At 45.6% G+C, this 144,179-nt stretch overlaps 2 protein-coding genes across 11 annotated transcripts in view; one reads left to right on the forward strand and one right to left on the reverse strand.

The window, feature by feature from the left end:
- The first annotated feature begins 39,206 nt into the window (after positions 1 to 39,206).
- ESR2 (estrogen receptor 2) lies at positions 39,207 to 116,945 on the forward strand. Its single transcript, XM_083615228.1, has 9 exons — positions 39,207 to 39,572; positions 72,468 to 72,941; positions 74,943 to 75,118; positions 79,993 to 80,109; positions 92,651 to 92,950; positions 98,821 to 98,959; positions 100,888 to 101,021; positions 103,188 to 103,368; positions 112,541 to 116,945. Exons 2-9 carry the CDS (start codon positions 72,517 to 72,519, stop codon positions 112,716 to 112,718), a joined length of 1,650 nt encoding a protein of 549 aa, XP_083471354.1. The 5' UTR covers positions 39,207 to 39,572; positions 72,468 to 72,516; the 3' UTR covers positions 112,719 to 116,945.
- Positions 116,946 to 122,151: 5,206 nt separating this feature from the next.
- Positions 122,152 to 144,179, reverse strand: part of SYNE2 (spectrin repeat containing nuclear envelope protein 2) — a 256,417-nt gene continuing 234,389 nt past the window's right edge. For 6 of the 10 annotated variants that reach the window (XM_083607758.1, XM_083607756.1, XM_083607752.1 and 3 more), the window contains exons 103-113: positions 141,167 to 141,446; positions 138,915 to 138,983; positions 136,552 to 136,691; positions 133,898 to 134,018; positions 132,793 to 133,004; positions 131,217 to 131,417; positions 129,534 to 129,662; positions 127,555 to 127,746; positions 127,327 to 127,416; positions 125,609 to 125,658; positions 122,152 to 124,265 (exon numbers count right to left, since the gene is read on the reverse strand). In XM_083607758.1, the coding sequence (XP_083463884.1) occupies positions 124,040 to 124,265; positions 125,609 to 125,658; positions 127,327 to 127,416; positions 127,555 to 127,746; positions 129,534 to 129,662; positions 131,217 to 131,417; positions 132,793 to 133,004; positions 133,898 to 134,018; positions 136,552 to 136,691; positions 138,915 to 138,983; positions 141,167 to 141,446 (1,710 nt within the window). In that variant the 3' untranslated portion in view covers positions 122,152 to 124,039. The remainder of the gene's footprint in view (positions 124,266 to 125,608; positions 125,659 to 127,326; positions 127,417 to 127,554; positions 127,747 to 129,533; positions 129,663 to 131,216; positions 131,418 to 132,792; positions 133,005 to 133,897; positions 134,019 to 136,551; positions 136,692 to 138,914; positions 138,984 to 141,166; positions 141,447 to 144,179) is intronic. The other 4 variants (XM_083607761.1, XM_083607760.1, XM_083607755.1 and 1 more) reach the window with 3 other exon arrangements.

Raw genomic sequence — 144,179 nt, forward strand, 5'->3', positions numbered from 1 at the left:
AAAATCCCCACGTGTATACAGTGCAACAAATAAATGGTGATCAGGTTTGCGCTTCTGTCTGGGAAATACGTGAAGAGCTATCAGTGGGGAGCTGGATTTAAATCACTGGTTTTGATGGGCCTTTTTTCTCTTGCTGATTTAAGCTGTCTTGATTTAAGTCTGGCACCTGTTGAAGTGTGCTGCATTTGTGCACACTTAACCACAATCCAACTTGACTTACAGGATGTTTGTCCAGATTGCTCAGGGGTGCTGCATCAGTGCCACCCCTCCCCCGGTGTCTTAAGATCCAGTAATATTATGCCTGTGGTTTTCATTGGTGCAGACCATAGTCAGGAATCAATCCAGCCCCATCAGGCCTTGCACAACGGTTGGCTTCTCATGCTATCTTCACCGATGTCCTAGAGAAAAGTACTGTACCTGCCTCTCCCCAAGATCCTCTCCTTAATCCTGATTTGGCTCTGCAACCCTGTTTTAGGACTATAGTGGACGCTTGGGTTGTGAACCTGATCCGTGCAGGATGCACGTTTGCAACCCGCAGCATTCGCAACCTGCAGCTGCACGTCTGCGCACGCACGGGTTGCGAGTCGGCTCTTCTGCGCATGCACAAAGTGCGATTTAGCGCTTCTGCGCATGCGCGATTGCCGAAACCTGGAAGTAACCCGTTTCAGTACTTCCGGGTTTCGGCGGTCCGTAACCCGAAAAAACGCAACCTGAAGCATCTGTAACCCAAGGTATGACTGTACTAGACTCCGCTATCTGGAATAGCCCATTGAGGCATAAAGCCAGCTCATGTTTCTTCTGTAACACTGGTGCATTTATCTGAGAGAAGTCACGCTACTTCCTTTTCCTTTCTTGATTTGGCATCCATGATTGCGAGGGGTCACAAGACAAGGGAACTCCCTAGAATCTGGGACACAGGCTGGACACAGAGTGCTCTTCAGATCATACCCAGGGTGCAGAGTGCTTGTGTGGTTTTCACCAGCTGCACAAATTTATTTCTTCCTATTTTTCTTCCCAGCACACTGCTTAGTGAGTTTAGTCAGCATGAATCTGGCTGGAGCTCCTTCATTTAAAGCACAGCAGCTAGGATGAAAACCTTCTCAGGGACTCTTTAGCAAGATGGGAACTGATGCTGCTCATGGCTGACTCCTGTTCAAATACAACCTGAAGATGTCTTCAATATCTAGTTCACCGGATTGTCTTAGCAGAGTGCTGCATTGACATCCTCTTTGACAAAAATGTTTTCATGTGTTTCAACAGCAGCACAAGGCTGCTGAATACCAAACTGGAGCTGGCCCCAAGGGATTTACCCAATGAGAATAGGTTTTAAATGACATCTTCTGATATTTCCTATTCCCTGGAAAAGCTAGTGTCGGGGCACCTAAGGAATTCTCACCCTATGGTCTTCAGTGTTGTAAAATGCAAAGCCCATCTAAGATAGCTTCTCTGTGCAGGAGGAACTGGTCGATGGTAACTTCCCATGTTCCTAATACTTAACTAGATGACAGTCTCTTTCCTGCTCAGCTAGAGCAAACCAAGAACTGCAAGATCCGGGCTTGTCAGCTAACCATTCCAGCACCTTGCCTGTATTCTCTAGTTCAAGAACTGAAACTCAGCTCCGGCAGAGCTTGAAGGCAGCCCTGTTGAGTAAACGGTCAGTAAAGAGGAGTCAAGGTTGGCATGGACCAGAGAGATTTTTATCAGCGATGCACTTGGCAAAGACGTCATAGCAGGCTATTGAGTAACTTATGTTTCTAGAAGGATGCCTAGAAGCAATTGCACCACTCTCTACCCAGAAAAACTCTGAGTTCTGCCATCATCGCTAGCATCAAGTAGACATGGAAATTCCTCTGGCCTGGATAGAGGGTTCTGACTGCAGGGCCACCCTAAAACCCTATAGCCTGTATTGCAGATGTAATGAAAAGGGGAGCCCAGAGTAGAGATGTCAGAGCATTCCAGAGGAAAGAGGAGTGGAAATTGCCAATGTTCACTTACACATCCCATGTCCAGAATGGAAATAAATCCAGAAAATATGCTTGACACTCAGGGTTGTTCTTGCTTTCAGCCTACAAACGATATGTAGTTGATTGTTTTCCCCATTTGCATTGCATTTTTTGGTGTGTTGAAATGAAGAGTGCAATGTATGTAATTAGATAAAGTACGTAAGTTACATACTTTTGCCATGGAGGCCATAGAGACAAATGTGTAGGTTCTGGCAGAAGGTGAATTGCAGCACAACAGAAACATGGCTGCATGCAACGAGTGCAGGGGAGAATGCCTTCTTATACCCCATAATCCAGAGTGTCCCACATGGGCACTAAAGGGCAATGTCATTGTTTCACAAAGTAGCACAGTTACATCTTGATGCTGGGGCTCGGTTCCAACAAAGCACAATTTTGTGTCCGTGATCAGCTTTATCAGCAGATTGCTGCAACCTCCTGGCTTGGAGGCGCAAACTTTGCAGTACAAATAAAACAACCCCCCAACTACGTACTAGCTGCAAGGGGCAGCCAAGAAAAACAGAAATTTGGCAGGCATCAGTTGGGGTAGAGCTCAATGCCCTTTCAAGCATTTCTGCAATCACTGGTTGATATTTTGCCACTTTGCCTTAAGATACAGTGGTACCTCTGGTTAAGTACTTAATTCGTTCTGGAGGTCCATTCTTAACCTGAAACTGTTCTTAACCTGAAGCACCTCTTTAGCTAATGGGGCCTCCTGCTGCCGCTGCGTTGCTGCTGCACGATTTCTGTTCTCATCCTGAAGCAAAGTTCTTAACCTGAAGCACTATTTCTGGGTTAGCAGAGTTTGTAACCTGAAGCATATGTAACCTGAAGCTTATGTAACCCAAGGTAGCACTGTACTTTTATACTTTATACTTTATTGTCACTTGTACAACTTGTATACAGTGAGATTACACAAGCACCCCCCACTCAGCTCTCTTAGTCTTAATTCCCCTCGTTTACTGACACACACACCAAAGCCAAAAGTCAGTTGCCCTGTTGTTATCTTTTCATTCAGCAGCCTAACAGCCCATAAATAGAAGCTGTTCTTTACCCTGTTGGTGCGACTAATCATGCTTCTATATCTTCTGCCCGAGGGCAGGAGATCAAGAAAGTGCCAGCCAAGGTGTGAATCATCCCTGAAAAATTTCCTCACTCTCCTGAGGCAATGTTCTTCCGCAATGTCGAGACTTCCGGGTTGGCGCCATTGTTTAATGGCGGATTCCCTCCGAGCTCCGGAGGGAATCGGCTCCGTAGCGTCTGGGTCTGGCCGCTGCGGCGAAGTGGAGACCCTTAAAATCACAGGCGCGGATGCCTGTGAACACAGAGACTCGGCGGGCACCATTTGCGCCCCCCCAATCCACGACGGAGCCTTTTTAAAGGCTTCGGAACGGAGGCAGGGTGGTGGTGCTGAGAGTACTCCCTCGCCTACGGAGTGAAGCCGCAAGCCATTGACAGAGAGCGCCAACTTCTTCCAAGACCGATTGGACTCTAAAACATAAACCCGTGAGTAATACGGAGATTGGAACCTTAAAAATTTTTTTAATTTTGGATTTGGAACGAGCGGGAAGGGGCTAAAAAGGAAGTCCACCCCCCCCCTCTTGTAAACAATTTAAAGCAAAGGACTGGGCAGCTAAGGTCGAGAGAATTTGTTTTTGTTTTTTAATGAAAGATCTTGACTTCACGGTTTTGACACGATAAGAAGATTTACTGGAGGATAAAAAGAATTTTGGGAGTTGAAATTTCACCCCCCCCGAGACCCGGGAACGTCCTATGAGAAAGCCTGTTGCATTGAAGATTTTGACAGCTGTCAAGTGAGCTGCTAGTCAGCTAGTTGTCAGCTGGAAAAAGAGAACATTGTTTCTGCTGTTCTTGCTGGTTTATTTGGTATAATTTGTTGAAAACAAGGAGGACTGTTACAAAATAACTGGACTTTTGGTTTTGAGCTGAAAGGAATACTAAGGAACTAAAATCCCCCTAGAGGGGTAATAGGGACACTACATCATAAAAATGGCTGGAGTACGTAAATTTCAAGCAGAATTGGACAGAGCACTCGTTCTCTTGGGAAACTTGCAAGATGAATACAATGCTTTGTCTACAGAGGCATCATTACTACACTGGACAGTAAACAACATTTTTGAGTCTGATAAGGACTTGAAACAGGAAGCCTATTCTACTGAACAAATAAATGAAACTGAAAGTGTAGATACGATGGAGCAATATGTGGCTTTTGAAGAAAATGAAGGAGGAGCAGGAGATTTGCAGGAGTTAAAGGAGAGTTACAACATGAGGCCTGACATGATGACAAAAAAGGACAATAAAAATTGGATGTGGAAAGCCTGGTCTGAATGGGAGTCTGGAAAATGGAGAGACCCTCTTTGGAGGAGATCTGAAGACCTGAGGATTACAAATTTGTTGAAGGGGAAAGCTGGAGCTTTGGGGACATCTGGATCTGAAAGAAATTTGAAACAAGAGTTGGAGCACCCCATAGGCTTTGCTTTTAAGGATGGAGGACCGGCTGGAAGTAACATGGATTCTGTTGGGCCGGAGCCCCTCCGAGACTTGGGGCTTAATATCAAAGACTATCAAAGAGACCGGCAGAAAGGAACTGAGAGAGATATAAGGGCCTCGGACGTGAGATCTCCAGGCTAAATAAATAACATAAAGACTGACGGATATTGGTTGGGGACTGGAACCGGGAAAAGGGTGGGTGGAGGTTGGGAATCCAAAGGGTACATAAGGATAATTTGCTTTTTATATTTTGTTAGTGGTAAGGAAATTGGGTAAATCGTGGAAGGGAAATTTTGGTCGACTTTAGGAAAAAGGTCTAAGAATAAATAATGAGGTATAAGTATTGATGTATAATTTTAAAAAGGTAAAATTGGTTTTTTCTTTTTAAATTAATTGAAAATAAGGTTGTTAAAAATAAATTGAGGAAATGGAAAAAAGAAGTAAAATAAAATAATAGTATGTTAGAATAAATGTTTAAGCTAAGGTAAAGAAATAAGTTAAGGACTTGCTGAATTGACAATTTAAATTGGAATACAAGAAGGGGAGGTGTGAGGAGGTCTGAGAAATAAGGTTAAGAATTATAAGTAACAGAAACTTTATGTGTTTTTTCTATTTTCTTTTTTTTGTGTTTAGTTTTGAATATTATGTATTTTTGTGTTTTTTGTTTTGTTTATTTTTTGGTTTTTTGTTTGTTGTGTGTTTCTTGAAAATGCTAATAAATATTTTATAAAAAAAATAAAAATGTTCTTCCGCAATGTCATCCAGTGGATTCACGGGACAGCCCATAATATATTGTGCTGTATTCACCATCCTCTGTAGACACTTCCCATCAGCTGATGTCAAACCAGCGTACCACACCGTGATGCAGTATGAAAAGACACTTTCTATTGTGAACCTGTAGAAGGAGATCATCAAATGTTGATGGACATCGTTCTTTCTCAATACTCTGAGGAGATAGAGTCTCTGTTGGGCTTTCTTAACCAGGACTAACTCCCAACTACATAATCACAACATGCACAACCTCAACACCTGATATGGTGTAATGCTCCTGGATACCAATTGCTGGAGACCACAAGAGGGGAGAATACTTGTGTGCTTGGATCCTGCTCTCAGGTTTACCACAGGCTTCTGGTTGACCATCATGAGAACAGGAGGAGAACTGAACTAGATGGGCCACTGGCCTGATCCAGAAGGCTCTTCCAATGTTCTTATGATCAGTACTGGTAGCAGACACAAACATTGCCCTCACACTCAAGGTGGGCCTGAAGGCCACCAGAATTAGATGACAACTGTTTCAAATGGGATGCACAATATGTATTGAAATGAGCTCATTTTCTCCTGCTGGGGGGGGGGAGGTAGGCCCCAAACCAATGTGTTCCATTGTACGAGTGATTGCCAAAGAAGAAGTAGTATCTGGGTGCAGCAAGATCAAACACGGGAGAAGCTTACTGATGTAGAACAGAACCTATTTTCATCTGAGAAATTTGGCTGGTATGCTGTTCAACAGGTCAGGGACGCAGGTGGCGCTGTGGTCTAAACCACAAGTTACAAGAAGCTGTTCGACAGTGGAACAGACTCCCATGAAAGGTGATGGTATCCCCTTCAGTGGAGGCTTATAAACAGAGGTCAGATGGGCTGGCCGTCTGTCATGGATGCTTTAGTTGAAATTCCTTCATTGCAGTGGGTTGGCCCAAATAACCCTTGGTGGACCTTCCGACTCTACAGTTCTATGATTCTATGACCCAAAATGTTATTGTTTGCCATCACATATCTCCTCCTTACGTAGGAGGCCCTCTCAGCAGCTTCATTGACATGTCACATGTTAATGAAGCTCCTTTAAACCAGGGTATATTGATGGATATGGGACGCGGGTGGCGCTGTGGGTTAAACCACAGAGCCTAGGACTTGCCGATCAGAAGGTTGGCGGTTTGAATCCCCATGATGGGGTGAGCTCCCCTTGCTCGGTCCCAGCTCCTGCCAGCCTAGCAGTTCGAAAGCACGTCAAAGTGCAAGTAGATAAATAGGTACCGCTCCAGCGGAAAGGTAAACGGCATTTCCGTGCGCTGCTCTGGTTCGCCAGAAGTGGCTGTCATGCTGGCCACATGACCCGGTTGCTGTACTCTGGCTCCCTTGGCCAATAAAGCGAGATGAGCGCCGCAACCCCAGAGTCGGCCATGACTGGACCTAATGTTCAGGGGTCCCTTTACCTTTACCTATATTGATGGATAGTTTGTTGTGGACTTTACCTTAGTGGAAATGCATGGTTATCACAATGCAGTAGGATTTGTAGACCTACCTGGGAGCTGGAGCTGGTTTTGACTCTCCAGTGAGCAATTACAGTGGCTTCTGTGATCTTTTAATGCAAGGAAGAAGACTCTTCTGACTCTCCAGATGTTGTAGAACACCAAACCCCATCATCCCTGAACACCGACCATGCTGGCTGGGACTGGTGGGAATTGAAGTCCATCCTTGACACCACCCCCTGCTCCTTTTGGTCAGGAGAAAGGAGATGGCAATAGAAGGAGGATAGATTTCATTTCAACTTTATTGCAGGAAATTGATCCTACATCTACCCTCTAGAACTGCTCCCGCTACAGATATCAAACACACGCTGCCTCTATTATCTTTTTGTCGCCTGCTGAAGAACTCCCCTTTCCAACAAACCTTTTAAGTGGAGATTTTTATCCCACTTCAAGTCTGTAGTGAAGCAGTTGAAATTGCTTTCGTATATGTGTTTTATTGTTAAATCACTTCAGGATGTTTTATGGGAAATGATTCACAGATGCAATCGATAATACTTCTAGGGAGGCTGTGCACATCCTGCCCTGATGAAGAAGAGCACCTCCGCACAAGACACCAACAGCGCAATCCTGCCTGCTCAGAAGTAAGTCACCTAGAGTGGGGTTTAATCCCAGGTGAATGGGTCCAGGTTTGCGGCTTTAATTCCCTAATGAATTGTTGAGAGTTCCACAGCGTTCATTTTCCTGGAAGTTGCCCAGTGTGGCTGGAGCAACCCAGTCAGATGGGCTTAATAAATAATAAAATTATTACAGTGGTACCTTGGTTCTGAAACGTAATCCGTTCCAGAAGTCTGGAACAAACTTAGGAAGGCGTGGCTTGCGATTGGCGCAGGCGCCCCTGAAACAATAGCCGACAACTGCATTGGACATTCGGCTTCCAAAAAACGTTTGAAAACTGGGACACTTAACTTCGGGTTTTCAGCGTTCGGGAGCCGAAATGTTCGAGTACCAAGGCGTTCGAGAACCAAGGTTCCATTGTATTTATTATTGTTATTTTCTGTGGTCTTCTTTGCTTCATTAGTGAAGTATACTCAGAGTCGAGAGTGGATTTCATGCACTTTATTCAGCTCATAGTGGTGAGGAGGAATGAAAGTTTCCCCAAAATATCTGCTTTATATACATTATTTACACAATGGGCTGCATGTGATTGGCTAATTCCGGGATTCTCCTATAGGCCAATCAGGTTGTGGATTCACTTCCACCTGGAGCTGGATTGGGTGGCTCCTGCGGACCAATCATACTGCTGCATTTTGGATCCTATTGTTCTAGGACCAATCAGACTGCTGCATTTTGGATCCTATTCAACTCAGTACACAACAATTAGAGATAGGCCTTTTGATCTGCCCTTCTGTCACGGGATTTCCCAGCCAAAGGAACGCATATGACAGTTGTTACTACAATTCCAAACACCCATGCACACCAGTCTAGTGTCTCTAGGCAGCTATTCCCAGGTTTACACTCTAGGGAGCAGTTGCATCAATGGGGGGGCACTTCAGTGAGAGGTGGTAGTGCTGTGGACTCCGATGACACAGCAGGCTACAAAAGTGCAAAAGCCTCTCTCAGACCGTCAGACGAGTCTGACACTGAATTGGAGGAACCACTGTTCACCATAGGCCACCATTCTCCTAAAGAGGAGAAGTCTAGCATGGAAGACTTGCGTATACTACGCAGATCTGAAAGAGCCACAAAAGATAAACCACCCAAAGCAGGGGTCAGCAACCTTTTTCAGTCATGGGCTCTCTCAGACCATGCGGTGGGCCGGACTATTTTTTTTTTTGGGGGGGGGAGGAATGAATTCCTATGCCTGTTAGGAGTGCATGCAGGAGCTGGGCCCTGTGACCAGTAGGGCTTCGCAGGACTGGGGCCTTCCTAAGTTTGTTCTGAAGAGGCAAGGTGTGGCTGCACAGGTGAGGCCACTTGGTAACTCACTGCACCTGGTGGCAAGAGCCAGGAAGGGATATAAGGTCAGCATTTCCCTTCAGCTCTTTGCCACAGCAACATGTTTCCTGCCTTGCTGTGTTTGGCTTCTTGCTTCCTGAGCCTCGACCTTGGCTCCTTGACTCCTTGTTTCTCGACCCTTGGAGCCTTGACTTCGTGACTCTCTACTTCCTGACCATCAGATCCCTGGCTTCAAGACTCTTGTTCCTGCTCTCACCCTGCCATCTTGCCCCCGGTTCCAACGTCCTCAGCCGGGACTTCGATCGCCCATAGATCGGACCGTGACAATGCCCAACAAATAACCCAGAGATGCGTTTTAAATAAAAGCACACATTCTACTCATGTAAAAACACCAGGCAGGCCCCACAAATAACCCAGAGGTGCATTCTACTCATGAAAAACATGCTGATTCCCGGACCGTCCACAGGCCGGATTGAGAAGGCAATTGGGCCGCATCCAGCCCCCGGGCCTTAGGTTGCTTACCCCTGACCCAAAAGATATGCTGAAGAGTTTGCTAAAACAACCAAAGCGGCTGTTGTTTGCAACTCAGAGAAGGTTTGGGAAACTTCAAGCTTCCAAAAGGTCCAGAGTTTAACCTCAGAGGATGCTGAGCCGTGGTTAAATGCCATGAAGGCTGAACTTGATTCCTTAGAGAGGAACAAGACAAAACCTGTCCTATTCAGGTTTACCAAGACAATAGGTCACGTTTGTCTTTGCTCACTTCCAAGGAAAGAACCAAGTACTTGCAGATAAAATTACACCGTGCAAGAGAGTGTATCCAGAAAGGACTCATTCAGGTGTCCTACATGACAGGAAAAGAAATTCCTGCAGATCTGCTGTCAAAAGTTGTTGACCGGGAACAACTTCAGGTTTATGTACAGCGGTTGCAGTTAGGCTGAAATACTGCAGCAGCGGGTTACATGAAATGGGGGAGGATGTTGAGAATTCCATTCCTCCCGTGCTGCAGATGTGTGGGATTGTTACATGTCACATGTCTGTTTACATTCCAGCACTGATTATTGGAGTCTTGTGAGAGGAAATTGAGATACGCTGTTTCCGCTCTGTATAGCTTTTGCAGCTCTCTCTCTGAGGAAGAAAGACGGAGAGAGAAGCCATGTTTTCTTTGTTTTGTTACGTTTGATTTAATTTGCCATAAATTAGGCTTAGATGTTACTCCTCAAGGCTGAGCTTCTGTTTTGAACTCTGCTAATCGTTTGCTCATGTCCCTGGATATGGGCCACATCAGCGTGACGGGAGACCGGAGTGATGAATCCCGGGCGATGCTGGATTGGGGGAGGCACCAGGCCTCGGTGTTATCACCCAACAGTTTATGTACCTTCCCCTGACAGGCTGTGCACATGTAGCCAGAGACTGTGCCTACATGGAAACGTCCTCTGCTCCTCCCTTTTCAGTCCCCTCCTGGTTCTGGATGACAGTGGTGCAGGAGAGGGTGGGGAAGCACACGGCCCTCCACTTGCCTGACCTGCCTCTTCCTTCTCTTCTTCCAACACAACCTGTGCTCCACCCTCCAGCTCTGAAGCATCCCTTGCCTCTGACTCTTGCGTCTTGGCTGGTACAGTTCCCCACAAACCACTGCCCGGAGTCAGACACCGGGTCCCATTCCCCTGGTACACTCTCACCAGCATCCTGCCAGTCCCTGACATCTGCTGGACACTCGATGATTTGATTTATTTTTTTGTTAGCATTTCCCATATCACTCTAGGCCAGGGGGAGCCAATGTGGTTCTTTCTAGATGCTACTGGACTGCAATTCGGTCTCTTTCAACCGTTGGCTGGGCTGGTGGGAGTTACAGTCCAATGACGTATGGAGGGAGGGCACCATGTTATCTACCCCTGCTTTAGACACCTCCTGCTCCTCAAATGTCCCAGCCACTGCTCAATAGGTATGAAGCAATCGGGAGAAGCAGGATTAGGTGGGAAAAGGCAGTCTGTTACACAGGCAGGCACTCAAAAGTGCCAAAGTCCATCATTTCGGTACTTACAAAACAGCCCACTCAGTAGAATACAGTGGCGTAGCGTGGGTTGTCAGCACCCGGGGCAAGGCAAGTAATTTGCGCCCCCTAACCCGTGGATTTGCGCCCCCTAACCCATGGATTTGCGCCCCCTAACCCATGGATTTGCCCTAACCCCAGATGTTGCGCCCGGTGCGGCCCGCCCCCGCTGCACCCCCCACGCTACGCCACTGGTAGAATAGTTTTCACTTTCAACTCTGTCATTGCTTTGTTTCCGATTAACTGAAGCGGAATAGGATATTCTGCGTTTAATTGCATGTTAACCTCTTAAATACGAAAATAAAATTGTGCAGCCTTGCAGCTTTGAACAGGGCAAAGGCAGGAAAGAGAGAAGAGGGAAACAGTGAAAGGAAGAATATGGGAGGTTCTAAAGGTAAAGGTAAAGGGACCCCTGACCATTAGGTCCAGTCGTGGCTCATCTCGCTTTACTGGCCAAGGGAGCTGGCATACAGCTTCCGGGTCATGTAGCCAGCATGACTAAGCCGCTTCTGGCGAACCAGAGCAGCGCACGGAAACGCCATTTACCTTCCCACCAGAGTGGTACCTATTTATCTACTTGCACTTTGACGTGCTTTCGAACTGCTAGGTTGGCAGGAGCTGGGACCGAGCAACGGGAGCTCACACCATCGCAGGGATTCGAACCGCCAACCTTCTGATCAGCAAGTCCTAGGCTCTGTGGTTTAACCCACAGCACCACCCGCGTCCCATGGGAGCCTCTAGCGGGTAGCAAATAGGAGGACTGATACACGTGTTATGGGTTTTGATGCAACTGAAGATCTTGCACAACAGTGGTTGTCACTTCTCCCTGCCCCTCCTGGTATACTAATACAACAGCATATCAGGTAACAGGGATGCAAGGAAATGTAATTTTCTCCAGGGCCCTAAACTCTTTGCATGGAAGCCCTGGCACATGCAATTTCCAGGTTCCCTCCGCAGGAACATTTCCCAGGGTCTCTGGCACTTACCATAGAATTGGAAGGGATCCCTAGGGTCATCTAGTCCAACCCCCTGCAATGCAGAAATCTCAGCTAAAGCATCCCCGACAGATGGCCATCCAACCTTTGCTTAAAAACCTCCAAGGAAGGAGAGTTCACCACCTCTCGAGGGAGCCCGTTCCACTGTCAAACAGCTCTTCCCCTCAGAAAGTTCTTCCTGATGTTTTGTCGGAATCTCCTTTCTTGTAACTTGAAGCCATTAGTTCGAGTCCTACCCTCTAGAGCAGGAGAAAACGAGCGTCGTGACACCCACACCCGGTCACATCCAAACGTCAAACCTTTTCATAAGACGGGTGTAAAGAGCCATCGGGGGCAGGGGGAACAGGGGAGCAGCCAGATACGGTTGTGTGGAACGTTCCCAAAATGTTGAGGCATTTGGGTTGCTCCAACTTGCAATTTTGCAATTTACCTGGAATGTGTGGTTATTACAGTCATGCTCCTCTCGCAATCTAACACAAGGAGGAGCTCTTGGCATGAGAAACACTTGGTGCTGGGAAATGTGCAATGGCCTCAATGTGCTTCAGTGCCAAGCGGAAGCAGACACGAAATACAAACTGGGGACTTGCTTGTGAGGTTGGGCTCTTGCCCTTGATTTGCAGAGCTCAAGGTTACACTACCTGAAGAAAGAAGGCTGTTGGATCAGGCCTTTATAAGTCCCCAATCTGCTGCGTTGGGGAAGCTCCAGAAACTGCCTTGTTCTACCTAGTTCAGTAGTGTCTACACTGATTGCCAGCTGCTCTTTGGGATTTCAGACTGGGCATGTTCTCAGCCTTCCCTGCAGATGCCAGGGATTAAACCTGCAATTCAAGCAGGTGTTCTGCCCCTTAGCTACGGCCCTTTCCCCTTGATTTGCTTATATAATGTATCCTACCCCACCTTGGGACTATAGAGATGATGCTTGTGTTATAAATGTTTATATGCATAATTAAAGTCAGCTGTCTGAGCTCTGTGTGTGTGTGTGTGTGTAGATATGTGTGTTGTAGTTGTGTGTGTGTGTAATGTGTATTGATCTATGCAAATGCCACACATACAAAAGTTTATTAACTCAGTGGGTTTTATTTCCATTTATTTCCAACAGGTGTGTTGCTGCAAATTTACTCCTCCAAGTCTCTGTTTTAAACCGATTTGTAATGTTATAAGGGTGTTTATAAAATTACAGAAATGTAGGGTTGGAAGGGACCCTGAGGGTCATCTAGTCCAACCCCCTGCAACACAGGAATCTCAGCCAAAGCATCCATGACAGATGGCCATCCAACCTCTGTTTGAAAACCTCCAAGGAAGGATTCGTTCCAGAGGTCCATTCTTAACCTGAAACTGTTCTTATCCTGAAGCACCACTTTAGCTAATGGAGCCTCCTGCTGCCGCTGCACCACCGGAGCACGATTTCTGTTCTTATCCTGAAGCAAAGTTCTTAACCTGAAGCACTATTTGTGGGTTAGCGGAGTCTGTAACCTGAAGCGTATGTAACCCGAGTTACCACTGTATAAGTTAAATACCGTATATACTCAAGTATAAGCCGACTTTTTCAGCACATTTTTTATGCTGAAAAAGCCCCCCTTGGCTTATACTCGAGTGACGGTCCTTTCAGGCTTTTTCCATTCTCCTCCTCCGCCTTTTGGGCTGCTTGTTCTTCCTCCGCTGCTGCTGCTGCTGCTGCCACTACCAGGTTTGTGGTGTGGTGAACTGGCTTATACTCGAGTCAAAAAGTTTCCCAAGTTTTTGTGGTAAAATTAGGTGCCTCGGCTTATATTCGGGTCAGCTTATACTCGAGTATATATGGTAAGCTAAATGCATATAAGTTAAATAAGTAAAATGGTCAGGGATAGGAATGAGTAAATCTGCCAGTTTTGGTTTCTCTCAGTTTCTCATTTTCCCAACATTAAGTTCAATTCTCTGCACTTCTCTGCGATGGATTTATTTTTTAAATCCTCATTAGAATTCATCTGCCTTTTAGTGTGGATTTCTCCTCACACACACATTTTTGTATACAGTTCCCCCAAATTTATTTTACTTATTTATTTCATAGAATTTATATGCTGCTTGATTGTAAAAACACTTCAAACCTCAGAAATGTTACTTGTTTTCACCTTAACAGAAAGCAAATAGTACAGAAACAAAGCGGTTCATGGCTTACAGGTTTTAGTCACAAAAAAAACAAAACAACCCCCCTCACAGGTTTGTATTAATTACATCATTTCCCCTCCACTAGCCCTCCCATCTCATCAAATTTAGTGCTAATAGAAATCAGGGCAAATAAATACTAGCCAGGAAAACATCTGTCAGTGGTGTGGTGTGTGTGTGTGTGTGTGTGTGTGTGTGTGTGTGTGTGTGTGTGTGTGTAGATACAGTACACACACACACACACACATACAAAACCCCACCCTGTCATTGGCTGAAAGTCCTGTTGCTTGAGACCTGTTTCCATGGGAACAGGAGCTGGAAACTAAATTGAAAAGTAGCTGATGCAAAGAGCTGAAATAACAGAACAAGGGAAAGCCAGAGCATATGGTCTGTGCTGAAAATGGTGCCGGCCAATTTATATCTCCAATAGAATCAAGCAGTGAGGCTTTTCCTGGGGTCGACCCTTTCAGGCTGCAGGTGTAACAAAAATGGGGCTCAATACCTCAATTTTGGTTTCTCTCAGATATTCAGTTTTCCCCGATCTTAAGTGCAGTTCTCAGCATTTCCACAACCCTTTGTGATTTTTAAAGCATTGACGAGAACTCGCCGCCATCTTTGTGCAAATTTTTTCCAACATGCACATTTTTGTATGCAATTTTGCACACTCTTTACGTAATTGCAAAGTGATTTCCCTTAATATAATGCATCCTTCTATATTGTTTGCACAAATATATGCACTTCCATGTGCTCTTTACCCTGCTGTATGCACGCGTCACTTTTTGTACGTGTCGCTTGGCACATTGTTTCAGAAAGCGAAAATTAGAAAGGTTCACCTTTAAGTGTAAACTGAATCAAATTTCTCCCTCGGTCATAGTATTAGGATGTTTACATTCTCCCTAACACACACACACACACACAGTCTCCAGATGGTCTTTATTTTGCAGGAGGGATTCATGCTTATATCAGAAATTTAGTTTTGTGCTATTAAAGTAGATTAAAGTGCTCTGTTGCTACAAATCCACTTGTTTTTGCAATAAATCCTCCTTTTTAATTAGCTACGCTTACTGTGTTATCAAGCTGGGAACCTGGATCACCTCATTTTGATGCAATACACGTTATCATCTAACGAAGGGGCCCTTGTAAGACAATTAACTCCAGGGCCTTAACTATATCACTTTCAGCAATTCTTGTTTACCTATTGTGCACCACTTTGGAACCGATGGGTATGCGAAGACCGGATTCAGTGGACTGAGCAGACGAAACCAATAACATCCAATCATTCTATCCATCTTCAAATCCTGATGTTACAAGTTTGTTTTCTCTTTCACGCAAAAAGTCCATAAGAAGTTTCCAGTCCTGAATAAATATTGATAATGATTTTTCTCTCATTAAACTTTGCCATCTCAGCTATGTCCAATAGTTTTATCAGCCATTCCTCTTTAGTGACCAGGGCTGTATCTTTCCACATTTGTGCGTATAACAATATTGCCGCTGTAATCATATATTGGAGTAATTATCCCTGGTCCTTTTCTAGTTGTGTGTCCATTGACCCTAAAAGAGTTCTGGCTTCAATTGAGTATTTAACCTTTAAAATCTGCTGTATCAGTGTATGTATGTGCATCCATTTGTTTAAAGCCTTTTTACATGTCCACGAAGCATGATAAAATGTCCCTTCGTGCTTTTGGCACTTCCAGCAAACATTTGAAACATCTTTATACATTCTGAATAGTTTCTCAGGAGTTAAACACCAATGATACATCATATTATAAAAATCCTCTTTAAGATCATAACACAATGTAAATTTTAACCCCATATGTTCCCACTGTTCTATCTGTATATTATAATCAAAATAAACTGCATCCTTTTTCTAGTGAAATGCTCCTGTTCCTGTTTTCCTTACACAGGCTGAAAACTCTCCTTCTCCGTTGCCCCCCAAAGTCCCAGGGGTAAGAAATCTGCAACTTCTGTTAAGCCCTGCGCATGCCAGGTCTTGCAGTAAAGAGAGTGGTTACAACTTGTAATAGATGCAATTTCTTGCAATCACACAATGTTCCTGACCTTTAGCTGGTCATAAAGCAAATGTACCTTTACTTATGTCAAGTAACATCAAATTTTCTTTCCTGTTGAATCAGAAGAATGAAGTTATACACTATGCAGGCTAATAGGAAATTTGAGCAAAGTATTCGATCAGAGCTTCGTCGTTAAAAGACTTTAATGGCCATCGATGCTCTGCTGCAATTTTCTTCTTCAGAGTCTCCCTCCTCTGCTTTTTCCTTGTACACATAGAAGCAGGCGAAGAGAACCAAAATAGGGAAAATATTTTGTACGCCAGCTGAGAAGCTCACATTTCGAACGATGGCTTTAAACATGCTCTGTATGAATGTTACCTACATACAAATAATTATAGCTTGTATTCTGCAATATACCCTCCTGCCGCTGGAAGGGTCTAGCCCGGGCTTCCTCAACCTCGGCCCTCCAGAGCCAGTGTGGTGTAGTGGTTAAGAGTGGTGAACTCATAATCTGGTGAACCAGGTTCACTTCCCCGCTCCTCCACATGCAGCTGCTGGGTGACCTTGGGCTAGTCACACTTCTCTCTGAAGTCTCTCAGCCCCACTCACCTCACAGAGTGTTTGTTGTGGGGGAGGAAGGGAAAGGAGATTGTTAGCCGCTTTGAGACTCCTTAGGGTAGTGATAAAGCGGGATATCAAATCCAAACTCTTCTATGGCCTACAACTCCCATGATACCTAGCTAGCAGGACCAGTGGTCAGGGATGATGGGAATTGTAGTCTCAAAAACATCTGGAGGGTCAAGGTTGAGGAAGCCTGGTCTAGCCTCTAAATCCTTGGGATATTCAACACACCTCAGAAGCTTGGGGATGGTAGTGGCATACCCTCCAACATTTCTCCGATGAAAATAGGGACATCCCATTCCATAATGCTAATCTTACTATTTATAGCCCAGTCGTCTTACAGGGTTGCTCTGGGCAGCTTTCAACATATATAGAAACACAATAAAGCATTAAACATTTTTTTAAAAACTTCCCTATACAGGATTGCCTTCAGAAGACTTTGGGGTTGGATTAATCCATACCCTCCAACATTTCTCCAATGAAAACAGAGACATCCTAAGGAAAAGCAGGACATTCCAGGATCAAACCAGAAACTGGGACAGCTTCTCTAAATCTGGGACATCCCTGGAAAATACAGACACTTGGAGGGTCTGTAGTGGCCTGGGAGAGGGCATCTCTGTGGCAGCCCCCAAGTTGTGGGACTCCCTCCAGAGGGGAACCTTGGTAATATGCTGCCCTGTGTGAGGCCATTTGATGCCTTTCCACTGGCTTTGGGAAGGAGGCTATGGGCTCTGAAAGGGTCCTAGAGCCCTCCTACCTCCTTCCAAAAGCCCAAAGTGCTTGCACAGGGCGGTGCTGAAATTTTAGAGCCCAAAATCTGCTGCTGAATACAAGTGCTCCCAGAATGCCTCACTCGGTTGCATGTCACACTTGGTTTCCAGTGCACTGCTGCCATATTAGCAGCAGTAAAACGCTGAAAGCAAGTCACGTTGGAAAAGGAGCAGAGCAGCAGTTTAGCTTGCATGGCGCCATGACTTACCAACTGGCCCTCCCAAGAGGGAAAAAGCATTTCTTTCAATTCACTTTCTCCATATTATGCAGAAGTTTATTGTCAAGTTGGCCATCCGTGTGCCAGCTTGCAGCTCTTCTAAAGAGTTCCATTTGTAGTAGAGCTTCATATAAAGTTGTTTTTCTCTTTGATGACAGTTTCTCTGGATGAGAAGGCTGAAGGGCCTCTCTTTTCCATGGTAACAGCTTCCAGAATTCTTGAAAGAAGGTCTATTGGAAATGTTGAGAAGTCAAAATTCGGGGGAAGAAGGGGAAAGGCGAGGATGAGCTACTCAAGAAAGGGAAACGTAGAACGATAAAGTTGGAAAGGGACAAGGGTACAAAACGGGTTGTTTTGCATACGTCACTGCATTGTAAGTGGCTTAGAAGTCATTTTGGCATTTAGGAAGTATATAAATTAATTTGTTGTTGTTGTTTAGTCATTTAGTCCTGTCCGACTCTTCGTGACCCCCTGGACCAGAGCACACCAGGCACTCCTGTCTTCCACTGCCTCCCGCAGTTTGGTCAGACTCATGCTGGTAGCTTCGAGAACACTGTCCAGCCATCTCGTCCTCTGTCGTCCCCTTCTCCTTGTGCCCTCCATCTTTCCCAACATCAGGGAACATTTGAAGGACAGCTGTGTTTCAGTTCTCATGTTGTTCCAGAAAGTGCAGCATTGATAGATTTGGCTTTGCACATGAACTGAGTCTAATTTCTCGCCGACCCCATCTCTTTTGGTACCTATGTGACTACCCTTTGGGGACATAAGTGCTGTCATGTCACCCCTCAGTTTTATTCAGGCTAAACATATGCAGTTCATCCAACCTTGTAGAACCATAGAAGTGGGAGGCACCCTGAGCTTCATCTCTACCACAGCCCCCTGCAGAGACATCACCTTGCCAACAAAGGTCCGTATAGTTAAAGCCATGGTTTTCCCAGTATTGATGTATGGAAGTGAGAGCTGGACCATAAAGAAGGCTGAACGCCGAAGAATTGATGCTTTTGAATTATGGTGCTGGAGGAGACTCCTGAGAGTCCCATGGACTGCAAGAAGATCAAACCTATGCATTCTTAAGGAAATCAGCCCTGAGTGCTCACTGGAAGGACAGATTGTGAAGCTGAGGCTCCAAGACTTTGGCCACCTCATGAGAAGAGAAGACTCCCTGGAAAAGACCCTGATGTTGGGAAAGATGGAGGGCACAAGGAGAAGGGGACGACAGAGGACGAGATGGTTGGACAGTGTTCTCAAAGCCACAAACATGAGTCTGACCAAACTGCAGGAGGCAGTGGAAGACAGGAGTGCCTGGCGTGCTCTGGTCCATGGGGTCACGAAGAGTCGGACACGACTAAACAACTAAACAACAACAAAACTTTCCCTCCATAGGACTTGTTTTCTATTCTTCTGACCATGTTTGCTGCCCTACCTTGAACCAGTTTGCCTGCTGAAAGTGAAGGCACCAGCTGAACCTCCCTGGGGACAACATTCCAAAAACGGGGATAACATTCTGCATTTTTTTTAAAAAAAAAATTAAATAAGACTATAGACAAACTGGATGGTGTGGGTTTTTTGTTTTTTTGTTTTTGTGTTTTGGTCAAACGACAACAAACCATTAATGCAGCAATGGCCAATAAGGTGGTGAGTTTGAAAATAGATCTTGAGAGAGCAGTATGAAGATCTATCCAATGCTGCAAATGGATACTAATAAGCTTCACACTTTGAAAGAAAAGAAAGAAAGAAAGAAAGAAAGAAAGAAAGAAAGAAAGAAAGAACACTTCAGCTACCAAAAGGAGGAGAAAATGGTTCATTTTTTCTCTCCATTTTCCTCCTCTGACAAAGTAAATCATTCTGGTCCTTTTAGCAATCCTTAAAAAAACTAATTAGTAATATTCTGATTCATAAATAGGTTGCAGCTTAGTTCACAGAGTGGCAGTTAAAAGAGAGGATGGGACACAGAAAGAGCGTGAGCCACCAAGTGCTCCACGAAAACACTTAATGTCTTGAGGACTGGCACCTTATTTAACAACCTGAATAAAAAGCTTCTGATAACTTAAAGGTATTTGAGCACTGCATAAAAAAATAAAAAAAGATGAGGAGGAGGCAAAAGCAGACACTCTTCACAAGAAATGTAACCAGCCTACATGGAGATGACCTTCTCCATATTATTTTTAAAAAACTAAAAACGATGAGAAAAGTAAAAGAGATGAATTAAAAGGTGAAAAAAAGGAATGGTTTTCTGAGCCTTTAATTAAAAAGCAATATTGAAGTAGACAGCTATTTCTCCCTAAAGCTGCTCTTCACGGCACCCTTATCACTTCCACTCCTTGATGAAAGCAAGTGATACTCTCTTCACAATTGTTGCAGGGTTGTTTTTTTGTTTTTTTAGGTTTTTTTGGTAGCTTGTTGAATTCAGAGAAGCCGCTGAGGAGATGATAGGATTTTTGCATGAGCGCCTTTGATGTTTCTGGCGAAGAGATCGGATAAGTCATTTAAACCGAGCACCAAGGAAACAGTAAGAATTCTTGAGCAACTTTTAAGGATCATTTTTTTTAAAAAATGATATTTATTCAAATTTTCATCCAACATAAACACGAAAAAAAGAAACAAGAAAAACAGAAAAATACAGCAAAAAGTAAAGCAAAAAGAGAAACCGAAAAAGAAAAAAGAAAAATACAAATCTCAAATTACAACTTTTCATTTGCTTATTTCTTGAACCTCCTCACACCTCCCCTTTTGTATTCTAGTTTAATTTGTTATTCCAGCAAATTCTTCCCATGTTTCTCAATTTTAATTTATATGATTAATCTTCACAATCTATCTTATTTGTTGGTTCAACGTAACCTTTCCATCTTTTAATATAATATGTTATTCATTTTACCTTAATCTCTTTACCCTTATCTTATCTTAAAAATCTTAAAATTTCAAAGTTTACGTCATATTCATCCATATCTCCTTAACTCATTTCTGCTAAAGCCAATTTAGTTCCTTTCCAACATATTCCCTGATATTTCATTAATATTACACTAATTCCAAAATTAACAAAAAAAAATTTCCCTTAATATCTCTAATTTTTATCCAACGTCCCTTCTTCCTGGTTTCGGGTTATGTCAGTCCTTTCTGTCCATTACATCCAGTCCATCAATCTGGTGTTCTTATGTCCGAGGCCCTTAAATCTCTTCTAGGCCCCTTCTGCAAATTTTCTTGTTCTTGTTTGTGCTTACGCACTTCTTTGTCTATTGTTGGTTTCTTGGGGAGTGGGTCTCCGGAGGGTTCCATCCGGTAATAATTTCCATTTTCCTTCGTCAGGCTGGCCCCTTCCCCCCAGTCCCACTCCCCGTCGTCATCTTTGTAATCCAAAAAATATTTTCCAAAAGATAGTTATTCACCTGTTTCATAGTCCCACTAGAGCTAAAAGCTTCCTTGACTTCAAACACTTCCCAGCACTCTCCAAGGTCAATCTTCCAACGCAGTGGCTTTTGTTCCTGCAGGACTTTGGGTCTCTGTTGTTTGAGGAGTAATCACTGCCTCTTCCTTCTTCATCTGCCCTTGGACTTGCCTTGTTAAACCAGATTCCTGAATTGATCGCTGTATAACTTCTTTATCCTTATTCTCTGTTAAATCATATTCACTGGCCACAGCACTCATCAAGTCCAATTTTTCATGCATTAAATTCATTTTCTCATGCAGCTGCTCCAGCAAAACATTTGTCATGCCAAGGGCAGACACCAAATCTTTCTTCCAACACATTTCTGTCAAGGTCAAACGGCTGGTCCCACGATCCAAATCTCGCAGCTGTAAAGTCTCCAGTAAATTGCAACAACAAACTGACAGGCTCCCTCTAGGGGATACAATTTCTATTTGTATCCATTTTTAAAATGTATCCAACAAAGGAGATTGCTTTCGATTTCAAATCCTTTCGATTTTCAAATACTTTGTTTCTTTAAATACAAAAATGCAGAAAGTAGCGCTGAAGTTAATTTGTTTCTCTTTAACTATCTGTCAAAAAATACTCCGCTTTCAATCAATGGACGTCTCAAACAATTTCTGTCCCGACATCCCATCCCCAGGTTTGGGACGATGGAAACTTAAATTTCTTTACTCTCCTCCTGCAGGATTAAACAGTCAAATTCCCCCCCCCTTTCTCCTGCTTCCAAGGGGGTTTTATTGGTTGTGGACGCAGGAAATTTCCAACTTTAAAGCAGTTTTCCAGGCTATTAGGTTGTAAGGTCTTTGCTTCAGTCTATATACAAAAAGCGGAAGGCGGACTTCCTGTTTAAACCTTCCCGCTTCGTGCCTAATTCATAAATTTTGTAGATTTCTTAATCCAATTATCCGTTTTTACTCACGGGTACTTGATTTAGAGTCCTAATGTCATCAGGAAAAAGTCAGCGCTCTCTGGCGATGGCTGCGCGGCTTCCCTCCATGGAAATAGCAATCGGTTCGCAGCACCGCGCTGCTCACCCCACTTCACTCCGGAGCCCCAAAAAGGGGTTTCCTCGTGAGTAGGGGAGGCGCTCTTGGTGCTCTGCCGAACCCCACGTTCCCAGGCTTCTCCTCCTGGGATTTCTAGCGGGCCCCCGCCTTCGCCGCGGCGGGAAGACCCAATTTCCACAGAGCCCGTTCCTCCGATCGGAGGAACTCCGCCATTTGTCGTTGGCGCTGACCCGGAAGTCAACTTTTAAGGATCAGTGGCTCCAATTGTCATATGTTGCAACCAGGACTGAGAATTGGCAGCTGGGAGAGAAGGCTACAAAAACAAGGGATTGTGATGACTTTTACTAGACAAGAGGCCTGAACGTAAGGGCACAAGAAGATCCCTGAAAGATCAGGTCAAAGGGCAATAGCCCTCTCCTGCTGTTGTTTCCCAGTGACTGATGGGTGATATATTGCAATAGGATATAGCTATCATGATGACTGGGTGGGACGCGGGTGGTGCTGTGGGTTAAACCACAGAGCCTAGGACTTGCTGATCAGAAGGTTGGCGGTTCGAATCCCCGCGATGGGGTGAGCTCCCGTTGCTCGGTCCCAGCTCCTGCCAACCTAGTAGTTCGAAAGTGTGTCAAAGTGCAAGTACATAAATAGGTACCACTCCAGCAGGAAGGTAAACAGCGTTTCCGTGCGCTGCTCTGGTTCGTCAGAAGCAGCTTAGTCATGCTGGCCACATGACCCAGAAGCTATATGCGAGCTCCCTCGGCCAATAAAGCGAGATGAGCGCCGCAACCCCAGAGTCGGTCACGAGTGGACCTAATGGTCAGGGGTCCCTTTACATTTTATCATGATGACCAATAGCTGTTGAGAGTCTCGAGTTAAGCTGTACAGCTTCTAACTGGTGGAGACTGGTAACACACACTGCTATTGTAAGAAACTAGAGATGTACCACTTGTGAAAAAACCTAAACAACTTGTTTTGCCACCCTCTGGAAGAAGAAGAAGAAGAAGAAGACAAGAAGAGTTTGGATTTTATATCCCGCTTTATAACTACCCTAAGGAGTCTCAAAGTGGTTAACAATCTCCTACACCAGTGTGGTTAAGAGCAGTGGACTCGTAATCTGGTGAACCGGGTTCGATTCCCTGCTCCTCCACATGCAGCTGCTGGGTGACCTTGGGCTAGTCACACTTCTCTGAAGTCTCTCAGCCTCACTCACCTCACAGAGTGTTTGTTGTGGGGGAGGAAGGGAAAGGAGATTGTTGGCCGCTTTGAGACTTCTTAGGGTAGTGATAAAGTGGGATATCAAATCCAAACTCTTCTTCTTATTATTATTTCCCTTCTTCCCCCGCAACAAACACTCTGTGAGGTGAGTGAGGCTGAGAGACTTCAGAGAAGTGTGACTAGCCCAAAGTCACCCAGCAGCTGCATGTGGAGGAGCGGGGACGCGAACCCGGTTCACCTGATTATGAGTCCACTGCTCTTAACCACTACACCACACTGGCTCTCTGGACCTCTTGTGGAGGAGGCACACGAAGAAGGGCTTCAGATGGTGATCTCAGAGTCCAGGAAGGTTAATAGAGAGAAAGAGACGGTCCTTGGGGCATTGCGGACCTGAGCCATTTAAGGCTTTATGGGCCAAAACCAGCACTTTGAATTGGGCCTGGAAGCTCATTGGCAGCCAGCGCAGTCAGGCCTGGATCAGTGTCATATACTGAAACTGTCTCCCCCTGGTGAGCAACCTGGCTGCCAAATTCTGCACCAGCTGAAGTTTCTGAACCATCGTTGGAGGCAGAGGTAACTCTTCTTTGAAAGAGTGCGTGCATTTCTCACAAGATGGCAAAGGCTGGCCCAAGAACTTTCATTAAAGCTCAGCATCTTTCACAGGTTGAACCTATGCAGTTAAATCAAGCACCACTGAGTTCAATGGAACTTAATCCCAAGCAACTGTTTCCTTTGAGTGGCATGTGCGATGAGCCATAAAGTATTAAATCCTGGCACATCTCAGGGTTTCCCCACAAACACTCCATCGTACAGAACTCTTTTCACACAGGTTGCACCCTAAAAGAGAGGGAGGTCTCTTCTGACTCCCAATTCAGCTGAACTCAAGATATTTCAGTCTCATATTAGACAGCTATTATAAGACTACTGTCATATTGTTGCCACTGGCAATTCATTCACACCTATTATCTTTCTATTGGCTGAAAATATGTTCTCCATAGAGGGTCCTCATTTAGGCTTCATTTCAAAGAGCCAGACAGGTTTGAAACAAAAAAGGATAATTAACCAAGACCAAAAGAAGACAAAACCACCCTTCATATAATTTACCAAAATATTCTCTCCCTTTCTCTCTCTCTCTCTCTCCCCCCTCTCTCTCCCTCCCCTCTCTCTTAGGGTTGTCATATTTCAAAAAGCAAAAACCAGGACACCCTAAAAGACCCAAAATTGTTGAGGTTTTTTTTTTAAGGAAAACCCCAAAATGCCAAATTTCACAAAAATGATACACAATTGACTTGCCTAAAACCCAGGACAAAGCGTCGCCTTTCAGAAATTCCCCCTGACATCAATTCCGCCTTTAAAACCCCAGTAATGTCTGGGAAAATCCAGACAGCCCGGACAGCCCTAATCTATTTTTCATCTATCTATCATCTGTCTATCTTTTAAACAAAGAAATCTTAGCATTTTAACAATGCCCAGCTTTTTGATTGTCCAAAGTAATATCTATCTATCTATCTATCTATCTATCTATCTATCTATCTATCTATCTCACGACATCATCTCAGCATCATTGAATGATGGTAATGTATTCCACTATACAAAGGTCAGAGTCACAACCATTGTTCTCCCCAGTTTTGCAGCTGCCCTACCCTGTACATGCCACACACACACCCCGCCCGGAGGGTTGCCCATAACAGAAAGTGTCTATCAGGCCATGCATGGCATCTCCTAGGGGCTGAGGCAGTTTCGGCCCCCCCAATGTATTTTTTTGAGAGGACTGGGCCCCCTCAATGTGCAGAGGGCGATCAGTTCCACCCACCGGCTCCTTGTGATGTTGCGCGTGTGACATCAGAACATCAGTCAACTTGAGAAGATAGTGCCTCTGTCTCAGGCTGAAAAAGACTCCCAGCAGGGATGGATTCAGAGCTGTGCAAGTTTTAAGAAGGAGGAACGAGGATCTGACAGGGCCCTAGAGTCCTCCTGCCTTCTTCCCAAAGTCTAGTTAGCACTTTCCCAACTTTGGGACTCTGCCAGAGCCTTGTGCCTCTTTGCCAAGGCCCTGCGCCTCTCTTACCCAGTTCTGGGAAGACAGAGTGAGGGCTGCTGGGTGTGGGTGTCAAATTTTGACCTCGCACAGGGCTCCATATTGTCCAAGTCCTCCTCTACTCGGAGCCCTGATTTATGTAGTTTGTTGGCCACCTTCAGGGCTCATTTTTTGGGTGCCAAGAACTGGACTAACCCCACCAATAAATGATGATGATGATGATGATGATGTTGCTTCTGAAAGAGGAGCTCCCTATAATGTTCTGTAACAGAGATGGCCATCATCAACTTTGGCCAGCATAGTGGGAGTTTTGATTCTGAACATCTGGAGGCTACTCCTGTAGACCCTGTGAAGAGCATTGGGCTTGCTCACGAGTTTGCTTTTTTGTGGCATTACAAGAAAACCCACAACGTGGCCCCTGTTTGCACTAGCTCCTTCCCAACATGGAGCTGAGAAACTGTCTATAAAAACACCCCATGTTGGGAGGGTAGCGGACGTCAAGGAAATCTGTGAAATGGTTTTGAAGATGATTCTTCTGGCATTAATAAGAGAAAAATAACAAGCCATTGTCCTTTCCTATAACTGGACTCTGCCTTATGGAGTGATAAATATGGCAGAAAATGAGACTGTCTTGATTACTCTTCAAGCATAAAATAAGGGCTCTTACTAGCAAATCCAGAGGTTTCCTAAGAAATTGGTTAGCCTTTGTGATCCTTCCATTTCTGATGTTATTGGGTAGTTTAGGGCTGCTTAAGCCTAATCATTTTTTTGACAAGGTAAAAAACCACTATTACTGTTGAACATTTTCTTGGCAGAAGAATCTATTTCACAAATTAGGTTCTTGATCATGTTGGCTGGTCAGCGATGTCACGCACCACCCTCTGTCAAGAGAACGTGTGTGTGCATGCAATATCGAAAAAGGAGAAATGCAACCCCCCCAAAAAAACCCCCAAAACCCAACAACTCTGTTTAATTGTTTTAGTGCTATGCTTTTCTCTTAACCCCACGTCATTTTAGTTAATGCTTTGAGGTTTGAGTGAACATCTAAAGATTTTCTGCCTTCTTTCTAATATACCCCCCTTGGAGCAATTACCATTAGAGGCAAAAACTCACACTGATATCAATGGCAGTTTCCCTTCCCAATGCTAATTGTTGTGTGTGTGTTCTGAGGAGGGCTTTTAATGCCTCAGAAAGGATTATTGTAGACTTGGAAAAGGTTCAGAAAAAAGGCTAGCAAGATGATCAAGCGGATGGAGCCTTATGAGGAATGGTTGCAGCGTTTGGGACTTTTTAGTTTAGGGAAAAGGCGAGCAAGAGGTTTTTTAGAATTATGCACCACATGGAGAATGTGGATAGAAAAATGTTCTTCTCCCTCTCACATAACATGGACACGCCATGATGCTGAATGTTGGAAGATTCAGCACAGATAAAGCAAAGGACATGGTTAAACTATGGAACTCACTCTCACAGGTGGCAAAAAACAAAACAAAAAAGGGTTTTGCCCACTTTTTGAACCTGGCCTGTGAGGGTTGAGGAGATTCCAGTCTGCCTCACCAGGCTAGAAAGGTTCCCTACCTCTATTCTACAGCTTGTTTCATGAGGGATAAACAACCTGTCTAGAATCAATTGCATGGTTTTTCCAAGCAGGTCCAGCCCTACCACTGGCAGAGTGAAATGGCAGCCTCAGGAAGCACATAGTTGTTTATGATTATTTTTACTCCTAGGGGGATTTTCTACCTCAGATACCAAAATACATTGTTTCTTGGGATTTTCTACCTCAGATACCAAAATACATTGACCAGTCTTGAGTACTAAGCAATCTGCCTGTGGGAAGGCACCAACTGGCGAAGCCTGGGAAGTTTCCTGAAGCATCGGATAACTCAAGAGAATACTAGGCGGATCTTTCTCTCTCCTGAGAGGAATTCTGACACAGAGGGTTTTTTATTTTATTTTTTGGATGGAATATTTCAACTCCCTCCTTTTTTTCTGACTATGATTAAATATTGAAGGGGTATGGGAAATTCAACCATTAAAGAAGCTGATGGACGTGCAAAAATAATAATCTATAATCTGACATTTTGCCAACATTTTAAATGTTGCGTCTAAAATTCTGTCTCTGTGCTTGCCATATGAGGTCAGGCACTGTAAACTGACATCAGTGTGGGACCTCGAGAAATATAAATAGGCATAGACTATTCTTATTATTAACAGCTCCATCAGAGCTGGCCCAACCACAGGGCAAAGTGAGGTCAGCTCCCCTGGCCCCAGGACAGAGCTGTTAGGGAGTCATTCTGCAAAGAAACAATTATAAAGTTTCTAGAAGGTTCCAGAGTTTTTCCTTCAAGTTTGGGAGTGGCACTCTGAGTTTAATTAGTGTCAGCTGGAATTGCTAATAAAAAGAAGACCACTCGGCTTCGTTTTTGCAGATGCCGGATAGCAAACGTCTGACTGAAGAGTGCTGCCCTTCATCATTGTTCACCACTTCCGCGAGAGAGGAAGAAAGAAAAGCTCTGCTAAACAGTTTAGAAAGAGGTTTACCCTAACCACCAGTATTAACGCAGCGAAAGTGTGTGGATGGTAACCTCTAATAAGAGCAACAAGATCTCTCTCCTGGGCCCCCAATCTGTTTGCAGTGGAGGGTGCTATCCTGTCGCAACTCCCACTTCAGTCAGCTTCTGTACATGGCAGCCATCTTGTCTTTCACCTTAGGGCACAAAATGTCTTGGGCAGGCCCTGAGCTCCATCAACGTACATGGTGGTCAAAAAGGATTGGGAGTGAGGTCGGCCGATGCCTGAATCCACCGAAGGAGAGATGTTCCTGCCTGGGCCTCTCCTGCATTAAACTCTCTTCCCCCAAATATGCCCGCATGTGGTTGGATGCCACGATTGGACACATCCACGCCCTTCTGTTCTAAACAGGAGAGATGCAAAGTACTTCTTTCTGTGAGCGATTGCGGTGGTGGCTAATGTAGGTGCCTACCCCCCCCCATTGATAGGAATGGCTTATGGGGAGGAGGCATGCCCACAGCATTTTGTTTTTCTGTCTCTTTTTCAGCTCTTTTAGGTATGGTGGCCATTTTGTCACACCCCATGGCAGCCATTTTGTGACAGGCACTCACAACACTTTCTCAAAATGTGCCCACTGGCTCAAAAAGCTTGGGAACCGCTGATATATAGCTTCAGTGACAACTGCAACAAGTCGAGGAGAGATGCATAGTTCGAAACATGGTAAACATCGGTCCGGTAGCTACAATTGGTCACAACCCTTCTGCGAATAATTACAATGTGCTTTCAGATATGCGTTTCCTTTTCTACAGGTTGTGGAGTTCACCACAGAGACACATGATGAGTAAACAAGAACTTGTTTTTCCCTGTAATGTCAGAAGAGGCCCTGAGCCAAATAGTTTTTTGGGGGGTGTGATAGATGAAATCTCACAGGCCTTACGGAAAGCAATGAAGTGGGCAAGCGTTTTTTCTCTCTTCTTCTTGTTCCGTGCAACTCACCTTCTTGACAATAACAACAAAGAAAACACTTGTCCGTCTCTCTCCAGCCCCAAATTTTCTAAAAAGCAAAGCACTCCAGAGCTAAGTCATTGCAAGTGTTTGCATTGAGCAACGAACAAAGCCCGGCTCCTTCAAGAGATGTGGATGATTCGTAAACAACTTGGCCACTCTATGCGTGACTTTGCCGCTCATCTTTCCTTCTCCTTGTTCCCATCAGGGAAGTAGCATCTCCACCCTGAACTTTTATTTTCTAGTCTGAATGACATTAAACTTACTTTACTTGAAGAATTTTCTCTCCGTAACATGACTCTACTTTCTAGGAAGACCTTTCAGCCAGAAAGCACAGGAGAAGAGCTACGGGGTCCGGGGCTTTTACAAATGTCACCAATAGAAGATGGCCGAGTAAAATATACAGTGGTACCTCGGGATGCGAACGGGATCCGTTCAGAGCCCCGTTCGCATCCAGAAGCAAAAGTAACTAGCGATGGCATGTCTGCGCACGCACACTTCGCTTTTTGCCGCTTCTGCGCATGCGCGCGACGCCATTTTGAGCGTCTGTGCATGCGCGATCGGCAAAACCTGGAAGTAATGTGCTTCGTTACTTCCAGGTTGCCATGGAGTGCAACTTGAATGCACTCAACATGAAGCATATTCAACCCAAGGTATGACTGTATGGTCTTTCAATGTTTGCTGTGCTATTTCGCTTACTAGGCATTAGCATGGATAGGCAAACGTTCTTCTAAATGGAATTGGGGGTGATGGCAGGCACTTTTGGGCAGTGCCAGCCTTGAAATGAAGGGAGGGTGACTGTGGTCACACCATGCATGAAGAGCACTGTTATACCACTTTAACAACCTTGGCTTCCCCCAGCGAATCCTGGCAACGGTTATTTTTAAAGGGTGTTGGGACCTGTGGCTCTAACAACAGTTTTCTTCTGAGAAATTTCATCCCTGCTATTAATGCTGGATGAAATTGTATTGGTTAGTTCAAACTGATAGCTGCAGGAAGCAATTGGGTAAGAGAGGAAGGCTGGAAGATGTCCACTGTTTCTTTGCAAAGGAGGAAAATAGGGAGAGACCTAGGACACAGAACCAGAACCACACAGTATTTCTCTCAGCAGAGAAACAATTGTGGCAGCAGAGACCCCCCCCCTTCTGATCCAAAGTAAGACACTGTTCAGTTCAGTTAGATGTTAAGCATGCATGGTATATTTGCAAGGAAAGAGGGAGGACAGAAAAGGAGAACAACTTGGCCACTCCCACTATGACCTCTCATTGGCCACACTCCTGTGACCTCAGTGCAGCCCCACCAAGTTACCATAGTTTTCCGTGTATAAGCCGATGCTTTTTTATTATAAAATAATATTTAAATTTTTGGGTCGTCTTAGGCACGGATAGTGCAGGGGGGGGGGGACGGGTGATTGATTGCAGTCGCGAACATTAGATTGTCAGCGGCGATTGGGCGGGTGATTGGTTGCTGCGGCAAAGGCTGTTGTTGATTGGCTGTCGCTGTGGCAATTGTGCAGACAATTTTCAGCAACCCCCCCCCCCCAAAAAAAGCTCAAAGCTCAACAACTCTGGGCAATCTCCTCCCATTTTCTAAATTTTTAGTCCCCCAAAATAGGGGTCGTCTTATACACGGTAAATGTCGAGAACATTTATAAATAAAAGGGCAGCAAAGAAACAGTAAGGTGAAAGTAGGATAAAAAGAAAATGTTCCAATTTCTGATAGCTCAGTTGGTTAGAGCATGGTGCTGATTACACCAGGGTTGCAGGTTTGATCACCCTACCGGACAGCTGCATATTCGGAAACTCGGAAACTACAACTAATCCAGAATGCGGCAGCTAGACTGGTGACTGGGGGCGGCCGCCGAGACCATATAACACCGGTCTTGAAAGACCTACATTGGCTCCCAGTACGTTTCCGAGCACAATTCAAAGTGTTGGTGCTGATCTTTAAAGCCCTAAACGGCCTCGGTCCAGTATACCTGAAGGAGCGTCTCCACCCCCATCATTCTGCCCAGATACTGAGGTCCAGCGCCAAGGGCCTTCTGGCGGTTCCCTCATTGCGAGAAGCAAAGCTACAGGGAACCAGGCAGAGGGCCTTCTCGGTAGTGGCGCCCGCCCTGTGGAACGCCCTCCCATCAGATGTCAAAGCGATAAACAACTACCTGACATTCAGAAGACATCTGAAGGCAGCCCTGTTTAGGGAAGCTTTTAATGTTTAATAGGTTATTGTATTTTAGTGTTCTGTTGGAAGCCGCCCAGAGTGGCTGGGGAGGCCCAGCCAGATGGGCGGGGTATAAATAATAAATTATTATTATTATTATTATTATTATTATTATTATTATTATATTCCTGCATTGTAGGGGGTTGGACTAGATGATCCTCAGGGTCCTTTCCAGTTCTACAATTCTGTGATTCTAATCTGCCTCCCTGTTTCTTTCCTCTTCATAACGTAAGAGACTGGCTGCTGGATCAGAGCAACGGCACACATAGTCCAGCATCCAGTTAGCGTATTGGCCAACCGGATGCCTAAGGGAACCTGCAAGCAAGATCTGAGAACAACAGCACTCTCCCCATTATGAATACCAAGGTGGTATTCAGAAGCATTTCTTCCTCCGGTGTTGGAGAGAGAATGCAGCCGTCTTGGCTAGTAACACTGATAGTCTTCTCTTCCACAAACTGGCCTAATCTTCCCACATGCACCCCAGATTGGCTCAAAGGCACCAGGAAACCCCCAAGCAGCCTGTAGGGGGAAGAGTGAGGATATTGTGCTGTCAGCATATTTTCCAAAGCACCTTCTTGCCCTGTGATAGCAGGAGACACAAAAGCTGGTGGGCAATATACTGTCGCATGCCCCCCATTTCTGACTGGTGCAAAATTCCAGGGTTTTGTGTTTCCTTTGGAATGAGGTACAGCTGTGGGGGTCTTTGTGATATATGGTTTATGTACATGTATATACAACCTGAGTCTATGATGGAGGGGTTCATAGCCATAGCCTTGGATGTGAGCAGAAATCAGGCATGTCTACCCCTCACAGGCTTCAGCTTGCTTCTTCCTCTGGCTTCTAGCTTACACACACACACACACACACACACACACACACACACACACACACCTCTCAACTCTAGCCTTTGTCTTTTCTAACTATCTACCAGCAAGTTGAGGGAGGAGGGCGCACCCATTTGCCATCTGGCACAGAGGTCCACTCCACTTCCTTGTGGAGAGGAGTTGCGGTGGACCACGTGGCCACCCACTCTCCCCCAGGGCCGGGGGACCAAGTCCCGCGTTGCCCTGGGTATCCCGGCCGCGTCATCACTCTGCCAGCCAATCCGCTGGCTGGTGGGGGTGTGGCCAGGACCATTTAAACCTCCCTCCCTCCCTCCCTCCCTCCCTCCTTTTTTTGCAGGTTTTCACTGGCCTTGCTATGGACCTTGGTTGGTCGCCGTTGAGGGTCCTGGTAGGAATTTTTCCACTTGGCAAAATTGGCACGGGCCATTTGGTTTTCACCTACCTCGTAGCAACTGTCACAACTTTGTAAGGTTTTGCGGTTAGGCATTGTTTGACCTTATGATGGGGGAGGTGAGGTGGGGCCATCACCTGCCCCTCCAAGCTTAAGGGTATTCCGTTAAAGGAATCCGGGAGTGTGGATCTTGTCCGAAGCCCGGGTCGGGGGCTAGGGCCATGACATGACCCCGACAGGAACACCTGGGGGAGCTCGAGTTGGTTTGCATCGACGGGGCTTCCCCTTCTGGTGGTTTACCCTTACCGGACTCACTGCACAGTGGGCAGGAGTCAGATATAGTCCATTCAATGCCTAAGCCAATACCGCTCACATTCTGTAATCAATAAAGTTGTGGCCAAAATTTGCCCAATAACATTAATATCTGTGTCCTGGTGTGTTTTATTCATCAACGAGGGGTGGTTGTGGGCTCCAGACACACAGCTACTTCCTTTGCTACCCTGGCCATTCCAATACTTTGAACCCTTCCTTAGATTTTAACATTTGCTGGATGCAGGAATTAGAAGCCTACTCCCCACCCCCCAAATAACCCTCATAACAATATATTAAAAGGTTGACCTTCCACGAGAAGCCCATTTTTCCAATACTTTGAAATGGAAACATAAATCATATTTATTCCAAGCCCATTAATTTTATTGAGTCCTTTCAAAAAGGGGGGGGGGAATTGATGGTATGGACTGGACACAGGGTGGGGTTTAGTTATTCTAGCTTAAACGATTAATATGGAGGACAGAGGATCAACCACCAGAGGGCTACATAAAGTAAGGAAAGAGGAAGAACTGTCTGATTTGGTTTCTCTCAGGTTCTCAGTTTTCCAGTCTACAGTTCTACTCATTCCCACATTAGTTTGAGATTTATTTATTAGGAGTCTACATTATAATGTATATGTATATTAAAATGTACATGTATATTTTTACCTAAAATGTACAATTTTGCAAGCATTCCCTCCCCCAGAATATAATGCTCTCTCTCTCTCTCTCTTTTTTTGCATTGCTTTCACTATCAATTTTTGTGTGCACTTTCCCCTAATATTAGGTACACATTTCTTCATTTCTTTTGTTGGAGAGCTGCATTGTAAAGAAATCTGAGAAGTGTGAAGGGTACCTGTGTTTTAGTTGGTTTGAGAAGTGCAAATGGTGTAGATTCACATCAATACGTGAACCAAACAAATTCATTCCCCATTACTAATCAGGGGCTATTACAATTAATTACAAACTTAGTTACGTTAGTTTCGGTCATAGCAGATAGCAAGACAAATAAAGTAGGTTTTAGCAGAAGCCGAACTGCAGCAGAACCCAAACAGCGCTGATTGCGGCGAACACAGGACGGGATGCCTTCTCCTTACATCCTTAACTGCCATCTTGGGGAGCAAGGTGAGTTCTAACAAGCTAAGAAGAGCCTGCTGGATCAGTCGATGGCCCTTGTGGTCTCTTCCAACTCTATGATTCTATGATTCTATGATTCTATGATCCTGTTCTCACAGTGGCTGAGCAGATACCTGTGGGAAATCATTGATAGCTCTCTCCTCCTCCACGATAGGCCTTCTCTCCCATAGGAGGTGGTGTCGTCACCCAAGTCTGTTCTGGCAAATAGGCATTGGTAATCCTTGATGCTACCCTGAATGAGACAGAGGAGGACAAAGTACAAAATATGAGGTCTGATCTGTTCAATCACAGACCACCATGATACGGGGGGGGGGGGGAGTGCAAGTCCTCAAAAAACCGTGACCAGTACTCGTTTTCTCCTTCCCGTCTGCCTCTTTTGCTGAATGTATATTGCTTTGTTCCATTTTGTGTGTGGCTTATAATTTTTATGAGTTTATTTGTTCTCATTATTGTATGTCCTGCAAAGATCACCAGTGCTGAAGCAATGATTCTTCAACATCAACTTCGTTGGACTGGTCATGTTGTGTGGATGCCTGATTATCGTCTTCCAAAGCAACTATTCTATTCCAAACATAAAAATGGAAAGCATAATACTGGTGGTCAACAAAAGAGGTTTAAAGACTCTCTCAAGGCAAATCTTAAAAAATGTAGTATAAACACCAACAATTGGGAAACACTGGTCTGCGAGCACTCCAGCTGGAGAACAGCCTTTACCAAAGGTGTCATGGGCTTTGAAGACACTCAAACTCAGGACGCAAGGGAGAAACATGTTAAGAGGAAGGCATGCTTGGCAAATCCACACCGTGATCAACTCCCACCCGGAAACCAATGTCCCCACTGTGGAAGGACGTGTGGATCCAAAATTGGCCTCCACAGTCACTTACGGACTCACTGTTAAAACCGTGTTTATGGAAGACAATCTTACTCGGCTACGAGTGATCGCCAAAGAAGAAGAAGACCTCCCCCTGGACCCTCATGACGAAGAATGGGGCAAGAAATATTATTCAACAAATAAACAAATCATTTTGAAATATTGGTGGGATGGTTGCTCTGAAGGAGATTCTCCCAAGCCCCTTTGACAAAGTGACAGGTGAAAAACCCCTCAGGAGGAATCTAGAGCAATATAGAGGAAGAGTTTCCTTATATAAAGAGGCTTTAATTGTGAGAATATAACTGCTTCTTACCAGAACCTTACAAGGTGGGGAATGTCTCTCATCTCCCCCTCACCAGCAAATTGTTTCTCATCTATAAGCAGTCCTTGCAATATCAGCACTGTGGGGATCAGTTGGTTATAAGCTAGAAGCAACTCCCAGCTTTAAAAACCTGCATGATTTAGAAAAGGATTTATTATTATTTTTTTGGAAGGAACAGTGTGGTGCTAGACTTGCATTATCACCCTTGCAAAGCCACTCATTATAAATATTTGGTTGTACTCGGTAACAGTACATACGGCTTTCCTTTCAAATACTCCACCATCCCCATATTTGCAAAGTAGCAACATGGCATTAAATTTATATAGTTTTAAGTAATTCCACCCTCCTGTCTTGGAGCCTTTGGTTTAATATTGATTTTGGAAAGAGCAGTGATTCACTCTGTTTTAATTGATCTCACCCGCTGTAGATGTCTGCTGCTGGTTAATGCCCTTCACTGGGAAAGTAGAGCAAGATGATATATATTGCCTGTAACTGGTATTCTCCAGATATATTGCATTGTAGAGCTACCAGATTCTGATGTGGGGAAACTTTAAACCCTTCCAGGCTCAGGAGTTTCCCCAAATCTGGTAGCTCTACAATACTAGTGGGTTCTGGTGCAATCTTGCATGACCTTGCCAAAATCTCGTGAGATCTCGCACGCTCTGCAAGATCTGGCAAGATTTTGTCGGAAGGTGGCACTAATGTCAGCACTGCTTCTCTGCCACTGGCAAAGGTGGCAGGATACCAACAGGGGCACCGCCTTGGGGTCTTCCGCTGCTTGAGGCAGCTGCTTCACCCTGCCTCATGGGAGGGCTGGTCCTGCCTGAGACTACAGATGGATGAATCTGTCAATTTTAGTTTCTCTTATCTTCTCATTTTTCCAGTATCCAGTTTAGTTGATTTGCACATCAGCAGTCTGATTTTTTTATTATAAGGCCTTCTGGAAATTCATCAGGGTTTTAGTGCAAAATTCTACTTATATATCTAGTTCTGTATGGAATTTTGCCTAATATTCACATAATTTTGCAAAGCAATGGCTCCTTAACATAATGTATTTTTGCTTGTTATTTTCCTGAAATACAGTGGTACCTTGGGTTAATTCGTTCCGGAGGTGCGTTCTTAACCTGAAACTGTACTTAACCTGAAGCACCACTTTAGATAATGGGGCCTCCTGCTGCCGCCGCACCGCCAGAGCACGATTTCTGTTCTCATCCTGAAGCAAAGTTCTTAACCTGAAGCACTATTTCTGGGTTAGCGGAGTCTGTAACCTGAAGTGTATGCAACCTGAAGCGTATGTAACCTGAGGTATGTACATTACCCTGCTATATGCATTTTTGTACACTTAATTTTGCTGGAGAATTGCACTGGAGTGGTGCGTGAATTTCAAAGAGCGGCTGTGTTTGGGTGCACGTACTTTATCTGGAAAGCGCAAATTATGTAGCTTCATCTTTAATGTGAAATGGATCAGATTTCTCCCCTATCCCTATCCAGAAAACAAGTATCTGTCAGATTTCCTCTTCCCCAATCTAACCTGGGATTATGGGGCAGTAGATCATAGAATCATAGAATCATAGAGTTGGAAGAGACCACAAGGGCCATCGAGTCCAACCCCCTGCCAAGCAGGAAACACCATCAGAGCACTCCTGACATATGGTTGTCAAGCCTCTGCTTAAAGACCTCCAAAGAAGGAGACTCCACCACACTCCTTGGCAGCAAATTCCACTGTCAAACAGCTCTTACTGTCAGGAAGTTCTTCCTAATGTTTAGGTGGAATCTTCTTTCTTGTAGTTTGGATCCATTGCTCCGTGTCCGCTTCTCTGGAGCAGCAGAAAACAACCTTTCTCCCTCCTCTATGTGACATCCTTTTATATATTTGAACATGGCTATCATATCACCCCTTAACCTCCTCTTCCCCAGGCTAAACATGCCCAGCTCCCTTAGCCGTTCCTCATAAGGCATCGTTTCCAGGCCTTTGACCATTTTGGTTGCCCTCCTCTGGACACGTTCCAGTTTGTCAGTGTCCTTCTTGAACTGTGGTGCCCAGAACTGGACACAGTACTCCAGGTGAGGTCTGACCAGAGCAGAATACAGTGGCACTATTACTTCCCTTGATCTAGATGCTATACTCCTATTGATGCAGCCCAGAATTGCATTGGCTTTTTTAGCTGCCGCGTCACACTGTTGGCTCATGTCAAGTTTGTGGTCAACCAAGACTCCTAGATCCTTTTCACATGTACTGCTCTCAAGCCAGGTGTCACCCATCTTGTATTTGTGCCTCTCATTTTTTTTGCCCAAGTGCAATACTTTACATTTCTCCCTGTTAAAATTCATCTTGTTTGTTTTGGCCCAGTTCTCTAATCTGTCAAGGTCGTTTTGAAGTGTGATCCTGTCCTCTGGGGTGTTAGCCACCCCTCCCAGTTTGGTGTCATCTGCAAATTTGATCAGGATGCCCTTGAGTCCATCATCCAAGTCGTTGATAAAGATGTTGAATAAGACCGGGCCCAAGACAGAACCCTGTGGCACCCCACTAGTCACTCTTCTCCAGGATGAAGAGGAACCATTGATGAGCACCCTTTGGGTTCGGTCAGTCAGCCAGTTACAAATCCACTGAGTGGTAGCATGTATGGGATTGCTGCAGGGCACCTCCTGTAGTGGTGCCCTGGCTGTGGAAGGCCTGTTTATTGATCATTTGGCCTGATTTGCTTGCACAGAGCTTATGGGGAGTTTATATTAGGCCTCTTCCTTAGTGAGGCTACTGCTCATTGTCAAAGCACCTCACTGAAGTTTTGTGAATAAAAAATTACATATTATAATAATGAACATGCAACAACCTATTAAAAAAACCCCAGCAGCCTAAACAACAATAATGCCAGACCTTTGGGCACAGATGAAAATATGGACATCCTTGTGTACTTCTAACTTTCACTGCCCCCGTGCATTCTCCAAATAAAGTGTGCTCTCCTTTTGCACATTGCTGATGGCATTTATTTGCTGGCTCTGCATGAAATGGACTAGGACACACACACACACACACACACACACACTCTTCGAAGAAACATAAGACTGTCCAGTCTGTAGGGATGAATGAATCTGTCAATCTAGGTCTACTCTTCCAATCATAAGTCCTGTTCTCCACATTTCCACATCAATCTGCATTTTAAAAATAATCTTCATGACTTTTAGTGTGACGTTCTCCTGATATATAATTTTTAAACGCAATTTTCCCCAGGAGGTGCATTTTTGCAAGCACTTTCCCACTTTTGTAGGATGCTGTCCACCAACATGTGCATTTTTATGTACGTTTCCCGCAGCAAACACGTTTTTGTCTACATTACCATGGCTGGAGATACTGCACTGCAAAATTCAGAGAGGTGCAAATTTCAAAAGAGAGACATGTTTCAGACCACACATTGCTCCAGGACGTGCGAATTAAATAAAGGCCGCCTTCAAATGTGATCTGAACTGCGTTTCTTTCCCATCCTTACCACCCAGTCTCATAGTGAGGATCTGGTTGCAATGAATATCTAGAATGGCCTCTGCCACTCAAGCACATCCAGCGACATTTATCACATTGAGGGGCAGTTATGGGCGAGGGTGAAAGTTCGGAAGCAGCCCGCTGGTGTTATGTTCATGCATTCATGTGCAATCCCATGCATGCCTGCTCAGAAGTAAGTCCCACTGAGTTTAAGGAGACTTAAGGTAAAGGTAAAGGGACCCCTGACCATTAGGTCCAGTCGTGACCGACTTTGGGGTTGTGGCGCTCATCTTGCTTTATTGGCCGAGGGAGCCGGCGTACAGCTTCCGGGTCATGTGGCCAGCATGCCTAAGCTGCTTCTGACGAACCAGAGCAGCGCACGGAAACGCCGTTTACCTTCCCGCCGGAGCAGTACCTATTTATCTACTTGCACTTTGACGTGTTTTCAAACTGCTAGGTTGGCAGGAGCAGGGACCGAGCAACCCCGTCGCAGGGATTCGAACTGCTGACCTTCTGATCAGCAAGCCCTAGGCTCTGTGGTTTAACCCATAGCGCCACCCGCGTCCCTAAGGAGACTTACTCCAAGGTTAATGCAGCCTGCGTGTGGAATCAAGACGCAACCGGCTCTCCTTTTGCCAGATTTAACCAAACGGAAGACTTCTATTGCATTCTGTCAGGGCACAGTCGCAAACTTACTAAATAAATAAAAAAAATCCCTCCCCAACTCCCCCTCTCCCGAGGAATAGAAGGGAGAGTTTTTTTTACCAGCAGCACACCCTTAATAAACAAATAAATAAAATACACAGGGACCTGTCCCCGGTTAAGGACACTTGGAAAGCGTGATTCAAATGTTTCCTTTGGTAATTAGGCCTGTGTTGTCAGATAATAGATTATCCTCGCAGTGTCTACAAGGATAGACTAGTTTGGAACGAGCACAGACAAGGCTGGGCACTAGAGCAGGCAGTGACTAAGAAGCTTCTGAAATTTGTCATGTCAGGGAAGGAGGAGGGGAACTTCAACTAAGCTGTTGCTTTTGCCGGGGAAAGAAAACACCGGGCGTCTGCATGTGTGCGTGTGTGCGCGCTCACTAGCTGACAAGATACCGCTCCGTAGCGGCTGGTATTTGAGCTCACGGAGGCTGAGCGGTGTGCTGCCGGAGCCGGTCTTGGATACAGCTGTTGCTCTGGTGAGGCAAAAGGAAGCAAAAAAAGCAAACTCGGAAATGCCGGCTCGGGTTTAATGCGTTCCCAGTAATTGCAGAGTCAAGAACGATCCATTCAAAAGCACTCAGGTAGGTGCTTGTATTGAGCTGTGTGAATTTTAATACATATAGAGAGAGATTGTGTATGAGTGAGTGAATGAGAGAGAGAGAGAGAGAGAGAGAGAATATAAATGATTGCTAGGTAATGGAAAGGGGTATGGGAGAGCAATAAATGATGCTATTGTTGATTTGATTGATAATAAGAGGACAGTTAGATTTAGAAAGCTCAAAATGGCCTTTCTCAGGACCATTTCAGAATTATCCCTTTCAGATTTTTTATCTCCTAAAGTTGTCTAGAAAAAATTGCAAAAGTTTGTTACTTAAGTGATTTGTGGTTTGCTTCCATGTATGTGTGTGTGTGTGTGTGTGTCTGTTTAAATGACATTTGAAGACGAAAGACTGAGGATGGCACAAGTGTTCAAAAACTCACTTGAATACTTTAACCAAAATGATGAGGAAACTGGATATGAATGACTTAGAAGCCAAATAATTTATTTTTTCATATGCTTGGAGCGTCCTGTTTCACTGGAGTTTATTTGGGCAAAAAGAACTCAAATCCATTATAAAGATGTGGAGCAATGGTTTTTGGCTTGAGCCCAGTCTGAGCAGTGGGGGAAATTAAATATGTAATCCTATATACAAATAACTCTGGAGTACTCCTCATTGAGTTCAATGGAGATTACTTCTGAGTCAGAAGACATAGGATCACCATTGGGATGAGTTTTTTCAGCCTTTGCGTCTATGCTCCACGCTTTTTTTAAAGGAATGTTATGAAAGGTGTTAATGCAATGGCATTCCCAAATAATTAATTTCATCAATTCCTCATCCATTCTACTAATGCCTCATTAATTCCTAATTCCACCGTATGGAAGTAGCAGTAGACTGTAAACCGGTCTCTTAACTGCTGAGTAGAAAAATACTTCCCAGATCTGAGGGAAAATCACACACTGGGCACAATTTGCTCACCGTAAAATGCCTCCAAGTCCCATTGATGTCAGTAGGAAACTTAAGCTGTTGCTTAATTCACTTCCATTGAAACCAATGGGACTCCAAATCATTTAGCTCTGGCTGGATCTTGCCCAGTGTGTATGCTTCCTAAAACAGAGAGGCACAGACTTGGAAGGTCACATCCTTGAAGCCCTCACATCCCTGTTAAGAAAGTCGAAGGGTGGGGGGGCTTGTTGTGGCTACTCTGTACATGCTCAGAACAAGCCTCCTTTTAACTGTATCACATGGTTCCTCTGAGAGTCCTCCTTGCACTGGAAACCTGTCTCCAAGGCATAGTCTTATATGCATCAAATACACATCTTCTGTGGCTATTTCTTGGAGTTGTAGCCCACTCTGTGCCACAGTGATGTCAGGACAGGTGACGATTCCCTCTTACGCCACGCCAGGGGCTTTGTGCAATTGCTAGCGATGCCTCGAAAGGTTGTGTCTTTGCAGCCTGAAGTGGGGCATTGAAAGGTGAGGGTTCGAATCCTGCCCTCTTAGGGCTGGGCTTCATTACTGTTATTCATAGCCTTTCCACGAGGAGTGGGTCACAGCTCAGAGGTAAAGCCCATGCACTGTCTGCTGCAGATCTCTGGTTCAATCCCACACATCTTTACCCAAGTCCCTGGGAAGCCATATCAAACCAAAGGTTGCAGCAATATACCAAGTTAGCACAACCAATAGTTTGGCGCAGACAAAGGTGGCGCAGTCAAAGGTGTGTCCTTGAACCTCACAATTTCCTGCTTGTTTAAAGCGGTAGAGGGATTGATCCAGGTAAAGCCCTCCTCCCCCACAAAATGCACACCATCTGTACTCATTTGTTCCTCCCTGACAAAGGCTACTCAGACGATTACTCAGTCCACTTCTTTGGAGAAGCCCAGTGTGGCTAAAGGTCGAGATGCAATTTCTATGCGACGCAGAGCATTTCTATGCGACACAGAGAAGTAGAGATTGTAGGATTAAACCTCAAGGTAGCGTTTTGGGCTGACTGATCACATCAGTTAAAAGGGTCCGTGGTTCCGGATCCATGCAGCGCAGCCTATGTTTATTATATAATTTTGCAGCCGTCTCTTTTATTTTTAATACTCTGCTGAATCACAATGTGTGTGCGTTCACATTTTTGGAATGCCAATGATAAAAATGGCAAATAGTTGGGCAGAGATCCAGTCCCTGGAAAAAAGAAGAAGTTTGGATGAGCCCGAGAAATTGTGTCTCCTTGGAATATGCAGAAATGCGGGGATCCTGTTCTGGTTTGCAAGACAACCTGAGCAATGCTATGCATCTACCTAATGGCAAACCAGCTTGTTGGGACCCCTTCCTGCTTGCAGCCTTCTCGATTCGAGGAGAACAAAGCAAAAACCAGACAAGCTAGCAGTGCAGGGAGAGCAGAAACCTAGGTGGGCTTTCACAGCATGTGTTGTTGTTGTTTAGTCGTTTAGTCGTGTCCGACTCTTCGTGACCCCATGGACCAGAGCACGCCAGGCACTCCTGTCTTCCACTGCCTCCCGCAGTTTGGTCAGACTCATGCTGGTAGCTTCGAGAACACTGTCCAACCATCTCGTCCTCTGTTGTCCCCTTCTCCTTGTGCCCTCCATCTTTCCCAGCATCAGGGTCTTTTCCAGGGAGTCTTCTCTTCTCATGAGGTGGCCAAAGGATTGGAGCCTCAGCTTCAGGATCTGTCCTTCCAGTGAGCACTCAGGGCTGATTTTCTTAAGAATGGATAGGTTTGATCTTCTCACAGCATGCATCTATGCATTATTTGTTTATTTATTCAAAAAATTTCCATGCCGCCCAGAAAGTCAAAATTCCTGGGGCGTTTTGCCACGACAATACAAATAGCAAGATAAAAACAAGGAAAGGCAAGTGCCAAAATAAGGAGGAAGAGCCGTAGCTAAGTGGGAAACACCTGCCTTGGATGCAAAAGGCTCCTGTTTCCATCCCATCTCCACTTACAGCTGCCTGAGTCATTGGAGAGCTGCTGCCTGTCCGTGTTGACAGTACTGGGCTGGATGGACCAATGGTGTGGCTCAGTATGAGGCTGCTTCCTATGATCTTAATAAATCACCTCAGGTGGGAAATGGCTTAAAGAGGTTTTTTTTAAATAATATTTTGAAAATGAATTTATCTCCAGTGCCTTTTGGAAGGATCAGATTTTATCCCAACAAGACAGTATAATTCTTTTATCCTCCAGAGGCTGCTATTTTATCCACATGTATCTTTAATATTTTTAAATGTACCAAATTTTCTTAATGTTCTGTTGAAAGCCACCCAGAGTGGCTAGGGAAACCCAGCCAAATGGACGGGGTAGAAATAATAATAATAATAATAATAATAATAATAATAATAATAATAATAATAATACCTGGGAGAGAGTTAAGCTCCGTGAAAAACATGGACTTATTCCTGAGGAGGCACACGAACACAAATGCACAGTTAAGGATTGTAATTAAGACGTTTTCGAGACCTCGGGTCAATATTTTGCTCTTTCTTTTTTCAGAAAAGGAGAGAGATGCTAGACTTGGCTCTAGATGCAGTAGACTATGGACTGGCACATGCTAAAATCCGCCAGCCTCTTCAAAGTAGATTACAAGGACTCTTACCTCTCATTAGTTCTTGGCCATCAGTTAAACACATAGACGCACACACCACCACCAACAAAAACAAACAAACAAACCAACAAACCCTGCTATACATTTTGAAATGATTTGAATTTCAAATTTGAGCTTAAAGCTTGAAACAGGAATTGAGGGGATGCTCATCAAATCTGCAGATAACACCAAACCTTAACAGATTGGAAAACTGGACGCAAGCTAACAAAACGAATTTCAGTAGGGACAAATGTAAGGTTCTGCACTTAGGCAGGAAGAACCGGATGCACAAATATAGGATGGGGGACACCTGGCTTACTAGCAGTACATGTGAAAAAAGGATCTAGGGGTCTTGGAGAACCATAAGCTTAACATGAGTCAACCGTGTGATGCAGCAGCAAAACAAGCTAACGCTGTTCCAGGCTGCATTAACAGAAGTCTAGTGTCTGATCAAGAGAGGTAATAGTACTGCTCTATTCTGCCTTGGTCAGAACACACCTGAAATACTGTGTCTAGTTCTGGGTGCTTCAGTTTAAGAAGGATATGTTGACAAGCTGGAAGGTGTGCAGAGGAAGGCGACCAAGATGATCAAGGGTCTGGAAACCAAGCCTGATGAGGAACGGTTGTGGGAATTGGGTATGATTAGCCTGGAAAAGAGGAGACTGAGAGGAGATATGGTAGCCATCTTTAAATATCTAAACGGCTGTCGCAAAGAAGGTGAAGCAAGCTTGTACCTGAATTAGTGCATTTAAGTTACAAGAAAAGAGATTATGACTAAACATCAGGAAGAGCTTTCTGGCAGTCAGAACTGTTTGACAGTGGAACAGAGTCCCACAGGAGGCGATGGGCTCTCCTTCCTTGGAGGTTTCTAAGCAGAGGTTGGATGGCCATCTGCCATGGATGCTTTAGCTGAGATTCCTGCATTGCAGGGGGTTGGACTAGATGACCCCTGGGGTCTCTTCCAGCTCTAAGATTCTATGAAGGCAAAATTATGCACGATGCTTCAAAGATTTGTGTCCCATCAATGCTGGAATGGAGTGGGGTAGGTGTTTGAGGCAGCGTTGGGTTTGAATGAAGCTCCATATCCCTGCTCAGTCACAAATCTCCCACTATGGCCTTGGGCAAGTCTGAACTTACTAGGGCTCTTGCCAGGGTTCTGCTTTGCTGCTTTAAGCCAAGCAGGGAGCTATTGCGTTGCCAGCGGCGTGCAGTGAAATTTTTTCGCAGGGGAATAGTTAAGGCCAGAGGTGCCAGCATGCAAGGGCAATTGGAGGGGGGAGTGATGTGTGCGTGACATCACACATGTTAAAGATTTTCTTGTTTTACAGAAGTATGTGTAATGTCTCTCGTATTTTTTCCATGTAACATTTTTACAAATCCGTTTCATTTGTTGAGACATTAGGGGGAGAAAAAAAGGGGTGGGGGGGAAGATGGGTGGGGGTTGGGTCGGGTGGCGATGTTTCTATTTTGCTTAATGTATGTAGGGTTTGGTGTCAACGTTGCTTGTGCTGTTCACTTGTGTTCCTTTGGTGGTGAGAGAGGTTGGGGTTGGCCTAGGGTGTAGTTGTTTGTGATTGGCTGTGGTGATCTTTGTTTTTTTGTGTGAGTGGGGTGGATGAGTGTTTTGGATCAGGTTAGCCATATTGATTTGTATGCTGTTGGTGGATTATTGTCACTGTCTTGTTGGGCTGTGTATGTGATAAAGGGGAGCCATACCGGGGTAAAGGCGTCTTCTTCTGCTTGTCCCCGTTCAGTTTCAGTTTATTGGTTAATTTTTTCTAGTAGGGCTGTTTCCCATACTATTTGGTACCACTGGTCCATGCTTACTCCTGACAGGTCTCTCCAGTGTCTGATTATGGTGTTTCTGGCTGCTGAAAGTAGGTGGGTTATGAGTTCTTTGTGGTGTAAATGGGCATTGTTGTCTTGGAAGATGTTTAGTAGGGCCAATTCTGGGGTGTCTAATACTTATTTTACATATTTCTCATGTGGCTGTTGTCCAGAATAGTTGGATTTTGGGGCACTCCCACCACATGTGGAGGTATGTCCCTGTGGAGGTGCACCCTCTCCAGCATTTTGGTGAGGTTCCTGGGCGTATTTATCGCTAGTTTTCTTGGTGTTAGGTACCACCAGTAGGTGAGTTTCAGAGAGAGTTCTTTTCTTTTTGTTGATATGGATTTAAAGGGGAGTTTAGACCACATTCTGGTCCATTGAGTGGGGTTAATCTCATAGCCTATGTCATTCTCCCATTGTTTTTTGATTGCGTCTAGGGGGTTTGTGGGATTTTGGAGTAGTATTTTGTATATTGTGAATACCATCCCTTTACTGTTTCCCTTTGTTGTTAGGAGGAGGTTTTCGAAGGTTGTCAGGGGCCTAGTTGCTACTGATTTTACTGTTGGGTTTTTTAAGAGGGCAGAAGCCTCCTGAGCTTTGGGATGGATGCACCAGGCCTCTGACAGGATGCTGCGTCATACAGTCACGGAGTGAATGGGATCTCATGAGATTTCTGAACCTGGCAGGATTTGCATTTACAGTGGTACCTCGGGTTACAGATGCTTCAGGTTACATACGCTTGAGGTTACAGACTCCGCTAACCCAGAAATAGTACCTCGGGTAAAGAACTTTGCTTCAGGATGAGAACAGAAATTGTGCGGTGGCAGCAGTGGGAGGCCCCATTAGCTAAAGTGGTACCTCAGGTTAAGAACAGTTTCAGGTTAAGAACAGACCTCCAGAACGAATTAAGTTCTTACCCTTAGGTACCACTGTATCTCTTTTGGACAGAAATGCCAAGTCTTATTTTTCTCTAGCAGGTTTTTCCCCCATTTGGGTTCCTGTCAAGATTTTGAACACTTGGCCACCTATTTTCGATAAATTTTGTTTTCTTATTAAAAGACTTTAGTGCTCAGCACCCAGCATGTAAACAGCATTCTAGACCAGGGTTTCCCCAAACAATAATTTTAAAAATGCAATATTACAAGCAGTTACAAACAGGCTTCTCAGTTGTGGCTCTGTTCCTGTTTGCATGGCAGCACAGAGTTCACTGTTGGAGGGAGTGATATCAGGACACAGCTGCCCCACGGAGCTCTCCAAAGTATTGATTCTTACTGAATTCCTGAAACTAACTCTCTATTCTCAGAGAGCCTAATCCTACTGCTTTCTGCTGTTCACTCCTGACTCTCTCCCTTCCAGATCTAGAGGTTTTAGTGAAACATAAGCTTAACATGAGTCAACCGTGTGATGCGGCAGCAAAAGTAGCTAACACTGTTCCAGGCTGCATCAACAGAAGTCTAGTGTCTGATCAAGAGAGGTAATAGTACAGGTCTATTCTGCCTTGGTCAGAACACACCTGAAATATTGTGTCTAGTTCTGGGTGCCACAATTTAGGAAGGATGTTGACAAGCTGGAACATGGGCAGAGGAGGGCAACCAAAATGATCAAGGGTCTATAATTGGAAGTAAAGATAAGAAGTTTGTAATGAAAGAGGATATTGATATTACAAATATGAAATTGGGAACTGCTAAATATGTGTTATGATGAAATTCAGATTGGAAGGTGTCGAGGAAGTCTTCTAGCAATGTAAATATACCAGGGAATAAGAAGAAGAAGAAAAATCTTCTTTTATCTTTTGCATTTTTATTGTTGTTAAGTTTTTATGTTGTGTTAAATGTAATGTTTTTTTCTGTGTTTATGTTTGTGTATTATAAGAGAAAACCAATAAAAAAATTGTTTTTTGGGGGTGGAAATGATCAAGGGTCTGGAAACAAAGGCTGATGAGGGATGGTTGAGGGAATTGGGTATGTTTATCCTGGAAAAGAGGAGACTGAGAGGAGATATGGTAGCCATCTTCAAATATCTTAAGGGCTGTCACATGGAAGATGGAGCAAGTTTATTTACCCCTACTCTGGCAGGTTTGACCCGAACTAGTGGATTTAAGTCACAAGAAAGGACATTCTGGCTACACATCCGGAAGACTTTTCTGGTGGTAAGAGCTGTTCGGCAGTGGAACAGATTCCCAAGGGAGGTGGTGGACTCTCCTTCCTTGGAGATTTTCAAGCGGAGGTTGGGTGGCCATCTATCATGGATGCTGTAAGCTGAGATTCCTGCATTGCAGGGGGTTGGGCTAGATGACCCTCAGGGTCCCTTCCAACTCTACAATTCTACGATACTATGATTCCTTATAATAATAATAATAATAATAATAATAATAATAATAATAATAATATATTGGTACCCCGCCCATCTGGCTGGGTTTCCCCAGCCACTCTGGGCGGCTTCCAACAAAGACCAAAAAAACACTATAAAGTCACACATTAAAAACTTCCCTGAACAGGGCTGCCTTCAGATGTCTTCTGAATGTCAGGTAGTTGTTATCTCTTTGACATCTGATGGGAGGGCGTTCCACAGGGCAGGTGCCACTACCAAGAAGGCCCTCTGCCTGGTTCCCTGTAACTTGGCTTCTCGCAGCGAGGGAACTGCCAGAAGGCCCTCGTCGCTAGACCTCAGTGTCTGGGCAGAACAATGGGGATGGAGACACTCCTTCAGGTATACTGGACTGAGGCCGTTTAGGGCTTTAAAGGTCAACACCAACACTTTGAATTGTGCTCGTAAATAGGCAAGTTTTCCGAGGAAGCACCAGAGCTTCAAAATCAACTTCAGTTGCACCACCTGACCCTGCTGTCATGCCATTGAATCCCACGTGTACATAGTGGCAGTCTGGACTCCACCTAGAGGCAAGAAGAAAGACCAAATATAAAAATAGCAGGCACTTTGGCCCCATGTGCACATAATGGTAGAAGCCAGGGTTATTGTGATATATTGTGAAAGACAGATGTGCTGGTATGTGCCGCCTGATCATTCCCTCACTGCTCCTTCCCCAGAGGAAGTGGAAAAAACAAACCAGAAAACTATGGTTTCCTGTTATGGCTGAAAGAGGCCATGGCTTGTTGCTCCCTATTGCTAGCCAACCTTAAGCCATGGTTGTTGTTGGCTAGGGAATGTGAAGTCACTTAGAAAGTGAAAGAAAAGGCACACGCGGTGTTTATTTTTTAAATTGAAAGGATGGCTAACATCAACAAGAACCCCATGTAATACATAGTTCTTCAACTCCCTACCAGTATGGCCAATGGTCAAGGAAGATGGGAGTTATAGTCCAACAGCATCTGGAGGGCCACGAATTCCAAATCCCTGTATTAAACAAGGAATACATGAGAACTCGGGGTGCGGGTGGCGCTGTGGGCCTAGGACTTGCTGATCAGAAGGTCGGCGGTTCGAATCCCCGCGACGGGGTGAGCTCCTGTTGCTCGAACCCTGCTCCTGCCAACCTAGGGGTTTGAAAGCACGTCAAAGTGCAAGTAGATAAATAGGTACCGCTCTGGTGGGAAGGTAAACGGCGTTTCCGTGCGCTGCTCTGGTTCACCAGAATACGGCTTGGTCATGCTGGCCACATCACCCAGAAGCTGTAAGGCGGCTCCCTTGGCCAATAAAGCGAGATAAGCGCCCCAACCTCAGAGTCGGCCACGACTGGACCTAGTGGTCAGGGGTCCCTTTACCTTTACCTTTACATGAGAACTGCTAGAGCATTCAGGTAGCTCAGACTGTTCCCAGTCCACCACTGAAACATGGTTATTTTTCTGGATTTATATCTAAGTCAATTTCCATTTTTTTGCATATGACCTACCAAGAGAACTGCATTGCAAAATTCAGAGAGATGAGAAGTTTGAAAGATGTTTCAGTTCATTTATTGCATTGGAAAATGTGGATTAGGTAGGTTCAGCTTTATATATGAACTGAATCCAATTCTACCCCATCCTCATTTACATCCAGTGGGTTTCAGGCACTGCTTGTATGTTTATTCTAAAGATTTGCACTCCACCTTTCTAGGCACAAGCCAGCTCAAGGCGGCTTAGGTAAAGGTAAAGGTACCCCTGACCATTAGGTCCAGTCGCGGATGACTCTGGGGTTGTGTGCTCATCTCACTCTATAGGTCAAGGGAGCTGGCGTACAGCTTCCGGGTCATGTGGCCAGCTTGACTAAGCCGCTTCTGGCAAACCAGAGCAGCTCACAGAAATGCTGTTTACCTTCCTGCCAGAGCGGTACCTATTTATCTACTTGCACTGGTGTGCTTTCGAACTGCTAGGTTGGCAGGAGCAGGGACCTCACCCCGTCGCGGGGATTCGAATCGCCGACCTTCCGAAAGGCAAGCCCTAGGCTCTGTGTTTTAGACCACAGTTCCACCCGCGTCCCACCCAAGGCAGTTTACAACAATCTAAATATAGTGAAGGTTCGTAGGATTTCCAGCTAGTCTTCCATCTAGGCACTCAGCAGGTTAAGATCATCTGAGCTTCACCAAGCTTGCTGCATTGTCCTGGGATAGCTCAGTCAGCAGAGCACGAGACTCTTAATCTCAGGGTCAGGAGTTCGAGTTCCACATTGGGCAAAAGATTCCTGCCTTGCAGGGGGTTGGACTAGATGACCCTCGGGGTCCCTTCCAGCTCTAACAATTCTATGATTCTATGTGCCTTCCAGCCAGCCTAAGTTGGATATCTCCTCCTATGACACATCTTAAAAAAAGGAAGAAGTCAGAAATAGTATTTTAATTTATCTTCCATAGTGGAGCACTCCTAAACGTCTAGCCACTTTGTGGCTACAGCATAAAAAATGTTTTGCTCCACCCGCCAGCAGCATCCTAACTTTGCTTAAAATCCAGCCTGATTAAGAGTTCTGGGGGCTTTAGAAGCTTTCTCTCTGTTCTCTGACATTGCAGTTGGTCCTAATAAAAATATTGTGGATTGTGGGTCCCCCTGTACCTTGGAATATAAGAGGTGAGTGGGGGGGAAAGAGGGGAAAGAATAAATTATAAAGCATTTCTGATTAAAGGAGACTGTGGGAACAAATATCAGTAGCAGGAAATATTTTGTCTCCTGATGCTTAGAAGCGGCTTATCGTGGCTGATATCTTCCTGCTGGCAAGGTCTCATGCAGAGACTGCTGGCCTTGAAACCTCCAAAGCTTTGAAGATTTCCTAGCTACCCAGCATCTATGGGACATTACTGCAGCTCCTGAGAAAGGCCAATATTATAACTGATTGAAATAAACCCCTGCATAAAGATGTGCTTTTCTGAAACAAATGGCTAAATTTGTTCTTAAGCAAGGTAACACCATCCCCACAAAAAAAACCACACAATAAAACTGGTAATGTCGCGCATGGATTCCTTTATATTGACACAACTCTCGGGTTTAAAGTTGTGCAAATATGACTCACAGGCTGGATTTAATAGATTTGTCTCTTTGGAAGGAATTGAAGCCCAAAATTTGGACATCAAATATACGATAAGGATATACTTGCGCAGAAAACTGTTGGGTGTGGTTCAAATAAGCACACTGTGCAGGTCGCAGTGACCATCGCTGTTTGCAAAAGCAGGGGGCTAAAGTCTAAAACCAATTTCTCTGCAACACAGGCCAAGTTTTGAATTTTTTACCTGCATATTCTTTTTTTAGTCAGTTTAACTGACTAGGCCTTGAAAATTTACCATCTACTGTAATTAAGCAATGTCAGTATATGAAGCAACTGGGGGGTGGGGGCACAGCCCAGAAAGGCTAATAGGAATTAATTGGCTGGTAAAAGTATAACAGTGAGTGTATCATGCGAAGTGATGTTTTATCGTTTTGTGACACGGTTTGGATTCCTGGATTATTGCATGTGGGGTTTGGGTTGGTGTGCACACTGTCTGTGGTGGACATACAGATAGATTTTTGTTCTTGTATCAAGGGCTTTTGAATCAAGAAGAGATGAAGGAGGCCGAGTTCTGCTCCTTGCAACAACAACAAAACCTAGGAGATTGCTTTAGTTCCTTTGAGAGCTGAGATGTATCGCTTTGCCTTCAAGAATGAGGCTGGCGATCCTGCCAGGAAGCTGGCTTTCTTGCTTTTGTTGTTGTTTAGTCGTTTAGTCGTTTCCGACACTTTGTGACCCCACGGACCAGAGAGCACGCCAGGCACTCCTGTCTTTCACTGCTTCCCGCAGTTTGGTCAAACTCATGCTGGTAGCTTCAAGAACACTGTCCAACCATCTCGTCCTCTGTCGGCCCCTTCTCCTTGTGCCCGCCATCTTTCCTAACATCAGGGCTTTTCCAGGGGGTCTTCTCTTCTCATGAGGTGGCCAAAGTATTGGAGCCTCAGCTTCAGGATCTGTCCTTCCAGTGAGCACTCAGGGCTGATTTCCTTCAGAATGGATAGGTTTGATCTTCTTGCAGTCCATGGGACTCTCAAGAGTCTCCTCCAGCACCATAATTCAAAAGCATCAATTCTTCTGTGATCAGCCTTCTTTATGGTCCAGCTCTCACATCCATACATCACTACTGGGAAAACCATAGCTTTAACTATACGGACCTTTGTTGGCAAGGTGATGTCTCTTCTTTTTAAGATGCTGTCTAGGTTTGTCATTGCTTTTCTCCCAAGAAGCAGGCGTCTTTTAATTTCGTGGCTGCTGTCACCATCTGCAGTGATCATGGAGCCCAAGAAAGTAAAATCTCTCACTGCCTCCATTTCTTCCACTTCTATTTGCCATGAGATGATGGGACCAGTGGCCATGATCTTAGTTTTTTTTTTATGTTGAGCTTCAGACCATATTTTGCGCCCTCCTCTTTCACCCTCATTAAAAGGTTCTTTAATTCCTCCTCACTTTCTGCCATCAAGGTGGTTGTTATGTACTGAAGTTCTCACCCTGGGCCAGCAGGGGGATACTGTAGATATTTCAGGTCCACATATGCAAATCATAGAATCATAGAATCATAGAGTTGGAAGAGACCACAAGGGCCATCGAGTCCAACCCCCTGCCAAGCAGGAAACACCATCAGAGCACTCCTGACATATGGTTGTCAAGCCTCTGCTTAAAGACCTCCAAAGAAGGAGACTCCACCACACTCCTTGGCAGCAAATTCCACTGTCGAACAGCTCTTACTGTCAGGAAGTTTTTCCTAATGTTTAGGTGGAATCTTCTTTCTTGTAGTTTGGATCTATTGCTCCGTGTCCGCTTCTCTGGAGCAGCAGAAAACAACCTTTCTCCCTCCTCTATGTGACATCCTTTTATATATTTGAACATGGCTATCATATCACCCCTTAACCTCCTCTTCTCCAGGCTAAACATTCCCAGCTCCCTTAGCCGTTCCTCATAAGGCATCGTTTCCAGGCCTTTGACCATTTTGGTTGCCCTCCTCTGGACACGTTCCAGTTTGTCAGTGTCCTTCTTGAACTGTGGTGCCCAGAACTGGACACAGTACTCCAGGTGAGGTCTGACCAGAGCAGAATACAGTGGCACTATTACTTCCCTTGATCTAGATGCTATACTCCTATTGATGCAGCCCAGAATTGCATTGGCTTTTTTAGCTGCCGCGTCACACTGTTGGCTCATGTCAAGTTTGTGGTCAACCAAGACTCCTAGATCCTTTTCACATGTACTGCTCTCAAGCCAGGTGTCACCCATCTTGTATTTGTGCCTCTCATTTTTTTTGCCCAAGTGCAATACTTTACATTTCTCCCTGTTAAAATTCATCTTGTTTGTTTTGGCCCAGTTCTCTAACCTGTCAAGGTCGTTTTGAAGTGTGATCCTGTCCTCTGGGGTGTTAGCCACCCCTCCCAGTTTGGTGTCATCTGCAAATTTGATCAGGATGCCCTTGAGTCCATCATTTGGGTTCGGTCAGTCAGCCAGTTACAAATCCACTGAGTGGTAGCATAGTCAAGACCGCATTTTACCAGCTTCTTTACAAGAATATCATGGGGCACCTTGTCAAATGCCTTGCTGAAATCAAGGTAGGCTACATCCACTGCGTTCCCTTCATCTACCAGGCTTGTAATTCTGTCAAAAAGCGAGATCAGGTTAGTCTGACATGACTTATTTTTCAGAAATCCATGCTGACTATTGGTGATCACAGCATTCCTTTCTAGGTGCTCACAGACTGTTTGCTTAATGATCTGCTCCAGAATCTTCCCTGGTATCGATGTCAGACTGACTGGGCGGTAATTATTTGGGTCCTCTCTTTTCCCCTTTTTGAAAATAGGGACAACATTTGCCCTCCTCCAGTCTGCCGGGACTTCGCCTGTTCTCCAGGAATTCTCAAAGATGACTGCCAGTGGTTCTGAGATCACATCTGCCAGTTCTTTTAATACTCTTGGATGCAGTTCATCTGGCCCTGGAGACTTGAATACATCTAGAGTAGCCAAGTATTCTTGTACTATCTCCTTAGTTATTCTGGGCTGTGTTTCCTCTGCTGAATCATTTGCTCCAAATTCTTCAGGTCGGGCATTGTTTTCTTTATCAGAGAAGACTGAGGCAAAGAAGGCATTGAGGAGTTCAGCCCTTTCTGTGTCCCCTGTTTGCATTTCACCATCTTCTCCTCTGAGTGACCCCACTGTTTCTTTGTTCTTCCTTTTGCTACGAACATACCCATAAAAGCCTTTTTTGTTGCTTTTAACCTCTCTAGCAAGCCTGAGTTCATTCTGTGCTTTTGCTTTTCTGACTTTGTGTCTACACGTGCTGGCTATTTGTTTGAATTCCTCTTTGGTGGTTTCCCCCCTTTTCCATTTTTTGTACACATCCTTTTTTAATCTTAACTCAGTTAAAAGTTCTTTAGATAGCCACCCTGGCTTCTTTAGGCACCTTCCATGTTTCCGTCTCATTGGTATTGCCTGAAGTTGTGCTTTTACTATCTCCCTCTTAACAAACTCCCAGCCATCATGAACTCCCTTTCCTTTTAGTATTACTGTCCATGGGATCTCACCCAGCACTTCCCTAAGTTTTATGAAGTCGGCTTTCTTAAAGTCGAGAAATTGAGTCCTAGTATGCTTGGCTGCTCCTTTCCGCTGTATAGTAAACTTCAGAAGAGCATGATCACTCGCGCCTAATGATCCTTCCACTTCTACCCCACTAACCAGGTCATCCACATTGGTTAGGACCAGATCTAAAATGGCTGTTCCTCTTGTTGCTTCTCCCACTTTCTGGACAATGAAGTTGTCTGCAAGGCCAGTGAGGAATCTGTTTGACCTTATGCTCTTGGCTGAGTTTGACATCCAACAAATATCCGGTGTGATGGGATGTTGAGCTGCTTGTGCGTAAAGTTCCTAATCCCTCCGTGTTTGGCTAAGTCCACAAACCACTGTCTGTAACGGAGCGCCATAAGCATGGCTCCGTCAGTCGCTGGCAGAATCCGACAGTGGGCGTTTACGGAATTTCTTCCAGCATAACAGCTCCTTAACGGAAACACGTCTTCTGGACTCTCTACGTGACAATTTCCGGCGAGGAGTGGGTGTCCCTAATGGAGGTCCTGAAACCTCCTCGCTGTTCTCGCTGGAATTGTCTCTGAGCCAATCTTCTGACTCGCCTTCCCTTGGAGCTCTTTCTCGCCCCCTGCTGGTTCCCTCCTCCGCTGATAAGTCTCTCTCAACCTCTGGGAGCCCCTCCACCACCTGTTCTTCCGATGACAGTTCCCTGACATCCACCTCCCCTCCAGGGCCCCCTCCACCCCCTCCCCTCCCTTCCTCTGCTGGAGGCGAGGGAGCAAAACCCCTGAAAGAACTTCCCTCATCTTCCGAAGTCTCGAACATTTTCCTCCACCGGTTGCTGTTTTGGGTTTCTAAGTACTCATCCTCCTCGGAATCTATTCCTTCTTCCCACTCTGACCCCGTGAATCCTTCCAATTCCTCCTCCTCGTCGGTGGTGCCAAAGTACTCTCTCCGGAACCTTGCTACTGACTGAGGTTTCCTGGGGAACCTTTGATGGAACGCTTCGAGCAAGACCTCGTCATTGACTTCCTCTGCCGTCACCCAGGTGTTTTCTGACTCCGGTTCCCCTTCCCACGCTACCAAATACTCCACCCGATTACCCTTCCACCTGGAGTCGAGGATTTCCGCCACATGGTTGCTGCTTTCCCTCTCTTCTACGACAGGTCCCTGTGGGAAAACCCCTTCTTTCCCCCCCCCTATACGGTGACAGTAATGACCTGTGGAACACTGGATGCAGTTTCATGTGGTTCGGTAACCGGAGTCTGAAAGCTACGGGGTTAACCTGTTGAATGACCTCAAATGGTCCCAATCTTTTGGGTCTTAATTTCTTGCAACCCCCCTTGAACGGCAGTCCTTGGGTGGACAGCCACACCTGATCCCCCACCCTTATGGTTTCACCTTCCCTTCTGTTCTTGTCTGCCTGCTTCTTATATTGTTCTTTGGCCCTTTCTAGGTTGAGTTGGAGTTGACGATGGATCGCTTCCATTTCTTCTACAAAAAGTTCTGCGGCTGGGACGCTCCATCTCTCCCCTCCTCCCCCTGGAAATGCCCTGGGGTGGCACCCATAATTAGCCAAAAAGGGGCTCATCCCGGTGGACACATTCTCCGCATTATTGTAGGCAAATTCCGCCAGCGCCAACTTTTCCACCCAATCGTTCTCTCTGTCATTGACATAACACCTCAGATATTGTTGGAGGATACCGTTTGCTCTTTCCGCCTGCCCGTTGGTTTCTGGGTGCCGGGCAGTCGAAAAATTGACCTCCACGTGCAGTAAGCTCATGAGCTTCCTCCAGAACCTGGACGTGAATTGTTTGCCCCGGTCTGAGACCACCCTCAAGGGGGCGCCATGCAGTCTAAAAATATGTTCTACAAACAATTTAGCTGTCTCTTCCGCCGTGACTGCATGTGAGCAAGCTACAAAGTGGCCCATCTTAGTTAACAGGTCTACTACTACCAGTATGGCGGTTTTCCCCTTGGATTTCGGCAGATCAGTCATAAAATCTATCGATACCGCCTCCCATGGCCTCTCTGGTGTGGGCAACGGTTCCAACAACCCCGCCGGTGCCCGCCTTTCTCCCTTGGCTCGCTGGCATTGGTCACACCCTCTTACATACTCCCTTACATCTTCCCTCACTCTGGGCCACCAAAATTCCCTGGTAACCAACCACATGGTTTTGTGTTGCCCAAAATGCCCTGCTGTAGGGCTGTCGTGCATCTGTTTGAGTACTCTCCCTCTCAATTCCCCTTCGGGTATATATAGTGCCCCTTTGTAATACAATGCCCCGTTTCTTTCTTCAAAACCTCCGGAGTTTTCTCCCTCCCTCCTTAGACCTTGGAGCTTATTCTGGGCGTATTCATCATTCTGCGTCTCCTCTACCAGTTCCCTTTGCCCCACCAACGCCGCCCCACACACCCAGTGGTCCTCTGGGATGATATGTCTCTCTTCGGGTGCTCCCTCCCCCTCCAAATACTCTGGTTTGCGTGAGAGAGCGTCCGCCCTGACGTTTTCCGGGCCTGGCACATAGCAAATTTCAAAATAAAATTTGGAGAACTCCTGTGCCCATCTCACTTGCCGTTGGTTGAGCACTCGTGCCGTTCTCCAGTACTCTAAATTCTTGTGGTCCGTGCATACTTGCACCTTGTGTTGTGCACCAATTAGTAAGTGTCTCCATTTCCGGAACGCTTCGTGAATGGCGAGTAGTTCTCGGTCATATACCGTGTAGTTCTTCTCGGATTTGTTTAACTTCCGCGAGAAGAAGGCACACGGTCTCCACTCCGACTTATCCTTCCCCGGCTGAAGAAGCACCGCCCCCACCGCCCGGTCTGAGGCGTCAGTTTCCACTCTCATGGGTTTTTGTAAATCCACATGCAGGAGCTGTTCTTCCGAAGCGAAGGCCTTTTTCAATTCTTCGAATGCTTGCTCCGCTTCTGCCGTCCAAACAAATTTCTTCTTGCTGCTGAGACAGTCCGTGATGGGAGCCGTTAAATGGGCAAAGTTCTTGATGAACTTCCGATAAAAGTTCCCAAACCCTAAGAATCTTTGCACATCCTTTTTCGTTTTCGGTCTCTTCCATTCCAGTACTGCCTGGACCTTGCCTGGATCCATGGCTAACCCCTTGTCTGACAAGCGGTACCCCAGGAATTCCACCTCCTTGGTGTGAAACTGACACTTCTCTAATTTCACCCACAGTTGGTTTGCTTGCAGTCGGCTCAACACTTCTCTGATGTCCTTTACATGCTGCTCCTCATTCTCTGAATAGACTAATACGTCATCTAGGAAGGCCACACAATTCTTGTAGAGCAGAGGCCCCAGCACGTGGTTCATGAACGATTGAAAACATGCTGAGCCTGCTTGTAATCCAAAGGGCATAACGAGATATTCGAAAGCCCCTAGGGGGGTGAACATCGTTGTCTTCCATTCATCCCCCTCCCTTATCCGTATCAGGTTGTATGCCCCCCTTAAGTCCAGTTTAGTGAAAATTTTTCCCTTCCTCACCCGGGTCAAAATGTCATCAATCCTGGGCATGGGAAAGGCCACTGGTTCCGACACTGCATTTATGCTCCGGAAGTCCACTACAAGTCTAGGTTTATTCGTGTGTTTTTTGTCCACAAAAAACACTGGGCTGCCCCCCACCGCTCTGGACTTTCTGATGAAACCTCTCTTCAGGTTTTTGTCAATAAACTCCCTCAACTCCTGCATTTCCCTGTCTGACATGGCATACAGCTTGCCCACAGGGAGCTGGGCTCCAGGGACTAGATTGATCTGGCAGTCAAAGGGTCTATGCGGTGGTAGTTTGTCTGCTTCCCTTTCGCTGAAGACATTGCTCAGGTCAGCGTATTGTTTGGGCACCTTTCCTTTGTCCGTTACTTCTGTTCCTGCTAGAAAGGCCTTTGCCCCTTCTGCAGCCTTGCCCTCTTTGCAATGTTCTAGGCAATGTGCTGACCCAAAGGAGACCACTCTCTGATGCCAACCCACTAGCGGATCATGCAACGCTAGCCAGCTCATCCCCAAAATAATGGGAGCCCCTCCCAAGGTGGCCACATGGAACGCTATTCTTTCGGTGTGCCTGGCTACCCTCATTACCATTGGGACAGTCTGTAAGCTGACTCCTCCTCCCAACAGCTCTCTCCCATCGATCGTGGTCACTTGCAAGGGGTTGCTTAAAGGGATAGTCTGTATCTGGTGTTCTGCTGCAAACTCCTTGCTCATAAAATTACAGGAGCTGCCTGAGTCCAATAGCGCCCTTATCTTTAAGGGATGTCCGTTTGGCAGCTCTAGCAACACCTCTATCACTAGGGCTGGTCTCGGAGGTTCTGGCGTGGGCACTTTTACTGCTCCTTGGCCTGACTGCTGTGCCCTGATGGTGGCAGTCAGGCGCTGGCTTTTACTTGGTCCTGTCCTTCCTCCTCCTTCCCCCCAACAGCTCCTGCCATCCCTTGCCATTCCTTTCTTTGTGGACAGACTCTGGCAAAATGACCTGGCTGCTGGCAGAGATAACATTTCTTGGGGCTCTTCCCCTCCTTCTTCCGCCCTTCACTGGGATTTGAAACTGCCCCCGCGCGCGCTGTTCCAACTTCCATCGGCTCTGCGGGCGGGAAAGCTGGCTCCGGAATCTCTGGAATGCGGAAATCTCTCCAACGCTCCCCTTTCCCTTCCCACTTCTCCAAGGCTCTGGCCTCCTGGCGTGCTCCAATGGTCAGCGCTGATTTGGTCAGCTGGTCCATAGACTCCGCCCTGGGCGCCCGGGAAAGTTCATCTTTCACAGCCGAGGAAAGTCCCTCTTCGAAAAGCATTTGAATGGGTTCCGCTGACAGATCCCACCCCAATTTGTGTATCAACATAGTAAACTCAGTCCAGTACTCACGGACAGATCGGCTCCCCTGTTTACAAGCCATCAACTGTCTGCGCACCACTCCCTGTTCAATGTCGCTGGAAAACATCAGGTCCATGGCGCGAAAAAACTTCCGTGCGTCTTTCAAGACTTCATTATGCCCTGCCATCAGGGGTCTAACCCAGTCTTTCGCCCCTCCTTCGAGATGGCTAATCACAAACGCCACTCGCGATTCCTCATCGGGAAAGTCATCAAACTGCAGATTAAGAGCATACTGCATCTCTGTCCTAAAGGCTTGATAGTTCCTGGGATCCCCCCCAAACTTCTGCACCAATCCTGGCATCTTTCTTGCTTGTGGGGGGGCCTTTGCCTTTTCTGCATCCTGAGCCCTCCTCTCATCGAGCCTCGCCGTTTGCAGCGCTAGCTGGACCTCCAACACCCGGTACCTTTCTTCGAGGCTTGGACCGGCTCCAGCTCCTCCTGCTTCTCCGGTTCCGGCTGGGTTGCTCATGATGCCTTCTCTGCACAAGCTGCTTTCAGGGACTGTCGGATTGCTGTGATGGGATGTTGAGCTGCTTGTGCGTAAAGTTCCTAATCCCTCCGTGTTTGGCTAAGTCCACAAACCACTGTCTGTAACGGAGCGCCATAAGCATGGCTCCGTCAGTCGCTGGCAGAATCCGACAGTGGGCGTTTACGGAATTTCTTCCAGCATAACAGCTCCTTAACGGAAACACGTCTTCTGGACTCTCTACGTGACAATTTCCGGCGAGGAGTGGGTGTCCCTAATGGAGGTCCTGAAACCTCCTCGCTGTTCTCGCTGGAATTGTCTCTGAGCCAATCTTCTGACTCGCCTTCCCTTGGAGCTCTTTCTCGCCCCCTGCTGGTTCCCTCCTCCGCTGATAAGTCTCTCTCAACCTCTGGGAGCCCCTCCACCACCTGTTCTTCTGATGACAGTTCCCTGACATCCGGGTAATTGAAGTCCCCCATTACTACTATCTCCCTTCCTTTTGCATGCTTGGCCATCTGTTCCAGGAAGGCATCATCTATGTCCTCCGTTTGGCTTGGGGATCTATAGTAAACTCCCACAATGAGGTCACTGTTATTCTTCTCTCCCTTAATTTTGACCGAAATACTCTCACTTTGGCTTTGAGGTTCTAAATCTTGGATCTCTTCACAGGTATACACATCCCTGACATATAACGCCACTCCTCCTCCTTTCTTGTCTGGTCTGTTTCTCTGAAATAGATTGTATCCCTCCATTATTACATTCCAATCGTGGGACTTATCCCACCAGGTTTCAGTGATGCCTATTATGTCATATTTAGTTTGCTGTACCAAGAGCTCAAGCTCATCTTGTTTATTTCCCATGCTTTGCGCATTAGTGTACAGACATTGAAGTCCATTAATCATTCCCCCGTGTCTCTTATTTAATGATTTTTTCCTCCCACCACTAGGTTTGCGTGCTGTTTGCTCCATTTGGTCTATGACATTTGGATGATCATCTTCATCAATTGATAGACTCCTACCTTCAGGAGCACTGTCTCCCTCCCCCACATTAGTCAGTTTAAAGCCCTCCTGATGAGGTTTCTGAGATTTTTTGCAAAAACATTCCTCCCAACCGTTGTAAGGTGCAGCCCATCGCTTGCCAGAAGTCCATCTTCAAGAAACTGCAGTCCGTGATCTAAGAATCCAAACCGTTCCTGTTTACACCATTTGCGAAGCCAGTTGTTCACTTCCACTATTTTTCCCTCTCTCCCTGGGCCACGTCGTTCAACTGGGAGGACAGATGAGATGACAATTTGTGCATTTAATTGCTTTAATTTCCTGCCCAGAGCCTCGTAATCTCTTTTGATCTTCTGGAGGCTATTGCTTGCAGTGTCATTGGTTCCCACATGAACCAAGAGGAAGGGGTATTTGTCAGTGGGTTTTATGATTCCTTGCAGTCGTTCAGTTACATCTTGGATCTTAGCCCCGGGGAGACAGCAAACTTCCCGAGACATCTTGTCAGGCCCACAGATCACTGCTTCTGTTCCCCTCAGTAGGGAATCCCCTATCACCACTACACGCCTCCTCTTAGGTCTGGTCGGGGTTCTTCCGTGAGCTGTCCGTTCCAAGGTCGCCTGCACATTCCCTGAGGACTGACTTTGCTGCTCGTCTTCATATACCTGATCGACTGTAATGAGGGAGAGATCCTCAAATGGAGTCTGCTCTTCGTCTTCCATGCTAGGGGAGAGGACCTCAAAGCGATTGTGTATTTCTAAACAATCAGAGTGAACCCTGGGCCTCCTACTTCTTTGAGTCACGTTTCTCCATATATCTGGCTCCTGTGTTGGTGTACTAGCCTCCTTCTCAGGGGAGTCCCCTGTCTCCTCCTTGGTGGAGACGGTGTGCTCTGTTGCTTCCAAGAAGAGCTCCAGCTCTCTAATTCTTTGGAGCGTAGCTACATGTTCCTCCAGTTGCTGGACTTTGTCTTTTAAGAGGGCAATCAACATGCAATTGCTGCAGGTAAAGCTGCCTGCAACCTTTGGCAAGATGGCAAACATTGCGCAGGAACCGCAGGCGACTGCAGCTGTTCCCTCACCCTCCATCTTGAGAACGTGTCGTTGGGGGTGACTACAGCGGTCCTCCATCATAAAAAGCGTGAAGACAGGACAAATAAATCCCCCCCAAAAAAACCTAGGTCTCCCCCAACAAACGTTTGAGACTAGCTCCCCTAAATCTAAAAGATGGATCAAACTGCGTGTGCCGCTAGAAACACACACAAGAAAACCCTTTGTGCTCCTTCTTCAGCTGCTGCCCTGCAAGCTCTGATGAACTTCAACCTCTCTAAAGAACTTTCACAGTTCTGTGGGATCTAAAGAACGTGGCAAGTGTGAGATATACCGTATTTTTCGCTCTATAGGACGCACTTTTTCCCCTCCAAAAATGAAGGGGAAATATGTGTGCGTCCTATGGAGCGAATGCAGGCTCCCTGGCTTCAGTGATAGCAACGCCAAGCCTCAGAAGCCTGCGCTCCGGAGGCTTCGCGTTGCTTCCGCTGAAGCCAGGAGAGTCTGCTCTTTGAGGCTGGCGGTGGGGAAAGCAGCGCTTCCCCCATCGCCCGCCCCAGAGGATGGGGGGCAGCAGGAAGGCGTGCAACGCCTTCCCGCTACTCTCCAACCCGGCTTCGAGGCTGGCGGTGGGGAAAGCAGCGCTTCCCCCATCGCCAGCCCCAGAGGATGGGGGGCAGCAGGAAGGTGCGCAACGCCTTCCCGCTACTCTCCAACCCGGCTTCGAGGCTGGCGGTGGGGAAAGCAGCGCTTCCCCCATCGCCTGCCCCAGAGATTGGGGGGCAGCAGGAAGGCGCGCGACGCCTTCCCGCTACTCTCCAACCCGGGTTGGAGGCTGGCGGTGGGGAAAGCAGCGCTTCCCCCATCGCCAGCCCCAGAGGATGGGGGGGGCAGCGGGGAGGCGCGCGACGCCTTCCCGCTACTCTCCAACCCTCCTGTGGGCTTTTGCGGGAGATGGGGGAATTCCCCCACCTCCCGCAAAAGCAGGCAAAAGCCGCACGCTCTTTAAAGGGGCTCCGTGGCTTCTGCTGGCTTTTCTAGGAGGTGGGGGAATTCCCCCACCTCGCAGAAAAGCCTGCAAGAGCCGCGCAGCCTTTAAAGACGGCGCAGCTCTTGGGGGCTTTTCCCCAAGGAGGGAGAAGGGATTGACTGGCAGAGTCAGTCCCTTCTCCCTCCTGCGGGCTTTTGCGGGAGATGGGGGAATTCCCCCACCTCCCACAAAAGCAGGCAAAAGCCGTGCGCTCTTTAAAGGCTGCGCGGCTCTTCCAGGCTTTTCTGCGAGGTTGGGGAATTCCCCCACCTCCAGAAAAGCCTGCAAGAGCTGCGCAGCCTTTAAAAAGTGCGCAGCTCTTGGGGGCTTTTCCCCAAGGAGGGAGAAGGGACTGACTTGCCGAGTCAGTCCCTTCTCCCTCCTGCGGGCTTTTGCAGGAGATGGGGGAATTCCCCCACCTCCCGCAAAAGCAGGCAAAAGCTGTGCGCTCTTTAAATGGGCTGCGCGGCTTTGCTGGCTTTTCTAGGAGGTGGGGGAATTCCCCCACCTCGCAAGAAAGCCCGCAGGAGCCGCGCAGCCTTTAAAGAGTGAGCGGCTCTTGGGGGCTTTTCCCCAAGGAGGGAGAAGGGACTGACTGGCCGTTTCAGTCCCTTCTCCCTCCTGGTCGAAAAGCCCGCAGGAGTCACGCGGGGCTCCTGTGGGCTTTTGCGAGAGGTGGGGGAATTCCGCCACCTCCCGCAAAAGCAGGGAGAAGGTCTTGGAGTAGCGCACAGGCTGCGTGCAGCCTGTCCACTGCTCCCAGAGCTGCGGGGGGGGGGGAATCATATTTTTTCCTTGATTTCCCCCCCTGAAAACTAGGTGCGTCCTATGGTCCGGTGCGTCCAATCGTGCGAAAAATACGGTATATTGCTCACGTGGAAGTAATGGAAAACAATGAGTGCTGTAAGTTGTCTCAAATAACTTTAGTTACAGGTAGGTAGCCGTGTTGGTCTGCTGTAGTTGAAACAAAATAAAAAAATTCCTTCCAGTAGCACCTTAGAGACCAACCAAGTTTGTTATTGATATGAGCTTTTGTGTGCATGCACACTTCTTCAGATAAGGGATCGAAAGTGATGTTCAGTGATTGGATAGTTACAGAAAATGGTTACTGTTGTGTTGTAGTGGAGCTCTATATAAGCAGGCTGGCTGAACCCTTCAGTTCTGTTCTGGCCTGTGAATAAACAAGAGCTGTTTGAAGAATCGCTGTGTCGTCTGATATGTTCACCCATAACTTAACAGTTGTGTCATCTGCATATCTGAGGTTGTTGATATTTCTTCTGGCAATCTTAACTCCGCCTTGGGATTCATCCAGCCCAGCCTTGCTTAGGGAGTCAAATAGATGTGAATCATAGAATTGTAGAGCTGGAAGGGTCCGTGAACAGGAGTGCCAACTTGGCCCCGCAACCGTGTCTGCCCGGGGCCATGGGTGCCATGCAGCATGCATGTCCCTGACACCGAAATTTGTGGGTGCCCGGCCCCTTCGTGGGGAATTTTGTGGGTGCTCGGGCACCCAGGGCCCCAGGGAGTTGGCACCTGTGTCCATGAGAGTCATCTAGTCGAACCTCCTTCAATGCAGGAATCTTTTGCCCAAAATGGGATTTGAACCCATGACCCCGAGATTAAGAGCCTTGAAAGGGCTACAATTTCACAGACTGGAAATGGGTGTCTTCTGCAGATCAATCAGTCCCCAAATGCCTGGGAGAACAAAAAATGTATTTGCCTGGCACTGAAAAGCTATCTATATTGGTGAGCTTCCGTTAGGAGAGCATTCCACAAGCCAGGGTAAGGTTGCCATATTTCAAAAAGTGAAAATCTGGAGACAAAACTTGTTGAGTTTTTTTTTTGGGGGGGGGGGCGCACGTGAAGATTTGAAATCTGCCAGAACCTACACTTCCGACATGGGTTGCCATATGTCCAGATTTTCTGGACATTTCAGCAATTTCTGCACGGACACTGTTAATAATAATAATAATAATAGTAATAATTTTTATTTATACCCCGCCCTCCCCAGCCAAGGCTGGGTTCAGGGCGGCTAACAACCAATAATAAAAACGAGTTAAATGAATACAACTTAAAAACAAGATTAAAGTACAACATTAAAATATTAGAACAATTAAAATGCAGCCTCATCACAGGAGGAGAAAGGAAAAAGATAGAGGGGGAGGGAATCAAATTGACTCCAAGCCAAAGGCCAGGTGGAACAACTCTGTCTTACAGGCCCTGCGGAAAGAAATCAGATCCCGCAGGGCCCTGGTCTCGTGAGGCAGAGCGTTCCACCAGGCCGGGGCCAGTGTTGAAAAGGTCCTGGCTCTGGTTGAGGCTAATCTGACTTCCTTAAGGCCTGGGACCTCTAGAGTGTTGCTATTTATGGACCTTAAGGTCCTCCGTGGGGCATACCAGGAGAGGCAGTCCTGTAGGTACGAGGGTCCTAGGCCGTGAAGGGCTTTAAAGGTCAAAACCAGCACCTTAAACCTGACCCTGTACTCCACTGGGAGCCAGTGCAGCTGGAAAAGCACTGGGTGAATATGCTCCCATGGCAGAGACCCCGTGAAGGCCAAATCCTGGTTATGTCTGGGAAATTCCGGACATATGGCAGCCCTAATAGGGCTACCTCTGAAAAGGCCCGTTCTCTGCAAATCCACCCTCTGGACTTCTCTAGCAGCAGGTGCATGGAGGAAGGCCTCCGATGATGATCTCGGGGTGCAGGCAGTCTCACTGTCTGGATGCAGGATTGTGCCACTGCAGCCTGGAGGTGGTATGTGTCTGTGTGCATGTTTCTATAGGTTTGTGCTGTCCTTTTTTCCTGGGGGGGGGACACAGGGGTACGCATACCCCTAAACATTTGGTGAATCTTTGTACTTTTGTCCATTTACAGTGGTACCTCTGGTTGCAGACGGGATCTGTTCCAGAGCTCCGGTCAGATCCTGAGGTTTTCGCAACCTGTTCTGCGCATGCGCGTGGCACGGTAGAGCACTTCTGCGCATGCGTGTGGCGAAACCCGGAGAAATACTTCTGGGTTTGCCGCATGTGTATCCTGAAGGATACGTAACCAGAGGTGCGCGTAAGTAGAGGTACCACTGTACTATATTTATTTTTCCAGATTTGAACTATAAAATTGTGATTTTCTTGAGTCAAAACGGCAGTACCACTAAACATTTTTTTTAAAGAAAAAAAAAGCACTGGGTTTGTGTATTATAAAGTTATAAAGACTCCCTGTGTATATCAAAGTAGCAGAACAGGAAGAGAGATAAACAAAGCCTCTATTTTGGATGTGCAAGTTATTACATCCTGGTGTTTTTTGCTTTTTGTATGGGAGACATCAAAAAATATGGCATCTCCACACATGAATGATATGACCTTATTCTGCGTATTATGTCATACCCTGCAACATTTCTTTGTTGAAAATAGGGACATTTTTACTATTAGGGATAATTTTACTGTTTAAACTCCACACCTCTTACTGGGTTGCTCCAGCCACTCTGGGCAGCTTCCGACATACATAAAAATATATTTTTATGGACCGGCCTCGGTCCAGTATATCTGAAGGAGCGTCTCCACCCCCATTGTTCTGCCCGGACACTGAAGTCCAGCACCGAGGGCCTTCTGGCGGTTCCCTCACTGCGAGAAGCCAAGTTACAGGGAACCATGCAGAGGGCCTTCTCGGTAGTGGCACCCGCCCTGTGGAACGCCCTCCCACCAGATGTCAAAGAGAAGAACAGCTACCGGACTTTTAGAAAACATCTGAAGGCAGCCCTGTTTAGGGAAGCTTTTCATGTTTGGTGCATTACTGTATTTTAATTTTTTGTTGGAAGCTGCCCAGAGTGGCTGGAGAAGCCCAGCCAGATGGGCGGGGTATAAATAATAAATTGTTGTTGTCGTTGTTATAACATTAAACATTAAAGAAACGCTCCCCTATACAGGATTGCCTTCAGATGGCTCGGGGGTCGGATAACGCCATACCCTCCAACATTTATCCAATGAAAATAGGGACATCCTAAGGAAAAGCGGGACATTTCAGGATCAAATCAGAAACTGGGACAGCTTTTCTCAGGGCCGTCCCTGGAAAATAGGGACACTTGGAGGGACTGCTATATAGATCTGAGCTAGACTGACCCGGAGTGATCTCTCTTGCTCTCTTTCTCTTTCTCTCTCTCCAGACAGTCCTCCTGCAGTCTCAGAGCTTCAGACTGCACAGCATATTCTGTGTTTGCTCTTTGGTTTATTAACGCTAATTGAGGCTTCACAAATTTGCATGCTGAAATTATCTTGGCTTCGCTAGGTATTTGTTGAATGGATTTCAATGCAACAATCAGAGGTTTCCTTGAATAGATGTTGTTACAAGGCTCTAGCACCTATGATTGCTATGATTAAAGGAGAGTTAAGAAGAAAAAAGAGCTCATTTCTCGCTTCAGTGCTGTTGCAGTTTGTTTACTTTCTCAAGGTTTTCTGCAGCTGCTTTCTGAGCAGCTATATCTGAAGATGTATGAAATATACTCAGAGTCGCAAAGTGATTTCATGCTCTTTATTCAGCTCATAGTGGTGAGGAGGAATGAATGCAAGTCCCCTCAAAGTATCTGCTTTATATACATTATTTACACAATGGGCTGCACATGATTGGCTAATTCCGGAATTCTACTGTAAGCCAATCAGGTTGTGGATTCACTTTTATCTGGAGCATGATTGGGTGGTTCCTGCCAACCAATCATACTGCTGCATTGTTCTAGGACCAATCAGACTGCTGCATTCTGAATCCTATTGTTCTAGGACCAATCAGACTGCTGCCTTTTGGATCCTATTGTTCTAGGACCAATCAGACTGCTGCAGTTTGGATCCTATTCAACTCAGTACATAACAATGTACAATGATAAAAGTAAGCAACTATCTTCATGTATGGAGCGCCTGCACAAGCTGTTGCTGAAATATTGCCACTATAAAAGCTTTAAAATAAATAAATAAATAAATAAATAAATAAATAAATAAATAAATAGTTTATGAAAAGGGAAATGATGCTGGATCTCAGGCCTACATAGGACCCAGCATCATTTCCCATTTCGGAAGCTAAATATTGCCCCATTGTAGCGTTTCAAATAAATAACTATTTATCATTGATAGTTTGGGCATAACAGAAGGAGAACCCAGCTGGATCAAAGCTAATGGCCCATCTAGTCCAGCACCCCTTTCTTACAGTGGATATCCAGGTGCATGTGGGAAGTCTGAAAGGGGTGTTTTATTTGATTCCTTTAGACTTTTGAAGCCTTCACATATTGAGTGGGGGGCAGAATCTGCATACAGTGGTACCTTGGCTTACAGACGCTTCAGGTTACAGACTCCACTAACCCAGAAATAGTACCTCGGGTTAAGAACTTTACCTCAGGATGAGAACAGAAATTGCATGGTGGCAGCAGCGGGAGGCCCCATTAGCTAAAGTGGTACCTCAGGTTAAGAACAGTTTCAGGTTAAGAACAGACCTCCGGAACGAATTAACTTCTTAACCCGCAGTACCATTGTAGTTTTAAAGTCTTTGATCCAGGGCTGGCCCACTCAGGTGGCAAGGGAAGGAACCTGCCTCAGGCGGCAGGATGCACAGGGGCAGAAGATGCAGCCTCCAAGCAGGGCTGGATTTAGGTTTGATGAGGCCCTAAGCTATTGAAGGTAATGGGGCCCTTTATATGTTCAGCTGTCCTTTGTCAACAACAAATTGTCGCTTTTTTGTGTTGAATATATGCTATATGGTAATTTATGGACCTAATAGGTATCTAAAGCCATTTGCACATAATAAATAGGAGCCTACATAACACAAAATACTGTTGCTGTACAGTGGTACCTCAGGTTAAGTACTAATTCGTTCCGGAGGTCTGTTCTTAACCTGAAACTGTTCTTAACCTGAAGCACCACTTTAGCTAATGGGGCCTCCTGCTGCCGCCGCGCCGCCGGAGCCCAATTTCTATTCTTATCCTGAAGCAAAGTTCTTAACCTGAAGCACTATTTCTGGGTTAGCGGAGTGTGTAACCTGAAGCGTATGTAACCTGAGGTATCACTGTATGTAGGTTTTATTTTAGTTGTTTTATCTTCTATTTTGGTAATGTACATCCATTTTTTCCCCTTTTAATTATTTTGGGGGCCCCCAAGAGAGTGGGGCCCCAAGCTATAGCTTGTTTAGCTTAAATGTAAATCTGGCAATGCCTCCAAGGAATGTATCGCCTGCTGCAGCTGCAACTGCAACAGCTATGGCGTCTCCTCAGCTGCACTCCCCATTGCTTCCTCTACATCAGTCTCTTGGCAAATAGGAGGCATCGCTAATTTCCTCCCACCCTGGTTCCTGATGTATATCTTTATTCCCTCCTTGTTCCTGACGTAGATCTTCACACACCCCTTCTTCCCTGGTGGCGAGGGACGCCATTTTGACGTTTGCCTCAGGCGCCAAAATATCCTGCTTTCACCAGTCTCCTAATAAGAAACACATTTTCTGTTCCCTTGTGTTTTTGTTTTGTTTTCTCGTCGAGGCAGCTGTGGTATGTGGGCTGCTTGAGTGCGCTGCTGTACTCGGTGCACCTCCTCCCTGTTGGATCCTGAGTCGTCGGTGAGGTCTTCGTGGTGGACCCTCGGTTGGGACGGCTGGCTCAGCTGTGCCTCTTGCGTCGACCTCTCGGCAGCTTCCATTGCCAGGGCCTCCTCCAGAGCGACCTGGAACGTTAGGTTCTTCTTAGCGTAGAGGCGTCGTTGCAGCTTCTCATGCTTCAGGCCACCGACGAGGCAGTCACGAAGCATGTTCTCCAGCTCTGAGAAGTTGCAGAACCGGGCAGCTTGGCGGAGAGAGGTCACAAACCCAGTTATGGTTTCCCCAGGGGCTTGCCGCTTTGCATAGAAGGCATTTCGACGAGCCACCACTGAGGGCTGTGGCGAAAAGTGCCCCTTCAGCTGTTCCATTATTGTTTTGTATGGAACAGTAGCAACGTCTTCAGGCGCAAGGAGAGCCCGGGCGATTTCAAACGTCTCCTCTCCGCAGACGCTGAAGAATATTGCCCTCTTCTTGGCGTCTTCTTCATCGGTGACCCCTTTGGCTTCTAGGAGGAAGGTGAAACGGGAGGCGTACGCTTCCCAGTCTCCAGATGCTGGGTTGAACGGCGAGAAGCTGCTGTTGGTTGCCATTCTGAGTTCCTTGTGTCCCGGAGCTGAAGCCTGGATACACGGTGCGAGGCAGCGGTGCGGCAGGTGGTGGTACTGCGGTGCTGTGTGTGGCAGTCAGCTCAGCGGGATCCCATCCTCGTCGCCAGTGAAATATACTCAGAGTCGCAAAGTGATTTCATGCCCTTTATTCAGCTCATAGTGGTGAGGAGGAATGAATGAAAGTCCCCTCAAGGTATCTGCTTTATATACATTATTTACACAATGGGCTGCACATGAGTGGCTAATTCCGGAATTCTACTGTAAGCCAATCAGGTTGTGGATTCACTTCTATCTGGAGCATGATTGGGTGGTTCCTGCCAACCAATCATACTGCTGCATTGTTCTAGGACCAATCAGACTGCTGCATTCTGAATCCTATTGTTCTAGGACCAATCAGACTGCTGCAGTTTGGATCCTATTCAACTCAGTATATAACACTACTGATATGAAAAGCCTTAATACATCTTTTCTCCAGGATTTCCCCATAACCATCAATTTACTGTTTGTTTGTTTGTTCGTGCATTTCTCCTTCGGCTTGGTTAGTTTAATCTTTTATCTGTGTACCTATTTGACCATACATCTGAATCAGTCGTTGTACCTGATTGGAGAAATAATTGGCAAATTGTTCAGTGGGAGCGGGAACAAAATAAAGATCGTTCAAACACAGAGCAGCTCAGCAAAAGCAGCTAGAAGACTAAATTTGGACATACTGGTGGTGGGGTCATTTTTATAACTTCAGACATCCAAGCTGTACTTCGGTTGTTTTTGATTTGTGAAAGCAGAAAGGTACTCACTGAATTTTGTTATTGTTGTTGTTTAGTCGTTTAGTCGTGTCCAACTCTTTGTGACTGAATAACAGTAGTAAATAGTAAATAAATAAATAGTAGTAAACAGTAGTAAGTAGTGTGAAATATAGTTTACACTACATCACTACATTCCTACAAACGCCTGCTTTTAAGAGTTGTGTTTCCTAAGGACAAATTATTTCTAACGATGATTGGAAATATTCCTCGTCTTCTTTTAAATACACACATACACACTCCTTTAATTGTGCTGAGGGCTGCAAATATAAATTAGTTACATGTATCAGGTCAAACCTTTTGGTGGACTGAAAAGGTGTTCAGAATAATTTTTATTATTATTCCATGCAAATATTTAGAATACCTGCAGGTAGCAAGCACCTGGTACCATCATTACACGTCGTTAGGTGGTGGGCGAAAATCTTCCTTTTTACCCAGGCCTTCAGTCATTAATCTATGGCCTTTTCAAAATGGGGAAATGTTATTCTGACCAACCCCCCCCCATGGTTGCTTTAATAAATCAGCACTGGTGAAATGTTTGGTAGTTCAGATGATGAACCACCACTCTAAATCTCAGGGGCTCCCAAATAAGTTGACAGGAGCAAGTGAGAATCTGAGTAGTCACATTGCTGTCAGCCTTGCAAGATGGCTCAGTACACAACCTTGTGTTTTCAGGGACTGCTTGTGCCTTTGACAATGGTACATTCTTCGAAATCGGAACAAAATGCTCCGTGCAGGCTCTACAGGGGGGAATGCAACCTTGCCATCTCTGGCAGATGAGTGCCTAGATTAAGCTAAAACGCTTCTTAGGATAAAGTTTATCCTAATGTTTTGCCAAAATCTGCTCACCTGATATTTCCACCTGCAGGTCTGAGTCCAGCCCTCTAGAGCAGCAGAGATTATTTCCTTAGAATTCAGAAACTGGTAATCTAAGGATTTGTCTTTTGTCAAAGTCATTTGACCCAGGCAGGTCCTAAAGACTCAGGGATTGTTGATGGAGCTGGGTATGTTCTGCCAGGGGAGGAGAAGATTTAGAGGTGGTAATATAGCCAGAGGTAATACAATAGGGTCACATTATTTCAAGAAGTAAAAATCAAAATAATGGATTAAAATTTCAAGAATGGAGATTCTGACTAAATGTTAGGAAGAACGTTCTGACAGTGAGAGCTGTTCGGCAGTGGAGCAGACTTCCTTGGGAGGTTGTGGAGTCTCCTTCCTTGGAGGTTTTTAAGCAGAGGTTGGATGTTTACATGTCATGCATGCTTTAGCTGTGATTCCTGCAATGCAGGGGGTTGGACTAGATGACCCCTGGATTTCCTTCCAACTCTATAAAAATCTGTTATTCTAAATTTATCTTAGATGTTCTGGTGCATAACGTTGTTTCAAGTTGTTCCTCAATATTCTATTCTATCTGTGGACCAAGAATCATAATAGTAAAGGTTGCCGGGTCCTCTTGTACAACAAAGCTCTGGTTCTTCCTCTGGCTTAAGGACTGCGATGACTAATTTTTCTGTAATCAGTGTTTTTGAGATTCTGTGCCTGCAAAGCAATTCCTCTGGCAGTGAGGGTCAAAGTTATTATGAGAGCATTGTGAGTGCTTTCATTGGGTCAAAGAGAACAAAGTCTAAATTTAGCCCTGTGTATTTGTTGTGGGTCAGTTGAATGTGCTGTTTTGGTCTTTCCCCTAGAAATTAATGGAAAATACATGTAGGAAGAAGATAAACAGCCAAAGATATATGCAGGCTTAAAGACATTTTGTGATGTTGTATCCCCAGCAATTAAGTTTTAAAAATAAATCAAGCAAGCAGAGAACAACCCAAGGTTCAGAGCACAAGATGGGCAGTCTGTAACCCTCCAAGTTGTCATTGAACTCAAACTCCCATCATCCCCAGTCAACATGGCTAATGGTCAAGCAAAAACATCTGAAGGGTGACAGGTTCCCCATCCCTGATCTAGATAGTGGTGAATCCATCCAAGGAAAGTGGAATAATCTGTTGTTATCACACATGATCAGGTCATGTGTCTCTGTAGACATCTTGGACAGGATTCAACCAATGAGTTCCATCAGCAGAAGTTGATGCAAGGACTTCTGCTTGCACAATGGAGGTTGCCCTCCTTTCCACCTGTTTCAGCCCCACAGTCATGCAGCAAGAGAGAAGACCAAATACACATAATTCTTAATGTTTCTGTTTTCCAGATTGAATATTTGAGGATGACTGCTTGAAGAGGAGGCACTTGGCTCCAGCATGTCCCTCTGTGCATCATCTCACAAGGAGTTGCCACCAATCCAAGATCTCGTATGTACCAAAGCAGAAGTGAAAAGCTCGCTCTCCGAGCTGGTCTCTCCTGCCCCTTTCAGCTGCAGCCAGTCTGCTTTGAGCGTTGAGCACAGCCCAATTTACATCCCATCCTCTTATATGGAAAACAGGCATGAGTATCCGGCCATGACATTCTACACCCCCGCTATGATGAACTACAGCATTCCAAGCACTTTCGGCGACTCGGAAAGTGCCTCTCTCAGACAGTCAGCCAGCCCGAGCATGTTATGGTCTGGTTCTGACCACATCTCTCCTTTGACTTTACACTGCCAGTCGTCCGTTTTATTTGCAGAGCAACCAAAAAGCCCATGGTGCGAAGCAAGATCTGGGGATCATGCCCTTCCTATGCACAGGTAACAAATGCTTATCTATCTGTCTTTCATCAGTTCCAACACTGTTGTTTCTCCAAAGCATAGGCTTGGGTGGGGGGGGAGATTGCTGTAGTGTGAACAACTTTGGAACTCCCTGCTGATTGACACCAGACAGGTATTTTTCACGGTACTCTTTTTGGAGCCTGCCAAAAATGTTTTTCTTTAGGCAAGTCTACCCAGATAATTATTCATATTTGAATATTTTACACAGTTGTTTTTAACTGTTTCATTTTCTGATAATTCCATTATTTTCTTCTTTTTGTAAAGCACTGTTTGTTTGCTTTTTCTCTCCCAAAAACAGTAACAACAAACAAAGGGTATATACATTATATGTGGCTTTCTTGCTATCATGGCAAGTTGGGCTCATGACAAGAGCAGAGATTTTGGCCGAACTCCTTCCTCCCTTCTTTTCTGAGAATCGGTTTTAAAGAGTCATTCCTTGTTCTCAGATTGATCTGCCTTTGCAGACACCCCCTCTTTTGCAGTTGTGCTTCTCCTCCCGTTCGTTTTTTTGTGGCGGTGTCTTAATGGTGTGTTCATGCCATTAATTTATTGCCATGGAAACAATGATTGTGGTATTGAGCAATCGTGAATTATAACTTAAATGAAAGTTCAAAGATGGGAAGAGTATGAACTCCACAGAACCAATCCCTCCCTCTTTCCTTGATTAAATGAGCATAGGCCATTATTATTATTATTTTAATGAAAGGGTTTTGTTTTTAAATACGATGTACCAAACTTTGCTTGAGTTAGAAGGGAACCTCTTTGAAACCCAGAGGCAGTTGACACAATTCAGAGCCCCACACGTGCGGTGAAGCATGCGTGGAGCATCTATGCTTGCAGAGGCTCCCTCGTTCATTTCAGTGGAGGAGGTTCTTTCAGACAGACCTGTCTCTTTGGATTTGTTGAGCAACGCCAGCTATTGTAGGGTTGCCATATTTCAAAAAGTAAAAACCAGGACACCCTGAAAGTTGTTGAGCTTCCAGCATAACCCCTCCAATTTAATTTTTTTACAAAAACACCAAAAAAACCAACCCCCGCGATTTTTCGATTGACTTGACTAACATCCAGCACAAAGCGCCACCTTTCGGAAATTCATCCCAGATGTCAATTCCGCCTTTGAAATCCCAGTAATGTCCGGGAAAATCAGTACCCTAAGCTATTGAAGAAATGTTAGCAAGCCCCCCGCTCTTCTTCCTTCCCCTCCCCAACACAAAAATCAAACGTAAAAGTTTTTCATTGAAAACTGTCAGTCTGGCTCAGCTGAGGTAAAAAAAAGTCATTATTTTTACACATCCTCAGGTAAGCAGAAAGGGAAGTGACTAGGGCATGGGTAGGCAAATTAAGGCCCAGGGGCCGGATCTGGCCCAAAATCCGGCCCGCGGACGGTCCAGGAATCAGCATGTTTTTTACGTGAGTAGAATGTGTTCTTTTATTTAAAATGCATCTCTGGGTTATTTGCGGGGCATAGGAATTCGTTCATCCCCCCCCCCCCAAAAAAAAAATAGTCCGGCCCCCCACAAGGTCTGAGGGACAGTGGACCGGCCCCCTGCTGAAAAAGTTTGCTGACCCCTGGACTAGGGCCTTGGAATAAGGAGCAAACGGTGGGAAGTAATAGGCTATGGACTCCCCAATAGGCTATGGACTTCAAACATATTTTTTGTATGCGGTAATTTAATATAATTTTTAGGAACAACGACAATTTTATTATTTGTACCCCATCCATCTGACTCTGGGCAGCTTCCAGCATATGCCAAAATGTAACAAAACATTAAACGTTAAAAAACTTCCCTATACAAGGGGTCATTCCTGCATCATTGTAAAAAGAGCCAGATTTATGGAGGCACAAAACAAAAAACTGCCAGAGGTTTTGAGGTAAAATAAAATAAAATCACCCAGAAGTTTTGAGGACTGCCAAGTTACGAGGTAAATATGCACATGCCACTTCACTGTTTCCTAACGGCTCTTCTCCTGTTCCCCCAGAGAAACGCTGAAGAGAAAAGCCAACAGCAACGACTGTACCAGCCCCTCCACAAACAGCCCCGTCTCGAAAAGGGATGCCCATTTCTGTGCTGTGTGCAGCGATTATGCCTCAGGATATCACTATGGCGTTTGGTCATGTGAGGGCTGCAAAGCATTCTTCAAAAGAAGCATTCAAGGTAAGGGGAATGGCAGGCTTTCCTGGGAAAGGAAATTCTTCGGGGATGCAAATCTTTCTGCAAAAACGTGTGAGTGTGTTACTGCTTTCACAGATAAAAATTGCCCTGCAGATAAAAATGCTTGAATACATGGAACTTGCATATATGAAGGAAAAGATCGGAGATTGTTCAACCCAAAAGTTCAAGAGGGAATGGGGAATTTATAGACAATATTTTTAAAAGAACAGTGCCCTCATATAAAAACCTTAGAATGCTTCGAATAACTCTCGGAATTGATTAAGGTGTAAAGAATACAAACAAGATTTAATAAGGATAAGGTTTATTGGAAAATAGAGGCAAGTAATTAAGAAAACAAAGAACCCATATCAAGGAAGTCGGAAGCTGATGGAATATTCTTGTGAATGGATTGTTCTTGTGATGGATTGTTCTATTGTTTTTTTGTTTGTAAGAGATGTATTTTCTTTTTTTGTTTCGCTTTCTTTTCTTTTTTCTTTTTTCAAGCTTTTGTTGTTTGTGTATGTGTTGATTTTAAACCAATAAAGATTTTTTTTTAAAAAAATGCCCCTCTCTCCAGCTACTTTCCTACCATTGGTGGGAGTGGGGAAGATCCATAGTCCCCAGTTTGGAGGGAGGGAGAGATGGAAAGCTGAACACCACCCACAACGAACAAATATTAATTTCTTGGGAGAGAGAATGACTTTTGAACTCCAGTTCACACTGAATGCTGCTGGTCAGGCTCCGAGTGGTTTACAACAGCCCTGCAGGGTTGTCCAGCATCATTAAGCGCCTGTTGCAGGTTGAAGAGTCTGAAGAAAAGAGAGTTCAGTGACCACCCTCCCAGTGGTGTGATCCATTGCTTTTCTCTCGACCCTGGAACTTGGGCCTTGTCAGAGGAATCTATGCATAGGATTGCATCCTGTGCCCCATTCCTGCTCTTGAATTAGCTTGAAATCCATGTTTGCTCAGAAGAAAATCTCATTCTCTTTGAATGGTTAAAAGGTAAAGGTAAAGGTATCCCTGCCCGTATGGGCCAGTCGTGTCCGACTCTGGGGTTGCGCGCCCATCTCGCTTAAGAGGCCGGAGACACTTCCGGGTCACGTGGCCAGCGTGACGAAGCTGCTCTGGCGAGCCAGCACCAGTGCAGCACATGGAAATGCCGTTTACCTTCCCGCTATAAAGCGGTACCTATTTATCTACTTGCACTTAAGAGTGCTTTCGAACTGCTAGGTGGGCAGGAGCTGGGACCGAACGACGGGAGCTCACCCCGCCGCGGGGATTCGAACCGCCGACCATATGATCGGCAAGTCCTAGGCATTGAGGTTTTACCCACAGCGCCACCCACGTCCCTCTTTGAATGGTTACTCCCCAATAACTGGTCAGTTTTAGTGCAGGTCTGGTTAAAGGAGCTTAATGTTATTCAGGGAAAGCAAAACATGTGCATGTCATATGTTCTGTTCACTTCTGCTTTATAGAACAGGACAAACTAACCTTTTGAAGGCCGTGACATATGCTGAGAAAGTTGGTGGCCCAACATTTTAATCTTGCTTCCAGCGGACCTTTGACTGCAAACAACCTTCGCTGCCAACCACAGACTTCACATCTGCTCTCTGAAGGCTTATCAAAAACCACCCAGCAATCCTGCAGAACTGATTTTTCAGGTCACGTTAAACTAAATTTTCTTAGTATCTGTGACAAAGAGCAAACAAGCTCATTCACCCTGAAATATCTAAGCTGAAAAAATCATAAAGCTTTTGTGAAGGCTTATAGAAATTCAGCACAAAATGTTTGCAATAATTTTATGATCCAGGACAGCTTCCCACTTGAGGCTTATATATTTGCAAGGGACGGAGGAGAATGAAACAGAATTTGCCTTTTCTTTCCCTGAAAGCTAGCCTTGCTGATAACCCACAGACATTACTAGCCTGCAGATATTTTTATTAGCTGGGAGCAGAGATGGGGGAGCTGGCAGAGGAGTGAGTGAGATTTCTGCCCTTTCTGAAACATGCCAAAAAAACACACCAAAGTGCTGCACTAGAGAGCACAAAACAACCCCTCTGCTACACCACAAATCCAACTCAATGGTGTAACGTTGGAAAGTGTCAATCACTTCTCCTACCTGGGCAGTTACCTTTCCACAAGGGCCAACATTGATACCGAAATCCAGCATTGCCTGAGCTTGGCAAGTGCAGCTTTCTCCCGACTGAAGTGCAGAGTATTTGAGGACCAGGACATTCGCAGGGAAACCAAAATGCTTGTTTACAAAGCTATTGTAGAACCAACCTTACTGTATGCTTGTGAAACATGGACCACTTATAAACGCCATCTCCAACTCCCCGAAAGATTCCATCAATGGCGTCTCCGAAAATTTTTACATATTACTTAGGAAGACAGGCGAACAAATGCCAGTGTACTGGAAGAAGCAAAGATCACCAGTGTTAAAGCAATGATTCTTCAACATCAACTTTGTTGGACTGATCATGTTGTTCGGATGCCTGATTTTCGTCTTCCAAACAACTACTCTATTCCGAAGTTAAAAATGGAAAGCATAATGCTGGTGGTCAACAAAAGAGGTTGAAAAACTCACTCAAGGCAAATCTTTAAAAATGTAGTATAAACACTGACAATTGGAAAATACTGGCCTGCGAGCCCTCCAACTGGAGAACAGCCTTTTCCAAAGGTGTCATTGACTTTGAAGACACTCGAACTCAGGATGAAAGGGAGAAACGTGCTAAGAGGGAGGCACGCTTGGCAAATGCACACCGTGATCAACTCCTGCCCAGAAACCTTTGTCCCCACAGTAGAAGGACATGTTGATCCAGAATTGGCCTCCAAAGTCACCTGTGGATTCACTGTTAAGACTGTGTTCATGGAAGACAATCTTACTCAGCTACGATTGATCGCCAAAGAAGAGAAGAATTGCATTTCTGTGCTGGACACGGAAGAGGAGACAACCCACCTGGTTTCTATGCTGGGTGCAGTGGAAGGACTTGACTGCATGCAATTCCTTCTCACTTCTGGCTACCAGGTGCATGTTTCATGAAAGCCGACTATAAACCTACATGCATACAGCCTCTCTAAAGGTGAAGGTGAAATAAAAGGAAAGGGAGAAGCTTAGCCAGGCAGCTGGTAGGCCTTCCAAGGCTTGTGCGTGTTCCCTGTTGCTATGATGCTGTTTGTCAAATCAAGGATGCCTGACTGCTCAGGGCCACATACCAAGTGCTTAGTGCAGTGAGATCAGCATGCAGAAGCCGAGGCTTTGTTTGGCAGCCTTCCACGCGGCAGCTGTGTTGAAAGACAATCCTGGGGTCCTCCGAGGGCAAGCCAAGCTCACCACTGTCGCCCCACGATACAGGGAAACTTAGGAATTGCCAGTTCACTGTGTGAAATGCCTTGTGTCCCAAATAGGGATGGGAGGATCTGCCAGTTTTGATTCTCACATTTTCCTATCCTAAATTCAGTTCTTCACCGTCTGCATCAATTTGAGAATTTCCTTTAAAAAAGGGGAAAAAATCCTCCTCCCCCAAACCAGCATTTTAGTGCAAAGTTCTCACGATAAGCACATTTTTATACGCAATTTTGACCAATGTGCACATATCAGATACATTGCCTTTTTGTATGTTGCTATCCCTATTCTATTCATTTTGCCTGCCTCTTAGCGCAGGCATTTCGATAATAGTTGGAGAACCATATTACAAAATGTGGATAAGGGTGGATTTTGAATGATAGCCATGTTCCGGTTTGCATATTGTTTCAAAAAATGTGAATTTGATAGATTTGCTTTCATGGACTGGCTGGATGCAGAGGGAGTGGTGGAAGGCACCAGCTGGGGAACCCGCAAGAGAACCCCCAGGGGAAGAAGGCTCAGAGCCAGGGGGTTGCGGGCAGGGCAACAATAAGGTGGTCAAAGGAAGAAGAGGGAGCAGACTGGGAGGAGGAAGAAGTGTCAGAAGCTGAAGAGGCAACAAGGCTTAGTGAGCAGAGAGAGGCTGAGACAGAGGGCAGTCCAGAATCAGAGGCAGAATCAGAGGCTGGAGAGGAGGGAGGTCAGGAGACAGAGGCGAGGCAGGCTGCTGAAGAATCTGAATCCGAATTATTTTTCCTTAGCTCTAATTATTTACCTCAGATAGAGGAAGGGGGAGAGAAGCACTAATTACAGAGGAGCCTCTGCCTGGAGATGCTACTCCATTGCCATCTTAGAATCCTGATAGTTATTAAATTAGCCCCATCCTTTTCCGCTGAAGAATCCAGAGATTCTTCTCCTGCAGCTGCTGCGACCAGCTCACTTCCTCCTTGGTCGCCCAGAACCCAGAGAGGCATGAAGAGGCCAGAGCGTATCAGGCAAGACGAAGGAGCCTCAAGTTACTTGGGAAGGACCCAGGAGTGGAGGAAGCTTAGGCAACTATAGGAAGACAAAGAGCTTCTGTCTCTGCTCATAGGGGCAAGACCTACTGAAGAAGCTGCTGTGCTCACTAGGCATGAGCTGCCTTGTTTCTTTGTATAAAGGGTTAACTTCACTGACACCTTGTGAGTTATTGTTGACCTGCTCCTGACACCCGCCCTGACAATTTGGCTCTAAATGTGAACTGAATCAAATTTCTTCCCTATCCTTAGTCGCAAATCACAGAAACCTAGGAGCCTGCCTTATCCTAAGTCAGTCCATCTAGCTCAGTATATTCTACACAGACTGGCAGCAGCTCTTCACAGTTTCAGGCATGAGTTCAGTACTACTTGGAGATGTCGGGGATTTGAACCTGGAACCTATTGCATGCCAGGCAAATGCTTAACCTCTGGACCAATCGCCACAGGTGTAATCACAGTCCTCAGCAGTCCTCACCTTCTTCTTCAGATGTTCCCCCTTTTATCTCTCCTTGCAGGACACAACGATTATATTTGCCCAGCGACAAATCAGTGCACAATAGATAAAAACAGACGCAAAAGCTGCCAAGCCTGCCGACTTCGGAAATGCTACGAAGTCGGGATGATGAAATGTGGTGAGTTCTGCATTCCCTTGGGTCTGTCCTGTCGCGTTTCTCAGTTACAGATCTTTGCTCGCATTCTAGAGGAGTCGCGGGCTCTCATCCTGACCACAGCTATGCATGTGCGAATTCTATTACAGTGGTACCTTGGTTTGCAACCGTTTTGGATTACAGCCATGTCAAACCTGGAAGTGCGTGTCCCTTTTTTTGGATTACAAACCCCCCCCCCTTTTTGGGAAGGCCCCATTCGCGAAAGCACGCCTTGGGTTACAACCTGTTTTGGTTTACAACCGGATCTCCAGAACGGATTATGGTTGTAAACCAAGGTACCATGTAATGCCAAGGGTAGGTGGATCCAGAACTCCAGTTAGTCATTCGGTCTTAGCTTAATCATCCAATATTTTTGGGAACCCTTTGGAGGGAAAGGTACCAGTACTGCATACTGGTCAGTACTACCAGAAAAAAATACTACTGGTTTAAAGAACAACAAGAACAACAACAAAAATAATTCTGGAAGGTTATATGCAACTGGGATAGAACTGGTCTTTCCCATGGGGCTGATCCCTCTGTCTTAAGGCGTCTCCAAAATGCTGATGAAACTTTAAGGGTGCCATCGTTGATATTTTTCATTCTCATCGTTCAGGCAGACTGTACTGGCTTGACTTCAGTGAGTCACCACTGAACCTGTTGTACTAAAAATCCATTTTGGGAAAAGCTGACAATACCTGCTGCCTGCCTGAAGTCACATGTCCTCAGTTTGCTCCTCCCCTTCCCATTGCATTCTGCTGGATGCTCTTGACTGTGTTAGGCTGCAGGCACAGAGCCAACACGAAGCTACAGTGATGTTGCTCTGCCTTGCCTGCTGCCCTTACTAAGTCTCTGCGATGCCTGCTGTTTCATCGACTGCCTTGGTAACGCTGAACTAATACAAACTAAAGGGGAAACACGATCTGGTTGAATGTGGACTTAATAACTGTTGATAGATTACATTGCTTTTCATGTCTGGGTTATGCCCAGGTCAGGTAATCCCTTTTGCTGCACCCTAGATGCCCTATTATTTGAGATTCCTATCCAGGAGAAACATTCTAGGGGAAAACTTACAATTCATAAGGAACTGCAGTGGACACAGCAATCTAGATACACTGCCCATCTTGTATTGTGTGTTGTCCTTTGCAGGGACAAGACACTTCCAGATTGCTATTTTTGGGTGAGCTTCAGGTTATGCAATTAAAGCACACCTTCCAACATGGTGCAAAAGAAAATTGGGATGTGCATCTTTTGAGACCATGCTCCTGTGCAAGTTGCATGATTTGTGTGAGAATGCAGCTCCCCCCCAAAACACAGCCTTTTGGGACCGAGCTCTTGTGGGAGCCAAAACAAGACACCCCAGGGTCTAATCCAGTGCTATTTTTCCAGAAAAGGGGTGTCAGAGCCCACCTTGTTTTCTTAGAATGGCAATGGCACCTGAGAGGTGCGCTCTGGTGCGCTCTGGCTGAAAAAAAAGTCCTGGTCCATTCCAGAATGTTCTGCTCAAAGCAGGACATGGGGTGGGGGCATGTTAAAGTGGATTTGGAGTTATTGTGCAACAAACCCACTTCCCCCTAAAATGGACTTTTGCAAGTGATGGGGCTATGCACTGAAAAATAAGGGACACGAATGTCATGTAACCACCCCACAAGCAAATGAGAACAAGTGCTCAATACAGAGGTAGTGTGTAAGTCACCTCCCTCCCTCCCTCCTCCCCCCTTCTTCTCTCTTTCTCTTTCTTCCAAGGCCCTCAAGGCAGTTTACACTCTCCAGACACTGAAATGCAATTACAAACGAACAGGCCGCAGAAGACTTAGCACTAAAGCAGCAGACTTGTCTCTGATTTCTGATGGTCTCCATCAGAATCTGAGGGCCAGAACTTCCTAGCTAGGGTTTCTCCCTTTCCACCAGGGTGCAGAGGGTCTTTAAGTGAGGTATTTTTCGCTCCCTAAGACACACTTTTTTTCTCCTAAAAAGTAAGGGGAAATGTCTGTGCGTCTTATGAAGTGAATACTGCACGGAGGAGGGACGTGTAAGAGGCTTCTGTCCGCTTTGCTGCTTTAAAGTGAGCCACAGAGGAGGGAAGGAAGGGGAGCCACGAGGCTCCGTTTTAAAACAGCAAAGCAGAGAGGAGCTGTCCGCTTTGCTGCTTTACAGCGAGCAGCAGAGGAGGCACTGAATATTTTTTTCCGTGTTTTCCTCCTCTAAAAACTAGGTGCGTCTTATGGAGCGAAAAATACAGTAGTACGTTTTTAGCAGGCGTGGACCAGGCTTCCCCAGCTGTGCTGGCTGGGGTCATGGTGGTCTCTTCAGGAGCTGACCACATGACTTCATTGGCCTGGACTCTGCTTTTCCTTCAGCTGTCACCTGACACCGTCACAGATGGCCAGGCTCTTTAATAAAGTTGTCATCATTACCTAGCTAGAAGGATCACCAGTGCAGAGTGTACACGCCCAGGAGACATGAGGCCATTGATTGGGAATGGAGGAATGACAGCACAGTTTTGAACGATCCCCTCATGAGGTAGAATGAAAGCTGCCTTTCATCTTTCCAGAAGGCAAGTGACACTGTGGCACATTTAAATGTAAGGGACACAGGTCCCTTAGGCAGCTGCAGGAGTTGCCCCTGGGCCCCAATACAGCCTGCTAGAGCTGCCTTAGCACAATGTCCTACATTCAAGTCAGTCCCTGAAATCAACAATGCGCCTGGATAAATATTCTAAGATCCTGGGTTTGGTACTGCTGTGAAGTGGTGAGCAGGCCAGGTTGTGAACCAGGAGATCCCCTGTCCAGATCTTGCCTCTGCCATGAACCCAATTTACTACCTCTCAGCCTTAGTTCCAGATTGGCAGTAAACATCTAGGGACTGCCCCAGCCCCTGCAATAATCATCTGAGGCTTTTCTTTATGTGCCTTCCCCGCATCAGGTCTGGAGGGTGGCAACACAAGAATGGGCCTTTTCTGTGGTGGCTCCCCACTTGTGGAATGTTCTCTCCAGGTAGGCGTGCCTGGCGCCTTCACTACCTATCTTTAGGCCTCAGGCAAAAACATTCCTCTTTTCCCAAGCCTATGGCTAATTAAAAAATCTATGGCTGTGTGTTGGGGGGATATTGTTTTTGTTTGTTACTATGGTATATATATATTTTGCGATTTTATATTGCAAACTGCCCTGTGATCCTTGGAGGAAGGGAGGCATGGAAATTTAATAACAACAATAATAATTCGCAACTTATAAATGAAGGACTGTTGTAAGGATCACCAAGGGCCTAATTACATGTTAACAACAGGGTTAGCAATCACATTATAGGATTTAAAAACTGAACGCCAAGTGCAGGCTACTGTGTTTGTCAGCAGAAGTTTAGTACGTAGGTTTGTGAAGTTTAAACCTCCGCTCATTGGCTGTGATTTTGGTAAAAAGCATCCCCAATGGCAACAATTAACATTGGGGGGAGGAATTCACATTGACAGCAATTCCAGTGCTAGTTGCTTTTGTGTGTGTGTGTGTGTGTGTGTGTGTGTGAGAGAGAGAGAGAGAGAGAGAGAGAGAGAGAGAGAGAGAGAGAGAGAGAGTGCCTTACCTCAAAAAGGATATTGTAAAGTTGGGAAGGGTTCAGGGCAGCCAAAATGATTGAGGGGATGGAGCAACTTTGCTCATGAGGGAAAGCTGCAGCATTTGGGGCTTTTTCATTTAGAGAAAAGGCAAATAAGATGCAGTATGACAGAAGCTTAGAAACTTAGGCACAGTGCAGAGAAAGTGGACAGAGAAATTTTTATAGTACTGGAACTCATGGACATCCTGTGGTGCTGAATGTTTCGGGAAGTTTTTAATGTCTGATGCTGTATTGTTTTTAATATTTGGTTGGAAGCTGCCCAGAGTGGCTGGGGAAACCCAGCCAGATGGGCAGGGTATAAATAATAAACTATTGTTATTATTATTATTATTCAGGACAGATAAGAGTGTAGCTGAACTATGGAACTCACTCCAAGAGGAAGCAGTAATGGCCACCAACTTAGGTAGCTTTAAAAGGGGATTGGACAAATTCATGTTGTTGTTGTTTAGTTGTTTAGTCATGTCCGACTGTGACCCCATGGACCAGAGCACGCCAGGCACTCCTGTCTTCCACTGCCTCCCGCAGTTTGGTCAAACTCATGCTGGTAGCTTCCAGAACACTGTCCAACCATCTCGTCCTCTGTCGTCCCCTTCTCCTCGTGCCCTCCATCTTTCCCAACATCAGGGTCTTTTGTTCCTGGTACCAGCATATATCCCACTCAGGAAACGGGCTCCCACAATATTAAAATCTGTTAAAATCTGGCCTGAAGGTGCTATTCACCAGCTGCAGGACTGTTTTGAGAGAACTAATTGGGATATTTTCGATCGTTCAGACCTGGAGGAGCACACGGCGGCAGTTCTGTGCTATATCAATCACTGCACAGACACTGTCACAGTAAACAAATCCATCCGGTTTTATCCCAATCAGAAACCCTGGATGAATAGAGAGGTCCAGGGCCTGTTGCGGGAAAGGAACAGGGCTTTCAGGTCAGGCGAGGTGCAGCTTTACAGTGTGGCAAGAGCAAACTTGAAGAGGGGTATTCGACAGGCAAAACGGGATTATAGGCTGAGGATTGAGGATAATTTAAGGAGCAACAACACAAGACAGATGTGGCAGGGGATTCAGCACATTACCAACTACAAACCTAACCTTGGTGCTGTCGACGGTGACCCTTTGCTGGCGGAGGAGCTTAACCTCTTCTTTGCTCGCTTCGAGAAGGAGCCACCTGAGACGCCGGTATTACAGCCACCAGCCCTTAGGGGCCCCTCATTCACGGTAGAGGAGCATGAGGTGAGAAAGGTATTGAGGATGGTGAATCCGAGGAAGGCGGCTGGACCTGATGGCATCACTGGAAAGGTGTTGAAGGGCTGTGCGGATCAGCTGGCGAGGGTCTTTACTAAGATCTTCAACAAGTCCTTACACCAGTCTATTGTCCCACCCTGCCTGAAGTCGTCAACTATTGTCCCTCTGCCCAAAAAATCCACAATCAGTAGTTTGAATGACTACAGACCAGTTGCACTGACTCCAATCATCATGAAGTGTTTTGAGAAACTGGTGCGCCGTCATATTATTTCCTGTCTTCCATCAACTTTTGACAACTACCAGTTTGCATACAGGGCAAATAGATCCACAGAGGACGCTATCACCACCACTCTCCATGCTGCTCTGTCCCATCTGGAGCAGCCGGGGAGTTATGTGAGGCTGCTGTTTGTGGATTTTAGCTCAGCTTTTAACACTATTCTCCCCCATAGACTGGTGTCCAAGCTAGAGGCGATTGGACTCTCCAACTCCACCTGTCTCTGGGTTTTGGATTTTTTGTCAGAACGTTCTCAGAGGGTTAGAGTAGGGTCACATATGTCCACAGCCCTTAGCCTTAACACCGGCTCACCACAGGGTTGTGTGTTGAGTCCCCTGCTCTATGCTCTCTATACGTATGACTGTACAGCCATCTATTCCAGCAACAAAATCATCAAGTTTGCTGATGACACTACGGTGGTAGGGCTCATTTCAGGAGGGGATGAGTCCGCCTATCGGGACGAGGTGGAGCGGCTCTGTGTTTGGTGTGGAGAGAACAATCTGGCTCTTAATACGGCTAAGACCAAGGAATTAGTGGTGGATTACAGGAAAAAAAAAGGCGGACATTCAGCCCTTGCATATCAATGGGGAACGGGTGGAGAGGGTGGCGGAATTCAGGTTTTTGGGAGTAACTATCGATCAGGGCATGACTTGGAGCGCAAATACCACTGCTCTGGTGAAGAAGGCCCAGCAGAGAATTTATTTCCTCAGACTTTTAAAGAAGAACAATCTGAGTGAGAGACTGCTGGTGTCCTTCTACCGAGGCTCCATAGAGAGCATTCTTACATACTGTATTTGTGCTTGGTTCTCCAGTTGTACAGCTAGGGAGAGGAAGGTGCTCCAGAAGGTCATAACCACAGCACAAAGGATTATTGGTCAACCTCTCCCATCCTTGGAAGAATTGTACGGTTCCCGTTGTCTTAGGAAAGCAAACAACATCCTGCAGGATTCATCTCACCCGGGATACAGTCTGTTTGCACTACTGCCGTCTGGCAGGAGATATAGAAACATCAAGTCAAGGACAAATAGACTGAAAAACAGTTTCTACCCGAGAGCTGTGGCCCTTTTGAATGCTGTAACTCGATAGTGTGACTTGGGAGATTGATGGGTGTGGGTGTGGGTGTGGCTGGAATGTGGTTTGTGGGTTGTTGTTGTTGTTTTGCTTTTGTTGTTTTTAAGGGATGGCATCCAATTTCGTTGCACTTGTGCAATGTTGCACGTGTGTAATGACAATAAAGAATCTATCTATCTATCTATCTTTTCCAGGGAGTCTTCTCTTCTCATGAGGTGGCCAAAGTATTGGAGCCTCAGCTTCATGATCTGTCCTTCCAGTGAGCACTCAGGGCTGATTTCCTTCAAAATAGATAGATTTAATCTTCTTGCAGTCCATGGGACTCTCAAGAGTCTCCTCCAGCACCATAATTCAAAAGCATCAATTCTTTTGTGATCAGCCTTCTTTATGGTCCACCTCTCACTTCCATACATCACTACTGGGAAAACCATAGCTTTAACCATACAGACCTTTGTTGGCAAGGTGATGTCTCTGCTTTTTAAGATGCTGTCTAGGTTTGTCATTGCTTTTCTCCCAAGAAGCAAGCGCCTTAAGAGGCCATTAGCCACAATGGCGATACCATTCCTCCATGGTTGTGGGCAGCAACACTTCTGAATGCGAGTTTCTGCAAATGGTCCTGCTTGCAGGTTTCCCGTTGTGAGAACAGGATGCTGGACAGCTATTGGCCTGATCCTGCAGACTCCTCGTATGTTCTAATAATGTCTTGATTGGGTATGGGTGATTCTTGTGAAACCCTCTATCTGGAAGCAGCACTGAATTGTAAGGGCTAGATTGCTATAGATCTTGGATCAGAAAGTGTTCAGAGAAATCATTTTGTAATCTTCTAAGAATCCATGTATCCGGATTCTGCTTACATTTTTTCCCCTTTGCCATATATTATACCATTTCATTTTATTTGTATGCAATGGGGAATTATTATTTTTTTTCAAGGTGCAGGAATGCTTTCCTAAACTTCGGCGTCACTCGAGTTGAATTGCAGAGTGGATTTCAAGGAGAAAGAATATTATTGACACTTACGACTTCACGCTGAAAATGAAAAGCAGTTTTCAATCATGTGTCTCATTTCATTTGGGGACCCTGCCCAGCTCAATCATTGGCCTTTTATTCTAGGAGAGGGAAACAGATATTATATATATATACTGCAATCAAAGCCGAATTCTCTCAGGCTACCCAATCAGTTCATTTATACAACAACTGTGATAAAAGGGTGTTGTTGTCTGTCAGCCTTGGATTTTAGGCTGTTGGAATCAACAGAAGCAGAACTCGGCAGAAGAGACTGGTTACTTACTCATTCTGATCATTTAGAAGCGAAATCTCCTACCGACTTTTATATGCAAATTTTAAATAAATAGGCGTGTACTGAAGGTGCAATGAGGTAGGGGTATGGCAAATAAGTACTCCGTTCTGTCTTTGGAGCAATCATAGAAACTGCAAAAAGCACAACCCCCTGCCCCCCCCCCAAAAGCACCAGGGTTTGGGTTATTCATGGTATGATAAAAACGGCAATTTGTTTTCTGCTAGAATTGTAGAGTTGGAAGGGACCCTAGGGGCCATCTTGTCCATGCTCCAGTGAAGGAGAGTCCACCACTTCTCAAAGGAGTCCATTCCACTGTCAAACAGCTCTTGCTGCCAGAAAGTTCGTGGCTCGATTTTCTCAAACAAAGCCACGGTTTGTAAGCCAAGAAGAAACCTCCGCTACAAATTGTGGTTTGTTTGGAGTGAAATGAATGACAATTCCCAGTTCGGACATAAATCTAAGCCAGGGGTTGGGTGGCACGTTTTGTCTGCATGCTAGAGGGGAGGAACAAAGCAGCCCAAATCTAGGTATTAGTTACAAATCATTTACTATGGCCTTACAGTGAGTGTGAACTGGTGCATTCCCTGTTCAGGCATAGCAGTACGTCAGAGACCATGTCAGTGTGATGAGTGCTGGCTGATTCCTTGCGGCTAGTCAGAGATGATAGGTTGATCTTCAGCAAGGAACGAATGACGGGAAGTTTCTCTCCCCTACCTTTGGAATGGGACACCTTCAGCAAATGCCAAGGGTAGAGAAACAGTGTTGAATTAAGAGGACAAAGAATTACGGTAGACAGGGAGCTGGATTGCATGCAGCCCAGCAGGTTGCAGGGCCACCTGGATAATGACCAGCAACTTTAATGCTTGCATTAGAATCTGATGTATATTTGTAAATAAAACAAACAATTCAAAGACAAGTCTTCAGCGCAGTCTCATCCAAAGCAAAATATACCCTGTAAGGATACCTCTGGAACTTCTAATCACTTAGGGAAGTGGAGAGTGCTTAGTAAGAAAAAGCAATGGAAAATGTTGTAATAATCCGGGACCCAGCAATCAGATATCAAAACTGGGACGTGATATTTATAATTTCAGGGTGGGTGAATCAGGGCTGGTGATTGCCTCCATTGAATCTGTAAATAGACCTAACAGGCAGTGTTCTTTCCAGTGCTCAACAGTGGTGAATCTCTGACATGTGGTGTTCTGGCTAGGATGATCTCTTTGCTGTTTACAAAAGGGTAATTGGCAGTGAGGAGCTAGCTGTGGCATTAACATATGAGAGTGCTGGGGGTGAAATAGTTAAACAGGTTACCCAATCAGAACACAGGGGGGTGGAGTCAGAGGGACTATAAAACCAGCTCTGGGAGGGGCGAAGGGAGGAGTTCATTGGGTGGTTGGTTGGAGTGGGAGTGAATTGGGATAGAGTCTGTGGGCAGGTTGAGTCAGTGTAGCGAAATAAGCTGAGTCAGGAACAGTTAGGGCTAGGAAGACAAGTAAATATCTGAGAGGTGGTTTAGTGAGTGAGAGCAGGTAGCGGAAGTTATAGGTCTGGATAGGCACCCCATGATTGTAATTGACCGATACCGTTTATGAAACCACACGCTTCTTAAACTGCAATAAATAAAGAGAAGTATACGTTCCAATTTAACCCTGACTGGACTCAGTATTGTACCAGGTAGGGCCTGGGTGGTGGCAGCGTGAAATTAAGTGGTGGCACAGGGATCAATAGACGGTGTAACGTCCGGGGACCCTGTGTGATCGCCACACTAGCGTGCCCAAGCAGGGCAATGGCGATGCCAACGGAGGGTGTTTGGACTCCATATAAAAGATGACAAATAGGGGTTGGTATTTTCAAAAGGAAGATGAGAAGTTCAGGTGCTTTTCTTCAGCAAGCTTCTCTTCAGGAAATTTCCAGGAGGGTTGTGTGGCGCACTTTCTGCACCTCTTCCTCCCCGTTCTCTGAGACTCTGGCTTTTCCCTTGTAGTGTGTAGGGAGAGGAGGGAAAGCACAATGCAGAATGAAAACAAAGGAGAGGGCAGGCTCATATGATGAAGAGCGCACCAGGCTGGCATCGCTGGGATAAGATGAGCCACTTGTTTGACCACGAATATACCGTATTTTTCGCCCTATAGGACGCACTTTTCCCCCTCCAAAAATGAAGGGGAAATGTGTGTGCGTCCTATGGGGCGAATGCAGGCTTTCGCTGAAGCCTGGAGAGCGAGAGGGGTTGATGCGCACCGACCCTTCTCGCTCTCCAGGCTTCAGGAAGCTCTGCACAACCCTCGGGAGACCGGCGCGACTTCCCGCCGGGCTCCCTAGGCTTGCGGAGAGCTGCCTGTTCTGGGGGCTGGGGTTGGGGGAAGCTCGGGCTTCCCCCGCCCCAGCCCCGCGCTTGTGGGGGAAATAATTATTTTTTCTTTATTCCCCCCCCCAAAAAAAACTAGGTGCACCCTATGGGCCGTTGCGCCCTATGGGGCGAAAAATACGGTATGTGCTGCTGGTTCCACTTCCTTTTTTTGTGTGTGTGTCTTTTACAGGCTTTATTCTTGGTGCAAACTATTTACAGTGAAGAGCGTTGTAAGTCCATGTCTGTCTCTTTTTTTATATATAAATAATTTTTATTGTTTTCCAATACAAATATACAGTTCTGTCAATTTTTCACAAATTTTCACAAATTTGATTTTTTTTTAGACTTCCTTCGACTTCTCTGACAATCATCCATAATTACTTCTCAGTTTACGCATTCCTCTGTTTATATTGCCATTAAACTTCCCTCCCACTCCTATTTGTTTTTAACAATATATCTCTGCTTTCACAGTGCTTCTTGAAATCCCACCAGTGTTGTTTGCACATCACATGTTTTTTTCAGATATTCAACAAATTTCCCCCAGTCCTCGATGAACTTTTGGTCTTGAAAATACCTAATTTTCCCTGTTAATCTGTCCAATTCTGCATAGTCAGTCAGCTTCAGTCTCCATTCTTCTATTGTCGGTATTTCCTCTTGTTTCCATTTCTGGGCCAGTAGAATTCTTGCTGCTGTGGTTGCATATTGAAAAAGTTTACAGTCTTTTCTTCTAATTTCATTCCCTGTAATTCCTAAAAGAAAGGTCTCTGGTTTCTTTACAAATGTATATTTTAACATCTTTTTCATTTCGTTATAAATCATCTCCCAGAAGCCCTTCACTTTCTTACATTCCCACCACATATGATAAAACGTACCTTCTTTTTCTTTACATTTCCAACATTTGTTACACGTCTTATACATTTTTGATAATTTTACCGGTGTAATGTACCAGCTGCTGGTTCCACTTCCACTTTTCTGACTTTATTAATGGTGGTAGTAATTACAGCGAGTCAGCATGGCATTGATTTTTGGCAAAATAATGGCAAGGTTGACGCAGGGTCTCTAAGGGGTGCAAGAACAGGTGCAACATAGATACTCCTGGACAGCAGTGGCTTTTGGAAAATTCTTCTCATAATGATCAGTTTCATAAAGAAAAAAAATTATGACCAATAATGGCTGGTGCCATTTATGTGTAGACTTCTTGACTTGCAAACTTGTTACAGTCATACCTCGGAAGTCTAATGGAATCTGTTCTGGAAGTCCATTAGACTTCCAAAATATTGGGAAACCAAAGCGTGGCTTCTGATTGGCTAAAGGAAGCTCCCGGAAGCTGCCGAAGCCCCGTCGAACGTTTGGCTTCCAAATGAACGTTCAAAAACTGGAACACTCACTTCCGGTTTTCGATTGTTCGGGAGCTGGAACATTCAACTCCCAAGGCGTTTGGGAGCCGGGGTACGACTGTATATTCCAAGGAAAAATAGAAATATTTCACATTTATAAATGAGTTACCAACTTACCAAGTGATATGTCTTAAAAGGCCTGTTGTTGTTTTCAGTTATGTTGATGTTTCCAATAGAGTTTGGAAGTGATTGATGTTTGACCTGACATAAAAGAGAAAATTGAGTTGCTGACTTAATCATGGATTATTTACTTCTCATTATTGCTACTTCAAACCTTTTCTCACCACATGGAGAGGAATCGCAGTAAAATAAACATGCTACACTTAGGAATTATTATTTTTCATATAAAAAGGCTCCCTATTTAGTGCTTTAAAACAAATTCGTTCATTACATTCTTAAAGCCATAACATTATGTTAAATTAAGAAGAAAACAAAAGGGTTAACACCTACAGTATTTGAAATGGGCTGCGGGGGGGGGGGGGAGAACAGTAATTTGGAGCAGGGCTTTTAGTGTACCTGTCCCTGTTCTGTGGAATAGCATTCTTGCTGAGGTACGACAATTGAAGACATTTTTGTTCTCTCAGGCTTTAGTCTTGCTTTAAACGTATATGCTTGTTTTCCTGTTTTTAACCACTTTTAATTATCTTGTGAGTAAACAGACAGTGGTTTAGAAAGTGACTAAATTAACTGCATGCAACACTATGGCTGTGTGCTCATTATACTAAATACAGTAGTTGGGAATGAGCCCATTTCTCAGTGGCAGCAACATTGCAAACCAAACATATATATAAAATCCAGCATATTCCTTCATCACAGGGGTTTTTCCCTTCCAACTTTAGGATTATGTGAGGGTCCTGCTGCCTCATTCATTGAGTAGCAAAGCACTTCACAAAAGGTCAGATTTGCAGAAATAAAGTAATAGAACATTCCAACAGAACATTCAATGAACATTGATATCAGCTATAAACTGAAGGTCCTGGAGAACTGACATTCGTGTCTGGGGAATGCCTGAGCAAAAAGTTAAGCTTTTAATTGATGGAGAAAGCATGCAACCATCGGTGCCCACCTAATTTCCGGGTCTACAACTTGAATGCCGGATGCACTGGGGAATTTGGCAATCGGTACATTGTTCTCGTATTGGCCAGTTTTGTGTTTTAAAATATTGTTATTAGAATATTATTATTATTATTATTATTATTATTATTATTACTTCTTTATTATACCCTGCACAAGGGAAATGTGGTGACTGGGTTAATGAAAAACTTCCTTTAGTTCTGAAATATTGTGAATTTCAGGTTCAAGAAGAGAGCGCTGTGGCTATCGCATAATTCGCCGCCACCGTAACTCAGACGATCCAGTGCACTGCGTAGGCAAAGTTAAGAAGAACAATGAAGCCATAATTCAAGTAAAAGAATTGCTGGTCAATGCACTGACCCCAGAACAGTTCGTTTCCATATTACTTGAAGCCGAGCCGCCAAATGTGTTGGTGAGCCGCCCCAGCAAACCGTTTACAGAAGCCTCCATGATGATGTCGCTGACGAAGCTTGCAGACAAAGAACTGGTCCACATGATTGCCTGGGCCAAAAAGATTCCTGGTAAGAATTTTGAACATTCCAGTTTTCCCAGTGGACTTTTGTGCCATGTAACATACATTGCAGACATAGGCACTAGTGTAATTTAGATCCCAGAACAGATCCCGTATCATGATTTGGTTCTGCAACCTGGTTTGTGCCATCACTAGTAACAAGACACATGTTGAAATAGCAGTAGCAAAATCACAGCTAAGAAGCTCAAATCATATATATCACTGGCACCCTTCTTTGGAATTGGAAACCAATTCCAGACTCCAACATTCCTAAACTTTACTTGCAGAAACTTATAGATTAATTAAAACATAACATTTACAACCCCGTGCTTCTCCAAGCATGGGCTTACAGTCTCTTCTTCTAACTTCCAAACAACTGTATTTTCCTCTCTTTCCAGAGCTCAGCACTTTCAGCCTTCTGTATCTCAATTAGGCCATGCCTTGTAGCTCCTATGGGAGACCTCCACTTTCACCTTCTCCTGCAGCTTTGCTCTCTTTCTTCCAAGCAAAGAAGAAGCGCTCCCACACTCATTCAACTTAGTAGTGTTCACAGTGGATTCTAAAACACAGTCATCTTGCCGCACATAAAATTGGAGTCTTTCCTTCACTAGATACCTCCCATGCGACCAACGTTAGCCAGTCGCATGAGAATTACTAGACTCTCTAGAATTCAGTTACCAACCAATCGAATTTAAGCAACCTGGTAATGCATACAAGGGATGCGGGTGGCGCTGTGGGTTAAACCACAGAGCCTAGGACTTGCCAATCAGAAGGTCGGCGGTTCGAATCCCCGTGACGAGGTGAGCTCCCGTTGCTTGGTCCCTGCTCCTGCCAACCTAGCAGTTCAAAAGCACGTCAAAGTGCAATTAGATAAATAGGTACCGCTCTGGCGGGAAGGTAAACGGCGTTTCTGTGTGCTGCTCTGGTTCGCCAGAAGCGGCTTAGTCATGCTGGCCACATGACCTGGAAGCTGTACGCCGGCTCCCTCGGCCAATAAAGCGAGATGAGCGCCGCAACCCCAGAGTCGGTCACGACTGGACCTAATGGTCAGGGGTCCCTTTATCTTTACCTTTAATGCATACAAGCATTTTCAGTTTCAGTGAATTAAATTGCTATACTTAACAACACATGCTTTGAATGTAGAATGTTTCAGGTTCAATCCCTGATCGTTTCCCAGGAACCGCAGGAAGCTGCAACTCTCCAGACGTTGCAGGACCCAGCAAGCGTAGCCAATGATCAGGTAGCAGGTGATGGAAAAGACTTTGACCTTGGAAAGCCACTGCTACTTAGAGTAGGCAATACAGATGTTGTTGGACAGTAGGGTAGCTAGGAATAAGGAAGCACCTTATGCAATTGGTGGAATGTCTTTGCAATTCCAGGCATAACTTTGTAATCAGAACGCCCACCCAACAGCTGCAATTTCTTATCTATATGGCTACTTTTCTTTTTTCCTCGTGAGTGATTTGGGCAGAGTGAATGGAATCAATCCAAAGCCCTTTAAAAAATGAAAATAAAATAAAAAGATCAACTTACTTTTTCCCCCCCTAAAGTGCTGGAGAATCAGTCCTTCAGCCGTTTTAACAGTCTTGGCAATTTCTAATTTTTCTAAGGCGTCTAAAATGTGCACACAGCAGGGCGACTGAGAGCTGCCTGTTGCAAGTGGAAGGGAGGATCATAAATACAAGAAGAGCATTATATCTGAAAAGTCTCAAATGAAATTTAAAGTCACTGGGGTCTTGAGTGGGCGCTCCGGCGACGAGTAATTTTACTTTGATCATTGGAAAATAGCAGGCATTTGCACTCAGCTGGGGAATGAATCCATTTTCACATTTGAGTGGCTGCTTATTTTGTTACTTAAAGTGTTGGTGGTAGGAGATAGAGATAGAGAGAGATAGAGATAGAGATAGAGAGATAGAGAGATAGAGAGAAAGAGAGAAAGAGAGAGAGGGAGAGAGAGAGAGAGAGAGAGAGAGAGAGAGAGAGAGAGAGAGAGAGAGTTAGTTTGGTAGGAGTGTCTGATTTCCCAACCCCAAGGTAGTAAATGCTGCTTTTAGAGATTCTATATTCCTTTCATATAGGGTGGGGGAAACGATCTCTCTTTTCACAAGTTGATGATCCTCGGAATTATTGACCTCTTCAATTTCAGGCTGATCTGCCTTTTCTCTTTTCATTTTCATTCTTTTCATTTTTCTCTTTTCATTTTCATTCTCTTTTCATGTGAACTAAATTCAAAGCATTATTTTTCAAAAATCAAAAATCAAGTTGGCATGCTGTATTTGTGTAGCAGGGTGCATCTGTGGTGCGAACGATGGCGGGGCGGGACGGGGAGAATGAATAACAGTGCGATCATACTGTAAATTTAGTACCACAGATATTTGCACAGTTCCCTCCCCCCCCCCATTGTGCATCAGCATTCACACAGGCCAACAGAGCAGTGTTGTAACTCCCATGTTGACTCTGGAAGTAGGATACTGAGGGGAGTATCAGTGTAGTGGAGAGAAGGAGTTGGAGAACAGCACAGGGACTTTTTTCCTTTTTTCCCCCAGAGGATGGGTAATGATGTCAACTGCAAGAGCACCGGGGTAACTGATTCCCCCTCCTTGCATTGGCAAATACAAGAGGTGACAATGAGGCAGGGCTGCCTTAACCATAGGCGTTAGGGGTGTGGGGCACCCGGGCCCTGGGCTCTCAGGGGCGCCAGGCTGAGAGTCCGGGGCCCGAGTGTTGGAGTCCGGGGAAGAGTCCGCCCGTTGGCGGGGCCTTGCAGAGCCAGGCAGAGGCCCGGGCCAGGTAGATAATGTGCCCCCCCTTTTTTACCCTGGGGATAACTGAAGTCTTATGAATAAGCAAGTATATAAATAATTTTCACAAAAGTTATGCTGACAAATAATTTTATTTCAAGGCTTGAACCGTATCTGCATATAGAGACAAAATGGATATACGATTGTGAATATGCTGACCAAGGCCCCCTTTGGAATTGAAGGCCCGGGCCAAGTGGCCCATATGCCCCCCCGTCTGGGCCTGCCCGTTGGTCAGAGCACTGTGGCGGGCTCTGCTGCTACGGGTGGCTCTGCACTATGAATTTGGGGGCAACCGAGCCAGTGAGATGCTGAGGTGGCCAATTGGCTCTGCCCTCCTGCACGCCTGGGATCAGCATAGGGCCGCAGAGAGGCCTTCCCACCTGACGAGGCGTCCGGCCTCGCACTCCTCTGTGCCCTGCTCTGCCCTGCCTGCACGCCTCAACAGCCAGCCCAGAGGCCCCGCTCCAAAAGGTTGACAACTTTGGGCAACCTGCGGGGGGTTGTGTGTGCTGGTTGGATTTTTGCACCGTGGTGTCACATATGCTTAAGACAGCCCTGCAACGAGTCTTTTGAGTTTGCCATGGATTATCACAGCAGTAGTCAAAGGATGGGGGGCATCCGTAAGCAGAGGGTGGGTCCTTATTCTTTCCCTTTGATGGAGTTCCTTCTTCATTCATGACAGCAGTTTAAATGGAAGATGGTTTGCCGCCCTAAACAAAGTTTAAAAGTTTCTCTTCACCTGGCTGAAGATATTTTGTTAAAGCTCAGTGCAGTTCAGGAGTAAGCACCATTCAGTTCAAAGGAGCTTTACTCCCAGAAAACAATGCAGAGAGCTGCAGTCATAGAATCACAGAGTCGCAGTGGGGTTGGAAGGGACCCCAGGGTCATGTAGTCCAACCCCCTGTGCAGAAATCACAATGACAGACAAAGAAGCTTTGTGCCAGGCAAGCACGATTTGGACAAACTTGGGAGTGGCAAGGAACTTGATAGGACATTGAAAAGCAAAAATGACCTATTCCTAGGCCGGTGCCTCTTTATTCTCTTTACTAACCATTGGTAATGAGGTGGGAGAGAGGGGTGTTTGACCCTCTATTTCCTCTGTTCAGAACCTCTCCCTTCTGGAGTTGCTTTTTTCCAAAGAAGGGGTGGAGAACCTCACGCCCAGGAGTCGGATGTGGCCCTCCAGGCCTCTTCACTTGGCTTCTGGGACTCTCTCCAGCCATACACCCCCAATGACCCTCTTTGAGTGATTTTGCCTAGCTGGAAAAATGCCCTTGAACTCTTATGCCATTTGCTTGCCTGGTTAGATAACAGAGAGCCGTGTGTGTGTGTGAAAGTAGGTGAAATTAATATTAATTGCCCCTGCCTACTTTTTCTCTGGCCCTGCACAACACTGGCATGTGGCCCCTAGAATGTTGCCCGGAATGAAATGTGGCCCCTGAACTGAAAAAAACAACAACTGAAAACTGAACTGGAAAAAGTTCCTTTTTCAAGCAGGATGGGGGGCAGAAGCAGCAGGGCTTTGTTACATTTATATGTGAGCAAAGTGTTGGTGCCTCGGCGCTTCTCCTGCACGTATCTGTATCCTTATTCCCCCCTCCTCTTCCTCCTCCTTTGCCTTTTCTTTTTCAGTTTGCCACTTTCCCCCTCTCTACGAAGATGACACTTTCCCTTCCCATAAGGCTTTGCTTCTGGTGCCAGAGAGAACAGCAGGTTGCTACTGACTCATTCCCAAGTGGTTTCACGCTGTTCTTGCTCTTGGGATGCAGCGTGTAGGAGGGGTTGTGAGAGATCCTGCGGGGTGGATCGCCATCCGTTAATTTCCCAGCAGCCCTCATTTTAGTGAGGATACCCTCCGCGCCCTTTCTTTAGCATCCCAAATGATGGAGCAGGACATTTGAGAGAGCGCAGCACCGCGGCACTAAAACCGGGTCCATATGGCAGCTTTTTGCATTGCGTTGCCACTGCAAAGTTCTGGAAGAAGATCTCTTTCATTTCCCAACTTGTATTTGTGTGGTCTGTAATTTGCTCGCTTCTCCTGCTGCTGTTTCAGCCTGCTTTTCTTCGCTGCCTTGGGGTGGGGGTGAAATATACCGCAGTTCAAAAAGAAAAGGGAAAGGGAGGCTTTTGTTGACATTCCTGTCTAGAGACAGGCTTCATCCTGTGTGCCAACAGCACAAGTACGGGGATGAGTTTTGTTAAAAGAAGTAATCCAGAAAAGATAAGGAGTTGGTTTATGAGCAGATCAGGAACAAGCAGAAACTAGCCAAGCTTGTTGATCCTCTTGCGTTGGGGTTGTCATATTTCAGAGAGTGAAAATCCGGACACAAAAGTTGTGGAACTTTTTTTTAGTTTTGCCCAAAGTTGTTGAGCTTGCAAGATCTCAAAAAAAGAGAGAGGAAGCTATTTTACAGGGAATTCGCCAAAATCTAGACTTGCGACATGGCTTGCCATACGTCTGGATTAGACATTAGAAAGCTCCATCCCTTGCATTATACAAGGCTATTTCAGAAGGAAGGAAAGGGAAAGGAAAACTGTTTTTCCGTTTCTGACTCTCCAGAACCCCTCACAAGTATAAAATGTTCCAGTTCAGGGCTATTCCTTATACTGACTCAGCCAGTTTGTCTTAGCTCAGTATTGTTGACATCAACTGCTACCAGCTCTATCCAAGGTCTCAGGTAGAAGGTCTCTTCCATCACCTGCTACCTGATATGTTTAACACAACAGCGGAAGGCTGCAAGTGAAAATGAAGGTCTCCTTTCCCCCTTTGCTCAGATCCTTGTCAGCCTCTCCAGTACCTGCCGCCCTGGGTTTCCCGTGTGCATATCTCCTCTTCGGAAGGATGACTCACGATTCCCAAAGCCCTGTGAGATCAAGAGATTAAGTGCTGCCAGCCTGGAAAAGTTCATGGTTTCTCTGGTTTTAAAAATGACATTCAAAGATGCGAGGCATTCAAAGTTCTGATTCTGAAATGATTTGATGCTTTCGAAAGTCACACTTTTCCGTTCTAGAAAAAGTTGGGTGGTTAAGCGGATGTTTATGATGTAATGACACGCCCCCCCCTTTCCTCCCCTTAAAGGCTTTATAGAACTCAGTCTGTTTGATCAAGTAAGGCTTTTGGAAAGCTGTTGGCTCGAAGTGCTGATGGTGGGTCTGATGTGGAGATCCATCGATCACCCTGGCAAGCTCATCTTCGCACCAGATCTCGTACTCGACAGGTGAGAAAATGAAGAGTCTTTTGGGGTTAAGGGGCTCCTTTTTATTTTTGCTTGTTAGTTTGATTTGCATTTCAACCTTGTGGCACAGAAACATCGTGGGGGCTGCCAACGTGGACACTTTAATGGGAGATAAGACATTTGTGTAGGATGAAGCTATCCATGGTAGCTACCAAGCATGATGACTGTATTCCACCATCAGTATTGGGGATGACATGCCTCTGAAAACTGGCGAATATAAGTTCTGTTGTGCTCATACCTTGCTTGTGACCTTCTCAGAGCATCTTTTGGGCTGTTGTGGGAAGAGGACTAGTTGGGCCTTTGTCGTAATAATGAAAATATTTGAAGTCCTTAAAGCCATAGAATCATAGAGTTAGAAGGGACCACAAGGGTCATCTAGTCCAGGGGTTAGCAAACTTTTTCAGCAGGGGGCCTCTCCACTGTCCCTCAGACCTTGTGGGAGGCTGGACTGTCTTTTTTGGGGGGGGGGAGAACGAATTCCTATGCTCCACAAATAACCCAGAGATGCATTTTAAATAAAAGCACACATTCTAGTCATGTAAAAACACCAGGCAGGCCCCACAAATAACACAGAGATGCATTTTAAATAAAATGACACATTCTACTCATGTAAAAACGCGCTGATTCCCAGACCGTCCGGGGGCCGGATTTAGAAGGAGATTGGGCTGGATCCAGCCCCCAGGCCTTAGTTTGCCTATCCACGATCTAGTCCAACCCCCTACAATGCAGGAGTCTTACACCCAACATCGGGCTCAAATCCACGACCCTGAGATTAAAAATCTCATGTTCTACCGACCAAGCTAAAGAAACCTTTCAAGTTACAGTTCCTAACATTAGAATAACTACACTCACCACTAGAAACCTCCAGATGATTGCCAAGCAGAGCATATGGTGATAGGCTAATAATAATAATAATAATAATAATAATAATAATAATAATAGGAATAATTTTCTGGGGTGAATTTCAAGCCAGGATTGGGAATCTGTGGCCCTCCAGATGTTGCTGGATAGGAATGGATGAATCTTCAATTTCAGGTCTCTAAGTTTATTTTACCGGTCTTAAATTCAGTTAACCACAATTGGTGCAGCAACTTACGATTTTTGCAAATAAACCATTCTCATGAATATTTGCCAGCATTTTCATGTGAATTTCTCTGCAACCATTTCCTCTAATATACTGCATTTCGTATGTTATTTTCACTAATATATTATGCACATTTCCCCCTAATATATGCACTGTTGTACATATTGTTTGGTTGGAGACCAAAATTCAGTGAAGTGTGAATGTCAAAGGATAACTGTGTTTTAGTTTGTGTATGGGTGGAACAAGTACAAATTACATCGTTTCTAATTAAAATGCAAATAAAATCAAATTTCTCCCTCCTCTCAAACTCCCACCAGCTCCAGCCAGCAGAGATAGAGAGGGATGATTGGTGTTGTAGCTTAACAACTTCTGAGGGGCTGTAGTTTCTTCATTTGCATTGTAAAGGCAAGGACAAGGATTTTGTGGAAGACACTTAGAATTTCAAGGTGCTCTTTTCAAAGACAAAACAAAAACTGTGGATGTCAACAAAAAAGGCAAATACAGTGGTACCTCTGGTTAAGAACTTAATTTGTTCCGGAGGTCCGTTCTTAACCTGAAACTGTTCTTCACCTGAGGTACCACTTTAGCTAATGGGGCCTCCCGCTGTCGCCACATCGCCGGCACGCGATTTCTGTTCTCATCCTGAAGTAAAGTTATTAACCCGAGGTGCTACTTCTGGGTTAGCGGAGTCTGCAACCTGAAGCGTTTGTAACCTGAGGTACCACTGTACACACTAGAGCATACTGGAGCGTTTTGTGGTTTGTTTGTTTTTTAAAGGAAATACTGTTTTGCGTCCGCAGTAATTCTTTTATGTCTCCAAAATTAGGGATGAAGGGAAATGTGTGGAAGGAATTTTGGAAATCTTTGACATGCTCTTGGCGACGACTTCAAGGCTCCGGGAGCTGAAATTGCAGCACAAGGAATATATTTGTGTCAAGGCCATGATCCTCCTCAATTCCAGTGAGTAGACGCTTCAGTCATGTCAAGCTGTGCTTATTACCGGGGACAAAAAGTTGGGTGGTAGCAGAAGAAATACCAAAGGGCACAAGAGCCTTTAAGGCAAAGTAATAAATGCCCTAAGTGCTTTTTCCGATCTTATGCTCTAATGGTTTTATGACTGGTACACAGAAATAATACTGAGGTCACCACGTGCCGTTTCATTCTAGACACTGTGTTTTTATACTCGCCAAAGGCAAAACTTAAGGACCCTTAATGAAGCTGCATGCAACCTGGGACTTGAGCAGTTGTTCCTCAGTGTTCTTTCTCTTTCGCAAGTAAATTATCTTGACTCAGGAGAACTTTGCCAGCATCTCTGCTTAAAAGCCACCTTTTCAAACACCTTTGGCTTCATCCCTTTATCTTCATTCTTCACCCCAACCCAAATTAAATATGTGTAATTGCATTTGCTCATATTCTCTCTCTAACAATCTCACCCCTTCCATTCACTGTTCTTTCTTTTCTTGCCTCTTCTCCTGCTAACCCAGTTGTTCCGCCATCACTGCTGAAATGTCATTTGTACATTCCTCGGGGCAGGGACTTAAAAAAAAAATCCTACAAAGCCTCATACGCATTGATGGCAAGGATATTTAGTTTAACTAGCTAAGTGGCAATTAAGAACATGCTTCCCCCCTTTGAAATATTGATATTTCATATTATTTCATTGAAGATTCGCAGACAAATAGCAGCTGGATGTATCTGCCCCATTCAGAGTTGGGCAGCAGCCTGTGGTCTGATAAGAGCAGACCTAAGGGAACACAAGGGACACGGGTGGCGCTGTGGGTTAAACCACAGAAACTAGGACTTGCCGATCAGAAGGTCGGCAGTTCGAATCCCCACGACAGGGTGAGCTCCCGTTGCTCTGTCCCTGCTCCTGCCAACCTAGCAGTTTGAAAGCATGTCAAAGTGCAAGTAGATAAATAGGTACCCCTCCAGTGGGAAGGTAAACGGCATTTCCGTGCGCTGCTCTGGTTCGGCAGAAGCGGCTTTGTCATGCTGGCCACATGACCCGGAAGCTGTCTGCGGACAAATGCCGGCTCCCTCGGCCTATAGAGTGAGATGAGCGCACAACTCCAGAGTCAGTCACGACTGGACCTAATGGTCAGGGGTACCTTTACCTTTACCTTTTTAAAGGAACACAACAGCCACTTCCCAGAAAAAATGAAAGCAAGATGAGTTCTTGCTCCTGTCTCCTGCGGTATGCATGGGAAAAGCATAGGTATTTGCAAAAGGTCTCAAGTTTAAGGCAGTATCCAAATAGGGTGTTCGGCTGGCACAAGTTTTTTGCTTGCACAGTCTGCTAACCCAGGCATACATCCTAAATCTGTTCTAGGGTGATGGGAAATTAAGGTTGGATACCAGCCCTTAATCTCTACATCTCACTTAAAAGGAGCAGGGTCTGGGAATGACCTCCACCTGTCAGCCACTGCCAATCAGTGTAGACATTACTGGGCTTGATGGGTGAATAGTCTGACCTGTTTCAAGGCAGTTCCTATATGTAATTAATGGAAGCGTATTACATATGTCACCCCCATTTTCTTTCTTAAATCATAATCTCGGTGGCAAAAATGCTCTAGAGTCAACCAATTTATGGAGTTGACTTCAATTTTTCCATATAGAGGTGATGGAAAATGTAGTATTTCCAGGCACACGCATTTTGTATGGAATTGGAACCAAGTTGTTGCCTGATCCTAAACCTATTTCCTTGGGAAGTATAGCTGCAGCTCAGTGCATTGCATGCGGAAGGTTCAATCCTTGCCATTATCAGGTAGGACTAGATAAAACTCGCACCCACAACCCTGGGGAGCTGCTGCCAGTCTGTGCTGCCAGTACTGAATGAGATGGAGCAATGGTTCAATTTGGAATGGAGCAGCTTCCTGAATACCACATGTTCAACACATGTGGGTGGGTGTCTCTACAAAGTTTCAAGTAACTATGTTCTACCTCCACAGTCAGTTGCCACTGAATACCAGTTTCTGGGAACTGGAAGTAAGTGGCCACAGTTGCACTCAAGCACACTTTGGGAAGCTTCCCAGGCTGAGCTACTGTAGATGAGCCACACACACACAGCCCGACGCAGTACAGCTCTTATTTCTTAAACTCTGCTCATTTGGCATCTTTCTTGCGTAGATATGTATCCACTCTCCTCAGCTGCAGGAGAGTCCGAGAGCAACAAGAAACTGAGTCACCTGCTGAACTCTGTGACGGACGCCTTGGTGTGGGTCATTTCAAAGAGCGGGGTCCCTTTGGCCCAACAGACGACACGCTTGGCGAACTTGCTGATGCTGCTCTCACATGTCCGGCACGCAAGGTAAGGCCATTCTAGGGGGTGATCCAGATTCCCATCCTAGAGACCGTCAGCCATTTTTAAAAAATCTGTGGCAAAAATCAACAACAGGGCAGATGATTGGCCTGCTCAAGTTTTAAGTGTCCATTTCTCTTTTCCTCTTATTTTTGTTGACTCCCCACCCTTTTTTCCATGGAGTTGTAGTTTTCCCCCTTCTGCTGCATCCTATTTTCTATCTGTCAAATCATAACCACAATAATCTAATTCCTTCTGTTGCTCATAGCTCAAATCCTGCTTGCAAGTTCACCGTACTATAATATTTCTTTAAATAGTCCGAAAAAGGCATCCATTCTTCCAGGATGTTAGCTTATCCCGAATCAGTCCTCTGGTCCATGTATCACAATCTTTCTCAATGTTGCGTTTCCAGCTGTTGCTGGACTACAACTCCCATCATCCCTGGCCACTCTTACTGCTAGCTAGGGGAGGATGGGAGTTGTTGTCCAACAACAGCTGGGGACTCAAGGTTGAGAAAGGCTTCTGTAGCACATTATCCAGATTTCAGGCTTGCCAGATCTAGTTTGGTTTTTATTAGAGTCCCAAGAGCTCTTAACTAGAAGCAAGGGGGAAAGACAGTTGGAATGCAAGAACAAAGTGTCTCTGAGTGTGTTCTGAGTCAAGGAATTTGTTTTCAGTACAAGACTAAAGAGAGCTCACTGTCCTTTCCCACAAGAATCCAACCCTGGTTAGCGTTCTTCATTTTGACAACTGAATTTAGGTGGGGAAAAAGATCGCCGTTGTAAATAAGCAAGAGTCGGTATTTGAGGAGGCAGCAATTTCCATCCTGTACCGTGTTCATCACAAACAGCCTTGCTTCCATTCCTCCACACTTCAGCTTCCCCTAAAACCTACATTGTTCTCACTATCTGTTGTGGCTGAAACTAACATACATTGGCTTGCTGGTGTAGTAAGACCATGGGGTGTTGTTGTCTTGGAACAGACAAATTGGTGGTTCGCTTTGTGCTTTGTGACCAGTGTTACGAATATGGTGGTTCCGCATTTTGAGCTAATGCTTTCTTAAGTTTAGCTTGCTTTGCATTGGGATTCCCAAAACTGTGCCCTTCACTGAAAGACGTTGGCTGATGGTTTTGACTACAAAAGGGCTCCTTGTTCTCAGCGGGCAGTTGGATAGTTTAAACTGAGAAGCAAATCTTAATTGCAATGGAGCACTTGTGTTTTCCCAAGGCTTCTGATCGCAAACCATGGACGATAAGGCTATCGGTATCTACTAGACACAACGGCCATGTGTAATCTGCAGGTTCAGAGGCACAATGCTGTTGTGAATATCAGCTGCTGGTGAGCCACAACAAGAGAGAGAGCTGTTGTCCTGATGTCCTGCTTGCTAGCTAGCTTCCCAGAGGCATCTGATTAGCTGCTTGTGGGAACAGAATGCTGAATGAGATGGTCCCCTTTGTCTTATCCTGCTGGGCTCTCCTTATGTTCTCTTGCTTGGTCTCACGGTACTCACTAATCAGGCAAGACTAGGTGGCCTTGTGCTCTGATCCAGGAGGGCTGTTGGTATGATTTTGCTGGCATCGTGCTTAGTCCACTAAGCAGATCGAGGCTCTATTCAGGAGACTAGATTTACCCTCAACAGTTAACCCAAGTGCTATGAAAATACTCCATTGAGTATAACATTCAGTTGGTTAGAGCATGATGCTGAGAACGCCAAGGTTGCAGGTTCGATCCCTGCATGGGGCAGCTGCATATTCCTGCAATGCGGGGCTTTGGATTGGATGATCCTCAGGGTCCCTTCCAACTCTACAATTCCATGATGGTTCTGGTTCAGACTGCGTGGGCCATCGCATGAGGATGGTCTCATGTTACTATTTATGCCTTGGATTTGTTCCAAAGAAACAACTCACCCTAGGGTCAGACTTTCCCCAGACTGCATCATTTCAGCTGGGAGATGGCATATTCAAATGCTCCACACAAACCAAATGATGTTGGAGAAAAGGCTTGCCGAAGTCTCTTCTTCCTGGCAGCTGGTTTTCTATGTGCAACAAATTCTGTATACGGGACAGCATTCAGCCACGATAGCTATGTACATTCAATTGCAATCAGGTCCTGCTTGGAGACTTCCCATAGGCATCTGTTTGGCTGATGTGGGAACAGGATGCTAGCCTAGATGGGCCATTGGCTTGATCCAGTAGGCTCTGCTGATGTTCTTAATTTTCCACCCATAGCCTGCAGCCATAAAGCCCAGGCACAGTTTTGCTGCTTGGTGAGTGCTGGGTATAGACTGGACCCTCCCTGTGGGCATATCTAATAAGAATGGTAACTTCTTTACATTTTCCTCGCAGAACTAAGACACGTTATATTTTTTCCACAAGGCAAAAAAGGCTATTCAGCAGCTGCATTGCTCACAAAATTATATCATAGGGTGGTAGAGTTGGAAGGGATCCTTAGGGTCATCTAGTCCAACCCCTTGCAATACAGGAATCTTCACTAAAGCATTCATGACAGGTGGCCATGCAACCTCTGATCAAAAACCTCCAAGGAAGGAGAGTCCACAACCTTCCATGGTCAAATAGCTCTTACCGTCAGGAAGTTCTTCCTGATGTTCAGTCAGAATCTCCTTTCTTGTAACTTGGAGCCATTGGTTCGTGTCCTACCCTCCAGAGCAGGAGAAAACAAGCTTTCACCCTCTTCCAAGAGGGATATTAGAAGATGGCTGTCATATCTCCTCTCAGCCTCCTCTTTTCCAGTTTCATTCATTCTGAAAATTTCCACTGCTGTTATAAATGCGTTCTGGGTCTTCATTTCAAAGGAATTCTGTGACTCACAAAAGGCAACAGCCTCTGTGGTTTTTCTGATGAGATAGCTGCTATCTCTGTCTGACGCATTCAGAACTTTAGGTTAGAGAAGTCAAGGCCTAAGTTTAAGTTGCTCTCATGTCATCAAACCCCGGAGTCAGCAACTAACTGTGTTCAACACTCACGTCAGGAAAATAATATCTAGCTGTTCTCATACAAATATCCTATTGTTTTTTGTTTTTAAAATAAGATCTTTGTACACTGCCTTGAACAGAAAGATTTTGGATTTCAACTGGTATGTTATTTTGCAAGTACATGCAGTATTGCAGTGGCTGTGTTTGGGTGGTAAAGGTAAAGGGACCCCTGACCATTAGGTCCAGTCGTGACCGACTCTGGGGTTGCGATGTTCATCTCGCTTTATTGGCCGAGGGAGCCGGCGTACAGCTTCCGGGTCATGTGGCCAGCATGACTAAGCCGCTTCTGGTAAACCAGAGCAGCGCACGGAAATGCCGTTTACCTTCCCGCCGGAGTGGTACCTATTTATCTACTTGCACTTTGATGTGCTAGGTTGGCAGGAGCAGGGAGCGAGCAATGGGAGCTCACCCCGTCATGGGGAATCGAACCGCCGACCTTCTGATTGGCAACTCCTAGGCTCTGTGGTTTAACCCACAGCACCACCCGCCTCCCTTGTGTTTGGATGATGTAATGCTAAACTTTTTTTGGTGTACATGAACAAGACTAGCTTCCCTCCAGAGTCACATGCTGCAGCTACAACTGGGAGATTTGAAGCTTCTGTTTCCATTTTAGATTCATCACAATTTAGCATGTTGTCCAGATTCTAAACTGTGGTTAATCTTAACTATGGTTAGTGGGAAACAAAGCAGTTTCATAAACCATGGGTCGAAGCTGGCTTGTTCCCATGATTGTACTTAAGGTTAAGCAAAGTTTGTCCAGGTTTGGATGACATGGTATCAGCTGCCCTCCAAGATCCCTTAGGGGGGATCCCCTGTGGACTGGAGCAGGGTGTTCCTGCCCCTCCCATCTAATGATCCAGCCCAACGCCTCTTCTGCTGAAGGAAAGTTGTGACAATAGCAATGAAGTAACCTGAAAAGAAATGCCAGAATTTCAGTAGTTAACATTATAGGGTGGGAGGATGGGAAGCTCACTTGAAGGCTGAGGTGGAGGCATCAAGCATGTAGCCCCTTTTATGCTCCTGGGGGGCACCAGTCCTCCACAGTCTCTCTCTGGTCCACCCACCCCAGAAGCCTCAGCACCTGGGAGACCAGCAACAAAGCTGATTGGCTTGCAGTCCATACCCTCTGCCCAGTTGTGAGGCATGCACGATTCATTCTTCACACTCCCCCAATCTCTTTCTGTCTCTGTTTTAAATGGAGGCCGGCTCTAAATATCTGTTCATTTCATCACCTTTCTTTCAAGAAGAACAGAAATTGGACAAGAGTTTCCATTAATATTGCTGGATTGTATTTCTTCCCAGCAGAAGAGTAGATGAGTTTTGGCTGAATAAATGATTAGCATGGATTCTTTTCTCTTTTTTTGCTCTGCCCACCCCTGGCAATTATTTATTCTTTGATAGTGTTAGAAGTCCACTCAGTAATTATGTTAAAATGTTCGTTCATCACAGGAAAACGTATCTGTTCCTTTTCTCCCCCTTTTTTAAAAAATGACACATTAAAATGATTTGAATCAAATTATTTTAGTTGTATGTAGGAATGACCTCAGGAATATTGGGCTGCTGTTTTTCCAGCAGTGAAGATAAGGAGTGGAGCAACTTGGTTTATGGCTTATTTTTGCATTTATGTGTGTGTGCATGCATTTCCATTAACCCAATTATTGACTGCATGAATGCAAAGCAAAACAGTATGTTAAACAATGGACTGAATAGCAGTATTGCAAAAATACTGTGGCACGAATGGGGAACCAGTAGCCATCTGGTTGTTGTCGGACTACAACTCTCATCATCCATGTCCATTGGGCACAATGGCTAGGAATGATGGGAGTTGGAGTCCAGCAACATTTGCTGAGCCACAGGTTACCCAGCCCTGTGCTGGGCAGCCAGTGTGATATCTTCCAACTGTTGTTGGACTACAGCTCCCATCAGCCCCAGCCAGCATGGCCAACAGTTAAGGATAATGGGAGTTGTAGTCCTAACAGCACATGTAGGGCACCACATGTAGGGCACATGATCTTACTCAAGTCACATTTTTCTTGCGAATGTAAACAGTCCAAAACAATCCACTGTGGAGCAGAGCGCTCATTGGCATCACAAAGTTTCCTCTTCTACTTTCTTTCCTGTTTGGCTAACATAAGTAGCTTGTAAGGTAAAGGGACCCCTGACCATTAGGTCCAGTCGTGGCCGACTCTGGGGTTGCGGTGCTCATCTCGCTTTATTGGCTGAGGGAGCCGGTGTACAGCTTCTGGGTCATGTGGCCAGCATGACTAAGCCGCTTCTGGCAAACCAGAGCAGCGCATGGAAATGCCGTTTACCTTCCCGCCGGAGTGGTACCTATTTATTTACTTGCACTTTGACATGCTTTCGAACTGCTCGGTTGGCAGGAGCAGGGACCGAGCAATGGGAGCTCACCCCGTCACGGGGATTCGAACCGCCGACCTTCTGATCAGCAAGTCCTAGGCTCTGTAGTTTAACCCACAGCGCCACCCGTGTCCCTAAGTAGCTTGAGAAAGGCTCAAAAGCAATTTTTAAGCCTCCTGTGTGAAAATGCACTTAGGTACTCAGCTGGTTTGCCATGGCAGAGACTACATTCGCAACCTCCAATGAGGTGGCCAAGTTCGGAGAAGATGGAACAGACTGTACCACTTCAGCTGTGTGTGAATGGGAGGGGAGGCAAGATACGAGAAAATAATTCTTGTAGGCAGAAAATTACTCCATCAGGGAGAGCAAGTCTAGGTCAGGACTCTCATTCTGTGCTAATGTTCTGCCTCCAGGGTGTTTAGAAGCATTTAGAAATGTCATACACAAACATCTTCGCCTGAAGTGGTACAGACCAGTTTACCACCTCATTCTGAATTACGTCTGCTGCAGATATCTGCTATCTGGCTCTAATGCTTAATAGCAAGAACCATGCACACAACTCTTATTTGCCCCCAGTTCATAGAATTTTAGAGATGGAAGGGACCCCAAGGGTCATCTAGTCCAACCCCCTTGCAAAGCAGGAATCTCAACTAAAGCATCCATGACAGATGACCATCCAACCTCTGCTTAGAAACCTCCAGTGAAGGAGAGTCCCACTGTTGAGCAGCTCTTACCCCAATAAAGTTTTTCCTGGTGTTTAGTTTGGAATCTCCTTTCTTGTAATTTGAATCCATTGCTTTGGGTCCAGAGCAGGAGAAAACAAAATTGCTCCACCCTCCATGCGACAGTCCTTGAGATACCTGAAGATGGCTAGCGTATCTCCTCTCAGCCTCCTCTTTTCCAGGCTAAACATACCCAGCTCTTTCAACCGTTCCTTATAAGGCTTGGTTTCCAGACCCTGGATCATCTTGGTTGCCCTCCTCTGCACATGTTGACAACTTCATGGCATGGAGGAAATTAAACGTTCATTGAGAGGGATGGATTGACCGTTAGTTTAAATAGAGCAGGGGTCCCCAAACCAAGGCCCGCGGGCCAGATAAGGCCCGAGGGACTCGTTTATCCGGCCTGCAGCAACCCTGCTGCCCGCTGCCACTGCCCACTCTTTTTTTTTTTAAAGATATTTATTGGAGTTTTACAAAAACATAAATTTAGATTTAAAAGATCATATAAAAAGAAAGAAATACAATAAAAGAAACATAGAAAAATACATAAAATAAGAAAAAGAAGAGTAAAAACAAATCCATTTTTGTAACCCTAACTCATTATCTTATTTCCTTGGCCTCCTCACACCTCCCCTTTTTGTATCCCCATTTAAATAATCAAATCAGCAAATCCTTACCCTCTTTCGTTTATCTTAACTCTATATCTTAACATATTATAACTCTATATTTTCATCCATTTTCAGTTCAATTTGCATACTCTTGTTAACTTTGTTGCTAATGCCACTTATTTTCAATCCAACATCATTTTTAACATTCATTAATTTTACAGTGTTTCTGAAGATAATCTTTAAATTTCTTCCAGTCTTCTTCCACCAACTCTTCTCCCAGGTCTCGGATTCTGCCAGTCATTTCCGCTAATTCCATATAGTCCAAACCACTGCCCACTCTTACCGGTGCGGCGCTGCGCTGCACGGCTGCCCACTTCCAGGTCGGAGGAGCACCGGAAATAGCTTGTGCACATGCCCAAGCAATATTTGCGCATGCGCAAGCATTATTTCCTGTGCACATCCTTGTCGGAGGAGACCCGTGCACATGCGCACAAGCTATTTCCGGTGCTTCTCCGACCTGGAAGTGAACCGGAAATAGCGTGTGTGCACGCGTATGGGCACGCGCTCCCCTGCCCTCCGGCCCGCCGTGTGATCGGTGCTGGAGACACCGGCCCGAGGCGCGGTAAGTTTGCGGACCCCTGAACTAGAGCATCAGATGCATAGCAGGGGAGAGGAGGATGTCCAGAGGTTGACAATGCTTTTATTGCTTTGAGACAGAAATTCCACAGGTGCATCTCTTCTCAATAAAAAATTAATGGCAAGTCACAATGCATAAAATGCCACAAAACATACAAAACCATGTTGTTGTTTTTTAATTGATACACCAAAAAAGGAGAAAACAAGACGAAAATACAAACAAAACAGTGATAAAGACAATATTAATTACAAATCAATAAAGCAAAAAGCGGTCCTTGGACTATAGACCTGACCTCCCGTCCATTCCTTGTTTCAATTATCTGTTATTTGTTGCCAATATCTTAAATTAACTAGTTATTGATTTATCCTAGGTTTCATATCTTTCTTAAATCTACTACTAAAGTTATTCAAATGCTGTGACAGAGTTTAAACTACTGTAATTGTTTTTCAAGTAAACTTTGAAGACTTCCCATTTCGAGATGAATTCCTGTTTTGGTTTGTTCTTTGTTTTTTCTGATAAACTATCTAACTCCACATAATCTCTTAGCTTTTGGATCCATTCATGGTTAGAGGGGATTTCATCAATCTTCCACTTTGTAGCGATAAGAACTCTTGGAAGCTGCCCAGAGTGACTGGGGAAACCCAGCCAGGTGGGCGGGGTATAACTAAATTATTATTATTATCATCATCATCATCATCATCATCATCATCTTGCTGCCACTGTGGCGTATAAAAATATACTCTTCATTTTTTGCGGGATATCCAAATCTGTGATTCCCCAGGAGATAAGCTTCTGGTTTTCTCTTAAAGGAAATCTTTATTATTTTTTGTATTTCTAAGTAGATACTCTCCCAAAATGCCTGGATTTTTTTTTGCATAGCCACCACATATGATAGAAAGTGCCTGCTTTATCGCCACACCTCCAGCAATTACTTGGGACACTTTTGTACATCTTTGACAGTTTCCAAGGTGTTAGATACCATCAGTGTTGCATTTTTAGGAAATTTTCTCTTAAGACGTAACAGTTTGTGAATTTCCAATTATTCTTCCACAAATTTTCCCACTGTGGCATAGTTACTGAATACCCAAAGTCTTGTGACCACTTTACCATGTCCGCTGTGACCTCCTCCTCCTTGACTTCCCAGTCAAAAAATTAATGGCAAGTCACAATGCATAAAATGCCACAAAACATACAAAACCATGTAAAAGGGTCAAACTGAGAAACAAGGACACACAACCTATAAAATTATTGACGAATGGACTATTAAAACGTGTGGGGCAAATGGTGGAAGTCTTTTAAAAAACATTTTATTTAAGGTAGATAAGGGCAAGATGAAACTACATAATCAAATATAAATATAGATGGGAAATGTCTGTGTATAGTGAATACTTATCTACTTTTAAAATTTTCACTTTTGATCTTTTTTTCTACTCCTTTATTTTCTCTTTGTTCTTTTTTTGTGATATCTTACCTTTCGTTTCTCCTCTTTGTTGTGAATAGCATTTTATAGAGGTATAAATAACTGTAAATATGAAAAGAGACAAAATGTTTTCTAATTTTTTCCTTGGTTACATGTATTTCCTTTTTCCTTTGTATTTTCTTTTTTTGTATATATGTATGTTTTGCTGATTTGTACTCAATAAAATAAAATTTAATTAAAAAAAATATTATTTTAAAAATATCCCCGACCTCTTCCCTCTTCCCAGCTACGGTACTTCTGCTGTCATGGTCTGGGAAAGGCTTCTAGAGGGTGGGGCAAGGCAGGTGGGAAAAGCTGTTGCCTGACAGACAGCAGAAAGTCTCTCTCCCCACAGTGCATTTTAAACCTCAGTGCCTTGCTGTGACTTCTTTGCTTTCTTCACAGTAACAAAGGGATGGAGCACCTTCTCAGCATGAAATGCAAGAATGTCGTTCCCGTCTATGACCTACTTTTGGAGATGCTAAATGCTCACACCCTCCGAAACAAAGGGAAAACCTCTGCCTCTAATATCCAGGTCACCCCATCGGAACAAACTAAGAGCGCAGATGGACCTCAGCAGTGATTTTGTACCGGAACGGGAGCCCAGGGAAGCACCAAGAAAACAGTCCCAAGATTCAAAATGTGGGTGTTTGCTTTAAAAGAAAGAAGGCACAAATTTTGATCTCTCTCTCGCCTGGAGTTTTTTAATGGGATTGTACTCTAACCTTTTTACACTGGATGCAGTATGTCTTGGAAAAGCCTCGTGGGGTTGGAATGGAAGAATCTGCCGGTGAATGTAGCTTTATCATCAACTCTGCACTTCTGGAGTGCCTTTTAGAGGAGACTGTTGAAGTGCCATATGCGCCTTAAGCTTCATGGTTATCCTAGTTGGGTGGCAGAGCATATTTTTTTTTGTAGAAAGAAGGAGGTTGGGTGATGCACAGACCAAGGGTTCCACTGCAAAAAAATAGGAGCAGCCTCTTCTAACCGAAGTAACCTATGAAATGCGCTGTACATTACAGCAGACAGGAGGGATCCTATCCACCTTAAGAAATATGTGCTGTTCCAACGCGCAAAAGACATGGATAAGTTTGCCTTTGCGCAAATGCGCCTTTGATCAGTAGTGGGAGAAGGAGGTCCAACTATTTAAAGGAAAGCACTTGGAGAGTTTGTATCCTGACCCACTTTGACAATGTGGACCAGAAGCTTATTTTTTATTATTACAAAGCTCCCGTTTGTATTGACTGTTATCTAAGCATTTGCCGTGTTTGATTTCTGTGCTCAAGCACTTGAGCGGGTGCAAGGCTTGGCCTTTTCGTTTCCTGCTGCAGACTCGTTCAACGTATTGCCATGTGTGGAGGAATTATTGCTATGAATAGTCAGAATTCGTGAGTAATTATTTCATGCTTAGCTACACAGGATCGATATGATTGTGGCTATAATTGTAGAAGCAGGTTTTGGTGTCCATAAATGTATTCATCCTATGGGGGGGGGGGGAGCCCAGAATAAGGTGCCTTCTGGTGGACCAATTAGAGTATGTCCCAACAGGAGCAAATGAAACTGCTATGTGCCATATCAGTGCAAGAATTCCAATGCACATGCACAAACAGTTCTCCCAGTAGCAAGCGCTTTCCCAGTTACTTCAGTGGAGGAGGCATCTCTGCACACAAAAGAGAACATGCACAGGTTAATGTGAAAGTGTGATTACTCCCCATGCAAATGTGCCAGCATTTCCTGTGTGCATTAGCTAATGCACCTTGGATAGAAAAGGGAGCCTGGAGCATGTCTGTCTTCAGGCTTCATTGGAAAGCCATGGGAAAACTCTTGGATAGCTCAGTTGGTTAGAGCATAGTGCTGATAATTCCAAGGTTGCAGGTTTGATCCCCAAATGGGACAGCTGCATAGTCCTGCATTGCAGGCAGTTGGACTAGACCAGGCATAGGCAAACTCAGCCCTCCAGATGTTTTGAGACTACACTTCCCATCATCCCCGACCACTGGTCCTGTTAGCTAGGGATCATGGGAGTTCTAGTCCCAAAACATCTGGAGGGCTGAGTTTGCCTATGCCTGGACTAGAAAATCCTCAGGGATCCTTCCAACTCTATAATTCTATGATTCTTACCTGGTCCTATTATTCTTACCTGATACTTAACGTGGGAAATGTCCAGTGGGAGGCAGCTTACCCTAGACACCCTCCCATGAACTAGGAGAATCCAGTGACAACCACAGTTGCCTCTTTAGACCAGCACTGGCTGACACACACACACTCTCCCAAATTCCCCCAAGGGAATACGAAGCCCTGAAACTATATTAGTTTCCATGAAGTTAGAGCAATCCGGCAGTGTGCTTCCCTGCCCCATGGGCTGCTGAGCCATTATTTGTATCTCGACTGCCAACTTATGCACTCTCAATTTATGGCACGAAAGCTAGAACAAGGGCAGAACACTTGTGACTGCCCAGTTGGCAGCATTTCCAATGGACATGGATGGTGGAAGTTGGCATCCAAAAACATCTGCAGAGCCACAGAACACGTCCCCCCAGCCCTGAGCCAGTGGCATGGTTTATTTTGGGCTGCAACTCCCAAACTTATGATCTTTGTGACACCCCTTTTTTCTGAATTAAAACTGAATTTTTCTGAATTAAAACTGGAGGCACCTTTCGCTCCTCTGGCACACAAACAGTTTGCAATGTAAAAGCTGATGCCAAAATAATCTGTTGTAATGAAAACAACGTTAGAGTCTTGCAGCCCCTCAAAGACTCCCATGGCTACCCCTCTGCACATAGAAACAGCTCAGTCCTTCACAAGTGTGACACTTTTTGTCCTGGCTCACCTGTCTCCCCATCTCTGCCTATCACTCCCCCTTCAAATCTCACCTGGAAACCCTAACCTTGTGCACTTTTTAACTGTGGTTGCTCAGTGCTTGCTCCTATTCCAGTGCTCATAGCTTCTGCCTGTTTGCTGTGGAAGCATTGTCAGATTATGTGTCATGTTGCCAGCATGCAGCCTCCTGACCAACCCTAGTAGGGCCTCAGCAGGAGATGTGCCACCAACATGGCACCTAATTGTGCAGTCAGTGGAATGGGCGCAATCCCAGAGACGGCGACAGCCACACGTTCAACATCACCCAGGCCTTTTGCAACTTATCCCTCACTTTCACTGTGCCTTCATCTCCTTGATGATTATATTTCACTGTTGCTTGTTTTGCCTCTTCTCTTTTGCTTTGTTCATTCTATGTCAGTTGTAATCAGGGGTCGTTTTACATCAGTGTGATGCCAGGAACGCAGCCCATAGGCACCAAATAAACATTGTGCAAACAAGCACTGTGAGACTTTTCTCCGTAATTGGACAATGTTGCAGGTGCATGGCCCTGTTTCGTATGTGCATGATGTACATAAATTGATGTCTCTGTATACATGATGAATTACGGCTAATTGTTAGAACTGACTCGTTTTAGGAGATTGTGTCTGAAGGGAAGATGGGGGGGTATATGAAAGGGCCGTTGGCTCTTCCATACACACAGCTGGCCAGCTGATTTTGCAAACACCCCCTGATGAATCTCTGTGTGAACCAGCCCAATGAAAGTTTGACACGATGCTGTGAAGAAATGCTGGAGATTTATTCTGTTTGCTGAGCTAAAATGGACTTTGGATGCAAATATCAAATATCAAAAGGCATCACATTTTAACAAGAGGTAGGAATAAATATCCACTGGAAAAATGCAGAGATGCTGCCAGGCATTTTTGTCTCTCTCTTACCAGTGGGCCTTCTGACTCTTTATAAAGCACAGAGTTGGGGGGGACGGGACAAGACAGGTTACTTGTTATCTGGGCTATGAATAAATGGTGACTCTGGGGGGTGGGGTACAGAAACAGTATGGAATTCATCTTCCTCAGAATTTTAGCTTTCATTTAACCCCCCCCCCCAAAGTTTCTAGTTTTTAGGGGTGTAAAGTTTTCCTTGAAACGCCTCCAGGGTGCATCTGAATGGTTCAGTGCCCTGAGTAGCCCATTGCCCAGGCTCACATAGAGCAAAACCTGAGCAAATTATGCAAAACAAGAGAACACATGCAAATTTACTTAATTTAAATTAGTTGCGGTTGTTTTAAATTATCTGAATTCGATCCACCCCGTACACAACCCTGGCAAGAATGTTAGAAGAGATGGAAATGCAGTTGGAAAGCTCACTATCGATGTGTGTGGAGACACAGATTTCCTAGTGTCATGAAGGGGATGGTCTAATCCAGAGGAAGAATAGGAGGAGCTCAAGGAGATGGATCTGGGCAATCCTGGAGAGTGTCCTAGTAGATGAGGGAGGTGGAACCAGGAACCGGAGAAGTGTCTGAGTCTGGGGAGGAGGCCAGTAGTCTGGGGATGAAGAGAGGAGGAGGTGGACCAAGGAGGCTGGCAGAGGCGTGTTCTGCCCCTTGACACTGGGCATTCCTCATCAGATACCTCCTGCTGGGGAGCTGCCACCCCACCTCAGTATCTTCACCTACCAAATGAGACTAAATTGGATGCTGAGGTGGCGCTGACCCCCATCTCCATCTGCAAGGGCACAAGAGATGCCAATGCGAACCTCACAAACCCAGCCCACTCAAAGGAGTGCCAGTTCTGCAGAGTCCTGGGGCTCTGACTGCTTGCTGCGCTGTGTGCTCTGCCCAAAAGAAAGGTGCAGGGGGCACATCGCTTATTGGGTGAACGTCTTGCGCTTAGCTATGTATTTATACCTCCGATGTACCTGCTGTACCTGCTGTACCTTGTGCCTTGCTTATGTACCAATCTGACTTATGCATTAAAGCCTTTGCCAGAAACTGAGCTGGGAGTTCCAAGTTCTTCCTCTGACCGGCAGCGAAGGCCAGGGTCTAACGGTCTGCAATTTCAGTGAAAAGCAATTTCTGCAAATTATTACTATTATTATCATGCTGTGGGGGTTTTTTTGCAGGGTGTATGCTGCATGCCCGAGTTCCTTCTAATTCCTGGATCCAGAGGGCACTCAACAGGTTCTGGATAAAGCCTTTTATTAATCTGCATTGGCATTGTTTGCAAAGTCATACTCAGGGGCCTTTTCAGATTGAGTTTCAAAATATGGCTCCTGGCTACAGGGCCGGATTTAGGTTTGATGAGGCCCTAAGCTACTGAAGGTAATAAGGCCCTTAATATGTCCAGCTGTCCTTTGTCAACAACAAATTGTCGCTGTTTTTGGTGTTGAATATATGCTATATGGTAATTTATGGACCTAAAGCCTCTAGTGCAATCTTCTGCAATACAGGAATCTCAGTTGCATGGCCATCCAACCTCTGCTTGAAAACCTCCAAGGAAGGAGAGTCCACAACCTCTCATGGGAGTCTGTTCCACTGCCGAATGGCTCTGTCAGAAAGTTTTCCCGAATGTTAGTCGGAATCTCCTTTCTTGCAACTTGAAGCCATCGGTTCGAGTCCTCCAGAGCAGGAGAAAACAAGCAGCAACTAGGGTGAATTGCAAAAGGGAACTCAGTGCATGGCAGCCAAACTTGGACTTTGTTGTTACTGGGTGACAAGGATGCATAACTTTGGAGACAATTGCAACAAAAGATGGAGTGCAACTCTTTCCAACGCACAAATGTGTGTGACATGCTGGGTTCAAACAACTCCCCCGCCCCCTGCACTTTCTGCTTCCACCATTTGGTGGGGCATATTCTTTTCTCTACAGCTTTACACCAGCTGTTGCAGAAAATTTTGGGGTTGACTTTTGCAGCCCAACTCCTCAAAGGACTCTGAGTCCCTTAAGTCCATGATCAGTCAGAGAAGAATGGTTGAAGGCAGGAACCAGTAGAAGGAAAGCAAGGAAGATCTTTATTTTCCTGTTGCAACAGAGTCCTCCCATTTGCAAGGGACCCAGAACAAAGATGTGCAGGAACTTAAAAAAAACTTTATGAACCCCTAGGTTTGCCAGAGACCACCCAAAAGCATCATACATGTGTCACAGAAAGACAACAGACATTTGAGACTCCTGTCTGTTGAGATAATGCTTGCTGAAGGAACCTGGCCAGTTCCTTGGAGTCAGTGAATTTCTTAATTCTTGAATCCAGGTCACACACCTGCCCTATTCATATACAAAATATGCCCTTAAGACAGGATTTGAAGGATTTGTAAATGAAAGAACTACAGAGAAAGGTTTCTCTAAGATATTCCTTCTGCAGAGGAAATATTTTGAGTCATTAGGAGAGCCAAGGTGGTATTTGGGATTCAGTTAAGTATAACTTTCTCAGGGAATGTTTCCTTAATTCTGAAGGATTGGGTTGTTTTTTTTTTGTGGTGTGTGTGTGTCTGCTGTATGGGTGCACCATAACATTTTATAACACAGTACCTAAAAAATGGAATGAGAAGCAGAGATTATCACATACACAGGGGCCAGCAACCTTTTTCAGCCGTGGGTTGGTCCACTGTCCCTCAGACCATGTGGTGGGCCAGACTATATTTTTGGGGGGGAAATGAACGAATTCCTATGCCCCACAAATAACCCAGAGATGCATTTTAAATAAAAGCACACATTCTACTCCTGTAAAAGCACCAGGCAGGCCCCACAAATAACCCAGAGATGCATTTTAAATAAAAGGACACATTCTACTCATGTAAAAACACACTGATTCCCGGACCCTCTGAGGGCTGGCTTTAGAAGGCAATTGGGCCACATCCGGCTCCCGGGCCTTAGGTTGCCTACCCCTGGCATACAGGGAACACCTTCTTGTTTTGTTGGCTTAGCTGCCCTGGATGCTTGAAACTCCCTGCCAGTTCCTTTCATGACAAGCAATTTAGCACCTCCATTCATGATGACTGCTTTGGCTGTATATCTTTACTTAGAGCCTGCATTGTTTTCCTGAATTGCTAAGTGCAAGTATTTGGAAATAAGTGCCTCTGAAATTAGCAGGGCTTGTTTCCACAGAAGGGAGTTTGTTGAGGCTAGAACATTCTCTAGCTCCTGCCACACATACTGACTTCATTCCTTGCCTGCAGTGTTTTGCAAAACACAAGATAATTATGAATGTGCACCTTTGCTGTTATCACCTTTGAACTCAAAGCGTTCTTGGGATTGTGTTTTGGTGCCTTTCAAAGTATGGTGTGAGCAGGAGCCAAGTTGGGTAAGGGAACTCTAACCCATTCCGAGCTCTTTCTACTAATGTAGAGTTTGTTTTTAGTTACAGGTAGGTAGCCATGTTGGTCTGCCATAGTCGAAACAAAATAAAGAAATTCCTTCCAGTAGCACCTTAGAGACCAACAAAGTTTGTTACTGGTATGAGCTTTCGTGTGCATGCACACTTCTTCAGATACACTGAAACAGAAGTCACCAGACCCCTATGTATAGTGAGAGGGTGGGGGGGGGTATTACTCAGAAGGGTGGTGGGAGATGGGTGACTGGCTGATAGGTGTGGTAAACCTGTTGACGACTGTTAACGACTGCAATAGGTCTCACAGGAAAAAGCAAGGGGTGAGATGGCTAAAAATAGCTTTATCATGTATAATGAGATAAGAATCCAATGTCTCTATTCAGACCAGGTCTCTCCATGGTTTTAAGTTAAGTAATAAGTTGCAATTCAGCAACTTCTCTTTCCAGTCTATTTCTGAAATTCTTTTGTAATAAGACTTTGAGATCTTGTACAGAATGTCCTGGGAGACTGAAGTGTTCTCCTACTAGTTTCTCTGTCTTGTGATTCCTGAGATCAGATTTATGCCCATTTATCCTTTGTCGTAGGGTTTGGCCTGTTTGTCCAATATAGAGAACTGAAGGGCACTGTTGCCATTTGATGGCATACACAATGTTAGAAGATGAGAAATTAAATAGTCCTGAGATGGTATGTTTGATGTTGTTGGGGTCAGTAATGGTGTTGTCCAGGTGTATGTGGCAGCAAAGTGGCTGGGGAAACTCAGCCAGATGGGCAGGGTATAAATAAATTATTATTATTATTATTATTATTATATTTGTTTTTCATTTTTACGATTGTAGGCTGCAGCTGATGGATAGCATGCAAACGGTGGCTTAAATCTTGCCTCTCAATTTCATCCCTAGCATCAAGAGACACTGGGTGCTTGGTGAGGGATCTCTGAAGTGGAGCAGCTAAGAGGTGTTGACAGCCAGGAACCAGACACATGAAAGCCACATCCACAACATACATGCAAAGAGATCTGCCCTCTTGCCCTCTGTAAAGCAACAGACATAGCTTCAACTCTGTGGATTCAAGTTGGGTTGCCAAGCAGATCTACCCAGAACTGTGAAATTTTCTGAGCTTACTGTTCTTTCCACTTGGGCCAATACTAAAATAGTACGCTAATTTAATGTCACTCCTCTGCACACAAACCCACAATTGTAAGAACTGTTAGCTATCCTGATGTTGTTAGTCTCAGCAGCTGGTACTGTTGACTCACGTTTGTAGCAGAGATTGTGTTGGCAGAAAATATAAAAGGGGATGAGCAAGATGTTTCTACTAATAAGCTGTCATGGAATGGCTGGATACAGAGGAGGGCGGGGGAGGCACCAGGTAAGGAACCCCCCCTTGGGAAAGAACCGGGGGGGGGGGTTGATCTCTTTGAAGAAAGCATTAACTTCACTGACACCAAGATTTTTTATTGCTGACCTATTCCTGATTCTGGCTGGTGACATGAGCCAAAATTGACATGGATCTGCTGCTAGGTTCTGTCCGTCTATTGAAAACCTGGGATGCTGAGTTGGCTCTTAGCCAGATGGGAGAGAGCTTAGCTCTGGCCAAGGACAATGGTCCACAAGTGAGCTTCTTTTCTTCTTAAAGCTATGGGTGATCAGCATTTATGTGCCATGTCTTTCTCTAGCTGGGATGGGGGACTTGTGGCCCTACAGGTGCACCAGTGAAACTCCCATAATCCTTAATAATAATAATAATAATAATAATAATAATAATAATCATTTATTTATCCCCGCCCATCTGGCTGAGTTTCCCCAGCCACTCTGGGCGGCTCCCAATCGAGTGTTAAAAACAATACAGCATTAAATATTCAAAACTTCCCTAAACAGGGCTGCCTTCAGATGTCTTTTAAAAATAGGATAGCTGTTTTTCCGTTGACATCTGATCGGAGGGCGTTCCACAGGGCAGGCACCACTACCGAGAAGGCCCTCTGTCTGGTTCCCTGTAACCTCACTTCTTGCAATGAGGGAACCGCCAGAAAGCCCTCAGCATTGGACTGCAGTGTCCGGGCAGAATGATGGGGGTGGAGATGCTCCTTCAGGTATACAGGACCGAGGCTGTTTAGGGCTTTAAAGGTCAGCACCAACACTTTGAATTGTGCTCGGAAACGTACTAGGAGTCAGTGTAGGTCTTTCAGGACCAGTGTTATATGGTCTCAGCGGCCGCTCCCAGTCACCAATCTAGCGGCCACATTCTGGACTAATTGCAGTTTCCAGGCCACCTTCAAAGGTAGCCCCACATAGAGCGCATTGCAGTAGTCCAAGCGAGAGATAACCAGAGCATGCACCACTCTGGCAAGACAGTCCGCGGGCAGGTAGGGTCTCAGCCTGCATATCAGATGGTGCTGGTAGAGAGCCGCCCTGGACACAGAATTGTCCTGCGCCTCCATGGACAGCTGTGAGTTCATTCTTAATGGATAGGGGTGTTTTCCTTCTCCTCTTCTCATTCTGCTGAGTGTGCTCATCTTTTCTGGTGGGCGCTGCCTGATCTTTTGTGAATGAACCCAAGGTGGCAGCTACCCAAGGAACCCAAGGTGGCAGCTACCCAAGGAACTACCCGATCTTCCCCCATATGGACTGGCCATTGGATCATCTTAGGCAGGAAGGAGCATCAATGGGCTGCCTCTTCCAGTTTAGCTTCTAGTGTGTCCCTATGGCCTTTGGCTATTCTTGCATCCTGCCTTGCTCCTCAGTCCCGACTAATGGCTTGCCCCAATGGCTCTTGGGTTCTGCCTTGAACCAGACGGCTGTCTACCATGCCCCGCCATCTCCCAATCCTAGCAGGAAACTAGATTTATAAAACATCAAGACAAACAAACTCAGGACTGCTGCACACAGCCGCAGAATTTTAATGAGGGGGTTGGGGAAAAAGAAAGATGGACTTTGTATACACAGCCAATATATTTTGGATCCAGGTAAAACCGTTTCTGATCTCTCACCACCAACTTCACCTTAAATGTGACAAATCTTGTGAAGTTAGGGCATGAGCTCAATGGGCGCAAGATGAGCCCTGGATTCATCAGGCATAGCAACCAGTTTGTAAGCAATGGCTTAATCAAATGGCCCCAGGAAACATGAAGGAAACAGTCCATTCCTCACCACCACAGCAACTGTTATCCAGTGATATACTGCCGTGGAATATGGAGGCTCAATGTATCGATGATGGCTTATGTACCATTAAAGCTGTGCATGCACAGAGGGTTCACCATAATGGCCAATGCTTGGTTCCCCTTTCCCTCTCTAGTTCTCCCTCTCCTATCCAGAAACCAGCATGGAATTTGCATCACCTTCAAGTGAATTTAATTCCCAGCTGAAGCAGCTTTGCAATGCAGTGTGCACGCTCTGGCAACCAGCATGGCCCTATGGTGTTGTCTCTGCGCATGCATTTTGCTGCACAGGAATAGGGATTGATTGTGCCCTTCGATTATTAAAAATTGTTTTTTTAAAACATCCACGTATCTTTCTTTTGGCTTACTGTAAATTATTCAAAAAAGATTAACACATAAACATCTTTTGATTAAAAAGCCGCAAGTTTACACCATTGATTCATATACAAGTGAGATAATCAACACTAATTATGGTCAGCACTTTTTAAATATAAAACTATGAACAATATAAGCCACCTACATGCAGCATTTTCATTTCTTTTTATTTAAAATAAAAGTACAAAAGAAGACATGAGACAAATCTGCAGTTCTAAGTACACACAGTGGTACCTCGGTTTAAGAACAGTCCTGTTTAAGAACAACTTGATTTACGAACTCCGCAAAACTGGAAATAGTGTCCCGGTTTGTGAACGGACTTCCGGAATTGATTAATTTCATAAACCGAGGTACCACTGTACTAAAATCTTTGTCATGGAAACTTATATACAGTGGTACCTCGGTTTACAAACTTAATCCGTTCCGGAAGTCTGTTCTTAAACCGAAACCGTTCTTAAACCGAGGTGTGCTTTCCCTAATGAGGCCTCCCGCCGCCAGTGCCCTTCCGCCTTTCAGATTCCATTCTTAGACCGAGGTAAAGTATGCAATCCAAGACACTATTTCCGGTTTTGCGGAGTTTGTAAACCAAATTGTTCTTAAACCAGACTGTTCTTAAACCGAAGTACCACTGTATCTATCAATCTGTCTATGTATCTATATGTATTTGTTGACTGGAGAGAGAGGGTTGCTAAAATACTAAGTATAACAAGTATTTTGTATATATTTATATAAAATCAAATTTCTTTTCACTACAATATCGAAGTACGGAAATAGATTTCTTTGCATGCAAAGCACCAGCTGAAAAATGGGTTCTCTCCGCCACACTAAAAGCTATTCTCTACAGCATTCGTCGTTAGCTAAAAATCACATTATTTCAATGCAAACATGAGATCATCTTGAAAATTCGTCTTCGGAAGTCATTCTGGCATGGAGGCCATCAGCCGATTGATTGATCACACATTATGCAAAAGTATACAGTATGTTGCTTACAGTTCAAAAATATATAGAAAAAAGTATTTTCCTGTACAAAACCGGGTTAACACCTGTCTCTCCCCCCCCCCCGCTTCCCAACCTATCGCAAATATTGAAATTGCTCGAGGATCTACTTCTTCAGTTGTGAAATCTGACGCATTCACTGTGTGAAGTCCTCAGAATGGCAATAGCAGCATGAGAAGAAGAGCCTGCTGAGGAGGTTCATTTTGGTTGAGGTGCAAAAAAGCCCTTGGGATGCTTCAGAAGGGAGGAGGCCCATTGACAAATCGCAGCATGGGGTGGAAAGACCGGGCAAAGTTGTTGCGGTGTGCACAGCTGTAATCTTCCTCCGAGAAAGGGGGCAGGGTAGCCAAAAGCAGGAGGAGAAGGAAGAGCAGCTGAAGAGGGAACGCCATTCGCAGCACACGGGACAGGAAGCCACGGGTCTTGGGAGCAGCTGGGCTGGCACTCTCCTCGTCATCCCCTCTGCAAATATGGAAGAGAATTTATACATGAAGCTGCATTCAGACTTCATCTCCCATCATCCACGAAGACTGGTCCTGCTAGCTATGCACGATGGGAGTTGTAGTCCAACAACAGCCAGTTTGGGAAACGCTAATCTAGGGCGTCACGATCAGCAGCTACTCAGGACGGCTTGCAACATATATAAAGTCACGACACATTGAAAGGCTTCCCTATATTCTCTACTCAGACTGGCAGCAGCTTTCTGTAGAGCTGGTTTGAGGGCCACAAACCTTGTCCCTCCGTTTTGTGCCCTCCACCCGGAGACACCAGGAGGAATTTGATGTTGTGCTATTCCAATCATTCTGTCATTGCAAGCATTTCACCTTGGCAGATGGAATGATTCCATGCTCTCTTCTCTCTGTGTGTCGTTCTGGGGGTTCTCCTGACGCCCCATATGGCTTTTCTTTGGGGGGGGGGGCGAATCCATTGCACAAGTGAAAGTTGTTGTGCAGAGTTTCTGCTGATGGGTCTCAGCTGAATCCCAGCCACTGTTGTGCACCTAGCTGTATCTGGCAGACCCCTGGGTTCTAACAGATCTCACAAGCCAAATGTTTGCCCACCTCTGAGTTAGGTAAAGGTAAAGGGACCCCTGACCATTAATCCAGTTGTGACCAACTCTGGGTTTGTGGCGCTCATCTCGCTTTATTGGCCGAGGGAGCCGGCGTACAGCTTCCAGGTCATGTGGCCAGCATGACTAAGCCGCTTCTAGCGAACCAGAGCAGTGCACGGAAACGCCGTTTACCTTCCCGCCGGAGCGGTACCTATTTATCTACTTGCACTTTGAGGTGCTTTCAAACTGCTAGGTGGGCAGGAGCAGGGACCAAGCAACGGGAGCTCACCCCGTCACAGGGATTCGAACCGCCAACCTTCTGATCGGCAAGTCCTAGGCTCTGTGGTTTAACCCACAGCGCCACAAATTATGGACCTTCAAGTGCTGGTTGTGTGAATGCAATTAATGCACCTGTTTTTGTTTTCAAAAAGTGTGGGCAAAAATCTCCCATTCAGAGGTGTTTGCATTTCCAGGAGAGTTGTCGGTAGTGGCAATGCATACAGCACCTTTGATGAACCGTTTTTGTGTGTCTCTGCTCGGACTTTGGCAAAGAGGAAAAAGCGCTAAACTCCCCCTTCCTCCTTTCCATGGCCTTGATCCTGCTCAGATTTCCCTGTGGCTGCTATTTACATAATAAACAATGTGTGTGTTAATTAACATGTGATTATGAGCGCATCTAGCTTGGACCTGCGACAGCCTTCAAAATGCAACCTCCATTTTTAAATTAAAGAAAACGTTTTCCAAAACATCCTACCTAATATCAGCGCTGCTCTCAGTCTCCAAGGTGTTCCTTCCACCAGCCTGCTGAAAATGGAGATATTACTGTGTTATTTAGTCATACTTTCCCCAAGAAACGCAAGCGCAAAGAAGCAAATCCCAAGTGACCCGGTTACAGAGCTCAAAATGCTTCTGTGCCGCGGGAACGTCACAGGAAACGTGGGTTTGACGAGTGGACGCTGCTCCATTAGGATGAATGGGGTAGCACCCCACTAAATGCAGTCTTCTCTCAGACATCCCCCCTCTAGCTGCCTACTTAACAACCAGTCCAGGGGGTGGCAGTGCCTGTTATCTTCCTCCTCCTTAGGGTTAGCGCCCCTCTTGTAGAACTCAGTCTGGAGAAGGATGGGGACAAAACCAAACAGGACCGCAGCCACTGTAAAGCTGTGCCCCAAAGCTCATTTGCCAAGAGTCCGTTCAGGAGGATCACATGGTCAATGCTATCAAAACCTTCAAGTCAGCACTGCAGGGTCATACACCTTTGCATCCCTCCAGTAGTCAGGGTGACGAGGGCGGATTCAGTCCCATAGCTATGCCTGAACCCCCACTGGAATGGGTTAAGGCACAGTTGTACCTTGGCTTTCGAACAGCGTAGTTCTCGAACATTTTGGCTTCCGAACGACGCAAACCCAGAAGTGACTGTTCCGGTTTGTGAACTATTTTTGGAAGCCGAATGTCCGACGGGGCTTCCGCAGCTTCCGATTGGCTACAGGAGCTTCCTGCAGCCAATCGGAAACCGCGCTTTGGTTTCCAAACGTTTTGGAAGTCGAACCGACTTCCGGAATGGATTCCGTTCGACTTCCAAGCATAGCTGTCAACTTACAGATTTGAAAATAAGGGACCAGCAGCCTCAAAAATAAGGGACCAGCAGCCTCAAAAATAAGGGATCAGAGGCCAAAGTAAGGGATTTTCCAAGCACAGGTATGTTCAACTTCTGAGCCCCTCCGAGCCAAAGGCAGAAAGCCCAGCCAGCAGCCAAACAAAGCCTCAAGCCTCAAGGAAAACCACCGCCACCTTTCCGCCGGGAAGCGCTGAGCAAAGGCGAGTCCCCAGATCAGAACAAGGCATGCAAGCTCCACCCCCAGTCGTTCTTAGACTCCTTATTGGGTGAGCAACGCAGCCAAGCAACACAGTTGGAGCCTCCCTCCTCCCTGGCCGGCAGGGAGGGAGGGAGAGGAGCTGCTTCCTTTGAAACCCGGGAAATTTAAGGGACATCATCAATAAGGGACAGCAGGGGGACACGGCGCTGGGATAAGGGACTTTCCCACCAAATAAGGGACGCTTGACAGCTATGCTTCCAAGTTACGACTGTATAGGCATGTGACAAGGGAAGAGCTTGTAGCCTGGCCTTAAAGAACCATTCCAAACCAGGCTTCCACAACCTAGTGTCCTCTTGACCTACTGGACTACAACTCCCATCACCCCCAGCCGGCATGGTCAGGGAGGAGGGGAACTGCAGTCCAAAATGTTCTGGAGGGAATCAGGTTGGGGAAAGGTACTGAACAGAAACCATGTATCCTTTAACATGGCCACGAATTACAGTTGAGTTGCTGGACTATCCTGACCAAACCGGGCAAGTCAGCTATTCGTGTTAACTTGCAATAAAGCATTTCCGGATGGAAACAAGGCGAGGAGAAGGTACTAACAGATTGGAGAAAAACCAGAGGTTTGGAAAAGAATTGCCAAGCAGCTTGCCTTGTTTTTATATGTGCAAGGTTTCTCCGGTCGCTGAGGACAGCCTCCCGAGTCCAGTTCATCCACATCCTGCAGAAATGCACTTGTGTCCTAGAAGGAAGAAAACGGAAGATAACTTTACGTTCTGCAGAGTAAGGAAAGCTTTATCTCCCAGGAGTTATGCACCCCCCCCTTGGGAGATACAGAACTGCATCACCCTGGATTCAAGCGCATGCATCTCAGCCTCACCGGCTTTCCATGCGAGACCTTTAAATCACTTGAGACTCTTTCCAGAAGCTGCTTCAGTTTCTTCCCAATAACGTGGACCTTCTCGTGAGCTTCAACATAATCTCCTCCACCAGATTTGACGAGCAAGTGAGTGGAAATCTCCTGCAGAGTGTTGACTTGCGGCTGCCGTTCCAGAAGCTCTTTCTCCAGTTGCTTCGACAGGGAAATGGAAGGAAATATTGACGCATGTATGACTCTGCTCTACACAGAATCAAGCTGACCACTTGACCTGTCCAGCTCAGTGTTGCCTACTCTGATTGGGCAGCGGAGCTCCAAAATCACTGTCTGATAGCCCTGAGATCCTTCAAAATGGAAATGGCAGCAACTTTCCCTGGGAGCTTCTGTATATCAAGTGCATGCTCTGCTACTGAATTGTTGGGCAACAGCTAATATGTAAGTTTGTTTCCAGGCGCAATTCACTGGGCTCATATCAGTGCCTAAAGCCCCAAAACAACTTAGGTCCCCAAATATTTGAAAGACTGCCTCCCTCCCTCAAGACCCTCTAGGGCAGCCTTTCTCAACCTGTGGGTCCCCAGATGTTGTTGGACTACAACTCCCATCACCCCTAGCTAGCAAGGCCAGAGCTCAGGGATCATGGGAGTTGTAGTCCAACAACATCTGGGGACCCACAGGTTGAGAACTGCTGCTCTAGGGTGTTAAGAGAGGGTCAACACTCTCAAAAGTTTGATCCCTGGGGCCCCAGGAGAGGGCATTCTCTATGGCAGCCCTTAAGTTATAGAATCAAACAATCACAGAGTTCCCTCCACACATGTGCATTTCACACCCTCACTACACAGTTTCCTTAGCGTGCTGAAAACATATGAGTGCCAGATATTTTAGGACCCAACCTATTCTCTTCCTGACTTTTGTCATATTTTAAATTGATTCTAGTACTGTCTCCACCCCCATCATTCTGCCTGGACACTGAGGTCCAGCTCCGAGGTCCTTCTGGCGGTTCCCTCATTGCGAGAAGTGAGGTTACAGGGAACCAGACAGAGGGCCTTCTCGGTAGTGGCGCCCGCCCTGTGGAACACCCTCCCTTCAGATGTCAAGGAAATAAACAACTATCTGATTTTTAGAAGACATCTGAAGGCAGCCCTGATTGGGGGGGAAGTTTTTAATGTCTGATGTTTTATTGTCCCTTTAGGTCCCGGGGCAGGGATTCGGAAAAAGGGGTTCCCGGAAGGAGGAAGACGACTGCTGTATGCGCTGCCGCGCACCGCAAAAGGCGGCTTTATGCTCCGAGAAAGAAAATGGGGGGGGGGGGAGCAAAGAAAACCCAAAATTGAACAAATAAGCAAAATCGGAAGCAGTAAAACGCAGCAACGGACAAGCAGAGATAAACCGCAAACCGCAGCTGCTGAAAGAAAAGAAAGGGGCGAGCATGGGCTGCCCCGACCTTAAATGCCCCTTACAAGTCCCGCCCCCGCTGCCAGCCGATTGGCTGGCACGGTGAATGATGAATACTAATGACCCCGGGATTCCCTAGGTCCCGTGGGGCTGCAGCCAGCCCCGCGAGGGTGTGAATGGGGCGTGATCCCGCAACCCCCCCCTCCGGATGTCGGGAATGGCATTGTCCCTTTAATTCAGTTGGGAGCCATCCAGATGGGTGGGCTATGTATGTATGTACGTATAATTAATTAAATAATAATAATAATAATAATAATAATAATAATAATAATAATAATAATAATTGCTGTAAGCTGCCCTGGAATCTTATGTTGGAGGGTGAGTAATAAATCAAAATACCACTCCTACAACGACTATCACTAACCACGACAAGACGGGGCACAGGAAGGATCTGAAAAGCAGATTATTGGCATCCCACCATCAAACCAAGCGCAGCGAAGTAAGATTGTACCTAATGGGAGCAAGTCAACTGGCGGGTCAATCATTTCTGTATGGATGCACCAAAAAGTGTTGTTGTTTTTTAAACCTACCATTAATTCTCTTCGGCTCTCCTGAATTGCGTGAGGGTCAGCATTCAGATCCTTGATCTGTGCTTGATGCCTCCGAACCTCAGCAACTGCCAACCACAGCAGCAGGTTATGGTTTTGCTTATGGAAATCCTGCAGAGAAAAAACATCCATTATTAGGAGAGGCAGCCTCGTCAGATCACGTCTGCTGACAAAGGCCGGTTTCAGACTATTTTGCAGGCAGGATTCGACTGCATGCCAGCAAACTCAGGTTGCGTACTTTGAGAGGGTTTGATGATCTTGTGAAACAGCAATCTTTTGCGATAAGGAAAGGAAATGGACCAGAAAGCATAGGATAAGAATTGCTTGAATGAACGCTCCACAGCCCAGGTCTATCTCTTTGGAAACTTTGCACAAACAAATCAGGCTGAATGCTCAGTAAGTAGGCGGTGCAGAAGGGACCCAAATAATACAGGGCCTTTCCAACTTGGGTGTTGAAAGGTAGCAATAATATGCAGCACTTACATTGTGCTTTCTTGAATGCTCAGCGTTCCCTGCATACAGTCTCTCATGAATACTTAAAGGCAGGGCAGTATTATCAGTTCCATATTGACTAACCATAGGTGGAGGGCTGAGGTAGACAGATCGTGGCTTGGCTAAGGCCACCTGTTCATGGCAGAAGAATATTTCCTGGTTTGCAATTTAGACTATTAGCCACAATGCTTCACAATCTGTTCCAGGCAAAGGAGGCCAGAAGTGCAGGGAGGTGGGCTCGCATCCTTCAGCTATGTTCCGAAAGGAAAATCACAAAACTCGAAGATCTTGCCATGCTTACGTAAGAATGCTGTGCAACTACGGAGTGTTCTGCAAATGGCATTTTAAATCTGCCCAGGTTGGCTTAAAAACATAAAAACATCCTGTATACCTGAAGTAGCATCTCCACCCCCATCATTCAGCCTGGACACTGAGATCCAGTGCCAAGGGTCTTCTGGCGGTTCCCTCATTGTGAGAAGTGAGGTTACAGGGAACCAGGCAGAGGGCCTTCTTGGTAGTGGCACCCGCCCTGTGGAACGTCCTCCCTTCAGATGTGAAGGAAATAAGCACCTATCCTATTTTTAAAAGACATCTGAAGGCAGCCCTGTTTAGGGAAGTTTTTAATATTTAACGCTGTATTGTTTTTAATACTTGATTGGGAGCCGCCCAGAGTGGCTGGGGAAATTCAGCTAGATGGGCGGGGTATAAATAATAAATTATTATTATTATTATTATTATTATTATTATTATTATTATTATTATTATTATTATTATTATTATATTATTATTATTATTATTATTATTATTATTATTATTATTATTATTATAAAAAAGGCTGCTGGATCAGGTCAGCGTCTAGCCCAGATTCCTGTTCTCACAGTGGCCAAGCAAATACCTATAGGAAGCCACCAAACAGAAACTGAGAGCAACGCCAACCTCCCTGCCTGGGATTCCCAGAAACTGGGACTCAGAGATGTACAGCCTCACAACAGTGGCAGCAGAACAGGGACACCAAGATTAGTAGCCATGGATGAAGTACCTTCCATTGCCCATCCAGAATCTTCTAACGTTCATTTTCATTGGTTATCCCTGAGTTCCAGTGTTTTGAGAGATGGAGGAAAACCTTCTCCCTATCCATTTCTTATAAATAAGAAAGCAATGGGCTTCACTGACCTGGCAGCCCACCAGGGCTTCCTGCAAACTCTTCCTCCACTCTCCCATCAAATGAATGGCCTCCTCCCAGCGCATATTGACTTGCCGAAGCCTGTTCTGGAGCTCTTTGGATCCAGCGCTGTCTCCTTGCCTGAAGTCCTTGCTGGTCAGGTTGGCAGAAAGCACAAGTGCCTTGTAGTTATCAAAGGCTTTGAGCATATCCTGGCGGGCAAGAAGCAGGTTAGGATTCTGCGTTTCAAAATAACTACACTTTGGAACTCCCTGCCTGTTGACAAAATTTTTTTGTTTAGGCAAGCCAATCCAGACATGTGAAAACGCTGACTTTTTCCCACCTGCTCTTTAGCTTATTGTTGACTGCAATTATTTTGGAAGGCTTGTTTTTAACTGTTGCCTACTGACAATTTTTCATAGCTTTATTTTTTTGTGTAAACCTCTTTGAGCCCCCGCCCCCAAGGGTTTCAGTCTGTGCTTTTCCATTTTTATCTGTAAGCTGCCTTGAGTCCTGGTCCGGGGTGGAATAGAAATAAATATAAATATAAAAAATTACAAAACAAACAAACAAACAAACAAACAAACAAACAAACAAGGCTGTTCAAAACCTTCACTTGGGGGATAATCCTATGAAGGCTCTATGAGTGCATTCCAACAATTAGTTCATGACCACAAGTCCATGGCTGATGTGAATTACAACCTCCTGAACTTTGTAACTAAGAAGTAGTAGTAGCTGATTGTGCTGTGTTTTATACTTAATGGTAAAGGTAAAGGTAAAGGGACTCCTGACCATTCAGTCCAGTCGTGACTGACTCTGGGGTTGCGGCGCTCATCTCGCTTTATTGGCCAAGGGAGCCGGCGTACAACTTCCGGGTCATGTGGCCAGCATGACTAAGCCGCTTCTGGCGAACCAGAGCAGCACACGGAAACGCCCTTTACCTTCCCGCCAGAGCGGTACCTATTTATCTACTTGCACTTTGATGTGCTTTTGAACTGCTAGGTTAGCAGGAGCAGGGACCAAGCAACGGGAGCTCACCCCGTCATGGGGATTCGAACCGCCGACCTTCTGATCGGCAAGCCCAAGGCTCTGTGGTTTAACCCACAGCGCCACCCACGTCCCATGTGTTTTATACTTAGTGTTGTGTATATATATATATATATATATATATATATATATATATATATATATATCTCACATTTGGGGGGGGATGTTCTATTGAGACTCAGGTGTAAGAAGGCAACAAATAAATTGAATTAAGAGTAGAAGTAGCAGTTATCATGATGATGGGCCGAGGCTAGCAGGCCTGGCCCCACTTATCTTGGCAAAGAACACCTGCATAGAACTAGAATTAAGCAAACTTCAAGGTCTATCACCGGCCATTAGACACGGGAGCCAAATGGCAGAAGCTCTAGGTGTAACTGCCTTCTGCAGATCAGATTCTGGCTGCTTTACCTGTGTGGTCTTTGTAAGAGATTGTCCCTTGCCATAAAGAGAGTCCAGCCCTGGAAGACCTTGCCTTGATCCAGCAAGGCACTTCTTAGTTTGGCTACAGGGATTATTTACCAGGACGAATGGTGAACTCACTTTCTGCTTCTTGACTCTTTGATGGATGGCTGTGATGCTGGTGGGCGGTTCTGCCTCTTGCAACATTTCAAGCTCCTTCTCTGTTTTATCCAGCCAAGCGTTGATATTCGTGAGGTCAGAATTCAGCTGCTCCCGCTGCTGCCGATTCTGCTTCATTCTCAGCTTGTTGCTCAAGTCTTGGGCTTGAATCAGCTCCCATCTCTCGAGGCCTCCTGCGGTTTGTTGCAAAATTATTCATGTTTTTTTATTTTATTAAAAAAGCTTTGAAGCTTGACTCAGAGGAGTATTATTTCAGGCACTCGCTGTGTCCCCCGAGGAAACAGATCTTCTACCCCAGCCTAGCTACAAGATCCAACATTAAGCCTATGCAAATTTTTGTGTAGCCTTTTAGGGCTTCTATCCCTTTACAATAGCATAGCATTGATGTCTTTTAAAGACACAATCGATAGCAGCCTTCATCAACCTCCAGATATTTTGGACTACCACCCCATGTAGTATTTTCTGCCATTTCTCTTTTTTAATGATTCCATCTGCTGCTTCTGCCGTTTACTTTCATTTGGCTGTTTGTTGTTGTTGTTGTTTTACTATTTTTCATTTTTACATTAGCTGCCTTTGGGCGTTTTGCCTTTAAATGCAAAGGGGGAACATAAATACTTCAACAGATAAAATAACTGCACCTGCTCACATTCATTTATTTTTATCTTTGACTCCCTCTCCGCTTCCTCCATTTAGAAATTTTAAGTTTGTTGGAGCAGGGATCTCTTGTTTATTGGCTTTCATTCCTCTGTAGGGTACAATCTACACTGATGTTATAAATACATAGGGAAAAATGAAATCCTATTTCTCACACGCTCTGCAAAGAAGCCTCTCCATCAGGTTTCTTCAACCTCGGCCCTCCAGATGTTTTGAGACTACAATTCCCATCACCCCTGACCACTGGTCCTGCTGGCTAGGGATCAGGGGAGTTGTAGGCCAAAAACATCTGGAGGGCCGAGTTTGAGGAAGCCTGCTCTACATAAAGAGAGTTTATTACACACATACACACGTGCATATCTGTATCCATTTTGATACAGATCTATCTCAAAAAATATTACAGCTAAAGTACCTGGTTGTTTTTCTATGGCTGCAACGCCATCAAGGCTCTGGCTAGTTTGGGGTTCCTCGCTAGGCAACATCCCAGAGATCTCCTGCATGCTGTCCAGACTCCTGCTGCTCCGTTGTTTCACCTGGAATATAACAACATAGAAAGCAGGGAATGACACATGACACTGGCCAGTGTACACTGTGCCCAACCCAGCAATGTCCTCAGCACACTGCTCAAAAGGTACATTGCTGCCAGAGGTAACCATGAGACAATCCATTATCCTGGTCTTGTAAATCTTTGGAAATACAGTGGTGCCCCGCAAGACGAATGCCTCGCTAAACGAAAAACCCACAAGACGAAAGGGTTTTCGGATTTTTTGCGGCTTCGCAAGACGAATTTCCCTATGGGCTTGCTTCGCAAGACGAAAGCCCATAGGGAAATCTCCGGGGACAGCGGGGAAGCGCAGCGCGCCTTCTCCTCTGTTCCCGGACCTGTCCTGAAGGCTTGCGGTGGGAGGAAGGTTTTCCTCCCCACCGCCAACATTCAGAAGGCTGTTCTGAAGGCTGGCGGTGAGAAGAAAAGCCCTTCTCCCCCGCCAGCCTTCAGAAGAGTTCCCGCAGGGCTGCCTAGGCTGCGGATAGCAGCCTGCTGCCCCGCGTGAGGGGCGCTCTGCTTCACAGCGCCCCTCACGCCGGGCAGACTTCCGCAGCTTGGGGAGCCCTGCAGGAGTTCCCCGCAGGGCTCTCCAAGCTGCAGATAGCAGCCTGCTGCCCCTATCCGCAGTTTGCGGATAGCAGCCTGCTACCCCTATCCGCATCTTGGAGAGCCCTGCGGGGAAGTCCTGCAGGGCTCCCCAAGCTGCAGATGTCTGCCCCGCACGAGGGGCACTCTGCTTCAGAGCGCCCCTCGCGCCGGGCAGCAGGCTGCTTTCCGCAGCCTAGGCAGCCCTGCGGGAACTCTTCCGAAGGCTGGCGGCGGGAGAAGGGCTTTTCTTCCCACCGCCAGCCTTCAGAAGGCTGTTCTGAAGGCTGGCGGTGGGGAGAAAAGTCCTTCTCCCCCCGCCAGCCTTCAGAAGAGGTCCGGGGACAGACTGTCCCCGGCCCTGGTCTGAAGGCGGTCTCCATAGGAACGCATTAATTGATTTTCAATGCATTCCTATGGGAAACCGTGCTTCGCAAGACGAAAAACTCGCAAGAAGAAAAAACTTGCGGACCGAATTAATTTCGTCTTGCGAGGCACCACTGTTCTTCTGTCGCACTATGCAGTACCGAAATGACCTTTGCTACTTCATCTATCAGAGACTTTAGCACTCCTTCATTCGCCTCCCATTATCACACCGTAATATTTTTTACCCTTGCTCAGAACTACGCCACCAACGTGCAATTAGCAATATCTGCAAATCCAGCTGATTTTTAAAAATGCTTAATGGATCTTTGTGGGGTAGAAGTTCAAGAACTCAGAGAAGCGAGGAATAAGGAATCAGAAAGTATCGTACAGTCTAAACAATGGAAAATTGCTTTTATATAGAATCTTTCCTTAAGATTTGAAATTGAGAGTGATCCAGCAAAAATTAACATTTTGAGTATATTAGACCCTGCAATGCATGAATAGGAAGGCACTGCATAATGCCTTAGAGGTTAGAGGTGTAATGCTGAGGACACCACATTGAGGCATATGATGTGGGCTTCTCCACTGACACAGTATTTTTGGTCTGAAGTTGTTATCCACATCAATTTTGTATTGCCCAAATCCAGATGTTCATATCATTTTAAATAATATTCCTGTAGTATGGGGATTAATGGCAAGACAACAAAAGTGGAATTTGCATGTCCTTATGTTTGCTAAGAGCCTGAAAGGATAAATACTCAACATCCATTAAGAACTGAAGATCTACTGTCCCTGGAAACATTTGAAGATATTTCATATAGGCATCCATTTTGTGTTCATACCTTTTTGGACACATGGAAGGCTTATATTAACATATATGTTTAAGATGCATATAGAGATAGCAAATGCTTATATAATGTGAAGTGATTGGGGTGTTTTTTTTTGTTATTATTAGTGTTATTTGTATAGTACCGTATTTTTCGCCCTATAGGGCGCACTTATTTTTTTTGAGCTTCCCCCGACCCCAGCCCCCAGAACAGGCTATTGCCCGCAAGGCTTGCAAGCCCGGAGGGAACTCCCGCCGGGCTCCCAAGGCTTGCGGATAGCTTCTTGAAGCCTGGAGAGAGGGAGGGGTCGGTGCGCACTGACGCCTCTCGCTCTCCAGGCTTCAGCGAAAGCCTGCATTCGCCCCATAGGACGCACACACATTTCCCCTTCATTTTTGGAGGGGAAAAAGTGCGTCCTATAGGGCGAAAAATATGGTAGTTCCTTTTATTTATTTTATTGCATTTGATTTTTTTCCTTCCTCTTTCCTTTGCTAAATTTGCAAATAAAAATATGTTGTTATTTTTTAAAAAAGTAAAATCATGCACCTCTTTCATCGCTTAAGCCATACAATGTCTTTCCCCTCTGTCCAGTGCAAATTCCTCATTTTTTATTTCTAACAGTGACCAGTTCCAGCATGGCTTTTGGTCAGGGATGACGGTGGTCAAAGAACATATGGCTTAACCTAATGTCCAATCCAGCCCTTTTATGATTGTAATGTACCTGCATCCAGTAGGACTTACATAGCCTGGTTTGTAGGGAGTGCTTGTCTCTGGGCTGTTCAAAAGGACACTTGGAACCATCTCTTCCTGGCTGTATGGATGGTTTCGGCAAGCAGGGCTTTCCGGAGAGTGCCACGTGTGGGTCTCAGAAGCAGATTTTTCTGTAGTACGACATTGAAAAAGAAATCCGCAGGAAGTTAGATGCCCAAGTTTGGGGTGAGGGGTTGGGGTGGGGGATATGAATGAATTAAAAGCATTCTGCAGAATAGGGGGAACCAAGTTATGATGCGGGGGGAAATATATATGAAAGTTTTACCGTTCTTCCTTGCAAAGCATGCTTGTTTGCAAATGTATGTCGGCTGTGTTTCAGGGGCAATGAAATGAGGAGCCATGCAGTTATGGGTGGGCACGTCCCCTCAACCCACCTTCCTGAAAAGGCCTACAGACAGTTAACAACACCACCGAAAAGTGCAGGCGGGAAAGATGACTCTGGGAGGGAGAGCTGGTCCTACATGGGAGAAGGATGGCGTGGCCCTTCTCAGGCAGCAAACTTTAGGGATGCTATTAAAGGTAAAGGTAAAGGGACCCCTGACCATTAGGTCCAGCTGTGGCCGACTCTGGGGTTGCAGCGCTCATCTCACTTTATTGGCCGAAGGAGTCAGCGTACAGCTTCCGGGTCATGTGGCCAGCGTGACTAAGCCGCTTCTGGTGAACCAGAGCAGCGCACGGAAACGCCGTTTACCTTCCCGCCAGAGCAGTACCTATTTATCTACTTGCACTTTGACGTGCTTTCGAACTGCTAGGTTGGCAGGAGCAGGGACCGAGCAACGGGAGCTCACCCCGTCGCGGGGAATCGAACCACCGACCTTCTGATCGGCAAGTCCTAGGCTCTGTGGTTTAACCAACAGCACCACCTGCGTCCCACAGGGATGCTATAACAAGGCAGCAAATGGTGGGTCACTTAGGCTGCGTACGCACTGTCCCATTCGTAGCACACAAAAAACTGCAGGTTTCCTTCAATCTGGAATTGTGCCTGTTCATCCTCAAAACTGCTTCTTATAATCTAGATCCTGCTTGTCCGCAAGGGTGGGTGTGGCTACTCGATATGCATTTGGAAAACCTCCTCTTGAGGTTATCCATGCCTTTCCCTCCCTGCACATGAATGAATGAGGAAGCGGTGATTGCATTCCTAGCACATGCCCACCTACAATGTCATTGGGCAGGTGTGGATAAAGCCCCGCCTACACCTGCTTTCGAATGGACATGGAATCCATCTGCCATGAGCTTTTGTTTTCAGAATGAAATCCAGTTTCTCAATAAGAGCTTTTCAGCTAGCACGGCTAGATGGTGTGTGGACTATATAGAAAAGGGCTCAGTTCCTCTTGATTTTAAAATAAAAAAGGTGTGCATGCAGCCTGCATCTATTGTGTTTCTGACCACTAAAGCAAGAACTTTGAACCTTCCACTCTCAAGCATCAAAATGACTTTGACCATCTCTGCTGGAAAACAGGACTCCTTGGTGACGCATCTATGTCTGCAACACACAACGTGATAGTGCAGATGAAACTAAAATTTTACTCTCGGTTTAAAGACTGTCTCAAGGCAATTCTAAAAAAATGTAGTATAAACACTGACAACTGGGAAACACTGGCCTGCGAGCGCTCTAGTTGGAGAACAGCCTTTACCAAAGACACTCAAACTCAGGACCAAAGGGAGAAACGTGCTAAGAGGAAGGCACGCTTGGCAAATCCACACCGTGATCAACTCCCGCCTGGAAACCAATGTCCCAACTGTGGAAGGACGTGTGGATCCAAAATTGGCCTCCACAGTCACTTACGGAGTCATTGTTAAAACCGTGTTTATGGAAGACAATCTTACTCAGCTACGAGTGATTGCCAAAGAAGCAGCAGATGAAACTAACATGGATTTTGGAGAGAATACCAAGTGCTCATTTTCAAAGCAAGCCGATCGCCCTGTTCAGCCCAATGCTGAATGGCAGAGCAGGCCTTAAAGCTAAGCTATGATGTCCAGGACCAGAAAGATTTTCTGTTGGGTTGTTTTTTTAACCTAGACTGCACCTGAAGGCTTATAGTCTCCAATGCAAATCAAAACACAAATTTAACCATCTTTGTGCTGGAGTGGAGAACTAAGGGGGGAGGGGAAAGCACAATCTTGACCGTTCACTAATGATGACGCATGTGCAAATGGTGCAGCATTAAACAAAAACGGGGAGAAAAAGAGAGAGAATCCACCATGAACCAACTGGAGCATGGTGTTGACACAAGCCAGGGAGCCAGACACTTGCATATGAGAGAGGTGTAAGGAGCATAGCGTGCGCCACAGGGAGACTGTCATGTTGAGACACATGCAGCAGCAGTGCCTACCAGAAACTGCTTTCAATGATTTTGTGGTCATTTTAAGAAAGGCCTCGGCATTTTCAGGGATTTCTACATCTGAAAAAAGAACAACATCACCAATTGCCTCGCTGGACAAAAGAGGCTGTGAGCGCACCCCCCCACAACTACCCACCCCACAGGACAGAAACATAAGAGCAGCCCCCGATAGATCCAGTCAAAAGTTTGCATAGCCTGGCATTGAATTTGCAACAGCTGGAAAGACTCTGGCAAACTCATAAGGAGAGTACAGTGGTACCTCAGGATGCGAACGGGATCCGTTCCGGAGCCCCATTCGCATCCTGAACGGAACGCAACACACGACGGCGCGTCTGCAATTGTCGCGTTTTGCCACTTCCGCACATGCTCGTGACGTCATTTTGAGCGTCTGCGCATGCGCGAGCAGCGAAACCAGGAAGTAACGTGCTCCGTTACTTCCGGGTTGCTGCGGAGCGCAACTCGAATGCGCTCAACCCGAAGCACGTTCAACTTGAGGTATGACTGTATTAAGGCAACAGCCCCCACCTGCTGCTAAGCTCTACCCCCCACCAAAGTACCTGATATTTAGTGGTATACTGTTTTTTAATATTGAGATTTTCCTGTAGTTATTGTGGCTCAGCAGATCTCCCTATATCATTCTGCTTAGCAGCTGACTTTCCCTAGCAGCTGGGATGGGGCAGAGCAGGGAAAACCAGCCAGTAAGAAGAGAGATGATGAGAGATAGGTGGGAACAGCCAGCCATCGGCTCCTCCTTCACTGTGCAGGTGATTTGTGTCCCTCTCGAACTTCTGCTGCCATTACACAGGGGCGGGGGGGGGGCGGTCTTCAGAAAACTAGGCTATGTTGGGAGACAGCCACAACGCTGCCCTGATCCTCCAGAGGTCCAGCTCCAGAACTGTGGGGCAGAGCTCACATGGTGATATATGTACAAAGCTATTCAGAGTACAGTTACAGACACTTCAGGTTGCGTTTTTTCAGGTTACGGATGCTCCGAAACCCGGAAGTACCAGAACTGGCTACTTCTGGGGAGGTCGTGCATGCGCAGAAGTGCTAAGTTGCACTTGGAGCATGCGCAGAAGTGCCGAATCGCAACCTGTGCGTGCGCAGACGCGCCACTGCGGGTTGCAAACACTACGAGTTGAGAACGTGGATCCTGCACGGATCACGTCCGCAACCCGAGAGTCCACTGTATATGGTGTGGGTCTTTTTGCCACAGCTTCCTGCATTCCTAGCTGCATGCAAAGAGCCCTGCTGTAAGTAGCACAGAACATTAGGTTCTGCACCATGTTAGCCTGCTGGAATAGCTCAGTTGGTAAAAGAAGAGACTCAGGGTTGCGGGTTTGAGCCCCATGCTGGGTGAAAGATTCCTGCATTGTAGGGGGTTGGACTAGATGACCCTTGTGGTCCCTTCCAATTCTACAATTCTATAATATGAGGATGGGGTCTTGCTTCTGAATGCTCCCTTCCTGCATAACAAGCTCCCTGCATTAGGTCAGCCAGGACATCAAAGAGGGTAATGTTAAGCCTTTTGCTCCAATGTACTAGTTTTCTACTTGGTTTTTAGCAAAATAGCTCAGACTATTTCTCCATGTAGTCCAGAATGGTCTACTCTGACTGGCAGTGACTCTCGGGGTCTCAAGGAACAAGCCTTTTAACTGGCGGCTCAATCTGGGACCCTCACCAAGCAAAGTATGTGATGTACAGCTGAACTATGGCTACTCTATAAATATATACACCGTATTGGCCTGAATATAAGTCTCACTTTCCCCCCCAAATTCTGACCGTGAAAAGTTAAAGTGCAGCTTAAATTCGCAACCTTACAAAAATTGGCTTTTACGATATCGCTGCTGAAACAGACATATGGTAAAATGGAACGGGTGTGAGTGCCTGTGGAATTTTAAGGGAGCTGCTTATATTCGGGTATTGTCTTTTTTCCTCCCTCCCCCCTTGAATTTTAAAGGTGAGGCTTATATTTGGGTGCAGCTTATATTCGGGCCAATACGGTATTACTCATCCTGCACCTACCCTAGAGTGAAGGGACACAGCCCAGAATTCTCCCACCTGTACACAAAGGGCATCAATGAATCTTGCAAGAGATGGGAAAAGCTCTTGTGCAGACATGCCTTTGAATGGTTGCATTGCTCGCAGTTCAATATTTAAAAAGCTGGGCCACGGGGTTTTTGCATGGGTGCCAAGGTTACATTTCCTTGCTGAAATGGGAAGAATTGCTAGGATGGACTCACCTGACAGATCACTGTAATACTGTTCTTCTTCCTCGTCTTGGGGACCGGAGTCTCCGACGTCCCCCGTGTGATCCCACTCCAACGGAATGGAGTCCACGCTGACGGGCGTCTCGCAGCCCGACCTCTCGTGACCCACTGCAGGGGGCACGAGGTGGCAGAGGGACTGCTGGGGCGGCAGCACTTCCTGCATGCCCTTTCGGCACCAGGGGTCGCTCTGCATCCCCCTTGCATCTTCCATGTCGGCCTCACTTTCAGAGGTCTCCTTTTCATCTTCCAGTCCCTAAAATGGAAGAGCTATCACTGAGCAAAATTATTGACATGACTTCTGACTAATACCAGCGTATCCTGCCCCAAATACACTTGCCTTACTTAGAAGAACATTGGAATTTGCCTTATACCAAGCCAGACCTTTGCTCTACCTAGCTCAGTATTGTCAGGCCTTTGGTCTATCTAGCTCAGTTTTGTCTACACGGGCTGGCAGCAGCTCTCCAGGGTTTCAGGCAGGGGCATCTGTTGGGAATCTGAATACGTGCAGCTACTCACACAGAGGCAATTAAGGTTTGGCAGACAACCAAAAGGTCATGTGAAGGAGTAAGTCTGCCTGGTAATAACAGAGACATGGAGATAGCTCCCTGATTGGTCAAGCTCTCTCAAGGGAGTGATAATTAATGGGCTACTAACTGGAATGTGTTAGTTCAGAGTTCAGTGGTTCAGTGTAGGAGTTGAGAGTTGTATGAGAGAGCTAGCTAAAGATCCGTGTTCTGTTCCTGTAAATAGTCCACTGTATATAATAAACACCTAACTACAAGTTCCTGGTTCCTGCTTCGTCTATTCTGTCTGCAGCCAAGTCGCCAATTGCTTCCGTGGATTCTGCGTTTACTCTGCTAGGTCTGGCTAAGGTCCTGCCAACTGGTCAGAAAGTTGAGAAACACCAATAGGTTTTGCCAATAGCATCTGCCTGCAGATGCTGGGGACCAAACCTGGAACCTTCTGCATTCAAAGCAGATGCTCTACCACTGAGCTTTGCCCCCCCCCCACTTTATTAAACTGAAGATTTTAAAAAAATCTTCTTTCTGAACTGGAGGTGCTGGGGATTGAACCTAGGACCTCCTGAGGTATGGGTCCGTCCCCCCGCAATCTATAGCATGATTCATCACTCTGGCCTTCTTTGTGCCAGGTCATCTTCTTATACCTCTGCCTCAGGTGTGCTTGGAGCGTCCAGTCACTCAGAATCTGGAGCAGAAATTATTCAAAGTGGGAAGGACCAGAACATAGAGTCTCATGCAGGCACACAAGGAAGATGCGTGGTGCGACGAATCAAAGAATTATAGAATCACAGAACTGTAGAGTTGGAAAGGACCCTGAGGGTCATCTAGTGATCCATGCGACGGTCACCTCCAGGCTTGACTACTGTAATTCGCTCTTCGTGGGGCTGCCCTTGAAGCTGTCCCAGAAACTCCAGCGGGTGCAAAATGCAGCAGCGAGGCTCCTCACAGGGTCTCTGCCATGGGAGCATATTCACCTAGTGCTTTTCCAGCTGCACTGGCTCCCGGTGGAGTACAGGATCAGGTTTAAGGTGCTGGTTTTGACCTTTAAAGCCCTTCACGGCCTAGGACCCTTGTACCTACGGGACCGCCTCTCCCGGTATGCCCCACGGAGAGCCTCAAGGTCCATAAATAACAACACCCTAGTGGTCCCGGGCCCTAAGGAAGTTAGATTGGCTTCAACCAGAGCCAGGGCCTTTTCAACTCTGGCTCCGGCCTGGTGGAACGCTCTGCCTCATGAGACCAGGGCCCTGCGGGATCCAATTTCTTTCTGCAGGGCCTCCAAGCCTTTGGCTTGGAGCCAATTTGATTCCCTCCCCCTCTTTCTTTTTCCTTTCTCCTCCTGTGATGAGGCTGCATATTAATATTTTAATGTTTCAATATTTTAATGTTGTATTTTAATCTTGTTTTTAAGTTGTATTCATTCAACTTGTTTTTATTATTGCTTGTTAGCCGCCCTGAGCCCGGCCTTGGCTGGGGAGCGCGGTATAAATAATAATAATAATAATAATAATAATAATAATAATAATAATAATTATCATCATCATCATCATCATCATCATCATCATCATCATCATCATCATAGTCCAAGGACCCTTACATTCTGCACACAAGTATTATTAGTTTATGTTATGCAATGCATTTATTTTAGGGGAAGAAGGCTGGAGCTCAGTGGTAGAGCAACTCCTTTGCAATGTAACAGGTCCCAGCTTCCATCTCCAGCACTCTCAGCTAAGGCTGGGAATCTCTCCTGTATGAAACCCTGGAAAGCCAGGCTAGGTAGAACTGGCCTAGATGGAACAATGTCCTGACTTGGCAGTTTCCTATGTGCTTCTTCCATCATGGATGTCAAGACAGTCTAGATGGAGCTTCCAGCTGGTCTTGTATCAAGGCAGAGACTTTAGCAGGACCTGCTTAGCTTCAGCAAGGTGGCTGTACCATGTCCCCGCAGACTATGGCCTGGGAGCACGGTTAACGCTTTTTGGTATATGAGTGAGTATGCCTTTCTTTGTAACGCAGAAAAAAAAAAGTGCTTCCTTAAAGCCTTTTACTCTTGGGACCCCCGAGGCATTTGGCAGTACACTGGTACCTCTGGTTACTTACTTAATTCATTCCAGAGGTCCGTTCTTAACCTGAAACTGTTCTAAACCTGAAGCACCACTTTAGCTAATGGGGCCTCCCGATGCCACCGCACGATTTCTGTTCTCATCCTGAAGCAAAGTTCTTAACCTGAGGTACTATTTCTGGGTTAGCGGGGTCTGTAACCTGAAGCCTATGTAACCCGAGGTACCACTGTAGGTCTATTCCACCTCTTACATGCAAGTAAATGGAAAGGGAAAGGGACCCCTGACTATTAGGTCCAGTCGTGGCTGACTATGGGGTTGTGGCGCTCATCTCGCTTTATTGGCCGAGGGAGCCGGCGTACAGCTTCCGGGTCATGTGGCCAGCATGACTAAGCCGCTTTCTGG

This window comes from Podarcis filfolensis, assembly GCF_964270895.1.
Source record: "Podarcis filfolensis genome assembly, chromosome: 1".
Classification (NCBI taxonomy): domain Eukaryota; kingdom Metazoa; phylum Chordata; class Lepidosauria; order Squamata; family Lacertidae; genus Podarcis; species Podarcis filfolensis.

Excerpts from the sequence above, each read along its gene's own strand:
- ESR2 (XM_083615228.1), top strand. The coding sequence starts at position 72,517 with ATGTCCCTCTGTGCATCATCTCACAAGGAGTTGCCACCAATCCAAGAT. Across the intron at positions 72,942-74,942 it reads CATGCCCTTCCTATGCACAG|AGAAACGCTGAAGAGAAAAG; the intron begins GTAACAAATGCT and ends CTGTTCCCCCAG. Across the intron at positions 98,960-100,887 it reads CCAGATCTCGTACTCGACAG|GGATGAAGGGAAATGTGTGG; the intron begins GTGAGAAAATGA and ends CTCCAAAATTAG.